This window comes from Oncorhynchus kisutch, linkage group LG18, assembly GCF_002021735.2.
Source record: "Oncorhynchus kisutch isolate 150728-3 linkage group LG18, Okis_V2, whole genome shotgun sequence".
NCBI classification, from domain to species: Eukaryota; Metazoa; Chordata; class Actinopteri; order Salmoniformes; family Salmonidae; genus Oncorhynchus; species Oncorhynchus kisutch.
In genome coordinates this window covers 71,467,830-71,612,008 of record NC_034191.2, presented here as the reverse complement: position 1 = coordinate 71,612,008, position 144,179 = coordinate 71,467,830, and the positions used below count along the sequence as shown (strand labels likewise).

Sequence of the window (144,179 nt, the reverse complement as noted above, 5' to 3'; positions counted from 1 at the left end):
CTGGCTCCATGGACTCCAAGCCACACTGAGGCCCCTGCAGTGGATGAGTAGCGCCGTCCTGGTCTCCTGGATGCTCCGCCTCCCCTGGATGTGACCTGTGCCGTCAGGTCCCTACTGGACTCCTGACGTCATGGGGGTCGGCTTCAGTATCTGGTGGACTGGAAGGGGTACGGCCTAGAGGAGCGCTGTAGGGTTCCGGCGGACGACATTCTGGACCCTAACATTGTCCGGGATTTCCATCTTCACCCTCTGACCTGTCCGTTCTGAGCCCTCGGAGCCATCCTCCTAGCAGGCGTCATCCTGCGACTGGAGCCGCGCGTAAGGACAGGGGTACTGTCACTCCTACTCTTGCTCCCTCTCTCCAGTACTCAATATAGCAGGTCTACCACCGGTCCTGGCAACCATCATTACACACACCTGGACTTCATCATCACCTTCCCTTTATTTAGCCCTCAGTAGCCTCAGTTATCAGGTAGTATTGGTTTGTTTTCATATTCAGTACGCATCCCCTGTTTTGTTAATTTGTCTTCCATCATTGTTATTAAACTCTCCTTCTGAACCTGCTTCCTGACTCCCTGCGTATACGTGACAGTTGGTAAGGGCCCGTAACTAAGGACTTCACTGTTAGTTCACTCCTGTGTTTTTTTTTACAAAGCATGTGACAAATAACTTCTTCTTTTTTTTACATTTCTCCAGAGCGATCCCTAAGCTGTTTAGCAAAACTAGTGACGGGGCAGCCGTTGTGTTGTTTTTCAAGTCCCTGTACCTTTAAGAATATTCTAAGACGCTTCATACATATGGGCCCAGATGGCACTAAATCAAATCAAATCAAATGTATTTGTCACATACACATGGTTAGCAGAAATGAATGCGAGTGTAGCGAAATGCTTGTGTTTCTAGTTCCGACAATGCAGTAATCTAACCTAACCTAACCATTCCAAAACTACTACCTTATACACACAAGTGTAAAGGGATAAAGAATATGTACATAAAGATATATGAATGAGTGATGGTACAGAACGGCATAGGCAAGATGCAGTAGATGGTATCGAGTACAGTATATACATATGCGATGAGTAATGTAGGGTATGTAAACATTATATTAAGTAGCATTGTTTAAAGTGGCTAGTGATATATTTTACATCAATTTCCATCAATTCCCATTATTAAAGTGGCTAGAGTTGAGTCAGTGTGTTGGCAGCAGCCACTCAATGTTAGTGGTGGCTGTTTAACAGATGGCCTTGAGATAGAAGCTGTTTTTCAGTCTCTCGGTCCCTGCTTTGATGCACCTGTACTGACCTCGCCTCCTGGATGATAGCGGGGTGAACAGGCAGTGGCTCGGGTGGTTATTGTCCTTGATGATCTTTATGGCCTTCCTGTGACATCGGGTGGTGTAGGTGTCCTGGAGGGCAGGTAGTTTGCCCCAGGTGATGCGTTGTGCAGACCTCACTACCCTCTGGAGAGCCTTAGGGTTGTGGGCGGAACAGTTGCTGTACCAGGCGGTGATACAGCCCGACAGGATGCTCTCGATTGTGCATCTATAAAAGTTTGTGAGTGCTTTTGGTGAAACGTACTACCCTCTCCACTACTGTCCCATCGATGTGGATAGGGGGGTGCTCCCTCTGCTGTTTCCTGAAGTCCACAATCATCTCCTTTGTTTTGTTGACGTTGAGTGAGAGGTTGTTTTCCAGACACCACACTCTGAGGGCCCTCACCTCCTCCCTGTAGGCCGTCTCGCCGTTGTTGGTAAACAAGCCTACCACTGTAGTGTCGTAAATAGACTTGTGCATGCTACAATATGCCCTAAGGAGTTGGGTGGGCAGTAACATGAAGTAAGTCATGAACACTTGTGCAGATATAGACAGATTGGGTTTAATTAAGCAACTGATTCAGGGTTTTATGAGTTTGGTCTCAGGTCAGAGGCCAGTGCATAACATGCAATATCAAAGTATTGTTAGCATCAGCCTAGCATGCTAACTTCTAATGCTAAATATTGTTGACATCAGCCTAGCATGCTAGCTAATACTAACGCTAACTAAAATATGATGAATCAGAGGTAAGGTTTGCATACAATTTATCACACTCAAATGTTTGTTTATTTTTGCTCTTTTGATAAATGAGAGCCCTTGATCGTAAGGCTCTGATTTAAGTGCTCTTCAGTGTTAAATAGGAATGTGGTAGTAACATCTTTGATGCAAGGAAATTGGTCATGCCATACCATAGGTCCTCAGGGAAACAGGCCCACTCCCCATCTAAATGTAGGTCACCTAGTCTAAAAATACATCTGGTACACAGCCATTTAAGTGTTCAGCTGTAGGCTTAGACAGGGAAAAATATTTTTTTTTAAAGGTTTTCCTCATAATCTTATTTTGAGCACAAAGTCATAGGACAAGAAATCCCATTTTAAAATGGGCTAAAGCATCTAGTCCCATATTAAAGTAATTTTTGATGGGAAATACAGGAATATTTGTCAAAACTAGTTGGTTTCAGAGCTGGGAGGGACTCTCTAGATATAATTTATGCGAGTATATTTGTGCCAAGTCTCTCATTGACCTATTGAAAAGCCATACTCCTACTTTATTTCCTGTTTAACAAAGTCATTGGCTGGGTGTTTATTATGAATGCTAATTAATTAGGTAACTTAGGGTTTCCCTCCTTTACAATGCTTTGGAGCACTGGGACGTTTGGTCTTCCTCCTCTAGAGATAAGAATGCACTGTGCACAGGTTTGTCTGCGGGTACCATTTCATTTAATCCAATTTGTCCAATGTTGTACGAGAGTCAGTTTCAGATTCATGAAAATGATCTTGTCTGCTGCATTTTAAATGTTTGCTGAGCTACTCATCTATTTTTTTTTTTTCATCTAGTTTCTCAATTTACAACGTATTTTACCCACCCCCTAATTTGTTTTCGTAAAACATCCAGAATACACTCATGTTGTCTTACAAGGAGTCAAGTTTCAAACTGATAAAAAAATTCCAACATCTTACGAAATGGATTGTCTTTGAACCTGGACTGTTACAACATAAAAAAGTAATAAACATGCACACAGTATTGGCACATCTCTTCGTACTCTTCTTTGAAAAGAAAGGCAGTGCACCAAAGAGAAATATTTAAGTCCAAGTTTTCATGTATGCCAAACACTACTGGTCGCCGCATTGAAGTCTATGACCTGTGGGCTATTTACACTCCAAATAAAGCTACAGTATTTTCTCTCAGCTCGGATTTAGATTGGCTGTGGGTCCACTGGGTATAGGTTAAGACATTGAAGATAACAAGTCAGATAAGGATATCCACATAATCTAGTCAGTCATCAAACAGTAGAGAATGAATTGGAATAGATTTTCATGATCTTGACTTGAAACCACAGAGCAGACCGTTTTGTTTGAGCAAAACGAGCCTGAATGGTTGACAACAAAGACTAAAAGTACACTTAAAGGATGCATGACAAGTTCTAATATCTGCCATGGATTGGCTACAACTACAAGTCTTGTAGTACTACACGCATGCAACAATTGTCCAGGTATATGTCACGCCCTGACCATAGAGAGCCCTTGTTTATCTATGGTGTAGTTGGTCAGGGTGTGACTAGGGGGCATTCTAGCTTATAATTTCTATGTTGTGTTCTAGTTTATATTTTCTATGTTAGTGTTTTGTATGATTCCCAATTAGAGGCAGCTGGTAATCATTGTCTCTAATTGGGGATCATATTTAAGTAGATATTTTTCCCACCTGTGTTTGTGGGATATTAATTTGTGTTTGTGCATGTGCACCACGTAGTCACGTTCCGTTGTTCGTTTATTTGATTTATTGCTTTTGCTTATGTTTCACTTTGGAATAAATATGTGGAACTCACTATCCACTGCGCCTTGGTCCCGTTCTTACGACAACAGTGACAGTATAGTACAAAAATGTCAAATAAACACCTGAATACTGCTGTTACTTATTTAAAAAATGCAAACCCGAAGCATATATAAAGGTGTGTCAATAACTACAGTGCCTTGAAAAAGTATTCACACCCCTTGACTTTTTCCACATTTTGTTGTGTTACAAAGTGGGATTGAAATGAATTTAATTGTCATTTTTTGTCAACGATCTACACAAAATACTATGTAATGTCAAAGTGTAAGAATAATTCTAACATTTGAAAAAAATAATAATAATCAAACACTAATATATAATATCTTGATTAGATACAGTTGAAGTCGGAAGTTTACATACACCTTAGCTAGATACATTTAAACTCAGTTTTTCACAATTCCTGATATTTAATTATAGTAAATATTCCCTGTTTTAGGTCAGTTAGGGATCACCACTTTATGTTGAGAATGTGAAATGTCAGAATAATAGTAGAGAGAATGATTTTATTTCAGCTTTTATTTCTTTCATCACATTCCCAGTGGGTCAGAAGTTTACATACACTCAATTAGTATTTGGTAGCATGGCCTTTAAATTGTTTAACTTTGGTCAAACATTTCAGGTAGACTTCCACAAGCTTCCCACAATAAGTTGGGGGAATTTTGGCCCACTCCTCCTATCAGAGCTGGTGTAACTGAGTCAGGTTTGTAAGCCTCCTTGCTCACACACGCTTCTTCAGTTCTCCCCACAAATATTCCATGGGTTTGAGGTCAGGGCTTTGTGATGGCCACTCCAATACCTTGACTTTGTTGTCCTTAAGCCATTTTGCCACAACTTTGGAAGTATGCTTGGGGTCATTGTCCATTTGGAAGACCCATTTGCGACCAAGCTTAACATGCTGACTGATGTCTTGAGATATTGCTTCAATATATCCACATAATTTTCCTACCTCATGATGCCATCTATTTTGTGAAGTGCACCAGTCCCTCCTGCAGCAAAGCACCCCCACAACATGATGCTGCTGCCCCCGTGCTTCCCGGTTGGGATGGTGTTCTTCAGCTTGCAAGCATCCTACTTTATCCTCCAAACAAAACAATGGTCATCATGGCCAAACAGTTCAATTTTTGTTTCATCAGACCAGAGGACATTTCTCCAAAAAGTACGATCTTTGTCCCCATGTGCAGTTGCAAACCATACTCTGGCTTTTTTATGGCGGTTGTGGAGCAGTGGCTTCTTCCTTGCTGAGAGACCTTTCATGGTATGTCAATATAGGACTCATTTTACTGTGAATATAGATACTTTTGTACCTGTTTCCTCCAGCATCTTCACAAGGTCCTTTGCTGTTGTTCTGAGATTGATTTGCACTTTTCGCACCAACGTACTTTAATCTCTAGGAGACAGAACATGTCTCCTTCCTGAGCGGTATGTGGTCCCATGGTGTTTATACTTGCGTACTATTGTATGTACAGATGAACGTGGTACTTTCAGGCATTTTGAAATTTCTCCCAAGGATGAACCAGACTTGTGGAGGTCCACATTTTTTTTCTGAGGTCTTGGCTGATATATTTTGATTTTCCCATGATGTCAAGCAGAGGCACTGAGTTTGAAGGTAGGCCTTGAAATACATCCACAGGAACACCTCCAGTTGACGCAAATGATGTCAATTAGCCTATCAGAAGCTTCTAAAGCCATGACACCATTTCTAGAATTTTCCAAGCTGTTTAAAGGCACAGTCAACTTAGTGTATGTAAACTTCTGACCCACTGGAATTGTGATACAGTGAATTATAAGTCAAATAATCTGTCTGTAAACAATTGTTGGAAAAATTACTTGTGTCATGCACAAAGGAGATGTCCTAACTGACTTGCCAAAACTATGGTTTGTTAACAAGAAATTTGTGGAGTGGTTGAAAAACTAGTTTTAATGACTCCAACCTAAGTGTATGTAAAATTCCAACTTCAACTGTAAGTAATCAACCCCCTGAGTCAATATCTCAAATCACCTTTGGCAGCGATTACAACTGTGAGTCTTTAAGGGTAAATTCTCTGAAAGCTTTCCACACCTTGATTGAGCAACATTTGCCCATTATTCTTTTCAAAATTATTGAAGCTCAAAATGGTTGTTAATCATTATTCAACAACCATTTTCAGGTCTTACCATAGATTTCCAAGCAGATTTAAGTCAAAACTGTAAATCGGCCACTCAGGAACATTCACTGTCTTCTTGGTAAGCAGCTCTAGTCCAGATTTGGCCTTTTGCTTTAGGTTATTGTTCTGCTGAAAGGTGAATTATCTCCCAGTGTCTGGTAGAAAGCAGACTGAACCAGGTGTTCATCTTGGATTTCACTTGTGCTTAGATCCATTCCATTACTTTTTCATTGTGAAATAATCCCCAGTCCTCAATGACTACAAGCATACCCATAACATGATGCAGCCACCACTATGCTTTCCAATATGGAGAGTGGTACTCAGCAATGTTCTCTATTTGATTTGCCCCAAACATAACAATTTGTATTCAGGAAAAAAAGTGATTTTCAGTGTCTTCTTTTTTTTTTTTACCCATTTATCAATAGGTGCCCTTCTTTGCGAATTATTGGAAACTCTCCCTGGTCCTTGTGGTTGAATCTGTGTTTGAAATTCACTGCTCGACTGAGGTACCTTACAGATAATTGTAGGTGTAGTTAGTCATTCAGAATTCATGTTAATCCCTATTATTGCACACAGAGTTGAGTCCATGCAACTTATTATGTAACTTATTATGGTCATTTTTACTCCTAAATGTATTTAGACTTGCCATAACAAAGAAGTTGAGTACTTGACTCAAGACATTTCAGCTTTTTATTAATTTGTAAAAATCATAATTCTATTTTGACATTATGGGGTATTGTGTGTAGGCAGGCCACTGACGAAAAACTCAATGTAATCCATTTACAATTCAGGCTGTAACAACAAAATGTGGAAAAAGTCAAGGGGTGTGAATACTTTAAGAATGGCACTGTATATTCTTTTCATTTCTCATAATTTGCCATTATGGAGAGATTCTCTGTGACGGTAAATTGATTATTGCAATGTTTGCCATTTAAATCTCTACCCATAAATCAAATCAATATCATGACTTCAACTCTATATGCTCAAGTATACAAGAGACAGTTAGGCTAAAGATTATTTACTTTTATAGACTGTCATTGAAGTGCAATGAGTCTCTCGCCCAGACAGATGTTCCAGTGGGGTTGCACATTTCCCTTCCGTATCTACACTGTCACTTCCCATAACTATGTGGGAGATTAGTGTATGAGGAGGCGACTGCTCATCCAGGACGCCATTATGATTCCCTAGGGTGTAATAAGGAATATATGAAAGGAACTGCAGTGGAGAGGAGGATGGCCGTTACCAGAGCCATATACAGTAGCAGTCAAAAGTTTGGACACACCTACTCATTCAAGGGTTTTACTTTATTTTTACTATTTTCTACAATGTAACATCATACCTATGAAATAACACATATGGGATCATGTAGTAACCAAAAAAGTGTTAAACAAATCAAAATATATTTTATATTTGAGAGTCTTCAAAGTAGCCACCCTTTGCTTATAAGACAGCATTGCACACACTTGGCATTCTCTCAACCAGCTTCATGAGGTAGTCACCTGGAATGCAGATAGCCCTATTTGGTAAATGACTAAGTCCATATTATGGCAAGAAGTGCTCAAATAAGCAAAGAGAAACAACAGTCCATCATGACTTTAAGACATGAAAGCCAGTCAGTCCGGAAAATGTCAATAACTTTTAAAATTTCTTAAAACCATCAAGTGATTTGATGAAACTGGCTCTCCTGAGGACCACCACAGGAAAGGAAAACCCTGAGTTAACTCTGATGCAGAGGATAAGTTAATTAGAGTTAGCTGCACCTCAGATTGCAGCCCAAATAAATACTTCAGAGGTGAAGTAACAGATACATCTCAACATAAATTGTTCAGAGGAGACTACGTGAATCAGGCCTTCATGGTCTATTTGCTGCAAAGAAACCACTACTAAAGGACACAAATAAGAAGAAAAGACTTGCTTGGGCCAAGAAATATCAGCAATGGGCATTAGACCAGTGGATATCTTTCCTTTGGTCTGATGAGTCCAAATTTGAGATTTTTGGTTCCAACCGCCGTGTCTTTGTGAGACACAGAGTAGGTGAATGGAGGATCTCCGCATGTGTGGTTCCCACCGTGAAGCATGGAGGAGGAGGTTTAATGGTGTGGGGTGCTTTGATGCTGACACTGTCTGTGATTTATTTAGAATTCAAGGCACACTTAACCAGCATGGCTACCACAGCATTCTGCAGGGATACGCCAGCCCATCTGGTTTGTGCTTAGTGGGACTATCATTTGTTTTTCAACATGACAATGACCCAAACACACCTCCAGGCTGTGTATGGGCTATTTGACCAAGGAGAGTGATGGAGTGCTGCATCAGATGACCTGGCCTCCACAATCACCTGACCTCAACCCAATTGAGATTGTTTGGGATGAGTTGAACTGCAGAGTGAAGGAAAAGCAGCCAACAAGTGCTCAGCATATGTGGGAACTCCTTCAAGAATGTTGAAAAGCATTCCTCATTAAGCTGGTTGAGAGAATCCCAAGAGTGTGCAAAGCTGTCATCAAGGTAAAAGGTGGCTATTTTGAAGAATATAAAATATAAAATAGATTTAGATTTGTTTAACACTTTTTTGTTACTACGTGATTCCATATGTGTTATTTCATAGTTTTGATGTCTTCACTATTAGTAAAACGTTTTTTTTAAATGGTTGAATGAGTAGGTGTGTCCAAACATTTGACTGGTACTGTATTTAGAGCATTAAGCCAACTTTTAGAATTTGTAATATTGTTCTAAATCAAGACATTCAGTTACATAGCTAGCATTGTTTAAATATTCTCCATGTGATGTTAATGGGGAGCTAACATCGCTGCCATAGAATGTTGAAGTGTCATGTAAATATGTCCTAATGTATTTTTTAAAACATTTTAGTAGACATTGGTAGGCCGTCATTGTAAAATAAGAATTTGTTCTTCACTGACTTGCCTAGTTAAATAAAGGTTAAAGAAAAAAGCCTCCTTATCCAGAGCAACTTACAGTAGAGTGCATATATTGTCATACTGGGTCCCCCGTGGCAGTCGAACCCACAACCCTGGAATTGGTAGCGCCATGCTCTGCCAACTGAGCAAGGTGGGACAATCATAGAAACTGAATTGGCCCAACTCTCTAAATATATGTCTGGTCATGTCTCAACTTGAAGATGACATCACTGACTAATAAGTGAAGAGCATCAAATTATTCTGATGAGAGATGAGTTGTTCTGAATGTATTTCCAAATAAGTACACCTGATGAGTGTGGATTGTAAATCCATCCATGATTATTCAGATAATGAGATTTACAACATAACAGAGTTGTGCATAAAAATGCACGTTCAGGATTATGATTGTACCTGCTGTTTTGTAATGCAATCCAATTTACCTTAGAAAGACATCATACCGTAGCAATGTCTGCTTTATTAATTTGCATACTCAACACTACGCTTTCAGTTTCTTAATCCAGTTTAGAAGATATGGTCAATTAGACTTTTTGTGGTAAAACAATGTTGTCCTGTGGGATTTGAACATGCAGAGCTACAGTGAACAGTAATTTGAGGTCCAATGTATGTCCCCCCCTCAAAGCTACTGTCTATTGTAGCACTATGATACAAATCATATTCTCCATATGTTTATAGAGCAGGGGTGGCCAATCCTCCTCCTGTTAGCCTAGTGCTGTGGCTAGTTGCCTCCCTCCTCCTATTAGCCTAGCGCTGTGGTTAGCTGTCCCCCCTCCTCCTGTAAGCCTAGTGCTGTGGCTAGCTGTCCACTCCTCCTGTTAGCCTAGTGTCGTGGCTAGCTGTCCCCCCTCCTTCTGTTAGCCTATTGCTGTGGCACTAGGTGTCCCCCCTCCTGTTAGTATAGCGCTGTTGCTAGGTGCCCCCCTCTTCCTGTTAGCCTAGCACTATGGCTAGGTGCCCCACCTCCTCCTGTTAGCCTAGCACTGTGGCTAGGTGTCCCTCCTTCTCCTGTTAGCCTAGGGCTGTGGCTAGGCGTCCCTCCTTCTCTTGTTAGCCTAGCACTGTGGCTAGGTGTCCCCCCTCCTCTTGTTAGCCTAGCGCTGTGGCTAGGTATCCCCCCTCCTCCTGTTAGTCTAGCCCTGTGGCTAGGTGTCCCCACTAGCTGTCCCCCCTCCTACTCTAACACACCTGATTCAGGATGTTGCTCTAGCCCTACTCTAAAGCCTTGTTCACATTGGCAGTTTGAAGGGACTCAAATCCTTTTTTTTTCATGTCCAATTAGAATTGGTTATTTTTCCTGCAGTCTGAACATCTAAAAAGCACATGTAATTGGATATTTCAAGCCACATTTCAAACCACCTTCGTAAGGGGGTTCTAAATCAGATACAAATCTTATTCCTGGCGATGCAACTTGTGTCTGACTGGTCAAATCTAATTTATTTACACTCAAGTGGTTTTTACAGTGTTATGTGGCATATCTTGTTGCTTGCTAGCTACTCTGTTGACAGTTTGACAAGAACATGTACTCGCTAACTACACTGAACAAAAATATAAAAACAACATGTAAAGTGTTGGTCCCATGTTTCATGAGTTGAAATTAAAGATCCCAGAAATGTCCAAATACACTAAAAGCTTATTTCTCTCAAATTTTGTGCACAAATTTGTTTCCATCCCTGTTAGTGAGCATTTCTCCTTTGCCAAGATAATCCATCCACTTGACAGGTGTGACATATCAAGAAGCTGATTAAACAACATGATCATTACACATGTGCAGGTGCTGGGGACAATAAAAGCTTACTCTAAAATGTGTAGTTTTGTCACACAACACAACGCCACAGACGTCTCGAAGAAGTTTGCATTTTGAATGCTGACTTAAGGAATAAGAGCTGTTACCAGAGATTTGAATGTTAATTCAATGTCAATGTTGTTTTAGAGAATTTGGCAGTACGTCCAACCGGCCTCACAACCGCAGACCACGTGTATGTTGTCGCGTGGGCGTGTGATTTGCGAGTGCGATTTGAGAGTGCCCCATGGTGGCGGTGGAGTTATGGTATGGGCAGGCATATTCTACGGACAACGAACCCAATTGCATTTTATCTATGGCAATTTGAATAGACAAAAATACGGTGATGAGATCCTGAGGCCCATTGTGAGGCCCATTTGTTTAAGGTATCTGTGACCAACCGATGCATATCTGTATTCCCAGTCATGTGAAATCCATAGATTAGGGTCTAATGAATTTATTTAAATTGACTGATTTCCTCGTATAAACTGTAACTCAGTAAAATAAATGAAATTGTTAAATGTTGCGTTTATATTTTTGTTCAGTATAGCTTGTTAATTGTTCACAAACAAATTAGTGAATGTGCTAGAAAGCGAAACTGCTACCTAATTAGCTAGCTGACTGCTGTGGCTAGCCAAAAAGGACTTGTTTTCAAAGTTGGAATATCTTATCAGTGTTCTTACACTATGATTTTGAACATTAAAAGCAACTTGGAAACATCCATGGCAGGCATTGTTGTAACCTTAGCTTGCTACATAATTTCTGCATGATAGGAAGCACAAGCACCACCACCTGTCTGGCTAAACCACCATGCACACACCGTTGTTACTATGACAACTAGCATAGCCATATTGGCAAATTACTGCTGTCTGAACACACCCACATCTGATTTGGTCACTTGTAACTTGCTGTTTGGACAGTCAGTATTCCAAAACTTATTTGAAAAACAAAATTGATTTGAGCATTATGGCCTGCAGTGTGAACAAGGCACAACACACCTGATTCTACTAATCAGCTACACCACATGATGAAAGTATGTGGATACCTGCTGGTTGAACATCTCGTTCCAAAATAATGCGGAATGGACTTGCTTCAATTCAGCCAAAAGAGCATTCGTGCTCTTGTGGCAGAAATGTGACGAACTGACTTGTTGGAAAGGTGGCATCCTATGACGGTGCTAAGTTGAAAGTCACTGAGCTCTTCAGTAAGGCCATTCTACTGTCAATGTTTGTCTATGGAGATTTCATGACTGTGTGCTCAATGTTATACACCTGTCAGCAACGGGTGTAGCTGACATAGCTGAATCCACTGATTTGTATATATAGTATACTTTTCAAGGGCTTGATAAAGCTGTATTAGGTGTGTTAGAAATGGGCTGGAGCAAAATCCTGCATACTAAGTAGCTCCCTTGGAGGACAGTTGACCACCCCTTGTCTATAGGAACAATTTCCCTCCCGGAGGACCTGGGACAATTTTTACTTTATCTTTATTTAACTGGGCAAGTCAGTTAAGAACAAATTCTTATTTTCAATGACAGCCTAGGAACAGTGGGTTAACTGCCTTGTTCAGGGGCAGAATGACAGATTTGTACCTTGTCAGCTCAGGGATTTGATCTTGCAACATTTTGGTTGGTAGTCCAACATTCTTACCACTAGGCTACGCTGCCACCCCAGGACTGCCTGGCCTGATGACTCCTTGCTGTCCCCAGTCCTCCTGGTCGTGCTGCTGCTCTGACCTGTTTACCGGAGATGCTACCTTGTCCCGGACCTGCTGTTTTTGACTCTCTCTACCGCACCTGCTGTCTCTAACTCTGAATGTTCGGTTATGAAAAGCCAACTGACATTTACTCCTGAGGTGCTGACCTGTTGCACCCTCTACAACCACTGTGATTATTATTATTTGACCCTGCTGGTCATCTATGAACGTTTGAACATCTTGGCCATGTACTGTAATCTCCACCCGGCACAGCCAGAAGAGGACTGGCCACCCCTTAGAGCCTGGTTCCTCTCTTGGTTTCTTCCTAGGTTCCTGCCCTTATAGGGAGTTTTCCTAACCACCGTGCTTCTACATCTGCATTGCTTGCTGTTTGGGGTTTTAGGCTGGGTTTCTGTGTAGCACTTTGTGACATTGGCTGATGTAAAAGGGCTTTATAAATACATTTGATTGAATTAGCCGGAAGACCAACCAGGAGATTTGAATACACATGCTTATGATGCCAATGATGGATCACTGCCAGGTGAACCACTGCCAGGTGAGGCACAATCTGAATGAGTGACTAATTGTGTTATTACACTTGCCTGAATAGTTACCTTTGGATATTCTAGATGTTAGCCAATTAAACCCTATGGCCTAATATCTGGTAGTATGAGCTGAGTCTTTCATCCACCCACCTACACCCACCTTCATCCACCCACCTACAAAGGCAGCTGTGAGGAGTGTCCTGGGAGGCAACAGATTCCGGGGGACATGAAAGGAGTTCAGGGAAGTGAGTCCTGAATAATTTCAGGTCAGTTCTAAGGCCTCATGTTAAATTCAGAGGGTTATCGGGTATAAGAAAGCTCCTGGAATGTAAAACCAGAAATGGAAATAAACCTTTATCGGCTTCTGGCGAAGTCATGGGAATTGAAATATATACTGAATGTACAAAACATTAAGACCACCTTCCTAATATTGAGTTGCACCCCCCTTTTCTGTCAGAACAGCCTCAATTAGTCGAGGCATGGACTCTTCAAGGAGTCGAAAGCGTTCCACCGGGATGCTGGCTTGCTTCCTACAGTTGTGTCAAGTTGGCTGGATGTCCTTTGGGTGGTGGACCATTCTTGATACACACAGGAAACTTTTTACTTTTAATAAACACTTTTTACTTTGAACACATTTATCATAGTCTTAGTTTTGTCCTCGCTCAACTTATTTTGTTCAACTCTTTCACCCAGGACGCTTTATCTGGACATGGTTCTACAGGACCATCACCAGCCGAAAAAGCTAAGTAGTAACATGAACGCTATGCCCTCTAATTTCAGCTGCTGTATTAGACTTAAAAATGATCTTCCAGCGATCATACACTGTTAACCAGGGGGCTAGGCTACTGAAGATGGTGCTGGCTGAGGCGAAAACTGCCGAGTGTTGAGAGTATAGGGATTTTGTTTTCTACAGTACGTTGGCACCAACAATGTTAGGATGAAAAAGTCAGCGGTCACCAAGTGCACACATAGCTTCAGCATGTAAATTAGCCAGAAAGATATGTTGGCATTGAGTAATTGTGTCTGGCCCCTTCCCAGTTAAGGGTAGTGATGAGAACTACAGCACAGTCTCACAACTCAATTGCTTGTTGAAACCTGTTTCTGCCCCTCCTAAAAGATTGAATCTGAAGATAATTGTCCCTCTATCTGGGACTCACCCACAAACAAGACCAAGCCTGGCCTGCTGAGAAGTGACAGACTCCATCCTAGCTAGAGGGGTTCTCTCATGGTGCTCTCATCTTATAAATCAACATAGACAGGGCTCTAACTTCTCTAGCTCCACATTGCAAGCTGTTAGCTAGCCTGTGAGTCTTCCTCTAGCACAGTCAGTGTAGTCAGCTTAGTTTTCCCAATTGAGACCATGTCTGTGCCTTGATCTAGGTTGGGAAAATCTAAACATTGCGATGTTCGCCTTAGAAATCTCCTTGGAATAAAGACCTCCTCCATCCCTGTCATTTTTTAAATAGATTGTGATAATACCTCACATCTCAAAATAGGACTTTGATTGATATAGCATACAAATTATTGAATTAGCCGGAAGACCAACCAGGAGATTTGAATACACATGCTTATTTCTTCTGCCAATGATGGATCACTGCCAGGTGAACCACTGCCAGGTAAAGCACAATCTGAATGAGTGACTAATTGTGTTATTACACTTGCCTGAATAGTTACCTTTGGATAGTCTAGATGTTATCCAATTAAACCCTATGGCCTAATATCTGGTAGTATGAGCTGAGTCTTTCATCCACCCACCCACACAAAGGAAGCTGTGAGGAGTGTCCTGGGAGGCAACAGATGCCGGGGGACATGAAAGGAGTTCAGTGCTGAGAAGTGACAGAATCCATCCAAGCTAGAGGGGTTCTCTCATGGACAGACAGGGCTTTAACTTCTCTAGCTTCACAATGAGATAGGGTGCTGGCCAGATAGGGTGCTGGCCACATCTCAAAATAGGATTCCTGATGAATTTACTGAGTTAAATGAGGCCTATCCACCTGGTTACACTAGTGACCATATCCCTCGCGCATCCCGCATAGGCAGAGGTGTTGGTTACATTTTTGACAGCAAATTTAAATGTATAAAAAAATAGCTGTTTCATCTTTTGAGTCATGAAATCTACGCAGCCTACCCAATAATTTTTTTAAGCTACTGTTTACAGGTCTCCTGGTCCGTATAAAGTGTTCCTCACTGAGTTCCCTTAATTCCTATCGGATCTTGTAGTCATGGCAGATAATATTCACATTTTTCCACATTCCACAGGCTTTTAGCACCATCATCGACTCAGTGGGTTTTATCCAACATGTCTCGGGACCTACACATTGCCACAATCATACTCTTGGTATAGTTTTGTCCCGCGGAATAGATATTGTGGATCTAAATGTTTTTCCTCATAATTCTGGACTATCGGACCACTATCTTATTACTTTTCAATCACAACAAATCCTTTGCTTAGATCCTAACCAAGGATTATCAAAAGTCATGCTATAAATTCTTGGACAAACCAAAGATTATTTTGTACTCCAAGGACGTTGGAGTACAAAAATCAGTTAACCACCTAACCAAGGATCTAAACTTAACCTTGCGTAATACCCTAGATGCAGTCGCACCGATAAAAACAAAAACAATGTGTCACAAGAAACTAGCTCCCTGGTATACAGAAAATACCAGAATCCTGAAGCAAGCTTCCAGAAAATTGGAACGGAAATGGCTCTCCACCAAATTGGAAGTCTTCCGACTAGCTTGGAAAGACAGTACTGTGCAATATCGAAAAGCCCTCACTGTTGCCCGATCAGCCTATTTTTCCAACCTGATTGAGAATAAAAACTGTCGCAAAGCTAACTAAAAGCAGCATCCACCAAGTGAGTTTGGCCTTCACTTCAGCAGTGATGAATTCATGAACTTAGTCAACGAAAAAAATCATGATCATTAGAAAACTAATTACGGAATCCTCCTTGAATAGGGCAATTTCTCCAGTTCCTGAGTCTGCACAGAACTGCCAGGAACTCGGATCAATGGAAACACTCAAGTTTTTAAGATCGCGTATCTCTCAAAACATTCACAAAAATAGTAATGACCACTAAACCTTCCAGCTGTCTACTGGACATTATGCCAACCAAACTACTGAAAGAGCTACTTCCTGTGCTTGCCCCCCCCCCCTATGTTGAACATAATAAACGGCTCCCAATTTTTATGGAATGGTCTGCCAATCCATGTGAGAGATGCAGACTCAGTCTCAACCATTAAGTCTTTACTGAAGACTGATTGAGTCTAATCTGGCCCAGTGGTGCGAAGGCGAATGGCAAGGCACTGGAGTCAGTCTGTTATATCTGGTGTAATTCCCCTGTCTTATCTGGTGTCCTGTGTGATCTCGGATATGCTCCATCCAATTCTCTCATCTCTCTCCCCCACCTCCTGGAGAACCTGAGCCCTAGGACCATGCCTCAGGACTACCTGGACGGACGACTCCTGGATGTTCCCATCCCTAGTCCACCTGGTTGTGCTGCTGCCCCAGTTTATTCTGTTCTGCCTGCGGCCATAGACCCTGATCCCCCCCCGCCCGCACATGCTGTCTCGACTTCTAAATGCTCAGCTATGAAAGCTAACTGAGGATTAACTCCCGAGGTGCTAAACTCTTGCACCCTCTACAACCACTGTGATTATTTGAACTTGCTGGTCTTCAATGAATGTTTGACCATCTTGAAGAACGATCTGGCCTTAATGGCCATGTACCTGGCACAGCCAGAAGAGGACTGGCCACTTGATTCTTCTCTAGGTTTCTTCCTATGTTCGTGCCTTTCTAGTTTTTTTTTTCCTTTTTGCCTCTTTAAATGGATTGCTTACTCCCCGGAGGTTTTAGGCTGGGTTTCTGTATAAGCACTTTTTACATCTGCTGATGTAAAAAGGGCTTTATAAATACATTTCATTGATTGATTGATTGAGTGTGAAAAACTCAGTAGCGTTGCAGTTCTTGACACAAACCGGTGTGCCTGGCACCTACTACTATACCCTGTTCCAAGGCACTTAAAGGCACTTCAATATTTTGCCTTGACCATTCACCCTTTCAATAGCACACATACACAATCCATGTCTCAATTGTCTCAAGGCATAGAAATCCTTATTCAACCTGTGGATACATCACTCCTCATCTTCAAGAGTCCACGATCTGTGACATACAGTATCATCATAACACAAAACTAATTTCAGTCAGAACAAAATATCAACTAAAGACAAAATACAATCCCCCAGATCAACAGAAATCTCACAGTAACCTTTTCACAAGGTACACGCTGAATATTATTACATTAAACCTTTTCAATACAGCTTTCCTGTGACAGCCATCCTATTTCTGGAAAAATTGGAATTTATTAAGACAAAGGATTAGATATAAATCCAGACACTGCTAACTTCTAACCAAAATGTAGTATTTATCACGGTTGAACTGCCACGTTAGAATATTAAGATTAACTTTCATAACATATTAAGGAAGTTTGGCCATTACATTGACAACTGTTACCATAGGTACGCATTCCCCTCTTGACCAATTACATTTGAGTCATTTGCAGACATTCTCATCCAAAGCAATTTACAGTTGTGGGCACATACATTTTTGTATTTTCTTGTACTGGTCCCCCATGGGAATTGAACCCATGATCTGGGGTTGCAAGTGACAAGCTCTACCAATTCAGCCACACAGGACCCAGCAGGGATTGTTTAAAACCCTGGATAGAGCCTCCCGAGTGGTGCAGTGGTTTAAGGCACTGCATCGCAGCGCTAGCTGTGCCACTAGAGATCCTGATCCAAGTCCAGGCTATGTTGCAGCTGGCCCGCAACCAGGAGACCCATGGGGCACAATTGGCCCAGTGTCGTTAGGGGAGGGTTTGGCTGGCAGCGATGAAGTTGTCCCATCGTGCTCTAGCAACTCCAGGTGCATATGCATATGCACGCTGACATGTTTGCCAGGTGTACAGTGTTACCTCTGACATATTGGTATGACTGGCTTCCAGGTTAAGTGAGCATTGTGTCAAGAAGCAGTGCGGCTTGGTTGGGTTGTGTTTCAGGGGACTGCTGTTGACTTTTGCCCCCCCTGAATCCATACAGGAGTTGCAGTGATGAGACAAGACTGTAAATACCAATTGGTATGGAAGACCAAAGGGACAGCTGTAGATAGATACATATAGATAATATTGAAGATCTGAAATTGTTTCAAAGATTTTATACAAAGTTTGTATTTGTTGATGTTATAATCCTATTGTCGAAATTTCAACTTCAAAACAATAGTTTGCATTGATTCCATGTCACAATACATATACACAATACATTTACATACACTAAGTTGACTGTGCCTTTAAACAGCTTGGAAAATTCCAGAAAATTGTGTCATGGCTTTCGAAGCTTCTGATAGGCTAATTGACATAATTTGAGACAATTGGAGGTCTACCTGGGGATCTATTTAAAGGCCTACCTTCACACTTAGTGCCTCTTTGCTTGACATCATGGGAAAATCAAAATAAATCAGCCAAGACCTCAGAAAGAGATTGTACACCTCCACAAGTCTGGTTCATCCTTGGGAGCAATTTCTAAATGCCTGAAGGTACCACGTTCATCTGTACAAACAACAGTACTCAAGTATAAACACCATGGGACCACGCAGCTGTCATACCGCTCAGGAAGGAGACGCGTTCTGTCTCATAAAGAGATTAACGTACTTTGGTGCGAAAGGTGCAAATCAATCCCAGAACAACAGCAAAGGACCCTGTGAAGATGCTGGAGGAAACAGGTACAAACAAATCTTTATCCACTGTAAAACGAGTCCTATATCGATATAAACTGAAAGGCCGCTCAGCACGGAAGAAGTCACTGCTCCAAAACCGCCATAAAAAAGCCAGACTACGGTTTGCAACTGCACATGAGGACAAAGATTATTCTTTTTCAGGAAATGCACTCTGGTCTGATGAGAAAAAATTAGAACTGTTTGGCCATAATGACCATCGTTATGTTCGGAGGAAAAAGGGGGATGCTTGCAAGCCAAAGAACACCCTCCCAACCTTGAGGCACGGGGATGGCAGCATCATATTGTTTGGGTGTTTTGCTGCAGGACGAACTGGTGCACTTCACAAAATAGATGGCATCACGAGGCAGGAAAATTATGTGGATATATATTGAAGCAACATCTCAAGACATCAGTCAGGAAGTTAAAGCTTGGTCGCAAATGGGTCTTCCAAATGGACAATGACCCCAAGCATACTTCCAAAGTTGTAATAAAGTGGTGATCCTAGATGACCCAAGACCAGGATTAAATGTCAGGAATTGTGAAAACTGAGTTTTAATATATTTGGCTAAGGTGGATGTAAACTTCAGACTTCTACTGTACACAAAGTACCTTTTGATGTCAAAGTGGAATATTTGTTTAAATTTTTTTTACAAATTAATAAAACATGAGGAGCTGAAATGTCTTGAGTCAATAAGTGTTCAACCCCTTCGTTATGGCAAGCCTAAATAAGTTCAGGAGTAGGAAATTGCTTAACAAGTCACATAATAAGTTGCATGGACTCAATAATAGTGTACAACATGATTTTTGAATTACTACCTCATCTCTGTACCCCACACATACAATTATCTGCAAGGTCTCTCGGATGAGTGGTGATTTTCAAACACTTTCAACTACAAAGACCAGGGAGGTTTTCCAATGCCTCACAAAGAAGGAAGCTGTTGGTAGATTTTAAAAAAACATTGAATATCAGACATTGAATATCTTAGCATGGTGTAGTTATTAATTACACTTTGGATGGTGTAGCAGTGCACCCAGTCACAACAAGATACAGGTGTCATTCCTAACTCAGTTGTCGGAGAGGAAGGACACTGCTCAGGGATTTCACCATGAGGCCATTGGTGACTTTAAAACAGTTAGAGTTTAATGGCTGTAATAGGAGAAAACTGAGGATGGATCAACAACATTGTAGTTCCTCCATAATACTAACCTAAATGACAGAGTGAATAGAAGCCTGTACAGAATAGAAATATTCCAAAACATGCATCCTGTTTGCAACAAGGCACTAAAGTAATGCAAAAAAATATGGTAAAGCAATGTCCTGAATACAAAGTGTTGTGTTTGGGGCAAATCCAATATAAAACATTACTGAGTACCACTCCCCATATTTTCAAGCATAGTGGTGGCTGCATCATGTTATGGGTATGCTTGTCAAACTGGGGAGTTTTTCAGGATAAAAAATAAACTAAATGGACCTAAGCACAGGCAAAATCCTAGAGGAAAATCTGGTTGTCTGCTTTCCACTAGACACTGGGAGATGAATTCACCATTCAACAGGACAATAACCTAAAACACAAGAGTAAATCTACACTGGAATTGCTTACCAACAACAGTGAATGTTCCTGAGTGGCCGAGTTACAGTTTTGACTTAAATCTGCTTGAAAATACATGGCAAGACTTGAAAATGGTTGTCTAACAACCAATTTGACAGAGCTTGAAGAATTTTGAAAATAATGGGCAAATGTTACTCAATCCAGGTGTGGAAAGCTCTTAGAGACTTACCTAGAAAGACACACCGCTGTAATTGCTGCCAAAGGTGCTTCTACAAAGTATTGACTCAAGGTTGTGAATACTTGTGAAAATTAGATATTTTATGTTCAATGCATTTGCATTATGGGGTATTGTGTGTAGATGGATGTGAAAAAAATATTTAATACATTTTGAATTTGGGCTGTAACTGGAATAAGTCAAGGGATATGAATACATTCTGAAGGCACTTTAGGGCACATTATACAGTGCATCCTACATCTATACCAATGCTCATAATGAGCAGTATCATTATTAGTGATAGTGATCTGCTTAATTGATTTTGCATTTAATCTTGACCACATTCAAAGTGAAATACATGGCCAATTTAGGTCCACACACCACTGAAATAAGTCTGATTTCCCAAAAGATCAGCTCCTACCGCCCACCACATGCATGTACGCCATCAGGTGAAGAAATGGTCTGACTGTTTTGGTTGTTTTCTTTCAGCAGAGAACAATAACCTTCAGGCAGTGTTTGTTCATCCCCTGTGTGTAAAGCAGGCTAGTGTTAGCCTGCCATGGAAAACCCAGATCTGAGCCTCCCTCTGGGGATAGGGATTCAGGACCATGAAGATTTCCATTTGATATTCCCCAGGCTGTATGATTCTCTGCCTGTTTTCCCACACTGTGAATATATTACAGGACAACAAAAAGAAAGGGAGTTGAACTGTTGTGTGTGTGTGTGGGGGGGGGGGGGGGGCAGTGCAGTGGAGGCTTCTATAGGGAGGACAGCTCATAATGATGGAATGGAGTCAAAGGAATGGTATCAACCACATACTGTAGAAACCATGTGTTTGATAGCATTTCTTTGACTCCATTCCAGCCATAATTATGAGCCGTCCTCCCCTCGGCAGCCTCCACTGGTCACAGCCCACTAATAGACCACTACAGCCCACACTGGTTACTGGCCATTACTAGACCACTACAGCCTCCACTGGTCACTACTAGACCACTACAGCCTCCACTGGTCACTGGCCACTACTAGAGCACCACAGCCTCCACTGGTCACTGGCCACTACTAGACCACTACAGCCTCCACTGGTCACTACTAGACCACTACAGCCTCCACTGGTCACTGGCCATTACTAGACCAGTACAGCCTCCACTGGTCACAGGCCACTACTAGACCACTACAGCCTCCACTGGTCACAGGCCACTACTAGACCACTACAGCCTCCACTGGTCACTACTAGATCACTACAGCCTCCACTGGTCACTGGCCACTACTAGACCACTACAGCCTCCACTGGTCACTACTAGACCACTACAGCCTCCACTGGTCACTACTAGACCACTACAGCCTCCACTGGTTACTGGCCACTACTAGACCACTACAGCCTCCACTGGCCACTACTAGACCACTACAGCCTCCACTGATCACTGGTCACTACTAGACCACTACAGCCTCCACTGGTTACTGGCCACTACTAGACCACTACAGCCTCCACTGGTCACTGGCCACTACTAGACCACTACAGCCTCCACTGGCCACTGGCCACTGGCCACTACTAGACCACTACAGCCTCCACTGGTCACAGGCCACTACTAGACCACTACAGCCTCCACTGACCACTGGCCACTACTAGACCACTACAGCCTCCACTGATCACTGGTCACTACTAGACCACTACAGCCTCCACTGGTTACTGGCCACTACTAGACCACTACAGCCTCCACTGGTCACTACTAGACCACTACAGCCTCCACTGGTCACTGGCCACTACTAGACCACTACAGCCTCCACTGGCCACTGGCCACTACTAGACCACTACAGCCTCCACTGGTCATAGGCCACTACTAGACCACTACAACCTCCACTGGCCACTGGCCACTACTAGACCACTACAGCCTCCACTGGTCACAGGCCACTACTAGACCACTCCAGCCTCCACTGGTCACAGGCCACTACTAAGGATGATAAAAATGCCAATAGAATGCCATGGATTCATTTCCAATGCTTTAACTGTGCTTGATTGAGCTTGCCTGGCACAGTGCATCAAATAGAGCAGATTTAACCAATCAGAATAATTGGAATATACTATTTGAAGAAAATTCTATTTGAACACAGGTCTGGTATTAACAGACATCACTATTGATAACTTGTTTTAACAATTCTCTTTAAAAACTGGTCTGGAACAGTCTGATCTGAGAAGGAAACTAGAAAGCGAATGCATTGCTACTAGTTATTAATGAGCATTCTATTGAAAATAATGTGTTTTGCCACATCGGCAAACAGTTGTTTGCATGAATCACAATGAGTGGTGTAACCACCCACCATAAGGATTATTTTCAGACATATCGTAAAATGTAAAAATGTTCTTGTAAACATAACTCAAGCTCCCACACGTTATGGCTCACACATTGTTTTTACTATGGATATCCTCCATGTAAAGGACATCTCCCAGTTTCTGCCCACAGCTGCACTGCAATCCTGTAGAAGGGAGTGTGACCGTGTTGTTTCCATGGCAATGATGTTATGAAAAATGGACCAACAGTGTTAGAGGAGCAGTAAGCATCACTGATGTTTTTGCTTACAAAGCACACACATACTTTATGTTTATTGTTACAAAATGCTGCAGTGTTTGGATGTGAGACGTTCGTTCTTCAAAGTAAGCAACTAAACCTGTGTGATAGCCCTAAATTGATGATGGATGGAGGATCCCTATATGAATAAACGCAGGTACTGTAAAATGACAGGGTGAAAATGAGTACAGATGGTTTCTTTGAGTTTAGGCCACACAGATTCATGAGATGTCTAGTTTCGGGCCATGTCTCAATATTCTCTGCAGCACAGGGCAATTCAATGGACAATGTCAAACTACAGTATGAGGTTGCTGTTAAAGTTGTGTCTTTAAAAAGTCTTCTTCTTTTTATATATACACAACATAATGTAACTAAAGGATTCATCAAATGCTGAGAAGAAATCACATGAAAGCCATCAGCCCTCCTGGGACATAAGAAGTGTAGGTATGGGAAATTGTGTGGGTGGATGAGGTTTGCATAAACCAATTTTCACACTTTCGGCCCTAATCTTGTTGGGCTCCTGTGTGGGCTCCCTTTGAATAACCTCCCAGATTGACAGCGTTCTATGCAATAGATTAGTCCCACTGCGGATATTATGAACAGTAGCTATGTGTTGCCAAACTATACTGAACAAAAATATAAATGCAACATGCAACAATTTCACTGAGCTACAGTTAATTTAAGGAAATCAGTCAATTAGAATAAATTCAAAGCACTACTAGACCACACATTTTCATGACTAGGAATACAGATATGCATTTGTTGATCACAGATACCTTAAAAAAAGAGGCAAGGGTGTGGCTCAGAAAACCAGTCAGTATCTGGTGTGACCACCATTTTCCTCATGCATCGCAGCACTCTCCTTCACATAGAGTTGATGAGGCTGCTGATTGTGGCCTGTGAAATGTTGTCCCACTCCTCTCCAATGGCTGTGCGAAGTTGCTGGATATTGGCGGGAATTGGAACATGCTCTCGTGCGCGTCGATCCAGAGCATCCCAAAGCGGCTCAATGGGTGACATGTCTGGTAGCTATGCAGGCCATGGAAGACCTTGTCCATTTTCAGCTTCCAGGAATTGTGTACAGATCCTTGCGACATGGGGCTGTGCATTATCATGCTGAAACATGAGCTAACGGCGACGGATGAATCTAATCACGGTATCTCTGTCTTCGATAAAATGCAATCGATAAAATGAAATTGTGTTCATTGTCCGTAGTTTATACGTGCCCATTCCATAACCCCACCGCCACCATGGCCGGTTGAACGTACTGCCAAATTCTCCAAAATAACGTTGGAGGTGGCTTATGGTAAATCAAATCAAATGTATTTATATAGCCCTTCTTACATCAGCTGATATATCAAAGTGCTGTACAGAAACCCAGCCTAAAACCCCAAACAGCAAGCAATGCAGGTGTAGAAGCACGGTGGCTAGGAAAAACTCCCTAGAAAGGCCAACACCTGGGAATAAACCTAGAGAGGAACCAGGCTATGAGGGGTGGCCAGTCCTCTTCTGGCTGTGCCGGGTGGAGATTATAACAGAACATGGGCAAAATGTTCAAATGTTCATAAATGACCAGCATGGTCAAATAATAATAATCACAGTAGTTGTCGAGGGTGCAACAAGTCAGCACCTCAGGAGTAAATGTCAGTTGGCTTTTCATAGCCGATCATTGAGAGTATCTCTACCACTCCGGCTGTCTCAAGAGAGTTGAAAACAGCAGGTCTGGGACAGCTAGCACATCCGGTGAACAGGTCAGGGTTCCATAGCCGCAGGCAGAACAATTGAAACTGGAGCAGCAGCATGGCCAGGTGGACTGGGGACAGCAAGAAGTCATCATGCCAGGTAGTCCTGAGGCATGGTCCTAGGGCTCAGGTCCTCCGAGAGAGAGAGAGAGAAAGAAAGAGAGAATTAGCGAGAGCATACTTCAATTCACACAGGACACCGGATAAGACAGGAGAAATACCCCAGATATAACAGACTGACCCTAGCCCCCGACACATAAAACTACTGCAGCATAAATACTAGAGGCTGAGACAGGAGGGGTCAGGAGACACTGTGGCCCCATCCAATGATACCTCCAGACAGGGTCAAACAGGCAGGATATAACCCCACCCACTTTGACAAAGCACAGCCCCACACCCCTAGAGAGATATCTTCAACCACCAACTTACCATCCTGAGACAAGGCCGAGTATAGCCCACAAAGATCTCCGTCACGGCACAACCCAGACGGGAAGACCACTTCAGCGACTCAACCCACTCAAGTGACGCACCCCTCTTAGGGACGGCATGGAAGAGCACCAGTAAGCCAGTGACTCAGCCCCTGTAATAGGGTTAGAGGCAGAGAATCCTAGTGGAGAGAGGGGAACCGGCCAGGCAGAGACAGCAAGGGCGGTTCGTTGCTCCAGAGCCTTTCCGTTCACCTTCACACTCCTGGGCCAGACTACACTCAATCAAATGACCTACTGAAGGGATGAGTCTTCAGTAAATCCTTAAAGGTTGAGACCGAGTCTGCGTCTCTCACATGGGTAGGCAGACCATTCCATAAAAATAGAGCTCTATAGAAGAAAGCCCTGCCTCCAGCTGTTTGCTTAGAAATTCTAGGGACAATTAGGAGGCCTGCGTCTTGTGACCATAGCGTATGTGTAGGTATGTACGGCAGGACCAAATCGGAAAGATAGGTAGGAGCAAGCCCATGTAATGCTTTGTAGGTTAGCAGTAAAACCTTGAAATCAGCCCTTGCTGTCACGTTGAGGAACACCGAAATGTACACTTGATTTGTCAGAGGACAAACCATTCACAGAGACAAATTGATATCTTTCCGACAGATGAGATCTAAACCAGGCCAGAACTTGTCCGTGTAGACCAATTTGGGTTTCCAATCTCTCCAAAATAATGTGGTGATCGATGGTATCAAAAGCAGCACTAAGGTCTAGGAGCACGAGGACAGATGCAGAGCCTCGGTCTGATGCCATTAAAAGGTAATTTACCACCTTCACAAGTGCAGTCTCAGTGCTATGACGGGGTCTAAAATCAGGCTGAAGCATTTCGTATACATTGTTTGTCTTCAGGAAGGCAGTGAGTTGCTGTGCAGCAGCTTTTGCAACATTTTTTAGAGAGGAATGGAAGATTCGATATTAGCCGATAGTTTTTAAATATTTTCTGTGTCAATGTTTGGCTTTTTCAAGATAGGCTTTATTACTGCAACTTTAAATGAGTTTGGTACACATCCGGTGGATAGAGAGCCGTTTATTATGTTCAACATAGGATGGCCAAGCACAGGAAGCAGCTCTTTCAGTAGTTTAGTGGGAATAGGGTCCAGTATGCAGCTTGAAGTTTTAGAGGCCATGATTATTTTCATCATTGTATCAAGAGATATAGTACTAAAACACTTGAGTGTCTCCCTTGATCCTAGGTCCTGGCAGAGTTGTGTGGGACAACTGAGCTTTGGAGGAATATGCAGATTTAAAGGGGAGTCCGTAATTTGCTTTCTAATGATCATGATCTTTTCCTCAAAGAAGTTTATGAATTTATTACTGCTGAAGTGAAAGCCATCCTCTCTTGGTGCTTTTAGTTAGCTTTGCGACAGTATAAAAAATAAATTTAGGTTTGTTCTTATTTTCTTCAATTAAGTTGGAAAAATAGGATGATCGAGCAGCAGTGAGGGCTCTTCGATACTGCACGGTACTGTCTTTCCAAGCTAGTCGGAAAGATGGGTTGGCGGGTGGTGGGACACAATGCAGACACAATGCAGGGTAAAAACGGTTGAGATGCCTTTTTGTCCTAGACTTGGCACTCATGTACCGCTTGCCATGCGGTAGTGGAGAGAACAGTCTATGGCTGGGGTCTTTGACAATTTTTAGGGCCTTCCTCTGACACCGCCTGGTGTAGCGGTCCTGGATGGCAGGCAGCTTAGCCCCAGTGATGTACTGGGCCGTACGCACTACCCTCTGTAGTGTCTTGCGGTCAAAAGCAGAGCAATTGCCGTACCAGGCAGTGAATGCAACCAGCCCGGATGTTCTTGATGTTGCAGCTGTAGAACCTTTTGAGGATCTCAGGACACATGACCAATCTTTTTAGTTTCCTGAGGGGGAATATGCTTTGTTGTGCCCTCTTCACAAACCAGGCCAAAGATCCCTCAGAGACACCAATACTCCTTAGCTGGCCCACAAGAATGAAATGGTCTACCGTATCAAAAGCTTTGGCCAAGTCAATAAAAATAGCAGCACAACATTGCTTAGAATCAAGGGCAATGGTGCACACATCCATAACCTGAGCGGAAACCAGATTGCGTACCCGAGAGAATACTATAGATGTAAAGAAAGCCAAAAACATTTGCCTCCACCCTATGGCAAAACGTGTAGAATTGCTGGAAATTAGCTGTAAAACTGCAAAATCCTCTCTGGCCAATGGGAATACATATAGAATAGTAGGAAATGTACTTTTAAACAACAAAAAAGTATATTATCGGAAGGTGGTGGGGGATGGGGATAGATGTGGGTATTCAGACCGACCAGCCACTGCGGCCCCTCGTGAGTTCAGTTTTTTTGTGGTCCCCACCCCCATCAAAGTTGCCCATCCCTGAGCTACAGTATACAATCAATTTGACACTTTGGGATGATTTGGACATGGAACTTGAAAATACTTATACAAATCTGGGATATCTACTTGCATTGGTTTTGTGCTATAAATGCTAAACAAAACCAAAGCATGGATTGCTATCTTACAGGGTAAGGAAACCAATGTAATTTTGTAATGTGGGAAAACTATTCACATAACACTACTTTTTAAAACTGGCCTTCTTTGGACTAGTATCTGGAGCATCAGCATTTGTGGGTTCGATTACAGGCTCAAAATGGCCAGAAACAAAGCACTTCGTCAGTCTATTTTTGTTCTGAGAAATGAAGGCTATTCCATGCAAGAAACTGTGCCAAGAAACTGAAGATCTCGTACAATGCTGTGTACTACTTCCTTCACAGAACAGCGCAAACTGGCTCTAACCAGAAGAGAAAGAGGAGAAAGAGCACAACTGAGCAAGATGACAAGTACATTAGAGTGTCTAGTTTGAGAAACAGACGCCTCACAAGTCCTCAACTGGAAGCTTCATTAAATAGTACCCGCAAAACACCAGTCTCAACGTCAACAGTGAAGAGGCGACTCTGGGAAGCTGGCCTTCTAGGTAGAGTTGCCAAGAGTAAGCCATGTCTCAGACTTGCCAATAACAAGAAAAGTTTAAGATGGGCAAAAGAACACAGACACTGGGCAGAGGAACTCTGCCTAGAAGGCCAGCATCCCGGAGTCGCCTCTTCACTGTTGACGTTTCCAGCTACAATAGTCATTTACAATATTTCTGATCAATTTGATGTTATTTTAATGGACAATTTAAAAATAAATAATTCACAAACAAAGACATTTCTAAGTGACCCCAAACTTTTGAATGGTAGTGTATGTCATATTGCTGAGTCTACCTTTAACAGAATATTAACTTTTAAAAGTGATATTTTCACTGAACAGTAACTTTAAGTTTAAGGTTCGTGTTAGAAACTACAAGCTTTACAAGCTTTTTTTAAAAGAAAAATGTTTCTTAGTTCCGGCTTTTAAACTTGTCTTGATAGTGACAACCCCCCACCACCCAACCAACTGCCTTGCAAAGCATTTCCAGTTATAATTATTTCTCACCACATAACCACTCACAGCTGCATGAGGGCTCAGCATCACAAAAACAGGTTCATAATTAGACGTACAATTAATTGGTATTTTGTTATGCCTCAATTTGATAATCGTCCGACCCTGATCAAACTATAATGGCATTGCAATCAATACACATGGCAAAGTAAAAGCTTTACTTCCAAGCTGCACTAATGCGGACATTTTGTAAACAAGACTTTCTAATTATGGCTTTATGATTTCCTCTTAAAACCCAATAATCAACAGAGTTCACTGGTTTCTATCACTGGGAAACATGCTGTGTCATCCACATCACGCATCACAGGCCGACTGCGGTAATCAGAAAAGTGGGTACAATTTAGAAGTAGACAAGACCCATGCTGTGTGATCCTCTCCAATGAGGGTTCTCATGAAGGGCTGCCTGCACTGTCGTTTCAGGATGTTTTGGTAAACATGAACAACATAACAGGATACAGGAAGTAGCCTCTAAATTGATTTTCGTATTTATTTAGTTTTACAGACTTCACACCGTTTATCTGGCATTTTAGTCTAAGGAAAAATGCTTTTGAAGTAGATTAAAAAATATATTTATTTAAATATCCCTTGATCTCCTACTGTAGGTCAGAATCAGTCAATAGGATCATTTCTAAAACATTATGGACTCAGATTCAAAGAATTCACCCTTATTTTGAGCTAATCTAAAATTGCATCAAGTGCAAGTGACGTCCTCTGTAATCGAAATGAACTCTATGCATTTCTAATGACTTTCCATTGTTAAACATTGGTAGACATGGCCTCCCGGGTGGCGCAGCTGGCACTGTACTGCAGCGCCAGCTGTGCCACCAGAGACCCTGGGTTCGCGCCCAGGCTCTGCCGCGACCAGGAGGTCCGTGGGGAGATGCACAATTGGCCCAGCGACTCCTGTGACTTTCAACCTTTGTCTCACCTGAGCCCGTACAGGAGTTGTAGCGATGAGACAAGATACTAAACAATTGGATACTATGAAATTGGGGAGAAAAAGGGTTTAACATTTAATAAAAAATTAAGGGTTAAGGGCTGATATTTGTAGAGAAATTGAAATGGCATTAACTTAGGAAATTAATGCTTTTACATTCTGTCAGTTGAAATCAACCTCTCAGATTATGGGTATGTATGTCAAATCGAATCAAATCAAATCAAATGTATTTATATAGCCCTTCGTACATCAGCTGATATCTCAAAGTGCTGTACAGAAACCCAGCCTAAAACCCCAAACAGCAAGCAATTCAGGTGTAGAAGCACGGTGGCTAGGAAAAACTCCCTAGAAAGGCCAAAACCTAGGAAGAAACCTAGAGAGGAACCAGGCTATGTGGGGTGGCCAGTCCTCTTCTGGCTGTGCCGGGTGGAGATTATAACAGAACATGGCCAAGATGTTCAAATGTTCATAAATGACCAGCATGGTCGTATAATAATAAGGCAGAATAGTTGAAACTGGAGCAGCAACACAGTCTATGTAAAAGTATAACTATGTAAAAGTTATATACAATAAGAAGTGTTACATTCGGCCACACCAGCTCGTTAACTCTCCTCATTATCACACTGCCTACAAGATCATGGAGCTTCAAAGCCAATACCAAACCAGATAGAAATTCAGCTTCTCCATCTTCATGCATACACTCTCTAACTGAGTGTGAAGGTGGTTATCTCAGGGTCAAATCAAAAGGAGCATGTGTTGAAAGTTGGCCTGGTACCAGTTTAACTCAGCATGCTCAGCTGCAGGGGAATAGGCTAGTTGGGCGCTGTCCAAGGTCCTGAATAGACAAGATGAGGGCTCTAATTTTCCAGATGCACGTTTTGGTAATCTGGACCTAATGCTAATTTTCCATTCTAAAATCAACTTGTTTGCATTGACATGGGAAGGGTAGCATTAATGGAGTAAGCTATGTTTTTGATAATTGCCTTATAAAAGACAGCTATCTTAAAAAGAGCATGTCAGAGAGGCAACATGGACCATATCTTTTTTAAAAAAGAGACTCGTTTGAAAGTCTAACACAAAGACCAGCACTCTGCAGCAGCAGCAGTCTTATGTTCCCAGAAGCACAGTCCAGAAGCCCAGACCAGAAGCACAGTCCAGAAGCCCAGAACAGAAGCACAGTCCAGAAGCCCAGACCAGAAGCACAGTCAGTATCAGCCTCAGCCAGCCACACCAGGGAAAACCCTGGTGAGTGCAGTTTCAGTTGGTGTGCAGTGCAATCAACAAACCAGAGGGAGACAGACAGAACAATCAAATAAAAAAGGACATTGTCATCAGAATTTAAAGTTGTGATTGCCCATAGGTGATACAGGGGGCAGTGTTATTAAATGAATGTCACAATCTAATTGTGTTTGCTGTATAACAGATGTATGCCGAGCACGGGAGGCTGGTGAGCGGCGAAGGGCTCATAATAATGTCTGGTATGGAGTGAATGGAATAGAATCAAACACATGGTAACTATTGTTTGATACCATTCCATTTACTCCATTCCAGCCATTACTATGAGTCCGTCGATTGCACTGCACAACAACTGAAACAGCCACTCCATTCCATCCCCAATTAAGGTTCCACCAGCCACTTGTGAGGCCGAGTAATCGTAAAAAGAAATCAACCTCCATCAAAAGCCTATTATGCTAAATTAACCATAATGGGTTATACATATTTAAAAAATGGTTAGGTATGGTAATCATTGCGTTTCATATTGCTGCTGCTGGTCTCAAATGGATTGTAAATAGCAGTGCAGCTAGGAGGGCTCCAAAGTACACTGGATCAGTTGCAACATTGAAAGCATGGTTATAGCTTTGGAACATAAAGCCTGACATCATAGATGGAAACAAATTCAATGGTCGGCAATGGTAATTACTTTACTGTAAGGAAAGACCTACTGTTGGAGGTTTGCTTGTGAGCAGGGAAATTCCAAAATTCCAAACAATAGCAACTCTACTTTCAGTTTGGTTTCAGATCCATTTCCACAAAAGTTTGTCCGTTTTCCAATACATTTTCTTATATATACACAAAAGTATGGGGACACCCCTTCAAATGAGTGGATTTGGCAATTTCAGCCACACCCGTTGCTAACAGGTGTATAAAATCGAGCACACAGCCATGCAATCTCCACAGATAAACATTGGCAGTAGAATGGCCTTTCTGAATAGCTCAGTGACTTTCAACGTGGCACCGTCATAGGATGCCACCTTTCCAACTAGTCAGTTAATAAAATTTCTGCCCTGCTAGAGCTGCCCCGGTCAATTGTACATGCTGTTATTGTGAAGTGGAAACTTCTAGGAGCAGCAACGGCTCAGCTGTGAAGTGGTAGGCCACACAAGCTCACAGAACAGGACCACTGAGTGTTGAAGCGTGTAACGCGTGAAAATTGGCTGTCCTCGGATGCAACACTCACTACCGAGTTCCAAACTGCCTCTGGAAGCAATGTCAGCACAATAACTGCTTGTCGGGAGCTTCATGAAATGGGTTTCATGGCTGAGCAGCCGCACACAAGCCTTAGATCACCATACACAATGCCAAGCATCGGCTGGAGTGGTGTAAAGCTCGCTGCCATTGGACTCTGGAGCAGTGGAAACGAGTTCTCTGGAGTGATGAATAAAGCTTCACCATCTGGCAGTCGGATGGACAAATCTGGGTTTTGGCAGATGCAAGGAGAACGCTACCTGCCTGAATGCATAGCGGCAACTGTAAAGTTTGGTGGAGGAGGAAGAATGGTTGAGGGCTGTTTTTCATGGTTCGGGCTAGACCCCTTAGTTCCAGTGAAGGGAAATATTAATGTTACAGCATACAATGACATTCTAGACGATTCTGTGCTTCCCACTTTGTGGCTACAGTTTGGGGAAAGCCCTTTCCTGTTGCAGCATTAGAATACCACCGTGCCCAAAGCGAAGTACAGAAATGGTTTGCCGAGATCGGTGTGGAAGAACTTGACTGGCCTGCACAGAGCCTGGCATACAACGACATTTCACTTCATCAACCCTGTCTCACCGTTGGGATTAATTGGAACACCGACTGCGAGCCAGGCCTAATCACCCAACATTAGTGCCCGACCTCACTAAAGCTCTTGTAGCTAAATGCAAGCAAGTTCCAGCAGCAATGTTCCAACATCTAGTGGAAAGCCTTCCCAGAAGAGTGGAGGATGTTATAGCAGCAAAGGGAGGACCAACTCACCACATATTAATGCCCATCATTTTGTAATGAGATGTTTGACAAGCAGGTGTTCACATACTTTTGATCATATTGTGTATGTCTGTACATTAAAAACATACAACAGGGTAGGTCAACCTATTATAACATAGAAAAACATTTTAATAATTTAGTTGAATTTGAGTTTAACCCTCATTGCATGAAGTGAAATCAGACTGAAACAAGTGTTCCACAACTCAGCAGTGAACTAAATTGAAAATAGAAATCCCTTTTTGATATGAGTTACAACCTTCTGCAATGGATGCCATTACTGAGCATTACCATGGCCACATTAACACACTTATAAGTCTGAAGGTTGACTTTGATAACTTCTGTAAATCGGCCCAAAAAGCAACAACTCATGGATTGCTAATGCAGAATCAAAACATTATAATTTGCATCAGTTGTTTATTCCCGCCACACTATCATCACTGGGTGGTGGTAGCCCAAAATTGAATGAACAAATATAATGACCTCTAAAGTCATTCATTTTTGGACTTGGTTTGCTGCAAAGCCTTCATCTTTGCTGCGGAAATTGCAGTGAAATAGCTTTGCACAAACTCTCACTGAGAGGAGAATGGGGTTCTTCTTCTCCTTTGTATGCCAGACGCCTGATCGGAATAAGATCACATACCTTATTTCCATATGTTGTGGTATTGGGGCCTGGCAGTCTGAGCATCTCCATATCACTCACTCTCCAGTCACCACCATTCTCTAGCAGCAGATACTGTATCCAATACTAATTAATGCCAAGTTGTTTTATAAATCAACTGAACCGTTTTGATACTAACAAATGGAACATCTTCATTTAAAGTAGAATTATATATTATTACTCTATTGACTACAAATGAGATCAGATTACCCCACTATCTATGTAAAATTATCTGAAATAAAGTATATGAATATATAATGTGAAATAAGTGCTGTTTCATGAGGATATCATTATAACTCTTAAAGGACAATATTTTACATTTAGAGCTGAGATGAGGATTTTCACTTGCATGTAAAATACTTAATTTTCTACAAAGTGTACTGTATGTACTTTGAGTTGTGATTGAAAACTTGAATGACTGACAAAAATAATGAAACTAATAAAAATGTTTTCTGCTTTGGCATACACCCTTATCATACCCTATAATGGTTTTATTAGTATGTAATTGCTACACAGCTTCATTGCTTGCCTTTTATATGAGGCTAAGCTTGACAGTACTGCTTAATAAGGCTGATCATATAAAGGTAACTGCCAAAATAAAGGAAACACTTGAGTAAATGAGGAATACAAAGCATATTAAAAGCAGGTGCTTCCACATAGGTGTGGTTCCTGAGTTAATTTAGCAATTAACATCCCATCATGCTTAGGGTCATGTATAAAAATGCCTGGTTGCCATTATTTTGGGTACCATGGCTAGAAGAAGAGATCTCAGTGACTTTGAAAGAGGGTTCTCAAAGGAGCATCGGGAGTTTAAAGTGTGTGTGTGTGTGTGTTGTGTTTCTTATTCACCAGTTCTCAACTCAATTGAACACTTGTGGGAGATTCTGGAGCGGAGCGTTGTTCCACCACAATCAACAAAACACCACACGATGGAATTTCTCATGGAAGAATGGTGTCGCATCCCTCCAGTAGAGTTCCAGACACTTGTAGAATCTATGCCAAGGTGCATTGAAGCTGTTCTGGCTGCTTGTGGTGGCACAACACCCAATTAGGTACTTTATGTTGGTGTTTCCTTTATTTTGGCAGTTACTTGTAGATGACTTGAGATTTGCATGTGGTTTGCATACCCTGAGTGTTCCAGCATTGTCTGGATGTCAAGCTTAAAAACATACATGCAGTGCACACATCCACTCAGGTCCCATCCTGGGACTGGCTAAATATACATGCAAAGCAGTTGGCAAAGAGGTTCAGGATTATTTGGCCATCCTGTAGGTTGCTGTGCAACCAGAGGTAGAGGGATGCAGAAAACAGCTTTGCGAATGGGGATTCTCCCACCCAGCATCTGGTACTATATTCTGCCGTAAGTGGTGCAGGTTGGAAGGATCACCTGCCATCTGTTCCGAATCAGAAGGACACACCTTTGTTGAAGATTCTAATGCAAACATGCACCCAGACAAAATGTCAAACTGGAGCCAACAAGGGGCTTCTCTCAATTCCATATGGGCATCTTTCTTCCTACATACTGTTTGTATGTGCTTGTGTGTGTGTGTGTCGAGGCATCATGCTAACCACCACTGCGACTTGTATGCTCTAGTCGGCTGGCCCTCGCTACATATTTGTCGCCAGACCCACTGGCTCCAGGTCATCTACAAGTCCATGCTAGGTAAAGCTCCGCCTTATCTCAGTTCACTGGTCACGATGGCAACACCCATCCGTAGCACGCGCTCCAGCAGATGTATCTCACTGATCATCCCTAAAGCCAACACCTCATTTGGCCACCTTTCGTTCCATTTCTCTGCTGCCTGTGACTGGAACGAATTGCAAAAATCGCTGAAGTTGGAGACTTTTATCTCCCTCACCAACTTCAAACATCTGCTATCTGAGCAGCTAACCGATCGCTGCAGCTGTACATAGTCTATCGGTAAATAGCCCACCCATTTCTACCTACCTCATCCCCATACTGTTTTTATTTATTTACTTTTCTGCTCTTTTGCACACCAATATCTCTACCTGTACATGACCATCTGATCATTTATCACTCCAGTGTTAATCTGCAAAATTGTAATTATTCGCCTACCTCCTCATGCCTTTTGCACACAATGTATATAGACTCCCCTTTTTATTCTACTGTGTTATTGACTTGTTAATTGTTTACTCCATGTGTAACTCTGTGTTGTCTGTTCACACTGCTATGCTTTATCTTGGCCAGGTCGCAGTTGCAAATGAGAACTTGTTCTCAACTAGCCTACCTGGTTAAATAAAGGTGAAATAAATCAAAATTGCCCTTACAATACCATGACTGGGGTAACTTGGGGGTAACATTACTTCAAGTCACAGTGCAGGTGAAGTCACTGCACAATGGCTCCTAGCACTCACTAGCCAGCTTGTTCACACATACCATTGCTACACAATAACTTTTCTTAGTACATTTCCAAATCAACCCCATGAGATATTCTGCTGTTGTTACAAAAAAACCAAGTCTTTCACATCAACTTAGAGAGTCTACAGAGTTTGGAGGAACAGAAAAAGTCTCTGAAATAACATTCTAATACTACCAGGGACAAGACCAGGCTCTAAAATGAGATTATACCTAGGAAGCATTATTATGCATAAATCCATCATCTGGTTACAGGGACATAGTGAGAGGAGATTCGCATTAACATTCCCAATATAGGAGTGAAAAGCGCAGAGAATTATCCAAGGACTTGCTTACCTAAAGGTTAGCAAATCAAGACAATCTCTGCTGTGCAGATACAGTACAGGGACTTTGGGGAATTAGGTGTCCTTTACACAAACGTCCCATGTTTACTGAATTTAACTCTTGGCTTTTAAAACTTCATCCACTTATTTTTGTATTTCCTGATCAGATATGCACTTTTGAATGTTTGGTCTCATTAGACCTATATTATATTTTCAGAGAGATATTGTAGCTCTAGGAAATATTTTTTTTATAATATGATTTTAGATTCTGACAGTCAATATCATCATCATGAGGAAAACACTGTTTTTGGCCTGAAAGCTAGTTCTATGGCTGCTGCCCAGGGTCCCGATTTAGATGTCGAGTCAATTCCCAGATGCAGAAAGACATTTGGAGAAGTGACAGTGGCAGTTGCTCCAGCAGAAGCTACTTCAGAAAGTCAGTTTCAAGTGAAAAGTTTGGCCCAAAGTTTTCATAATGTGTCAAATTCAAAAGGAACCTAGATCTTCTGCCTTCCAAAAAAATGTGTCTCTCAAATTTAGTGTGGATCAGAGATCATACATTTGAGAAGATAATGATGCGGAAAAAGTGCTTACCTTCCCTTGAAAGAAACCTTTAGAAAAGACTGCAAGGAAGGAAATTAGATAAACAAAATGAGTGTGATCCTAATGAATAGTGTTTTCAAAAGAAGTCAGCCGTCTACTGCTATCTAAAGTATTTAGCAAATGAATGCAGAGTCAGTTCGTGATACTATTTGTGTAACCTCTTGGTTTACTATGGCCTGGAAATCTTGTGGGGACGTTTGTTGGTGCAAATCTGTCTAAAACAGGTGTTCACAATCCCTGGAGTCTCAACATAGCCTTTTTAAGATAGTTTGGAATTTAGCCAAAATGTATAGATGCTGTGATTTGGGAATAGATTGGTCCTCTCGTCTGATTAATTGGTTCCATACAGCACCTGCTGATTTGACAGTAAATTCTGCACACGGGAAAAACATCATGAACTCAGCAATCAATAGTGTGTTAATGGTAGGAGGGTTGAGATGCTGTGTAGAATGAAAATCCTCGGCGGGCAGAGTGGGAGGCTGTTCAAATGCAGTTAAAATCCAGCTTCTCAGTGTGACCTGGGATACTTGTCTGATGTTATGCTTATTTAACCTCAGTTAACTTACATACTTTTTAAACTTCTCATTCATGAAAATGAAAATGGTGTTTTCATGCTCCGTGTCAAATGTGAAGAAAAGGATTAGGATATTCTGATGCTCATGGATGTGTCCCTGGCGATGACAGCGAGGCTTATGGGTGATGTGTGTGTGCCTGCCCTAAGTCTGCCCTTGGCTGTCAACACGCTCTCCTCTTCCTTTCTGAAAAGTAGCTCCAAGGGCTCACTGTGTAACTTATCTGGGTTCTCACAAGACAGGGAGAGTTTTGAAATGTGGCTTTGCTCATATAAAATCCATGGTATAGTCCAATACAAAACACGGAACTTTCCTTTCTGAAATGCTCCAGATGAAAATAGAGCGTACTAGTGCCAGGAGAGCAGATATAACATTGCGTTTCAATTATTTAAAATGTTACTTTAGTCATTCAGCAGACGCTCGTATCCAGAGTGCATACATTTTCATACTGGTCCCCCATGGCAATCGAACCCACAACCCTGGCGTTGCAAGAACCATGCTCTTACTCTGGTATAATGCTTAATAATGAATGACTCATTGGCAAGCATGGAATGCTCTGGCTGGGTTGCTGACAGACGTGAGTGACAGCAACAGCGGCACACCTGTCCTGACCCTTTATTAGTTACTTCTCAGTAGTCCAACATTCTTTCCTTCCAACATTCGTTACACTTCATTGCTATTGTTATGCTCTAACATAGCATCCCATGAATTAATTAATCACTGGAGATTTCAGATATGCCTTATAATAGATTCCCCTCAGCTCATCTACACTATGCCAATCAGAAGGCAAGAGGCAAAAAACGTCACTCATGACTTCCCATTCAAACTATATTTATTTGTTTTAACACTTCTAAGATTGCTGGGATGCTAGGCTTACAATACAAATACCATTACTATCACCACTAAACGGAAACGAACATGTTTATTTTTTATTTTTTTTACAAATACATCTGGTAAAAAACGGTTGTCATTGTTGTGCAACCATTTCAGACAGTACAGTTTCCAAATTACTACGTTTGTTGAGATACAGTACGTAGCCTACATATGTGGTTACAAACACAATAGTAGACTTCCTTATACATGGAATGTCTATTTTACTATAGGCTACATCAGCAGCGCAGTAATCTGTTCCCTCCGGTTTTATACTGTAGTTTCGCGTGCCACCTCTCGACAGAACAGCGAGTAGAATGGAAAAGTATAGACAGTAGCATTTCCCAGCCCATGCGTTACAAACCAAGGCTGGTGTCAGCACAACGTCCATCCTTCTTCGATGATATTTTCTTATAGCGGTCACACCATTGACTGTAGACTATATAAAGGGTCACGCAGGTAACAATTTTTTTTTAAACATTTGTATAGCACTTTTCATGCGCGTCCGCTTCAGGTGCAGACCTGCACATTATGATATTCCAGCCATCTAAGTTTGTTTGGGATCTCATTTCGTCAAATGAAAAGTGGAGTATATAAATAATTCCAGCTCTACAAGGATAAACATAGGAAAGTAAATCCATATTGTGGTTTTCGTTATATTTGTTGGCTTGATAGGCTATTGGAGTTTGTTTCCAACGAAAGACGTAGAGGGAGCTTTTGCCGCCAAAGAAACGCTTGAGCTGTTTTTAACAACTGCGCAAGGTTGTCTAACCACTCCTGTAAATATTGTGGAATACATTTGGGAAAACTTTGTCTCTGAAAATAAATAACTTACTAGCTTAGGCTATACCGAAAACTTTTTCAAACCAAGGAGACGCCAATTTAGGGAGATAACCTAAAGCGGCCAATCAGCCTATATCTACTGTAGGTATAGTATGTTTTAATTACCTGAGTTGTCCACAGTGAAAATTACCTCCAACTTGTAGCCTAACGTTACTTTTTAGACAACAGCTTCTCTTTCATTTCACAGGAGTTTTACTTGTCAACCATGAACCAAACCGCAGGAGTAACACAGACATACCGGAGGTGTTCTAAAGCAGGAAAGGTAAGTCTTTCTTTGTTAAATTATTGGAAGCGGGTTTGGGGTTTTGCGATGTAGGCTATCAAATAATCAACCACCAACTGAACTGAGAATGTGACGTTGTTTCTATATTTCCCTATGCTAGCACTTTACTGCTTGTTTTGTTGCGGGGATAACTACCAGCTAGCACATTTGGCACCTTGGAAGTTGTGGGAACGTTTTTGGTTTTCCATTGGTTCTGGGAAGGAAGCCATACGTTTCCCGACAGGTACAAATAACTTGATGTCGCCTATTCCGAGAATTTAAATTTTTTAGGTTGCAGGAAGTTTCTGAGAACGTTTTACTATGGTTCCCTGAAAGTTTTTCTGGGAGATTTTATTAACGTTCTGAAAACACAAACTATGGGTATTTGTAGGTAAGTAAGTAACACCAGTGGTGGAAACGGTACCTAATTGCCATACTTGCGTAAAAGTAAAGATACCTTAATAGAAAATGACTCAAGTAAAAGTGAAAGTCACCCAGTGAAACAATACTTTAGTATTATTATTATTATTTATTTTTTTACATATAGAAAGTGGCACACTCCAACACTCAGACATAATTTACAAATTAAGCATTTGTGTATAGTGAGTCTGCCAGATCAGAGGAGTAAGGGTGACCATGGATGTTCTCTTGATAAGTGTGTGAATTGGACCATGTTCTGTCCTGTTAAGCATTCAAAATGTAACAAGTACTTTTGGGTGTCAGGGAAAATGTATGGAGTAAAAAGTACATGCATTTCTTTAGGAATTTAGTGAAGTAAAAGTAACAGTTGTCAAAAATATGAATACCCCTAAAAACGAGTTATGTATTAGTTAAAACCTGTTAAGGTATAGGGGGCAGCATTTTCACTTTTGGATAAATAGCGAGCCCAATTTCAACTTCCTGCTACTCATGCCAGGAATATAAGGTATGCATATTATTAGTAGATGTGGATAGAAAACACTGACATTTCTATAACTGTTTGAATCATGTCTGTGAGTATAACAGAACTTATGTAGCAGGCAAAACCCAGAGGACTAACTGTTCAGAATAGTTTTTTTTTTTTTTGCCTCTGACTGTTCCCTGAGTTGTCATTGCCATGGAATATTTCTTAGGAACCTGTTTTCAGTTCCTACCGCTTCCACTGGATGTCACCAGTTTTGAAAACAGATTGCGCCGTCTACAATTTGATCGATTATTAACTTTTAAAAATACCTAAAGTTGTATTACAAAAGTAGTTTGAATTATTTTGGCACAGTTTATAGGCAACTTTTGAAATATTTTGTAGTGACGTTGCGTTTTTTGGAAGCTGTTTTTTTCTGGATCAAACGCTTCAAATAAATGGACATTTGGATATATATGGACGGAATTAATCGAACAAAATAACCAATTGTGATGTTTATGGGACATATTCGAGTGCCAACAAAAGAAGCTCGTCAAAGGTAATGCATGTTTTATATTTTATTTCAGCGTTTTATGTAGCGCCTGCAGGGTTGAAATATGCTACTCTCTTTGTTGATATTGTGCTGTCATCAGATAATAGCTTCTTATGCTTTCGCCGAAAAGCCTTTTAAAAATCTGACGTGTTGGCTGGATTCACAACGAGTGTAGCTTTAATTGAGCATCTTACATGTGTGATTTAATGATAGTTAGATTTTTACATCATTTTTTGAATTTGCCGCGCTGCATTTTCCCAGTTTTTTTCCCAAGTGGGACGCAACCGTCCCCTATACCATAAGAAATTAAGTATTAGTTAGTATTAGTTAAAACTAGTTAAGTAAAAATACTATATAGTTACTTAAGCGCTTTACACCACTGAGAACATGTTTCAATTAGATTTTCAATAAAACTGCTAGCTTATTTTGGGTTAACTGTTTTTAACTCCAAGCACAGATAGGACATAAACACATTTGATTTTTTACTGTGGCAGGGCATTAGTGAGATTCAAACCTAAGATCTTCCGTTCTCTATCCATGGAATTAGTCCAGTGTGCCACCAGGATGGAGCTAGCATGCCATTTGTTTTTAACTCAAACAAAGCTGTTCATTTTAGTCTATTCAAACACCATATAGCAAAGGAAACAAGCACTCATTAAGGTCAGGTGTGGCCAATTAGTGGGAACGGCCAACACACCTGAACACACTTAATAAGGTAGAGGATAGATAAGAAATGTGTTGTTGCTGAGAAGGGAATGTATATGTTTTTAAATAACATTCTTAGAACCTTCTTTGAACATTACTGGACTTTAAATAGAACCATGAGGAAACCTGCAGAAAATGTTTTACTGAAATTTCCACAGAAGAACGTTGTTTCTTAACGTACTCTGAACATTCTGAGAACATGATTTTAAAAAGAACCACAAGGAAACCTGTAGAAAACATTATGCGGAAGTACTGAAATTCCCATAGAAGAATGTTGTTATTTAACATTCTCTGAACATTTTGAGAACATTACTTTAAAAAGAACCACGAGGAAACTTGTAGGAAATGTTATACAGAAGTACTGAAATTCCCACCTAATGTACATACAGTGCATTCGGAAAGTATTACACACAATACCCCATAATGTTAAAGAAACAGGTTTTTTGACATTTTTGCAAATATATTAAAAAGAAAAAACGTAAAATATCACATTTACATAAGTATTCATACCTTTTACTCAGTCCTTTGTTGAAGCACCTTTGGCGGCGATTACAGCCTTGACTCTGATTGGGTATGACGCTACAAGCTTGGCACACCTGTATTTGGGGAACTTCTCTCCTTCTCTGCAGATCCTCTCAAGCTTTTTCAGGTTGGATGGGGAGTATCGCATCACAGTTATTTTCAGGTCTCTCCAGAGATGTTTGATCGGGTTCAAGTCCGGGCTCTGGCTGGGCCACTCAAGGTAGCCTAGTGGTTAGAGCGTTGGACTAGTAACCGGAACTGACTAGTCTGTCAGTCCCTGCCACTGAAAAACATCTCCAAAGCATAATGTTGTCACCACCATGCTTCACTGTAGGTATGGTGCCAGGTTTCCTCCAGATGTGACGCTTGGCATGCAGGGGAAAGAGTTTAATCTTGATTTCATCAGACCAGGGAAGCTTGTTTATCATGGTCTGAGAGTCTTTAGGTGCCTTCTGGCAAACTCCAAACGGGCTGTCATGTGCCTTTTACGGAGGAGTGGCTTCCATCTGGCCACTCTACCACAAAGGCCTGATTGGTGGAGTGCTGCTGAGGTGGTTGTTCTTCTGAAAGTTTCTCCCATCTCTACAGATGAATTCTGGAGCTCTGTCAAAGTGACCATCAGGTTTTGGTCACCTCGCTGACCAAGGCCCTTCTCCCCCGATTGCTCAGTTTGCCTGGTCAGCCAGCTCTAGGAAGATTCTTGGTGGTTCCAAACTTCTTCAATTTAAGAATGATGGAGGCCACTGTGTTCTTGGGGACCTTCAATGCTGCAGACATTTTTTGGAACTCTTCTCCAGATCTGTGCCTCGACACAATCCTGTCTCGTAGCTCTACGGACAATTCCTTCGACTTCAAGGCTTGGTCTTTGCTCCACGTAATATGTGGAAAACGTCAAAGGGTCTGAATACTTAACGAATCCACTGTGTGCGTGTGTGTATTTATATATATATAATAACATCAAGTTGATCAGGAATACAGTGTAGACCTAGTTAGTTGACTATTGTAGCTGGAAACTGATGATTTTTAATGGAATATCTACATAGGCTTACAGAGGCCCATTATCAGCAACCATCAATGGCACACTAATCTAATTTATCATTTTAAAAGGCTAATTGATCATTAGAAAACCCTTTTGCAATTATGTTAGCACAGCTGAAAACTGTTGTCTGATTAAAAAAGCAATAAAACTGCCCTTTAGACTAGTTGAGTATCTAGAGCGTCAGCATTTGTGGGCTCGATTACAGGTTCAAAATGGCCAGTCTATTCTTGTTCTGAGAAATTAAGGCTATTCCAGGCAAGAAATTGCCAAGAAACTGAAGATCTCGTACAGCGCTGTGAGCTACTCCCTTCACAGAACAGCTCAAACTGGCTCTATCCAGAATAGAAAGAGGAGTGGGAGGCCCCGGTGCACAACTGAGCAAGAGGACAAGTACATTAGAGTGTCTAGTTTGATAAATAGACACCTCACAAGTCCTCAACTGGAACCTTCATTAAATAGTGCCCGCAAAACACCAGTCTCAACGTCAACAGTGAAGAGGCGACTCTGGGATGCTGGCCTTCTAGGCAGAGTTTCTCTGTCCAGTGTCTGTGTTCTTTTGCCCATCTTAATCTTTTATTTTTATTGGCCTGAGATATGGCTTTTTCTTTGCAACTCTGCCTAGAAGGCCAGCATCCTGGAGTCACCTCTTCACTGTTGACGTTGAGAGAGCCAGTCCTCATGAGAGACAGTTTCCAGGCCTACAAACCTGACTCAGTTACACCAGCTCTGTCGGAGGAATTGGCCAAAATTTACGAAATGCTACTAAATACTAATTGAGTGTATGTAAACTTCTGACCCACTGGGAATGTGATGAAAGAAATAAAAGCTGAAATAAATCATTCTCTCTACTATTCTGACATTTCACATTCTTAAAATAAAGTGGTGATTCTAATTGACCGAAGACAGGGGATTTTTACTCTGATTAAATGTCAGGAATTGTGAAAAACTGAGTTTAAATGTATTTGGCTAAGGTGTATGTAAACTTCTGACTTCAACTGTATTTATTGTGGTAAACCGTGGGGTGTTGGGTTGAGCGTGCAGAGATTGACACAGAGACAGGGAGGCTTTAGTCCGCAAAAACAACTTTACTAAGACAGAAAATAAACATAACAATGAAAATCACTGAGATTTGGCTCTGTCCTTCTTCTCTTCTTTCGCTTGGTGTCGGTCTCTCCCCGTTCCCTCTCGCGGTGTGCCACTGGGCTCCTTTTATTTGGCCTGCCTGGCTGGTTGACACTTTCCTCTAATTACCTCCACTTAGAGCTGTCTGTGTCGGGGTGCCCAGCTCCCGTATTCCGAGCATAGGGAGTCAAAGTCTCCTCACGTACCTCCCCTCTATTACCATCCCCCGGGTAGACCTCGTGGGATACCACATATATATGTGAATGTGTGTGTTTTTATATATATATATATATATATATATATATATATATACACATATACATACAGTTGAAGTCGGAAGTTTACATACACCTTAGCCAAATACATTTAAACTCAGTTTTCCAAAATTCCTGACATTTAACCCGAGTAAAAATTCCCTGTCTTAGGTCAGTTCTATTTTTGTTTCATCAGACCAGAGGACATTTCTCCAAAAAGTACGATCTTTGTCCCCATGTACAGTTGCAAACCGTAGTCTTGATTTTTCATGGCGGTTTTGGAGCAAGGGCTTCTTCCTTGCTGAGCGGCCTTTAAGGTTATGTCGATATAGGACTCGTTTTACTGTGAATATAGATACTTTTGTACCTGTTTCCTCCAGCATCTTCACAGGGTCCTTTGCTGTTGTTCTGGGATTCATTTGCACTTTTCGCACCAAAGTACGTTCATCTTTCGGAGACAGAACGCGTCTCCTTCCTGAGCGGTATGACGGCTACGTGGTCCAATGGTATTTATACTTGCATACTATTGTTTGTACAGATGAACGTGGTACCTTCAGGAGTTTGGAAATTATTCGCAAGTATGAACCAGACTTGTGGAGGTCTACAATTTTTTTCTGAGGTCTTGGCTGATTTATTTGGATTTTCCCATGATGTCAAGCAAAGAGGCACTGAGTTTGAAGATAGGCTTTGAAATACATCCACAGGTACACCTTCAATTATCTCAAATTATGTCAATTAGCCTATTAGAAGCTTCTAAAGCCATGACATCATTTTCTGGAATTTTCCAAGCTGTTTAAAGGCACAGTCAACTTAGTGTATGTACACTTCTGACCCACTGGAATTGTGATACAGTGAATTATAAGTGAAATAATCTGTCTGTAAAACCCCTACTGTGACGGTTTAAAATGGATATTGGATAACGACAACCTCGTTAGATAATGGTGCTTCGCATGAGTTTGAGCTGCCTTTGCAATTAATGGCTGTTTTTTTATGGATTGTATGTTACGATGCAAGTCATGCGGCCATGCAAGCTCTTTTGTCCCCTGGTTTTCTGCAGCATTCATTAAGATGTTTATTGATCTGATGCATCCAGGCGTAATGTGTAAAGCCTCCAAGTGACATTTCTTGCTTATTTCTGCTTATCTTGTCACTGTTGAGCTTGTTAACTGTCATTACTGAAGTGTAAAATTGTTGTAGACTAGTGTACTTGTATTATTTTACTAGCGTGAATATTAAGTCTCCTTGATGCAAATAAAAACCCTTAAGCACTCTCCATACCCTTCATCAGTAACAGTAAATGTGTGCAATCACCTGGCCTTGCTATTCTACCTACCTGCAGCCATTCTCTTTGTAAAGTAGGCTAACAACTTTAGTCATCTGTTGTTTTTCATGTTTTTCATGTTCTTTGCATTGAGAGTTTTCTGATGCAGTGATTTCCTAGTAGCCTAATGTTTTCATTATATGCTATCTCTACAGATATTTTTCTCCAGCTTGTGACCCACATTATGGGTCTGTGGGACTGAGTCACAAGGGAAAGGGAGAGGAGAGAAAGAAGGATGGTGTATGGGGTGGAGAAGGGGAAGGGCAGCTGATTGAGTCTGTGCTTAATGAGACCATTAGGGGGGACAGGCGCTTGGGTGACAAGGGGCCCCTCCAACTCCCTCCACATATGCTACAATGTCATCACACAGGATTCACATTAACTTATTCCAGCAGGAGGGGAATAAGAGCTGACTATCCCTCTCCAGACATGACTGTCGTCAGCCAACAGTATCTATCTTAGCCCACGGTATCATATGTTAATGGTACTCAGATTGTTTTGATTCCTATTATGTCTATTTAAAACTCCAAAGCTCTAGAGGCTTTCTGTTTGGTCAATCTCTCTGTAGCCATTCTATTTTCAGACTGTTGAAAGCCACAGATTGATCCGAGATGAAAGATACACTGATTGCAGTAGGACCGCTGAGTTTGTAAGACTCTCTAAAGGAAACACATCTCATTGCAGGTCATTATCTTATGACATGCTTAACTTTGACGATTGTAGGAACACCTGGAAATATGATGATAAAATGTTTTATTAATTAGCTGTTCTGTTCCTTAGAGAAGGGATTGTGTTGTGCTTACTTTGTGGTGTACTTTAACCTTTAGAAAACTGGACCCAGTTCTCCTTGCATGAAAACATTTAGTGATTAGGACTGTCCAAGGAGACCCCAAATAACATATTTCTTAAGTAACAAGACATTGACATGATTTGACTAACAAAAAATCTATGCAAATGTGTGGTTTGCATCACTTAGGCTGTGTTTACACAGGCAGCCCAATTCTGATATTTTTTTCACTAATTGGTCTTTTGACCAATCAGATCAGCTCTGAAAAAGATCTGGGAAAAGACATGATGTGATTGGTCAGAAGACCAATTAGTGGAAAAATATCAGAATTGGGCTGTCTGTGTGCACGCAGCCATAATGCCGATGCCTTATATACATCACAAACATTTGAAGTGACTATACTTTGGCAAAAATTAAGTTATTTCTTCGAAAATTTACTCTGACATCTTGTGAGCATTGTTTTTACTCTGGACATCTTATGAGCATTTTATATGCATTGAATTTCTGAAACTCTTTTTGACAACGCACAAACCATTCGGAGGAGCAGAATACCGTTTTTACAGGCTGGTGAGATCAGACATTTTCTGGTGTATTGTTTGATGGTGTAATTGCAAAGATCAGCCAACAGGTGGTTTATTTTATGTATTGTTCGTGTACAGACACTTTACCAGTTGTTTAAAGACACTAACCAGGTTTCCGTCCAACCATTTAATGCTGAAAAATTACCTGACGCATGAAAATAGTCACGACCGGGCTGATGGAAAAAGGAAATGCTGGTACAATATTATAAATCTCAACAGACAATTGGTTTGTTCGACATGAGGGGATCTTTTTATGTCTGTTAAAGTAATTATGCCTTATATTGGTATAATAACCATCATATTGAAAGTAAACTTGGAGTCACGTGATATGTTGTGTGTTTCTTCACAGATTGTGGAATTTTGGGTATCGATTCATTGTCATGCAAACTTTTAGTTCACCGTTATTGTCCATAATTGTCGGTAACACAATTATACGATAATTGTGCCAAGCCTAGTTGTCCCACTAGGACTCGGGAAAGCATGCAGTTCATTAGGCTACAGATTAAAGAAGTTATGATAAACTTCATAGGGTGGTGAAAGTGCACAGTGGTGTGCTTGATGCTCCTTTCCAATAATTATCGAGGGCATTATTCTGGTGACATGATGATCAATGCTTGGCTGCCATTTGACAAATTTATTGATCTGTTATTTTACCAGGTAAGTTGACTGAGAACACATTCTCATTTGCAGCAATGACCTGGGGAATAGTTACAGGGGAGAGGAGGGGGATGAATGAGCCAATTGGAAACTGGGGATTATTAGGTGACCGTGATGGTTTGAGGGCTAGATTTGGGAATTTAGCAAAGACAACTTGTTATGGCTGCAATGTTAATTGTCATCAACAACCGCTGAATTGCATAGCGCTACATTCAATGAATATTACTAAAAATATTTTTATTCATGAAATCACAAGTGCAATGTAGGAAAACACAGCTTAGCCTTTTGTTAATAATCCAACTGTCGTGTCAGATTTTGAAAATGTTTGTGTAAGTTTATCGAATGCTCAACAAAACATTAAGTACACTTAGCATCAAGTAGCTTGGTCACGAAAATCAGAAAAGCAATCAAATTAATCCTTTACCTTTGATGATCTTCAGATATTTTCACTCATGAGACCCCCAGTTACACAATAAATGTTCCTTTTGTTCCATAAAGATTATTTTTATATCCAAAATACCTCAGTTTGTTTGGCGCGTTATGTTCAGAAATCCACAGGAAAGAGCGGTCATGACAACGCAGACAAATTCCAAATAGTTTCCGTAATGTCCACAGAAACATGTCAAACGTTTTTTATAATCAATCCTCAGGTTGTTTTTAAAATATATAATCGATAATATATCAACCGCAAATGTCTTTATCAGTAGGAGAGGGAAAAGCAATGGCTGTCCAAACTCTGTTGCGCGAGCAAAACTCATGCGACCACTTGACGCGATGTTATCTTTCTGGCTCATTTTTAAAAATAAAAGCCTGAAACTATGTCTGAAGACTGTTGACACCTTGAGCAAGCAATAGGAAAATGAATGTGTTTGATATCCCTTTAAATGGAGCAAAGGGAGCCTATGGAACATGGAGTTTTCAAAATAGAGGCCACTTCCTGGTTTGATTTTCCTCAGGGTTTTGCCTGCAATATCAGTTCTGTTATACTCACAGACAATATTTTGACAGTTTTGGAAACTTTAGAGTGTTTTCTATCCAATACTAATAATAATATTCATATACAGGTAACGAGTGGAGGACAGAGGAGCCTCTTAAAGAAGAAGTTACAGGTCCGTAAGAGCCAGAAATCTTGCTTGTATGTAGGTGACCAAATACTTATTAATACTTATTTTCCACCATAATTCGCAAATAAATTCATTAAAAATCCTACAATGTGATTTTCAGGATTTTTTTTCTCGTTTTGTCTGTCATAGTTGAAGTGTACCTATGATGAAAATTACAGGCCTCTCTCATCTTTTTAAGTGGGAGAACTTGCACAATTGGTGGCTGACTGAATACTTTTTTGCCCAACTGTATTAGCAACTGAGACTGAGGAGCTGGCCGTTTACAATGGGCAGCTTTTCATCCAAGCTACTCAATACTGCCCCTGCAGCCATAAGAAGCACCCCTACTCTTACGATAAATGCCATGGGATCTTTTAATGACCTCAGAGAGTCAGGTCACCTGTTTAACGTCCCATCCGAAAGACGGCACCCTACACTGGGCAGTGTCCCCAATCAAATGGGATACTTTTTTTTAGACCAGAGGAAAGAGTGCCTCCTACTGGCCCTCCAACACCACTTCCAAATAAATAACAAATACAAATAGACTTGGTCTTATCCATAATAATCTCATCATGTAGGTCATTTACATGCACTGTAACTGTGAGCTGTTGGCTGGAGTGCACGTGCCACGACCAGAGTGGGCACGTTTGCTATATAACGCACAAGTTTGTGTCAAAACCATCGGTAGAGTTAAAAATGCGATGGAAACCCATTTAACTCATATTTTTATTCGGCACATGGGAATTTTACTGCAAAAGTTGTTTTTATGTGCACGAGTTCATCTCGCACAGTCTCTTACCTGCAATAAGTCAGTTGGATGAAAACACATCTAAATGCCACAAATGCCATTATTGTTTTATGCCGATTTTTAGAAAATCACAAATTGGATGGAAACCTAGCTACTGTGACATAAATAAGACATCAGGCTTTAAAGGGTTAAATGTTGAGCTCCAGTCTTGGTAGATTTCCACTGATGCCCTAGAGCAACTTATTGTGTATAGGGTTTAACTCTTGAGTGTTGGATTCTACTTTCAAGTTGTTCCTAGCCTAGCCCCGATCCCACACCTGTTCATGGATCTCCAAGGACTATAGATGTTATCAGCAATATGGTATAAGCTCCACCTACAATTTTGATTGACCAGGAAGAGTTTACACCATTTCGCTACTATGACCTATCCAATCATATATTGACTGTATGAAATAAAATGCATTGGCTTTTGAAAGTGTCATGATATTCTCCCAAGTGACTGTGAGTAGCGTGTTCAATTATGTTGCACTGGCAATTGTGGATAGGTGGCAGAGACCTTTAAGTCTGATAGATTTAGGCCTTATTCTGTAGAGCTGAGCATTGGTTGGACTCATTAAACTTGTTAGTAACAATTTAAGTAGTAGAGCTGACTATTTCATTTGCATGACCTTCATCAGAAGACATGGCATCTCCTCAGATCCACTGTGACATTTTGTCCAGGGGCCTCACCTCCTGTTTTGACAGAGCTCAGCTGACGTGACCTTGTGTCGATCAGCATGACATCACTGTTCCCTCATCATTTCTCTTCCACACTCCCTACATCACTTGCTTATCAAATAGTGGATATCATTACACCTTCATCATTCTCATCTCTACCTGTCCTGCATTGTCTGCCCTTTAAGAATATCTTCCACCCAATAGTGCCCTGAACCCTGTTTAAAGTAATTGAATAGACATTGTGTGTCCTAGGGGTGCTGAATGTATTTCACTGACCAACAGAAACAACCACCAGAGGTCCCCATTGTAATATGTACCAGCATGTATTGAGGCAAGCTACTGTACTTTAAACTGGTGAAAATCCTTTGTTGTGCTCTGTGAAGATGTCCTTGCATTTTCCATCCTAGTGATTTAATTGTATGATATAACCTTTTATAGTAAATGGGTATAGGCCTAATCTGAATTTGTGCTTGTTTGCAGTTGTCTGGTCATAAATATGCAGAAGGTAGGTTGTCAGGTCAGAAATATGCAGAAGGCAGGGTGTCGGGTCAGATATGCCCTGCGCTGTGATGAAACTGGCTGGTAGTGTTTTTCTGAGCATATTGACTCGTTGTCACTGCTGGACGTACAGTACTAGTCAAAAGTTTGGACACACCTACTCATTTCAGCGTTCTCTTTATTTGAACTATTTTCTACATTGTAGAGAATACATCAAAATGATGAAATAACACATGGAATCTTCAGTTCACTCCTGTCGAGGACATGCTTTGCATAGAGTTCTACCTGTGATTAGCCATAGTTTTACATGTTGTGTGCCCAGAGGTCAAGTCAGAAAAGTGCAGGGTGACAGACATTGACTTGTTATACAGATTTTTTTTTGCTTATACACATTCACACAGTACATTTGACTGAAATAATATTATCCAAGACTATTGAGAGGGCCCACGTACACATAAAAAAGTATCATTATTCAAAAGTGGGTTTAAAGCATTATCTTTTAACATCAGACAGCCATGCACTCCTGTGTGAACTCCAAAGTTGTAATTAGCTGACTTAGTTTGAGAGTCATTTTAGAGCTACGCTAATCTTCCCATCTGCAAAGAGCTCAAAGCTTAGAGAAGGCCCTTTTTTCTCCCTAATTACAATGAGATAATAAAAGTTACATTTTGTCTCTCAGCTGGCACACACAAAAACAGAAATTATTAGCCTCCCGCAATGAATATGTATGAACTGCTGTTGTCCAAAGAAAGATCACCAAGCAAAGTCTTCATCTGCTGAAAGCACATATTGAACTTTCATCAATTAAATTTGAAAATGCCCCAGGCCTATTGTCGGTCTCTTTCAATACTATCATTACATATTTAATTATAAAAAGTCATTTGTTTCTGGAATTATCAAATTCACATTAGAATATACAGATGCATTGCTTTGGAATCCAGTTGAACAAGGAGTTATTTGTGATAAATAATCTTCTAAGGAGCACAGAAGTGAAACTGAAGTGAAACTGAAGAGGTATTAAGGGTTGAGAGTGTACTTCTTAATTACAGAGGGTTTGTTGGCCAACAACGAGGCATAACACCCACAGAACTGTGCCAGATATCGATCCATTTCGCATTACGAAGTTGGCCCATTGTAATTTTCTAGTTATCACTCAAGTTCCACACTGGAGTCTATGGAAATGACCATTGATTTTAAAAAAATATTTTTGCGAGTGCAGACAGATGAGGTAGTTAGGCGAGAGTCGCCCATCTCCATCTTTCCACTTCTAAAGCGGACCTTTTTTTACAATGAGTACGTGTGCGCCTAAGTTAAAATGTAGGCGCACAAGGAAATTTAGGAGCACAATGAAGAATATTTGATGCAGTATAGCTAGAATCCACATTTTTCAAGGCGGACTTGTGCTTCTAAATTAATTTCAGGTCACACAGCAAAATATTTAGCTGCATATGAGTAAAATGGTTGCCTTGTGGAGCCCTGCATCAGCAGTCCTCTCGTTCTCATTAGCCCTACCCTTTTTCTGCTCATGATTGGATTAGTGGGAGCTGTGCCATTGGCTAAATGGAGTTAACGGCCCAGATGTCCTAGTTACCTTGTCTTTGATGGTGATCTACTAAATTAACACAATGTTAATTTTTAAAAATTCAGTCATCTTTCAGGGTTACATAAATTAGATATCTTAGGGGGTGTTTTTAGCCCACATAAACCTAAGCGCTTACAGGGTATGTTAGATTATATTACTTGCATGCAGAGAAAGAGGTGCCAATAAAAGTAATCCATTGATCGATATACTGTATAAAGTGATACTTTTATTATGACTCTGTTGTGTTGTTGTCCAGCTACACCAGTGTTACACCTAATGCACTTGGCATTAGTTGGCAACAGAGACTGGTTGAAAGGGGCTAACAATCTTAGATTGAGTGGATGCAGGGATTTACATTTGAAGTCGGAAGTTTACATACACTTAGGTTGGAGTCATTAAAACTAGTTTTTCAACCACTCCACAAATGTCTTGTTAACCAACTATAGTTTTGGCAAGTCGGTTAGGACATCTACTTTGTGCATGAATCAAAATCAAATCAAATGTATTTATATAGCCCTTCGTACATCAGCTGATATCTCAAAGTGCTGTATAGAAACCCAGCCTAAAACCCCAAACAGCAAGCAATGCAGGTGTAGAAGCATGGTGGCTAGGAAAAACTCCCTAGAAAGGCCAAAACCTAGGAAGAAACCTAGAGAGGAACCAGGCTATGTGGGGTGGCCAGTCCTCTTCTGGCTGTGCCGGGTGGAGATTATAACAGAACATGGTCAAGATGTTCAAATGTTCATAAATGACCAGCATGGTCAAATAATAATAATCACAGGCAGAACAGTTGAAACTGGAGCAGCAGCATGGCCAGGTGGACTAGGGACAGCAAGGAGTCATCATGCCCGGTAGTCCTGAGGCATGGTCCTAGGGCGCAGGTCCTCCGAGAGAGAGAAAGAGAGAATTAGAGAGAGCATACTTAAATTCACACAGGACACCGGATAGGACAGGAGAAGTACTCCACATATAACAAACTGACCCTAGCCCCCCGACACAAACTACTGCAGCATAAATACTGGAGGCTGAGACAGGAGGGGTCAGGAGACAGTGTGGCCCCATCCGATGACACCCCCGGACAGGGCCAAACAGGAAGGATATAACCCCACCCACTTTGCCAAAGCACAGCCCCCACACCACTAGAGGGATATCTTCAACCACCAACTTACCATCCTGAGACAAGGACGAGTATAGCCCACAAAGATCTCAGCCACGGCACAACCCAAGGGGGGGGCGCCAACCCAGACAGGAAGATCACATCAGTGACTCAACCCACGCAAGTGACGCACCCCCCCTAGGGACGGTATTAAAGAGCCCTAGTAAGCCAGTGACTCAGCCCCTGTAATAGGGTTAGAGGCAGAGAATCCCAGTGGAAAGAGGGGAACCGGCCAGGCAGAGACATCACGGGTGGTTCGTTGCTCCAGAGCCTTTCCGTTCACCTTCACACTCCTGGGCCAGACTACACTCAATCATATGACCCACTGAAGAGATGAGTCTTCAGTAAAGACTTAAAGGTTGAGACCGAGTTTGCGTCTCTCACATGGGTAGGCAGACCACTCCATAAAAATGGAGCTCTATAGGAGAAAGCCCTGCCTCCAGCTCTTTGCTTAGAAATTCTAGGGACAATGAGGCCTGCGTCTTGTGACCGTAGCGTACGTGTAGGTATGTACGGCAGGACCAAATGTAGGAGCAAGCCCATGTAATGCTTTGTAGGTTAGCAGTAAAACCTTGAAATCAGCCCTGGACTTGACAGGAAGTCAGTGTAGGGTGGCTAGCACTGGAGTAATATGATCACATTTTTTGGTTCTAGTCAGGATTCTAGCAGCCATATTTAGCACTAACTGAAGTTAGTGACACAAGTCATTTTTCCAACAATTGTTTACAGACAGATTGTTTCACTTATAATTGACTGTATCACAATTCCAGTGGGTCAGAAGTTTACATACACTAAGTTGACTGTGTCTTTAAACAGCTTGGAACATTCCAGAAAATGTTGTCATGGCTTTAGAAGCTTCTGATAGGCTAATTTACATCATTTACATCATTTGAGTCAATTGGAGGTGTACCTGTGGATGTATTTCAAGGCCTACCTTCAAACTCATTGCCTCTTTGCTTGACATCATGGGGAAATCAAAAGCAATCAGCCAAGACCTCAGAAAAAAAATGTAGTCCTCCACACATCTGGTTCATCCTTGGGAGCAATTTCCAAATGCCTGAAGGTACCACGTTCATCTGTACAAACAATAGTAAGAAAGTACAAACACCATGGGTACCACACAGCCGTCATACCGCTCTGGAAGGAGATGTGTTCGGTCTCCTAGAGATTAATGTACTTTGGAGTGAAAAGTGCAAATCAATCCCAGAAAAACCTCCATAAAAAAGCCAGACTATAGTTGGCAACTACACATGGGGACAAAGATGGAACATTTTGGAGAAATGTCTTCTGGTCTGATGAAACAAAAATAGAATTGTTTGGCCATAATGACCATCGTTATGTTTGGAGGAAAAAGGCTGAGGCTTGCAAGCCGAAGAAAACCATCCCAACCGTGAAGCACGGGGGTGGCAGCATCATGCTGTGGGGGTGCTTTGCTGCAGGAGGGACTGGTGCACTTCACAAAATGGATGGCATCATTAAGAAGGAAAATTATGTGGATATATTGAAGCAACATCTCAAGACATCTGTAAGGAAGTTAAAGCTTGGTCACAAATGGGTCTTCCAAATGGACAATGACCCCAAGCATACCTCCAAAGTTGTGGCAAAATGGCTTAAGGACAACAAAGTCAAGGTATTGGAGTGGCCATCACAAAGCCCTGACCTTAATCCCATAGAAAATGTGTCGGCATAACGGAAAAGCGTGTACAAGCATGCAGCTCTATAAACCTGACTCAGTTACACCAGCTCTGTCACCCAACTTATTGTGGGAACGTTTGACCCAAGTTAAACAATTTAAAGGCAATGCTACCAAATACTAATTGAGTGTATGTAAACTTCTGACCCACTGGGAATGTGATGAAAGAAATAAAAGCTGAAATAAATCACTACTATTATTCTGACATTTCACATTCTTAAAATAAAGTGGTGATCCTAACTGTCTTTAGACAGGGAATTGTTACTAGGATTAAATGTCAGGAATTGTGAAAAACTGAGTTTAAATGTAATTGGCTAAGGTATATGTAAACTTCTGACTTCAACTGTATATGCATAGCTGACTGCTAAATGTGCTGTACCAGCACCCCAGTATAACACTACCCCATACACTTCATCATCAGTGGCTACTGCCGTATTTTGCTTTGTGCACCGAGGCTTGTTAAAAACATCTGTGTCAAGTTTGGTCTCTGAAGTAAAGGGAACATTATATTGTTATCATTATGTTTTGACAAGAACATGCATACATCGAGCAGCTGTCAGAGCAGTTGTTTAGAAGAATGACCTGTTAAGGTCTACATCGGTTTTAGTTTATTTAATTAAAACAGCAGAAACACCACACATTGCAAACACACACATTACAGTACTCACACACTGCTCAGACACACTCACTAACTGAATTGCCGTTAGCGCTGGTGGTCCCTGTGTTCATGTCACTTGGCTCCTCCAACTTCAAATGGACTTGTATCCTTTGTTTGAATGACACCACTGGGAGTGTAATCGTATGAGCCACTGAGACCTGCTGGCCCTCTGAGTGAACGGCTGCCTCCAAAACGCTTAGGTCATGATAGCCCGTCTGGCGGCGTATCAAAACCAGTCAACAAGGCCTCGGAGAGAAAAATGGAGCTTCTACAGTAAACAGCTGTGATGGAATGAGGGAGAGAGAATAAACACGCACTGGAGCAGAAAACCAGTCAGGTCCATTCTCTCTCAAGAACTCAACACCAGTTATAACAGAGCTAAAGCCACTATGAAGCACCTCCCCTGTGGCAGGAAGTCAACCCAGACATTTCATCTGCCAAATTGCTCTAATTGGACACCATTTTGGGTCACTTACGTTGTAGTCACCCTAGCACAACAATTCTTCAAACCCTGGATGTCACAGAAAACACTTTATTCAGTTGCAGAGTTGGCAACATTTTGAACTGTTGCCTGCATGCAGAAGTTTTGTACTGCAAAAATTTGGATCCACAGTACGCAAATCTGATGTGAAGAGCTTGTGCTGTTTGGAGACTGAGGGTGTTCAGGTCAGAGTAAGCTTGCCCTCTGCTGGTAAAATGGACACACCAGCTGAAGAGTTTGACAAACACCTCTTAATAGTAGTGATGGGGAGAAAAATCTATACAGTTATATATATATAGGGATATTATTTGACGATATATCGTATAGTATCATTTTGACAATATCTACACTACCGTTCAAAAGTTTAGAGTCACTTAGAAATGTCCTTGTTTTTGAAAGAAAGAAAAAAAGTCAGTTAACATCAAATTGATCAGAAATACAGTGTAGACATAGTTAATGTTGTAAATGACTATTGTAGCTGGAAACTGGAAATTATTTTTTTATGGAACATGTACATAGGTGTACAGAGGCCCATATCAGCAACCAGCACTCCTGTGTTCCAATGGCATGTTGGGTTAGCTAATCCAAGTTTATCATTTTAAAAGGCAAATATTTATTTTATTAAAAAAAAAACTACCTTTTATTTAACTTGGCAAGTCAATCAAGAACAAATTCTTATTTTCAATGAAGAATGGGTTAACTGCCTTGTTCAGGGGCAGAATGACATATTATTTTTTTGCCCTGTCAGCTCGGGAAGTCACTAACCACTAGGCTACCTGCCGCCCCCATCTGAAGATTTCGTACAACGCTGTGTACTACTCCCTTCACACAACGCAAAACTGTCTCTAACCAGAATATGAAATGTACATTAGTGTCTAGTTTGAGAAAAAGATGCCTCAAGTCCTCAACTGGCAGCTTCATTAAATAGTACCCGCAAAACACCAGTCTCAACGTCAACAGTGAAGATGCGACTCCGGGATGCAGGGTTTCTAGGCAGAGTTGCAAAGACAAAGCCATATCTGACTGGCCAATAAAAATAAAAGATTAAGATGGGCAAAATGACAGACACTGGACAGAGGAACGCAGCCTAGAAGGCCAGCATCCCGGAGTCACGTCTTCACTGTTGACATTGAGACTGGTGTATTGCGGGTTCTATTTGTTGTTATTTTAATTGACCAAAAATGAGCTTTTCTTTAAAAAACAAGGACATTTCTAAGAGAACCCAAACTTTTGAACAATAGTGTACATATCATTTTGCCCCATCTTTATTTCCTTGACTGATCAAAGCTCGTTTTCTCATGACTCTCTTGTCGCTCTGCAGCGGAGATAAAGTAGTGAGCAATATGTTTGAATCGCCATAAATTCACAGTATGAATCGCAATACATAATATTATAGAATTGTGAGAATCGCATATAAAATTGCAATTCCCAGCCCTACTTAATATGTTTACCCTGTTCGTTATCAAATATTTTTTATAGTTACCGACATGTTCTGCAGTTGGTCTGGAAATGCTGAAAAGATGATTCACAAAAACTTGTATTTCATAATTAAGCAACAAGGCCTGAGGTGTGGTATATGGCCAATATACCACGGCTAAGGGCTCTTCTTATTTACGACCAACACGGAGTGCCTGGATACAGCCCTTAGCCGTGGTATATTGGCAATATATCACAAACCCCTGAGGTGCTTTATTGCTATTATATACTGGTTACCAACTTAATTAGAACAATAAAAATAAATGTTTTGTCATACCCATGTATTACGGTCTGATATACCACGGTTGTCAGCCAATCCGCATTAAGGGCACGAGCCACCCAGTTAAAATGCCAAATATTCTCTGTGACCATTTAGTATTTTATGGAAGATCCTTTGATGATCTGTATTATTTCTTAGGAACTAGCTTTATCTTTACAGTGATTGTTGAATTCAATGTAGTGTAGCAATATTTGTGAGGTCTCAAATTTCTATGTAGTTAATAAAAAACGACATAGAACATACCCATCGTGATGCTGTGTAGTGTAATTCAGATAGTGAGGCAAAACAAATGTATTTCTTAGGAAGAGGGTACTCATCAGATCCAATCAAGGTCTTAATAATATTTAATTAATTCAGTCTTTGTTTTTATCTCTCATTTTAAAGGCTAAATACAAAATGGAGATAAAAGATCTGCTCTTTCGCTCATGCTTTTGATCCTCATATCGCAAGACGTCATGGCCAACGTAATTAACCTGATTTTGAAAACACTGATAAACAACAAGCCAGCAGAAAGAACCACAAGCTTTAGTATTGTACAAGTTGGAAGCAGCACAGAATCTCAGCTGTCTGTTTGACAATTCTGACTGTATGGATGTAATGTATTCACTTACCTGTTATAATGGGTGTAACGGCCGCTGTTGTTGGAAGAAGGTGAGGACCAAGGTGCAGGGTGGTATGTGTCCATATTTATTAAAATGAACACGGAAATAACAAAAATACCAAAGAGAAATGACCGAAAACAGTTCTGGCTGGTGCGTGGACACTAAACAGAAAATAGAAAATAATCACCCACGAAACACAATAGAAAACCGGCTACCTAAATATGGTTCTCAATCAGGGACAACGATAGACAGCTGCCTCTGATTGAGAACCATACCAGGCCAAACATAGAAATAGCAAATCATAGAAAAACTAACAGACAACCCACCCAACTCATGCCCTGACCATACTAAAACAAAGACATAACAAAAGAACTAAGGTCAGAATGTTACAATGGGTTTTAAACTATATGGCAAAGCACATTTTTATTGGGAAATCTGATGAATAGTAGTATTTTAATAAAACATTCTCAGTTAAATACTAATTTAATCTGTGCCCACACCGAAGTGTGTGTGTAATCACTTGCAATACGGAGGTGTCCAGAGACTGGTATGCATGTCCTCTGGGCATGACTCTACATATTGTTTTGTGGAGATGCGTCCTCATCCCATTGCACTCGCAATCTGTAGCCTTTAATTGAAATGCATTGCATGGCCCCACAGAATACCCATCTTCATATAACTGCTGCCGAGAATTTTATTGACTTATTGCGAAATCACTGATGTATAACTGTACACGGTTAGGCTGCCCGCATGACCCTGCCCGTTAACAGATTAGTGGTGTATTATGCTTAACTCTGCTGGTGTTCTACACAACCCCAAATTAGCGTCTGTTCCACTTGACAATGAACGCTCGCGCCCGAACATAAACAACTATTTTTATTGGCACGGAGGCAGTGTGCTCCCAGTCAATGTGTTGTAAATCATCTGCAAGCATGCAAACATACCTTGATAATTTGTCTTGTAGTCAAACCTATGTGACCAAATCCAAATCAGCCCCTCCACCAGTTAGGGAGGGCCCAGCAGAGTCCCATCCTGGTAACAGTATCACGGGTTACTGTCAGAGAAGAGGTTTTAGATGAGGGCATCAATTACCTGTCAACCGGGCGCCGAAGACGTGGATGTCGATTTATGGCAGCCCCCCGTACCTCTCTGATTCAGAGGGGTTGGGTTAAATGCAGTAGACACATTTCAGTTGAAGGCATTAGGTATCCCCCTTTCCCTTTTTCCTTTCCACTTGAAATACACTCCTAAATTCTGCCATGCAGTTCATGGTCAAAACATGAATAAAAAAAGAACTAATTAATCTCTCGCTGACATATTCCCCTAAACCAAAGTGTGCAGGTGTAGCATAGATGGTTCTGTGAACTATGATCTTTTAATGAGTAAACTTGCCTAAGAACTGAAGACTCATTAGCTTGCCAAGCTAATGTCTAGGCTTTAGCTCAACAGGTTAACAGAGTCGTGTGACATGTAGACAACCCAGGTTGAAACTCAGTCCTCGCACTATCTATCGCTCAACGTGTTCTTTTGGCATACTGTTTGTCTTGAGTCTGCATACTCTGTGGCTACCTTGGCATTAAATAAGTGCCTTCAATTTGTCCCTCAATGATTTTCACCCCCTCAGCTTTGGGACACTCTTGAAAATGGTGGAGGATGCGTGAAATTAGGAGATTGGTAGGGAAAGTAGATAGTAGAGCCTGGTTTGGGATTGGCCAAAGATCTCAAATAAACCTGGAAATTCTCACACAGAAAGTAGAACAGGTATGTAGGTGAGACTTGTAAAACAACTTAATTCCCTCTGTCCTTTGGGATAAACCATTCACTATTTTATTTAATCTAGGCCTGCATGTTCGAGCTCAAAGCCTAAGATTTTCACTGTACCCTGCAATCACACCTGCAACCTTGTACCTGTGACTTTTAAACACTCTGAATCTCTGAACTGATTTATTTCATGAAGCTGGACTCCTACAGATGTAGGATCTTAATTTGAGGCAGTTTGCTACAGCTGGAAAATAATCTGTCAGCAACAGGAAATTAGAATTATTATGTGGATTACAAACTTTAGAAGCCTTTTTAAACCTTGAATACACTACAAGTTTGCATTTCTTGCCGTGCAGGAAAATTCTCAGTAATAAAAGAATGATCGAATTAAGGTTCTTCATCTGTACCAACAACAGCACAGTCTGAATGATTTTGAACAGCTGTATCATTATTTCCTGCCCACTACCAACCCACTGAGGGAGACACATTAAGGTTGAGCTGTATCTTTCTTTTCTAAAACAAATCTTATGTACCATCTTTATATGGTAGGCACAGCAGTGATGTAACTAGTAGTTTGGGGAATTCACAAAGAAGATATAGGAGATCAAGACTCCTGTTGTCCATCAATCAAAACTCCTGTTGTCCATCAATCTCGTCTTGATTTATGATTTGCATCTAGGAATACAGCCAAATGCTTTGATGTTAGACTCTAGCCTTTGATTTCCAGAGACTCTATACAATTTGTAACGTTGGGCCATTCTTAGATATGAAGCCACTCTCTTTTTATCCTGGCATATTGGTTGACTTTGTACTGCATTTGTGTTATGATATCCGTGAGGGTTTTACACATACACATCCTTGCTGATCATTCAGTTTTGTCCTACGATGCCCCACCTGTAGACTTTTAATTATTTATGAGACATTTTGCAATAAGTGTGCGGTATGTTAGGGCACGTGCTCCGGTGTCACTAATTTACATGCTGAAAGCGATTCTCTGATTGTTGGCCACCCTGTTGCCCCAGAAACCACCTTGGGGAATATGATATGATTTGTGTGTCTCTCCCGGTAAGACAGTAAACATAATACTTGTACTCAATCATTCCAAATGGGGTGTTTACAAGAGGTATCCGGCATCCGCAGGCTGTGACACTTGTCCCAGTGGTAAAGTGTGCCAATTTGTAATGACGTATCTGAATGCAGCCTGTTTCAAATTAGCACAGATTACCTACCTTTACCGCTGGGACTGGTTCTCAATCGGCCAAAAAACAACTCAGTCAAATATTTTCTGCTGAATACATTCCACAACATTGTGTTAGCTCACTGAACTGAAGCCAAAGCATTAGCTTGGGAAGCTAATGTGAGTCTGCAGGTCTCCAGAAAGGTTACTCATCACATTACCACGGTTCACCAAAACTAAGCCACCCCTGTTATAAGGTAATTGTCAACAACAACAAAAAACATTTCTACTACCGCATCTATGCTTGTTTACACTGAACTCTGGTTTTAAGATGTGAGAAAGGATCGAAAGAAAAACAGCTACTGTGACAGGAATGTCCTGTTAGACACTGTGTTCCCAGTTACAGTATGAGAGTACCTGGGGCCTCATTTATAACCGTTGTGCCAGGAATGTCCTGTTAGACACTGTGTTCCCAGTTACAGTATGAGAGTACATGGGGCCTCATTTATAACCGTTGTGACAGGAATGTCCTGTTAGACACTGTGTTCCCAGTTACAGTATGAGAGTACCTGGGGCCTCATTTATAACCGTTGTGACAGGAATGTCCTGTTAGACACTGTGTTCCCAGTTACAGTATGAGAGTACCTTGGGCCTCATTTATAACCGTTGTGACAGGAATGTCCTGTTAGATACTGTGTTCCCAGTTACAGTATGAGAGTACCTGGGGCCTCATTTATAACCGTTGTGCCAGGAATGTCCTGTTAGACACTGTGTTCCCAGTTATGAGAGTACCTGGGGCCTCATTTATAACTGTTGTGCCAGGAATGTCCTGTTAGACAATGTGTTCCCAGTTATGAGAGTACCTGGGGCCTCATTTATAACCGTTGTGCCAGGAATGTCCTGTTAGATACTGTGTTCCCAGTTACAGTATGAGAGTACCTGGGGCCTCATTTATAACCGTTGTGCCAGGAATGTCCTGTTAGACACTGTGTTCCCAGTTATGAGAGTACCTGGGGCCTCATTTATAACCGTTGTGCCAGGAATGTCCTGTTAGACAATGTGTTCCCAGTTATGAGAGTACCTGGGGCCTCATTTATAACCGTTGTGCCAGGAATGTCCTGTTAGACACTGTGTTCCCAGTTATGAGAGTACCTGGGGCCTAATTTATAACTGTTGCTTAAATTTCACACTAAGTAACTGCGTGCACCAGATCTGGGAAGACTGCGCACAAAAATATTGAGATTTCTAAATTTGGCACGTGCCATAGATACACATTCCCATTATAAATCAGACCTTTCCTAAAACTGTGCACTCGTGTACGAGCATTAAAACGTCCCTGAAACTATGGTGACAACGCCCTTATTTGTTGTATATTTTGGAAATATTGTAATTGGGTCCAGACAGTATCTAAAGGAAATAGCAATGGCAAACTAGATCAAATGTCTTTGGAGGTGTTAGCAGTATGTTTTCTTTTGCAGTGCCATTTGTTGTACCTGACTGTTTCTGAATTGTTGTGGACCTGTAAATAGTTATTTTTGATTTCAATAATGTTTTGCATGAACTTTTCCCCCGAACATAAATATGCTGCATTGTCTACTCTGATAAAAAAAAGACCTGCAGTAGGCCTACACACTTCAATGCAAAATATCAACGGTCTGTTCACCTACCTACCTGTGTATTATTTACCACACTCCCTTTCAGATGCATAGAGCAACAACTTGAAATTATAATAGCCTTAATAGGCCCAATTAAATGAGAGATGGTCATTTGTTATATGGCTACTTCGGAAATATGAACTCATCATGGCCAGTCTGCAATGGTTATGATATACATACAGTTGAAGTCGGAAGTTTACATATACCTTAGCCAAATACATTTAAACTCAGTTTTCCACAATTCCTAACATTTAATCCTAGTAAAAATTCCCTGTCTTCGGTCAGTTAGGATCAGCACTTTATTTTAAGAATGTGAAATGTCAGAGAGAGAGTGATTTATTTCAGCTTTTATTTCATTCATCACATTCCCAGTTGGTCAGAAGTTTAAATACACTCAATTAGTATTTGGTAGCATGGCCTTTAAATTGTTTAACTTGGTTCAAACTTTTCAGGTAGCCTTCCACAACCTTCCCACAACAAGTTGGGTGAATTTTGGCCCATTCCTCCTGACAGAGCTGGTATAACTGAGTCAGGTTTGTAGGCCTCCTTGCTCGCACCCGCTTTTTCAGTTCTGCCCACAAATCTTCTATAGGATTGAGGTCAGGGCTTTCTGATGCCACTCCAATACCTTGCAGGGGAGCAGCAACTCTGTTTTTCATTGTTTGGGAACATGACAATTCTGTGCCTAAACCCAAGGAGGTCTCCACCACAAAATCTCCTTCTGGAGGAACTTGTGTGGTCCCTCAGTTACAGAAAGAAGGGACTGAAACATCAGTAGCAAATACACAGTGGAGAACTTATGAAGCTTTGCTCTCAGACCAACAGCCATGGGGGATTCAATGGCAGATAGACAATCAAAAATAGCAGTTAAAGTGTCCACGACTGCATTAATGGACCGCAGCTGGCATGCCCAGCGAGTGTTTGAGAACTGTACAAATTCAGCTGATGCTATTCCAAGTTTGGACTGAGCTTCTTTGAACTTGTGGTGGTTAACTAGGGATGTACTGAAAAATGAATACACATTTTCCAAGAAACTGAAAACCCAGCAGCCTCCGGAATAGCCCTGCAAGTATGACACAACACCAAATTAAGCACATGAGCAAAGCAATGTACATAAATTGCCTCCGGATGCAGCACTCTGAAATGTGCTTGCACACCTCCTTTGGACCCACTCATGACAGCTGCACCATCATAGGTCTGTGCAACGCACTTAAGGCCTGCTACCCCTCTCATTTGGAGCTACTGTTGCAACTCATTTGCAATTGATTGGGCGTCAAATGACTTGATTTCTGCGAGTGCTAGTAAACGCTCCTTAACTGTCCCTTCTGTTACATACCTAACACACAGTGCCAACTGTTCAGACTGGGCATCCCTGGCCTCACCCGCCATAATGGAATACATTCCAGACATTGACATCTCAGAGACCATGGCGTCCGTAAACCTCTTGAGCACAGCATTCGATCATGTCATTCTGAGATTCTGGAGAGAGAGACGTCACATTTGATGGAGTATTGTACCTTTGCAGGAAAGGGTCAAACTCCTTCAAAAGCTCCATAGATTCAAGAAAGTTCCCTCTATTTGTGCTTTTCACTAGATTCATCATTGGCACGGAAGGAGAGTCCCTGTCTTCCTAACATCGAGGTGACCGCAACAATTCTCCTCAGATATTCCCTTCTCTCTGCATTGTCACTAGCATGGGCAGATGTTCAAATCTGAGCAATGTTCCCATGATTGCTTATTGCCTGGTAGCTTTGCCATGCCACAACACTGTTTCTGTGTTTGTGCCATCTTATGTTTACCGAAGATGAACAACGCTTTTTTTCTCAAATTTTTGCAGCCATTACTTACAAAATAATCAAATGTAATGTTTTTGCCAAAAACTATACATGGAAAGCAGAAAGCTGTGTTTTTGTGGAAAGAGTACTCTACCCAATTGTATTTCTCAAACCAGCAGTGCTGAAATACCCTTTTCTGTGTACCAAAACTTTTGTGTGGGTAGCTATTCAGCTTCACTTGTCTGGTGGGCCCAGTGTCTTTGTCACCTAAATTGCTCTCATTTTTGGAAGGAGTTGCTGCAGCGGCTTGATTACTTTCTTTCACTGGATCGGTTTGTTGTTCCTCCCTCTCTGGATCTGTTTGTTGTTCCTCCCTCTCTGGATCTGTTTGTTGTCCCTCCCTCTCTGGATCTGTTTGTTGTCCCTCCCTCTCTGGATCTGTTTGTTGTCCCTCTTTCTCTGAGCATGCTTGCTCTCTCTCACTTATACAGCTTGCATGTTGATCTCTGCCTTGCACAGAAGCCTCTCTTTTCTGCATGACCCTAGGCATAAATAAAATGAGGTTCAACAAAAGTAAGACATATGGTGCCCAGCCGATTGTGTTTTTTTGTTTGTTGATTTGCGTTGTTTTAAAATATTTTTTTAAACATATTTTGCACATAATGTTACAGCTACCATCTCTTATGACCAAAAATAACTTCTAGACATCAGGACTGCGATTACTCACCACGGACTAGCAGAATCCTTTTTTTCCCTTTCACGACTCTGACGAGCCCGATGCAAAGGATATACTGCTTCCTCGGGAACAGGCCCTGATCCCCATGATCTGCATGAAGAGGTGGTGGAGAAAGAGGGGCGGGATGCCTTTTGAGAATTCGTAGGCGATCGAATAAATCCTCACTTCCCTCCATTCTGCTAGCAAACGTGCAATCCTTAGAGAATAAAATCGCAGAGTTATGCGGAAGATTAAACTACCAACGGGACAATAAAAACTGTAACATCTTATGCTTCACGGAGTCTTGGCTGAATGACGACAATATCAACATACAGCTGACTGGTTATACGATGTACCAGCAGGATAGAACAGCTGCGTTTGGTAAGACAAGGGGTGGCGAACTATGTATTTTTGTAAACAACAGCTGGTGCACGATATCTAAGGAAGTCTTGAGCTATTGCTCACCTGAGGTAGAGTATCTCATGATAAGCTGTAGACCATACTACCTGCTGAGAGAGTTTTCATCTGTATTCTTTGTAGCTGTTTGCATACCACCACAGTCAGAGGCTGGCACTAAGACAACATAGAATGAGCTGTATTCCGTCGCCTCTTCACTGTTGACGTTGAGACTGGTGTTTTGCGGGTACTATTTAATGACGTTACCAGTTGAGGACTTGTGAGGTGTCTGTTTCTCAAAGCTCTGTCTGGGCCAAAATTCAACCAATTTATTGTGGGAAGCTTGTAGCAGGCTACCTGAAACGTTTGACCCAAGTTAAACAATTTAAAGGCAATGCTACCAAATACTAATTGAGTGTACGTAAACTTCTGACCCACTGGGAATGTGATGAAAGAAATAAAATCTGAAATAAATTACTCTACTATTATTCTGACATTACACATTCTTAAAATAAAGTGGTGATCCTAACTGTCTTAAGACAGGGAATTGTTACTAGGATTAAAATGTCAGGAATTGTGAAAAACTGAGTTTAAATGTAATTGGCTAAGGTATATGTAAACTTCTAACTTTATATATAAATACACACACACACACACACATGTTCAAAAGTTTGCGGTCACTTAGAAATGTCCTTGTTTTTTAAGATTTTTTTTGTTGATGCCCATTACAATATAAAATTGATCAGAAATACAGTGTAGACATTGTTAATGTTGTAAATGACTATTGTAGCTGGAAACGGCATAATTATTATGGAATATCTGACGAAGGCATACCGAGGCTCATTATCAGCAACCATCACTCCTGTGTTCCAATGGTACATTGTGTTAGCTAATCCAAGTTTATGATTTTAAAAGGCTAATTGATCATTAGAAAACCCTCCTGCAATTATGTTAGCACAGCTGAAAACTGTTGTCCTGATTAAAGAAGCAATACAACTGGCCTTCTTTAGACTAGTTGAGTATCTGGAGCATCAGCATTTGTGGGTTCGATTACAGGCTCAAAATGGCCAGAAACAAAGACTTTCTTCTGAAACTCGGCAGTCTATTCTTGTTCTGAGAAATGAAGGCTATTCCATGTGAGAAATTGCCAAGAAACTGAAGATCTCGTACAACACTGTGTCCTACTCTTTTCCCAGAACAGCGCAAACTGGCTCTAACCAGAATAGAAAGAGGAGTGTGAGGCCCCGGTGCACAACTGAGCAAGAGGACAAGTACATTAGAGTGTCTTCTGGTATAACTGAGTCAGGTTTGTTGGTCTTCTTGCTTGCACACGCTTCTTCAGTTCTGCTGACACATTTTCTATAGGATTGAGGTCAGGGCTTTTTGATGGCCACTCCAATACCTTGACTTTGTTGTCCTTAAGCCATTTTGCCACAACTTTGGAAGTATGCTTGGGGTCATTGTCCATTTGGAAGACCCATTTGCGACCAAGCTTTAACTTCCTGACTGATGTCGTGAGATGTTGCTTCAATATATCCACCTAATTTTCCTTTCTCGTGGTGCCATCTACTTTGTAAAGTGCACCAGTCTCTCCTGCAGTAAAGCACCCCCACCACATGATGCTGCCACCTCTGTGCTTCACGGTTAGGATGATGTTCTTCGACTTGCAAGCCTCCCCCTTTTTCCTCCAAACATAACGATGGTCATTATGGCCAAACAGTTCTATTTTAGTTTCATCAGACCGAGGACATTTCTCCAAAAAGTACAATCTTTGTCCCCATGTGCAGTACAATCTTTGTCCCCAAACTGTAGTCAGACTTTATGGCGGTTTTGGAGCAGTGGCTTTTTCCTTGCTGAGAGGCCTTTCAGGTTATGTCGATATAGGACTCGTTTTACTGTGAATATAGATACTTTTGTACCTGTTTCCTCCAGCATCTTCACAAGGTCCTTTGTTGTTGTTCTGGAATTGATTTTCACTTTTCGTACCAAAGTACGTTCATCTCTAGGAGACCGAACGTGTCTCCTTCCTGAGCGGTATGACAGCTGTGTGGTCCCATGGTGTTTATACTTGCGTACTATTGTCTGTACAAATTAATGTGGTGCCTTCAGGTGTTTGGATATTGCTCCCAAGGATGATGTTGCCTGCTGCCAGCAGAACCTAGCATAGCATTATGCCATGATAAACTTACACAAATGCTTGTCTAGCGTTGGCTGTAACGCATATTTTGAAAATCTGAGATGACAGTGTTGTTAACAAAAGGTTAAGCTTGTGTTTGAATATATTTATTTCATTTCATTTGCGATTTTCATGAATAGGAAAGGTTTCTAGGTGTATTTATGTCCGTTGCGTTATGCTAATGCCTTTGAGGCTATGATTACGCTCCCGGATACGGGTTTGCTCGTCGCAACTGGTTAAGAGGCTCCTCTGTCCTCCACTCGTTACCTGTATTAATGGCACCTTTTTGAACTTGTTATCAGTATAAACAACACATGTCCACAACCTCAAACAGTCACACTCCAAACTCCACTATGGCCAAGACCAAAGAGCTGTCAAAGGACACCAGAAACAAAATTGTAGACCTGCACCACGCTAGGAAGATTGATTCTGCAATAGGTAAGCAGCTTGGTTTGAAGAAATCAACTGTGGGAGCAATTACTAGGAAATGGAAGACATACAAGACCACTTATAATCTCCCTCGATCTGGGGCTCCACGCAAGATCTCACCCCGTGGGGTCAAAATGATCACAAGAACGGTGAGCAAAAATCCCAGAACTACACGGTGGGACCTAGTGAATGACCTGCAGAGAGCTGGGACCAAAGTAACAAAGCCTACCATCAGTAACACACTACGCCGCCAGGGACTCAAATCCTGCAGTGCCATACGTGTCCCCCTGCTTAAGACAGTACATGTCCAGGCCCATCTGAAGTTTGCTAGAGAGCATTTGGATGATCCAGAAGAAGATTGGGAGAATGTCATATGGTCAGATGAAACAAAAATAGCTCAATAACTCAATTTGTCGTGTTTGGAGGACAAAGAATGCTGAGTTGCATCCAAAGAACACCATACCTACTGTGAAGCATGGGGGTGGAAACATCATGCTTTGGGGCTGTTTTTCTGCAAAGGGACCAGGATGACTGATCTGTGTAAAGGAGTGAAGGGGGTGAATGGGGCCATGTATCGTGAGATTTTGAGTGAAAACCTCCTTCCATCAGCAAGGGCATTGAAGATGAAACGTGGCTGGGTCTTTCAGCATGACAATGATCCCAAACACACCGCCCGGGCAACGAAGGAGTTGCTTCGTAAGAAGCATTTCAAGGTCCTGGAGTGGCCTAGCCAGTCTCCAGATCTCAACCTCATAGACAATCTTTGGAGGGAGTTGAAAGTCCGTGTTGCCCAGCAACAGCCCCAAAACATCACTGCTCTAGAGGAGATCTGCAAGGAGGAATGGGCCAAAATACCAGCAACAGTGTGTGAAAACCTTGTGAAGACTTACAGAAAACATTTGACCTCTGTCATTTGACCTCTGGCCAACGAAGGGTATATAACAAAGTATTGAGAAACCTTTGTTATTGACCAAATATTTATTTTCCACCATAATTTGCAAATAAATTCATTAAAAATCCTACAATGTGATTTTCTGGATTTAAAAAAAAATCTCATTTTGTCTGTCATAGTTGAAGTGTAACTATGATGAAAATTACAGGCCTCTCTCATCTTTTTAAGTGGGAGAACTTGCACAATTGGTGGCTGACAAAATACTTTTTTTGCCCCACTGTGTGTGTGTGTGTGTGTGTGTGTGTGTGTGTGTGTGTGTGTGTGTGTGTGTGTGTGTGTGTGTGTGTGTGTGTGTGTGTGTGTGTGTGTGTGTGTGTGTGTACACACAGTACCAGTCCAACGTTTGGACACACCTACTTATTCAAGGGTTTTTCTTTATTTGTATTAGGTTCTACATTGTAGAATAATTGGGACATCAAAACTATGAAACAACACATTTGGAATCATGTAGTAACCAAAAAAGTGTTAAACAAATCTAAATATATTTTAGATTCTTCAAAGAATCCACCCTTTGCCTTGATGACAGCTTTGCATACTTTTGGCATTCTCTCAACCAGCTTCACCTGGAATGCTTTTCCAACCATTTTTTGAAGGAGTTCCCACAAAAGCTGAGCACTTGTTGGCTGCTTTTTCTTCGCTCTGCGCTCCAACTCATCCCAAACCATCTCAATTGGGTTGAGGTCTGGCGATTGTGGAGGCCAGGACATCTGATGCAGCACACCAACACTTTCCTTCTTGGTCAAATAGCCCTTAGTCAGCCTGGAGGTGTGTTGGATCATTGTCCTGTTGAAAAGCAAATGACAGTCCCACGAAGCGCAAAGCAAATGGGTGGGCGTATATCGCTGCAGAATTCTGTGGTAGCCATGCTGGTTAAGTATGCCTTGAATTCTAAATAAATCACTGACAGTGTCACCAGCAAAGCACCCACACACCATCACACCTCCTCCAGGCTTCATGGTGGGAACCACACATGTGGAGATCATCAGTTCATCTACTCTGCGTCTCACAAAGACACGGCTGTTGCAGCAAAAAATCTTCTCTTCTTCTTATTGGTGTCCTGTTAGTAGTGGTTTCTTTGCAGCAATTCAACCATGAAGTCCTGATTCACACAGTCTCCTCTGAACAGTTGATGTCGAGCTGTGTCTGTTACTTGACCTCTGTGAAGCATTCATTTGGCTGTAATTTCTGAGGCTGGTAACGCTAATGAACTTATCCTCTGTAGCAGAGGTAACTCTTGGTCTTCCTTTCCTGTGGCGGTCCTCATGAGAGCCAATTTCATCATAGCGCTTGATAGTTTTTGTGACTGCACTTGAAGGAACGTTCAAGTTTTGAATGTTTTCCGGATTGGCTGTCCTTCATATCTTAAAGTAATGGACTGTCGTTTCTCTTTGCATAATTGAGCTTTTCTTGCCATAATATGGACTTGATCTTTTAACAAATAAGGCTATCTTCTGTATACCAACCCTACCTTGTCACAACACAACCGATTGGCTCAAACGCATTAAGAAGGAAAGAAATTCCACAGATTTAGTTTTGACAATTGAAATGCATTCCAGGTGACTAGCTCATGAAGCTGGTTGAGAGAATGCCAAGAGTGTGCAAAGCTGTCATCGAGGCTAAGGGTGGCTACTTTGAAGAATCTCATACATAAAGTTTATTTAGATTTGTTTAACACTTTTTTGGTTACTACATGATTCCATATGTGTTATTTCTACAATGTAGAGAATAGTACAAATAAAGAATCCCTTGAATGAGTAGGTGGGTCCATACTTTTGACTGGCACTGTACATACAAGCCCACATCCACATTAAGTCTTGAATTGTGAGAGAAAAAGCTAAGCAGCTGCTGTGCTCCAGAAACTCAGCACTACTCGCAGAGCAACATTCACTGAGCAGAGCAGGTTTAAGTGATGAATCTGATCCAGACTGCTGACAGAAGCCTTCTGTTCATGGAAACAGTTCCATTAATATTTAGATGTGCTCAAAAGATCCTTCAGGAGACAAAAAGGTGTCCTTAAGGAGAAAATTAATTACGATAACTTTGCTGCCAGAGAACAGCTTCTGTTACATCTGTAGTGTAAAGGACATTTTTCAATTTAGCCCGTTTGTGTTGTTGACAACCAAATGCAAAATGTAACCTCCCTCTAATAACATATGTATTTTATATAGTCATTTTCATTACAAGGAGAATCTCAAAGACGCTGTAAATTAAGCAAAACAAATGTCTTGTGCGGTGGTCTTCCACAGTTTCAGATGATAAGATATTGTTCAGCCAGGCAGTACCGAAAGGCTGGGCAGTAGCTTAAACGTTGGGAGCTTCGATGGCACAGAGGACGCAGCATCAGTCAGTTACTTCGAAAAACCCTGAGATTTTCATCAAACACCTCGTTCGTGTTCTCCTCCTCTGTAGGTAGGCTGGGCAGTCCACCACTGAAATGTAGCAACCACCTCGGTGATGCTTCGGCGGCAGCTATACGTGGCAGAAAGACCACCGCACCTCGGCGGTAGTAGTCAGGAAACATTCCCCTCACACCGCTGTCCACATTGTTCATTCAATTAGGGTAGGGGGGAAAAAGCTGGTGCTGTTGCATCATTCAAATGATCGCATAGCCAGCTAGCAAGCTAACTATCTAGCCAAGCCAAACAAACTGACTAGCCATTAGTTCAGCAACTCCATGGGTCAAAATCACCAGTCACTGTAGCTCAGAAACACTCAAGAAGGCATGAAAAACAAAAAGTTGGTAAAAAAAAAAAAAACTTAAAACAACAACATTTTTACAGTCAGTAGTTGGCCAAATAAAACAGAATAACTGCAATATACTCCCCCCCCCCAATTGGTAGTTACACTCTTGTCCCATTTTGCAACTTCAATACAGAGTCGGGAAAGGTCAAGGTCGAGAGCCATGCATCCTCTGAAACACGACCCTGCCTAGCTTAACCTGGAAGCCAGCCGCACCTATGTGTCAGAGGAAACACCATACAACTGGTGACCGAAGTCCCCAAGGATGCGCCCTGCTCGCCGCAAAGAGTCGCTAGAGCGCGATGAGACAAGGACATCCCGGCCAGCCAATCACTCCCCTAACCCAGACGGCACTGGGCCAATTGTGCGCCGCTTCATGGGCCACCTGGTCGCGGCCGGCTGCAACACAGCCTGGGATCGAACCCGGGTCTGTAGTGACGCCTCTAGCACTGCGATGCAGTGCCTTAGACCGCTGCACCACTCGTGAGGCCACCACAATATACTTCTGTGAATGAGAAAAAGCTATATATTTTTTTTATCACAAACTGTGTGGAATGGCAGCACATTTTTATATATAAAGCCATAATACACAATCCTTAGATCTTTATCCTCTTATGTAGTAGCCTACTGCTATACTGACAGACCTCATCTAACCATCAATTTGGAGTCCAAACATTAGATGAAGGAAGTTTTACACTGCTCTGTGCCATTTAGGCTATCCGCTGCTAAATTCATTAGGATAATAATGATCTGTTGCCCTGACAGGATGGGAAGGTCAGATGTAATGTCTTGTCAAAATACCACTCCTACATGACTTTCCCCTCTTCAACTCTGTGGCCTCGGGCTTCTCAAAGGGGTAAATCTCGCAGTTTAACATTTTTTCATCATGAATCTTGTTCTGTAATAGATACAAAGTCATAAAATCTGATTTTAAATCCTAATCTAAACACTAATGCCTAAACATAACCTTCAATTAAAACCAAAAATCAAATTTTTGTTTTCATGAATTTTTTGCTTACCAGACTGCACGCTGCATGTTAATAAAAAGATGAAAGGGTAAAAGTTTGTTTTCAAGTAATCTCTTCTCCTTCAGGCTTCTTCTTCTTTGGACTTTATATGGTGGTTGGCAACCAACTTTAAGGTGGATTACCACAACCAACTGGACTGGAGTGTGGACCTCAGTTCATCTTTCAATCACCCATGTGGGTATATGCTCCTACAAACCAATGAGGAGATGGGAGGGGCAGGACTTGCAGTGCGTAGAGCACCACAAATAGAACCAAGTACTATTTTAGCGCCTAGCTACACAGACTCTCGTTGACACGCACGAGCAGTGTGTGTGCAATGATTGAATAACATGTATGTGTAAATTTATTTTGCAAGCTCGCGCACAAGACATGAGCTGGACAGCATGTAAGGGGAGAATCGTACAGTGCTGCTTCCAGGACAAGACTCCTGACAATAAACATCAACCTGCGTAAATCTAATTGAGCTGCTAATGAGAAAAACAATAGCATCTCCCCTCTAATGTTTTGTAGTGGGTCAGCCAGGGCTGCAGTTGGAGGTCTGATTTAACCAGTAAAAGCCTATTGAGTGTCACGAGTTGTACCCTCTATTATTTTAGAGAATGGTAACGGACAGAGGTTTCCAATCCATGTTGCTGATAGTCTCTATATTAAGTTAAATACATTTGCATTTGTAGCCTATAAGAATAAATCTGCTCCGAAGAAAGCTGTTAAATGGTCCAGGATTAGATGTTTTGAAATGATAGAACACTACAATCCAATCGTGCCAGGTGGGGACCACTGGCAGGTTGATTAGATTCTGGTTAGAGACAACAGTAAATCACTTTTAATAAATTCCAGCATCTTGAAATGAGTTCAATATCCTTTAAGGTGTGTCGGGGAGAGAGAGTGAGAAAGACCGAGTGGGTGATATTATTGGCTTGAGTAATGCAGTTAATAATGAAGCTATTGATTTCACTTCTGCGTGTCCCAGTTTAGTTTATTGTGCTGGATGAGTGCTGTCACCAGAATGAACCTTGACTTTACTAATTCCACTGGGAATCTAGGCTGATCAATTCAGGCTTTTGGTACTTTAAAATCACTTTAGGCTTTAAGGCTTTTCTTTTGTTGAGTCTGCCTCCATATGTTGTCTTGAAATGGCCATAGTGTTTGTTTCTTCTGAGTCTGCCTCCATATGCTGTCTTAAAATGGCCGTGGTGTTTGTCTGTGCTCATGCTTGGACAGGGGCACCTAGAGACGGAGGACATACACACATACATTCACACTCTTTGAAGGTGTAGATTCAACATTAGTTCATCAACTCAGTTCAGCCATCTCTTTGGTGTTATTCTGGATGTGTTCAGGGCTATCATGTCAACACAGCACCTCCTTTCATAATTGCACAACTGCACACAGTCACGGACAGAGACTCCATCAGAAAGACTTGGTTGGTGTCTTGGATTTGTAACCAGGATCTATGTCAACAACACCTTCTTGCGTCACTGAAAACACACATACATATACACAACCACATGCATGCGCACACACACAGGTGGCCACCACAATATCGTTGTGACAGATTTCTTCTGTAGCCACGTACCTCAGTGGCATGAGCATAGAACTGTGCCTTACGTGGAAATAAACTAAACTTTGGGGATGAGATGAGTCCATTATTGCACAATTAAGGCACCGATTTAAAGTTACAGGTTTTGGGGTCGAGATCAGTTCATAATGTGTCCCAAAGTAATACATATAGCATGCATCCCACAAACATTTGGTCGCCTGAAGCATGGCTTACTATTCATCATTGTCATTAAAGATGGTGTCTGCAGTAGTGGAAACAATGCCACTGTCCGCCCCATTTCTGTTATTGACAGTGTGACAAAATAACATTACTATTTTAGAGCCCCAATGGATGTTCATTGAAGATTTTCATACAGCAAAGTGGCAGTGCCGTCTCCTACAGTATCTGTCTATTTACTAAGAGTTCCCTTAGCACTAATGGCTTGGCTGACCTGGACAGACTTCTTATTAGGTTGCTGTGGTAGCAGCACCCCTCTTGTGTAATTAATGGAGGGGAGTTTGAAGTCTGATTTGTATGAGACATGGTGTTTTCTCTACCCAGCAGGTAAAACATTCTGTCAGGAAGACGCTGCTGTGAGCTTCAGACGGTGAATCCATCGACTTGCTGTCGTGGAAATGAGTATGGTCAACACTGGGGGGTGTTCACACTTTACACTTTGGCTGGGACTTCAAAGAAACCATGGAGAGGTCTATTTCCGTTTAGTTGCATTTTTCCCCCTATCATTTAGAGTTCTAAAGGTTTGTTTGGATAAGTAAATGTGGCTGAAAACAGGCTATCGAACCATTCAAGGGACACTTATTCTCCCAGGCTTCAAAGCTTCTTTCTTCCTGGTTAGGCCTTACTGGATTTATGTTCTCCCAGTAGGGATGGCTGTACCTAAGACTTTCAATGTCAAATCAAATGTTATTGGTCACATACACATGGTTAGCAGATGTTAATGTGAGTGTAGCAAAATGCTTGTGCTTCTAGTTGACAATGTAGTAATATCTAACAAGTAATCTTGTAACAAGTAACAAATTCACAACAACTACGTTATACACTCAAATGTAAAGGGATGAATAAGAGAATGTACATATAAATATATGGATGAGCGATGGCCGTGCGGCATAGGCAAGATGCAGTAGATGGTATAGAATACAGTATATACATATGAGATGAGTCATGTAGGATATATAAACATTATTAAAGTGGCATTATTTAAAGTGACTAGTGATACCTTTATTAAGTCAATTTATTAAAGTGACCAGAGATTTGAGTCTGTATATTGGCAGCAGCCTCTCTATGGTAGTGATGGCTGTTTAACAGTCTGATGGCCTTGAGGTAGAAGCTGTTTTTCAGTCTCTTGGTCCCATCTTTGATACACCTGTACTGACCTCACCTTCTGGATGATAGCGGTGTGAACAGGCAGTGGCACGGGTGGTTGTTGTCCTTGATGATCTTTTTGGCCTTCCTGTGACACCGGGGGTTGTAGGTGTCCTGGAGGGAAGGTAGTTTGTCCCTGGTGATGCATTGTGCAGACCGCACTACCCCCTGGAGAGCCTTACAGTTGAGGGAGGTGAAGTTGCCGTACCAGGCGGTGATACAGCCCGACAGTATGCTCTCGATTGTGCATCTGTAAAAGTTGGAGTGTTTTAGGTGAGAAGCCAAATTTCTTCAGCCTCCTGAGGTTGAAGAGGCGCTGTTGCGTCTTCCTCACCACGCTGTATATGTGGGTGGACCGTTTCAGTTTGTCCGTGATGTGTACGCCAAGGACCTTAAAACGTTCCACCTTCTCCACTACTGTCCCATCGATGTGGATGGAGGGGTGCTCCCTCTGCTGTTTCCCGAAGTCCATGATCATCTCCTTTGGTTTTGTTGACATTGAGTGAGAGGTTATTTTCCTGACACCACACTCCGAGGGCCCTCACCTCCTCCCTGTAGGCTGTCTCGTCATTGTTGGTAGTCAAGCCTACCACTGTAGTGTTGTCTGCAAACTTGATGATTGAGTTGGAAGCGTGCATGGCTACGCAGTCATGGGTGAACAGGGAATACAGGAGAGGGCTGAGAACGCACCCTTGTGGGGCCCCAGTGTTGAGGATCAGCCGGATGGCGATGTTGTTTCCTACTTTCACCACCTGGGGGACGGCCCGTCAAAGTCCAGGACCCAGTTGCACAGGACGGGGTGTCTCGAGCTTAAGGACGAGTTTGGAGGGTACTATGATGTTAAATACTGAGCTGTAGTAAATGAACAGCATTTTAACATAGGTATTTCTCTTGTCCAGATGAGATAGGGCAGTGTGCAGTGTGATGGCGATTGCATCGTCAGTGACCTATTGGGGCGGCAAGCAAATTGGAGTGGGACTAGGGTATCAGGTAGGGTGGAGGTGAAATGATCCTTGACTAGTCTCTCAAAGCACTTAATGATGACAGAAGTGAGTGCAATGGGCGATAGTCATTTAGTTCAGTTACCTTCGCTTTCTTTGGAACAGGAACAATGGTGGCCATCTTGAAGCAAATGGGGACAGTAGACTGGGATAGGGATTGATTGAATATGTCCGAGGAGGGCGCGGCTAGGGATGCCGTCTGGGCCGGCAGCCTACTCACGTTGGCCATGGAGAAGGAGAGCCCACAGGCCTTAGTAGCGGGCCGTGTCAGTGGCACTTTATTGTCCTCAAAGCGAGCAAAGAAGTTGTTTAATTTGTCTGGGAGCAGGACGCGACGGGGCAGTTTTTTTTTTGTAGTTCGTGATTGACTGTAGACCCTACCACATACTTCTCATGTTTGAGCCATTGAATTGCGACTCTATTTTGTCTCTATGCTTTGCTTGTTTGATTGCCTTGCGGTGGGAATAGCTGCACTGTTTGTATTCGGTCATATGTTTCCAGTCACCTTGCAATGATTAGAAGCGGTGGTTTGCACTTTCATTTTTGCTGGAATGCTGCCTTCAATCCACGGTTTCTGGTTAGGAAAGGTTTTAATAGTCACAGTGGGTACGACATCTCCGATGCACTTGCTAATAAACTCGCTCACTGAGTCAGGATATACATCAATATTGTTTGTTTGAGGCTATCCGGAACATATCCCAGTCCACGTGATCGAAGCAATTTTGAAGCGTGGAATCCGATTGGTCAGACCAGCGTTGGATATACCTGAGCACGGGCGTTTCCTGTTTTAGTTTCTGTCTATAGGCTGGGAGCAGCAAAATGGAGTCATGGTCAGCTTTGCCGAAGGCAGGTCGGGGGAGGGCTTTGTGTGCATCACGGAAGTTAGAGAAGCAATCATTCAGAATGCAACCAGCTCGTGGTGCGCATTCGATATGCTGATAGAATTGAGGAAGTCTTGTTTTCAGGTTAGCGTTGTTAAAATCCCCAGCTACAATAAATGCAACCTCAGGATGTATGGTTTCCAGTTTACAAAGAGTCCAGTGAAGTTCTTCCAGAGTTCCTGTATGTTAAGGCATACACCCCCGCCCTTCTTACCAGAGAGATGTTTGTTTCGGTCGGCGCGATGCATGAAGAAACCGGGTGACTTTACTGACTCTGACAACATATACCGAGTGAGCCATGTTTCCATGAAACAGAGAATGTTACAATCTCTGATGTCTCTCTGGAAGGCAACTTGTGCCCTAATTTCGTCCATCTTGTTGTCTAGAGACTGGACATTGGCGAGTAATATCCTCGGAAGCGGTGGATGGTGTGCTCACCTTCTAAGTCTTACCAGTAGGCCGCTCCGTTTGCCTCTTCTCTGGTGACCACGTTGTTTTGGGTCGGCCTCTAGGATTAGATCCAGGGTGTAGGTCCGAATAAAGGATCCGAATAAAGGATCCAAGACGTATTCCTGGTCGTAATGTTGGTAAGTTGACATCGCTTTTATATCCAATAGTGTTTCCCGGCTGTATGTATTAACACTTCAGATTTTCTGGGCTAACAATGTAAGAAGTAATACATTAAAAAAACATAGTTTCCTAAGGACCTGAAGCGGGGCGACCATCTATGTCAGCACCATCTTGCGTCCACTGGCATGGGGTGCTGGGGGGGAAAAAGCATTGTGTTTGGTTTAAAGCATTCTTAGACCTAAACTTCAACTGAAGTTGTACATAAAGGGTGTGACCTTTGAACAAGTTAAAGAAGCTGAACTCAGTAAGTAACATTGGATGGTCAGTTATCATGGTCAAGTCATATTGACAAAGTTGTTGTGAAGATGGGGAGAGGTATGTGTTGTTATAAAAAGATGTTCTGCATTTTGGACACATATCAACTGTACTAGTTTTTCAGGCTTTGATGTTGTCCCATCTTGATTGCTGTCCGGTAATCTAGTCAGGTGCAGCAAAGAAGACCTAGAAAAGCTGCAGCTGTCTCAAAGCAAAGCAGCCAACTGCACACAGGGAACTAATTGCACACAGGGAACTAACATCAACAACATGCATGATAGTCTTTCATGGTTGAGGAGAAACCACTTGTATAATATATTTGCATACACTTAAAACAGACATACATACCCCACCAGACACGCCATTATGGGTTTCTTCACGGTACCCAAACCAAAAACAGATTTAATGAGTCACTCAGTTATGTATAGAGCCATGTCATTATGGAATGCTCTGCCACCAGAGGTTACTCAGGCAAAAAGTTAGTTTTGCTTAAAAAACAGATTAAAAAAACAACATATTGTATCACAGCGCCGCTTTCTAAAAATATAATTTAACTGTACTGAATATAAGAATATCTATATATGAATAGTGTGTAAACAGAATTTTTGTTTTCTCTTGGTGTCCTATATATACGGTACCAGTCAAAAGTTTGCACACACCTACTCATTCAAGGGTTTTTCTTTATTTGTACTATTTTCTACATTGTAGAACAATATTAGATACATCAAAACTGTGAAATTACACAAATGGAATCATGTCTTAACCAAAAAAGTGTTAAACAAATACAAGTATATTTTAGATTCTTCAAAGTAACCACCCATTGCCATTGATGACAGCATTGCACACTCTTGGCATTCTCTCAACCAGCTTCACCTGGAATGCTTTTAAAACAGTCTTGAAGGAGTTCCCACATATGCTGAGCACTTGTTGGCTGCTTTTTATTCACTCTGCGGTCCAACTCATCCCAAACCATCTCAATGAGGTTGAGGTCGCGTGATTGTGGATGCCAGGTCATCTGATGCAGCACTCCATCACGCTCCTTCTTGGTCAAATAGCCCTTACACAGCCTGGAGGTGTGTTTTGGATCATTGTCCTGTTGAAAAACAAATGATAGTCCCACTAAGCCCAAACCAGATGGGATGGTGTATCGCTGCAGAATGCTGTGGTAACCATGCTGGTTAAGTGTGCCTTGAATTCTAAATAAATCACTCATGCGGAAATAATCTGTTCAACTACTCCTTCTCACAAAGACACGGCGGTTGGAACCAAATATCTCAAATTTAGACTCATCAGACCAAAGGACAGATTTCCACCGCTATAATGTCCATTGCTTGTGTTTCTTGGCCCAGGTGCGTCTCTTCTTCTTATTGGTGTCCTTTAGTAGTGGTTTCTTTGCAGCAATTCGACCATGAAGGCCTGATTCACGCAGTCTCTTCTGAACAATTGCTGCTGAGATGTGTCTGTTACTTGAACTATGTGAAGCATTTATTTGGACTGCAATCTGAGGTGCAGTTAACTCTAATAAACGTATCCTCTGCAGCAGAGGTAACTCTGGGTCTTCCTTTCTTGTGGCGGTCCTCATGAGAGCCAATTTCATCATAGCGCTTGATGGGTTTTGCGGCTGCACTTAAAGAAACTAACATTTCTTGACATTTTACGGATTGACTGACATTCATATCTTAAAGTAATGATGGACTGTAATTTCTCTTTGCTTATTTGAGCTGTTCTTGCCATAATATGGACTTGGTATTTGACCAAATAGGGCTATCTTCTGTATACCAACCCTACCTTGTCATAACACAAATTATTGGCTCAAAGGCATTAAGAAGGAAAGAAATCCACAAACTTTTAACAATTGAAATGCATTCCAGGTGACTAGCTCATGAAGCTGGTTGAGAGAATGCCAAGAGTGTGCAAAGCTGTCAAGGCAAAGGGTGGCTACTTTAAGGAATCTCAAATATAAAATACATTTTGATTTGTCTCACACTTTTTTGGTTTCTACATTATTCCATATGTGTTATTTCATAGTTTTGATGTCTTCGCTATTCTATAATGTAGAAAATGGTTAAAAAAAACAACCCTTGAATGAGTAGCTGTGTCCAAACTTTTGGCTGGTACTGTAACACTTCAAACATACTGACAGCGTCATTGCGCAAAATAGTATGCCGCATCATCTGGATATGTATGCACCTCCTACTACCATTTCTGTCAAGCCGTCTATGTGTACAGTTTGACGCATACGTTCGATAAATCCAACGTATGCACCACACCGAACGCACTGCAACTGCCTCTGCAACGCAAAGCTGCAAGGCAAATGCAGTGTTTCATTGGAAATGAATGTAATTCTGGTGTACCAAAATGCAATGACGCTGTCGGTGTGTTTGAAGCGTAACTCTTATTTAATTTGATTTCTTAATTTTAATTTAATGTATTATCTTATATTGTTCTAGTCCATTACTGTGCTATACTTCGTAATGTATTTGAATGTTTTATGTGGACCCCAGGAAGAGTAGCTGCTGCATTTGCAGTAGCTAATAGGGAGCCTAATAAACTAATTTGAATTCTGAAGTTTAGTGTATGTCGCTGTCCACTACCGGGGGCTGAATCTGATTGAGGCTTTTGCAGTTTGTTCGTTTGGAGCTTGTTTTATAGTTCCATACAGTGGGTGCTCCCCGTTGGTCGATAGCTAGGCGTTGACCACTTTGCATTCTGTGAGTCACAGTTCTTCATTGCAGGTGGTTTTTCCCTGTGAGAAAGCAACAACGGGCACCAACATGGGTTTGTGAATGCTGGCCACAGATAGAAGGGACTACCGTCTCATGGCAGAGGAAGAATCAGTAAAAATGGCAGGCTGACAGCCATTGGCCATGTGGCAGATCTTAAGCCTTTGGTTGGATGTCCACTTGAAGGTTTCTGAAATTGGTTGGACTCCATAATGAGATTTGGATTTTATGTTTCTGTGGTAGGTTTTGGGGAGTTGGGTAAAGTAAGTTTCCCTTGTAAGCTAACCCGCAACATAAGTCAAGTCTAGTTCTTATTTAAAGTCATTGTAGATTCACAGTATTGTTTGGATGCTGCAATATTGGATGGTGCAATTGCTACATCTTTCTGTGTAATGTGGCAAAAGCTTGTGGTAGCCCAAGGGAGTCCCTCTGACTGATGGGGTCTCTGAACTTCAGTCCAATAGGCTACCCAAGCCCATCTTTATTAGCCAATAGAGATCCTAATCAACGTGTGTGTGGTCAGGGGCATTGAATGTAGAAGACATATGGCTATTTCAGTCAGCTTGGCCTCATAGCTATACGAAACATGCTATACGTATTTCTGAGCACCTCTAAGACGTATGATATGTACTAATGGTCAAGTTACTTTACACAGAAACTAAAGTAGGGAGGTTGGTAGGGGGAGGATGGGGGGACGAATAGCTTGACCCTCTAGCAATCCAAAGGTTGCGTGTCCGAGTCGTGTCTGGGACAACTGTAGCATTTTAGCTAACCCTTATTCTTACCTTAACCCAATTTACCTAACCTGCTGTGTATAAATTCTCCTAAACTTTGTTGTTTTAGTTCTCTTAACCTTTTACATAAATTATCCTAACCTTTTTCATTAGTTCTCCTAACCACCAATGTATACTGAAAAAAATATATAAATGCAACATGCAAAAATTTCTACAATTTTACTGAGTTACAGTTCATATAAGGAAATCAGTGAATTTAAATAAATTCATTAGGTCCTAATCTATGGGGTTCACATAACTGGGCAGGGGCGCAGCCATGGGTGGGCCTGGGAGGGCAGGGGCGCAGCCATGGGTGGGGCTGGGAGGGCATAGGCCCACCCACTTGGGAGCCAGGGCCACCCACTGGGGAACCAGGCCCAGACAACCAAACTGAGTTTTTCCTCACAAACTGGCTTCATTACAGACAAAAATACTCCTCAGGGTGGCTGGTCTCAGACGATCCCGCAGGTGAAGAAGCCGGATGTGGAGGTCCTTGGTTGCCGTGGTAACACGTGGTCTGTGTTGTGTTGTGTGACAAAACTGCACATTTTTGTGTGGCCTTTTATTGTCCCCAGCACAAGGTGCACCTGTGTAATAATCATGCTGTTTAATCAGCTTCTTGATATGCCACACCTGTCAGGTGGATGGATTATCTTGACAAAGGATAAAATGCTCACTAACAGGGATGTAAACAAATTTGTGCACAACATTTTAGATTAATAAGCATTTTTGTGCATCTGGAACACATGGGACCAACACTTTACATGTTGCGTTTATATTTTTTGTTCAGTATAATGCCCCGGTAATTGTCCTTTGTTACGACAAATCAACCTGGTCTTAGATAAATATTTTATGCCTGCTAAAGATTTGAACAAGGTTAAACTATGAACCAATGGGTCCACACAGATGTGTTGCTATTCATCATGTGGTTGGGAATGTATTGCTATTGTTACAGCAACATGAATAGACATTAGATGTTGCCATCATTGACCCAAAACTATGTTGATGCCTCAAAATTGTGTTTGTTACATTTTCTCCAGTGGCCATCAAACGTTTGTCATTAAACAAATATATCATAAACTAATTTATTGTGACAGGGGGCCAATGGTGTATTCTCATTAGGTTTACTTTTGTCTCTGGGGAAATGTGTGTATGTGATTCATATTAACATTTTTGCGGCAATGTGTTTACAGATAGCAATTGTAGGCTATAAATGAAGCCGAGGAAATGTATTGAAATGAAAAATATTATGAGTCAAAGCCTCAGCGAACATAAATTAACATGCAATCCATGGGAAATTGAATGTTATCTTTATTCCGGTGGCAGCACGCACAACACGCGCTGACTGTCAACTATGGGTATCTGTGCGAGGCTGGGAGCGGATTCTTATGTTCCGTTCGAACAAATAGGACCCGGAGCAGCCTGAGTGAACGTGGTGGTGTCCCATATTATGGAGATTATATATGATAGCCTTTGTGTACAACTCACGGCTACATATTTTACTTCGTAGTAAAAGACAGGCACTGACTCAGCCATCAATCAACAGGATATTTAAGAAAAATCAACGCATGTGCCTCACCAATGCGTAGTAAGCCCACCCACTGGTGAACTAGAAGCCAAACCCAGGGTCTCACAGAACCGGCGTAGACCGTGGAAGAAGCGGTCCAAAACTAGTCTAACGACGAGAATATCCTGAACAGAGGATCCTTTCTACAGAAAAAAATGAAGGAAAAGAACCTAATAGAGACTGCCAAAATGCAAGGGAACGTAATGGTAAGAAATACGTGTTTTGTTGAATTCGAAAGGTCAGATTTAAACGACGTGTTCGCTTGTAAACAATCCCGTCTTTTTAAAGTATTGGTTTCAACGTGCGTTTTTAGCGTTTGAATAACTGCGGAATAGTAAATGCATTGGAAACAGAATCGAATACTTTTTTCTATAACTGGATTATACCCTGCTGTTGTAGGCAAGCTGTTGATGAGATTACATTATTTAATGACAGATCACACCCATGCAGGGGGATATGTTTTCAAATTATACCTCCTCTCTCATCTACCATGTGCTTTGCAGTTGTATAGCCTGCAGCACTGAGTATGGAGCCTAGTGTTATCATGAAAAAAGCATATTATTAGTGAATAAATGAAAGTTTTCTAGTTGTCTTTTTCCATAGGGCACTGATTGATATTAATGCTGGGTTCAATTATAAGCCTTAGTTTCTATCTTATGTTGTCCTTATTAAGCTTTGAGGGCAAAACTGGCATTTTGATCTGTTAGCTCTTGGAAGGGCTCATGAAATTTTAACCTCTCCTAAAGTTATGAATCACAGGATATTACTGATATTTCGTGGGGACTGGGGAACCACTGGGTTGGATTTCCAATCTCCATGTGTCAGGCGTCACTGGCTCCCTTTACTGAATACTCATTCAGAAAGTTCCCTGGGACCCCTGTGTGAAAGCCCTACCTGGTGTCTTGATTTTATGATGATTTGGGCTTGGCTTCAAAACCGTAGAGGTTTCTAGTCTACCTTGCACCGTTGATTCGCAGTGTCATATTTCTCATTCTGCTGGAAAGGAGGTGTCTCTTTACTGAAAAATGCTTGTAGTATACCCATTACAGAGGTGTTAACACTTTAAAGGTGTGTCCGGTTTTATTTATAAGTATTAAGGAAAAGCAAGTCAATGCTGTCTGCAAAGCAAACCCTAGCCTAGACCCATATGAGCCCTACTTCTGAATGACACTTGCTCAGTTGGTAGAGCATGGCGTTGCAACTTTAGGGCTGTGGGTGTTGCTGTAGCCACTCACAGGAAAATCGATGCATGCACTACTGTGATTTGGATAAAAGCATCTGCTAAATAGCATAAAATTGGGGCTATATTACTATGTTATTATTATTACTCATAAAGGTCTCATCGTGGGGCTAAGCAAAATCATTCTACCTTGTGTGTTATGGTATAATATAGCTGGCTTTGCAAATGGTGGCTTTATTCATGTTCAACATGCCCTGCAGCTGTGCTCTACAAAACACTCAATACTGCTAGGTGATTGAGAACACAGCTGTTGAATCCGTTTTGAGAATATGGTTCCACTGTAGTACACTTTTATTCTCTAAATCCCATCATGCACAGCGGTTGAAAAGGGCCTTGTTTTCCCTCAGTATAGTTAAAAGTCTACCGATAAAAGTTTGTATAGGTTATGACTTAATTTCTTACCTTACCAAATAACATTTAAGTAAGAAAATCGGGAACTAACAGATTACTCTTGATGTGTTATGTGAATATATTCACTAGTAATATTCATATTATACTTTTCTTACTATGAAAGATGAGATTACATTTCCATTAAATCGTAACATTGAAAAGAGCAGAGGAAAGTGTACACCACCAAAGCAACATCAGTAGTCAGCAAGTATTATTTTATTCTTGGATCTGTTTCCATTAAATAGTGTGATGGTAGACAGATTGAGCTTTAATTCCAGGTTTGCCGACAGTAAGTTTTCCCTGACAACCTGTCCTTTTCACCTTACTCCTCCCTGACAACCTGTCCTTTCCACTGTACCCCTCCCTGACAACCTGTCCTTTTCACCTTACCCCTCCCTGACAACCTGTCCTTTCACCTTACCCCTCCCTGACAACCTGTCCTTTCCACTTTACCCCTCCCTGACAACTTGTCCTTTTCACTTTACCCCTCCCTGACATCCTGTCCTTTTCACTTTACCCCTCCCTGACATCCTGTCCTTTCCACTTTACCCCTCCCTGACATCCTGTCCTTTCCACTTTACCCCTCAAAATCTGCTGTGGATTGTATGTATTCTGTGAAATCCAACTGTCACGTTCTGACCTTTATTTCCTTTGTTTTGTCATTATTTAGTATGTTCAGGGCGTGAGTTGGGGTGGGCAGTCTGTTTGTTTTTCTATGATTTTGGGATTTCTATGTTTCGGCCTAGTATGGTTCTCAATCAGAGGCAGGTGTCGTTAGTTGTCTCTGATTGAGAATCATACTTAGGTAGCCTGGGTTTCACTGTTTGTTTGTCGGTGTTTGTTTCCGTGTCTGTGTTTTTCACCACACGGTACTGGTTCGATTTTGTCATTTCACGTATTCGTTTATTGTTTTTGTATTTCATAGTGTTCAGTGTTTTTGTTATTAAAAACGATATGGACACTTACCACGCTGCGTTTTGTTCCGATCCCTGCTACACCTCCTCTTCAGACGAAGAGGAGGAAATCAACCCTTAGAGAAACAGCCTTACATTGGAGTCATCGCGATCCTTCACTTAAAATAACTTGAACATTATTGAGTTGTGCCAATTGACATCCTCTCACCTTTCCAACATTGACCTGTGGATTGAAATATTGATTGACACGATTGATTGATTTATCTACCTGTAAAATTGTTAGACCTCGAGGGTCCCTCAACTAGGTGGCGGCCAGATGGAAAATCTACACTCCATAGGGGGACATTAGGCCATCAGGCCTCAAACTACAATTTACATGTTGACTGTTTTGCACTGACACATAAATCTGTTAAATGCCTGGACTCTAGGGAGGACAAATAGTGGTATATAGGGAATCATGCTGCGTTCAAGTCTGTCATAACAGGGTAAACCTGCACAGTATGATCGCTGACCATCTCACATGCATGTTGAACTACCATAATGCTCACCAGGGGATCTATCTGCCTCTAGTGAAATAGCGAACATTTCTAAAAGTATTAACTAATCAAGCACCACACAATGGATGCTGACCTTTTATAAAATGTTTATTTTGGCTAAATCTGGTCTATACACAGTGACCAAATGAGCACTAGCATACCATTCCTGCAGTCTGAAGTGTTGCCCTGATAGCTAGAGTAACAAACATACTGTCTCTACCATAATAATAACAATAATAATAATGTATACCATTTAGCACATGCTGACCTTTTTCACCACGACCACATTTGCAGCTAAGTTGAAAAATGTAGGAGCACAAAAAGAAATGTAGGAGCTCAATGAAAACTATTTGATGTAACAAACTGTTTTCTTTGTGGCAATGAATGGTGCAAGCATGACAGTCGTGTTTTCTTCTTGAAACTCAGCGGCTGTGGTAGAGTGAAGTAATCATTGCAACAATTATCTGGGTGATTTAAAAAAAATATATTCTAGGCGCACTGGTGCATCGCACAGCTAAATATTTAGCCACATATGCAAGTAAAATGGTCGCACTGTAAACTAGAGCCCTGATTTAGCAGACAATTTTACCCAGAGTCACTTAGTCATGCATGCATACATTTTTAGTTATGAGTGGTCCTGGAAATCGAACCCACTATCCTGGTGTTACAACCCACTATCCTGGTGCTATCAACTGAACTACAGAGGACCTACCATGTCATTCTGGTAGCCCATTAACCATCCCCCTATATGGCCCCAACTATGTCTCTCCTTGGCTAGTGGCTCTGAGTGGAAGTCAGTGGCCGTGCATCCCTTTTTAACCAGCTAAGTTGGTCATCCTCCAGCACTTTCCTCTGTTTACTGCTGTTTGCTCTCTGCCACCACAAACAGGCCTTCAAGGGCACAGTGGGCAGTGTTGTCGAACCACTAATGATTTGCTGTCGTTGGCTGAAATGAAATGCATTTGTATCCACGGCGTTATCTCTCTAAAGAGGATAAATACCAACAGCTAACTACATGTGGCTCTGTCTCCCTCCCTGGCCCGTCTGTTGAAGTTATTTTTTTAGAACAAACAACTGAGATTGCACTCACGATGATGGGCCATCTTGTCTCTGCAATGACTTCAAACTTTGTGTGTGTGCAGTTGTGTTCTGATGCATGTGTTCAGATTCCTTCCTTCAGCCCATGCGATAGACGTGGTTGTTTAGTTTGTTCTAAAGAATCATTTTCAATTTAAACTCAAATGTTTCCTAGAAATCTACCCTATAACTAAATGCACTATTTGAAATACCAAAGAAGGCCAAATTTTTATTTTTGGCCCCACAGATAACCGTTTATTACGCTTCTTGTGTCCCCTTGGGGCTGATGAGGAGAATCCTGATGGAGAACCACTAACGTTACACACTTAATGCATTCATCATTGATCTCATGCCATTTCTGGTGAGCTATGGGCATGTCCCAACAGTCTGAAGTGGCTTTGCTTGTCTATTTTCCTTCATCTGCACAGTATCTGAAAACACTGGTGAGCTACGGGTGTCCCAACAGTCTGATGTGGCTTCCTTACTACCCTTGACTCCTTTCCTTCATCTGCAAAGGATCTGAAAACACTGGATAGGTGAATGCAATACACAAGTAGCCTAACTGACTTGGTGAACTATTCTTTCAGTGTGGATGAAGGAAAGGACATGAGTTAAGGGGGCAGATAGAGAATACTTAGGACCACGACCACAGTGGCTAGGCACCAGCAATAAAAGGCATTGGAACAGTGGCCCCTCCTTTTAAGTGGGCAGCCTGCATTTAGACTGTTTGTTTATTTGATTGGGGTCGATTTTATAGTGACCTTTTAAGTGGGCCACCGTTCCTCAATGCTGTTACCGTGCAAATGCAGAGTTTCATCAGGCACACTGGAATCCATCATATACAATGTTTCTGTCAATGGCCATGCATGTGGACTGGAGCGAGCCACCACTGTACATGAACACATATTCGTACAGGCTGGCTGATGGCTTGACAGCACAACAGTTAGTTTAAAATTGTTCAGAAATCTTATCTTATAAGGACAGTTTACAGTATTTAAAAAATATAAACATTTGACCCTAAAAGATTGCCACTGTTTCTGAAAGGCGAAAAGGAAATTGTTATGTACCGTACATTCATTGTAATTTGGGGATTATCCATCCATTGTCAAATTCTGGGCGCTCAATTCCTATGAGATGAGTTTCATTTTCACAAGGATACTTTATTGCAGGGTTCCCCAACTGGCGGCCCTCCGAATTTGGCCCGCATGTGTTTTTTTTTTGTTTTTTTGTGATTTTAACTTTGGAAATCTGTTCCTAAGTATTCCCACGCATAATAGAGAGACACGTGATTGTATACAAATGTAAGCAAGGTTTGAAATGATTGCTTTAGTCACATTATATCTGTTTGGGGTTCTTGTGGTCAATTTACAGTCTGTAAATTAATACTAAACAAAAAAATAAATGCAACATGCAACAATTTCAAAGATTTTACTGAGTTACAGTTCATGTAAGAAAATCAGTCAATTGAAATAAATTCATTAGTCCCTAATCTATGGATTTCACATGACTGGGAATAGATATGCATCTGTTGGCCACAGATACCTTTTTTTAAAAGGTAGAGGTGAGGATCAGAAAACCAGTTAGTATCTGATGTGATCACCATTTGCCTCATGCAGCGCGGCACATCTTCTTTGTATAGAGTTGATCAGGCTCTGGCAACAGCTCTGGTGGACATTCCTGCAGTCAGCATGCCAATTGCGTGCTCCCTAAACCTGTGGCATTGTGTTGTGTGACAACTGCACATTTTAGAGTGGCATTTTATTTTCCCCCAGCACAAGGTGCATCTGTGTAATTGGAGAAATACTCAACAGGGATGTAAACAAATTTGTGGTCAAATAAATAAGCTTTTTGTTCATATGGAACATTTCTGGGATCCTTTATTTCAGCTCATGAAACATGAAACCAACACTTTACATGTTGCATTTAGATTTTTGTTCAGTGTAGTATAATGTTTTTAAAAATATATATAAAATATATATAAGAGGACTTAAAGAATATCTGAGTGAGTCTTGTACAGTCAGTCACTCTGGATAGACGAGGCTTGGTCTGTTAGTGGCGTTGTAATTAAAGATAATCCTCAGCTGTTTACATAATTAAAACACTTTCTTTGAAGTTTTGTCAGATAGGTTGATTTGTATCTCCAGGGATGTTCCCCCGTTCCTTTTTTATAATCCAAATGAATAAATGTGATTAGGGTATTTGTTTTTTTTGTTTATTTGCCTGACATCACATGGAAGCTGTCTATTGATACTGCCTGAATGAATATTTTATCTGCTTCATTATCAATGTATTGTACACTAACCTATACAGTATTGTTCTGTATTGAAACTGACCTGAGTGGTTGATAATGAAGACACTAGATTCCTTCTTTGCTGCTGTGGAAATGGTGCCCTACATAAAACCTACATGAAACACGCAGGAGCATTTTCTCCCCCCTCCACACACACACACACACACACACACACACACACACACACACACACACACACACACACACACACACACACACACACACACACACACACACACACACACACACACACACACACACCCCTACCCCTACCTGTAGCGTTTCTGGCTGTTGCACACTCTCCACAGTCCAAAGCAATCAATCACCACTTAGCCAGGCAAGACTGCGGGTGCTCCCAGCAACATAATGAGTTTACAATAGATTAATATTTCATGGTGCCTTTTTGCAGCTCCTCCTGTCTCCATGTTTTCAGCTCATGATAGGGACTGTGGGAATAGCCATAGATGTAGTTAATTGTTCAAATGATAGGAGAGCTTTGCTATGGAAACCAGTGTTTTTCCTAGACAGTTACAGGTGGTGTTCAAATGCGATGCAACAGCGATTCTCTGGGCTTGTAGATATTAAGATTTGCAAACCAATTGAAGCCAAATCTGTAGGTGAGTGTACACCAGGAAGGTCATACCCACCTAGCCAAGAGTAGGAGAAACACTGCAAGCGTATTTCAGCTTTTAGAATGTCACAAATATAAGAGGAGAAACAACAGCCAATAAGGTTGGTGAATGCATGCGTTATGACGAGCAGCAGGCAGATGTACTGTTGGGCCCAGAGTCTGTTTCTCATTGTGGACGAGACACATTTACAACCTCGGCTAACAGTGGGTTCAAGGAAATGATGTTGAGGTGGTCTCTGGAGGACCAGTGGTCACATAACAAATGGGGAGATGTGTAATTAGAGGATCATTTGGCAGTCTGTGTAAGGGATGCCGATGAGGGAGGGATATGGACATACTGTAGATTGATGGCAAGTCTACATGGAACAATGCCAAAACGGGTAAGAGAAAAAGGAGGGATGCTGTGTTCTGAGCAAATCCAAAGAAAATATCTACACACTGACATAGGTGTTTGTCTGCGTGCATGCCATGTGTGCATGCGTGTGCGTGCACATGCTCTTGTGTCTGTGCCTCTGCGTGTGAGTGCAGTGCGCAGATACGATCCTCATCACATGGTTACTCACAGTCACAGCAGTTTGGGTTTAATCCAAAGCTATCAGCATAACCCACAATTAGCAGAGGAGGATTATATTATTAAAATAAGGGGAGAAGTGGTTTCTTTGGCAACAGCCCCCCTCCCTTTTCCAGAGAAGATTGTCTTTCTTTGTGCTCAGCATTAATGATGATTTCCTTTAGCAGCACTCATTAGGACTCAGCCTCCAACACTTAGGCCTACTCATACCATTAAGTGTAATTATTGTTATTATTTCATAGCCTGGCCTATGTGTGAATGGAATGAGCAAGCTGTAGGAGACGGGCATTTTCTGGAGTGGTTCAGCGTAACCATGGGATCATGGGCTCTTAAGTAACTGTCTGACTTGGAGTAATGAAGTAGGTCCCGGTCCACACTGATGATTGCTCCGCCAACATATAATACCTTTTATTAAACTAGACCAGTGTTTTGTTCCAACGGTGGATCTTTGTCAGGTCAGGATGACTCGGCGCCCACTAACAAGTAATGTGTGTTTGACTTTACAGACGAGATGGGTTGAAATATGGAGTTGATGAATGAGAGACTCATAAGAGTGAGACACACACTGAAACTCAGAGGGGGAGACGGAGACAGACCATCAGAGAGGGAGACTCATTGAGGCACACACACACACTGGTAGAGACACAACCCTGAAAAATAGATACTCAGAGACCTATAGCGACTGAGAGACACACACTGAGAAAGAGTGACCCACTCAGCAAGAGAGAAGGACACTTAGAGAGAGGTTTAATGTGAGATGTTGACTGAAAGAAATGGTCTGGTAACAAGTTTGAGAATGTTGAAATACTTTTGACGTTCAAATTCAACAATAGGAGAAAAGCTTTGCTCACTGAAATGACCTTGGGCAAAATGCTGACAAAATATATTTAGAGCATTGTCAGTTACATTATCAGCAAATTAGCCACATTGTTCCAGTTAGCAATACATGACATGTCCAGTGGGCGCTCTCAGATCCCTACTTTGTTCCACAAAGCAGAGAAAGTAACAAAAATGTAAAAAATAAAATAATAAAAATCATTAAGAAACTCCATTATTGTATCTACTGCGCTCGGCTTTGTAGAAGCCTCTTAGACTAATCAGGTAACGTGATGTTTATTGGCGGCTGCATGGATTTCTGGCATTTTCCTAATAACCTTCAGAAGGCATTGGCGAAGTTGTGTTTTCTCATCCGTTGATGGATGAGCTGTTTGTTGTGGTACTGGTATTTTCTTTTAGAATGTTCAGTTTTCTTCCATATATATTGAACAAAAATATAAACGTGAAAGGTAAGTGTTGCTGCTGTGTTTCATGAGCTGAAATAAAAGGACATCCGGCTTTTTTACCTCCGGGATTGTCTGAGACCAGTCACCCGGACAGCTGGTGAAACTGAGAAGTATTTCTGTCTGTAATAAAGCCCTTTTGTGGAGAAAAACTAATTCTGATTGGATGGGCCTGGGCATGGCTCCAAGTGGGTGGCCATGGCCCATGCATAAATGAAGGCCTAATTAATTAATTTAAGTTGACTGATTTCCTTATGAACAGTAACGCAGTGAAATTGTTGCATGTTGAGTTTATATCTTTGTTCAGTTATAGCAGTGCTTACTGCCAGTGTCATCACTATTGCTCTATTTCTAATGGAAATACTTCAGAGAATTGTTTCGTGAAGAGTATTCAAAACCTATATCACAAACCTGATGTCAGTCCTCCAGCAGCTTCACAGTATGAATCTTGCAAAAACCTTTAATGACTTTGAATACTGACAACCCACCTGGGCTGTTGTTGATCAACCTAGACAGTTTTTTTTACTGTCTGCATGCGGTTATGTGTTGCACAGTGAAGGTTTATGATGTCTCAGCAAGGCTTAAATCCATTCTCCCTCTTGCCATCCGAGGCACCATGATTCATACAGGCCATTTTGTTTCTGGCCCGAGGAATTTGGGGAACTGAAGGTTGGAATTCTGGGTGATGTATAATTCCTTTTAAAAGACCAATGCAGCCATTTTTAATCGCAATATCATTTCTGGGTGACAATTAACTACCTTAATGTGATTGTTTTCTATTCAATTGGTCAAAAAGAAACACATATTTTCTTGACAAAGAGCAATTTCTCAAGCAAGACTTTTACTAGGACTGTCTGTGAGTGGTCTGAGTGAGGATGGGGAGGTTTGGAACTCTCTTTCTTATTGATCTATTAACTAATTTACCAGACACTAATTTACCAGACAGGCCAAAACTACATTCCACCAAAACATTTCAGGCAGTCTTTTGAAACAGCTCTTACACTAAAAAGGGCATTATCATAATTTTACAGTATTATTCCAAATGAGTGTGGAAATGTATATAAAATACAGGAAAATCACATTTTTGACTACACTGGACCTTTTAATGAGACTCTTGGGTCTCCAGACTCCCTGTAGCAAGACATTGTGAATCTCAAAGTATCCTCAATTTTGTGTGTGTGTGTGTGTGTATACAGTCGTGGCCAAAGGTTTTGAGAATGACACAAATATTAATTTACAAAAGTCTGCTGCCTCAGTTTGTATGATGGCGATTTGCATATACTCCAGAATATTATGAAAAGTGTTCAGATGAATTGCAATTAATTGCAAAGTCACCTCTTTGCCATGCAAATGAACTGAATCCCCAAAAAACATTTCCACTGCATTTCAGCCCTGCCACAAAAGGACCAGCTAACATCATGTCAGTGATTCTCTCGTTAACACAGGTGTGAGGCTGGAGATCACTCTGTCATACTGATGTAGTTCGAATAACAGACTGGAAGCTTCAAAAGGAGGGTTGTGCTTGGAATCATTGTTCTTCCCCTGTCAGCCATGGTTACCTTCAAGGAAACACGTGCAGTCATCATTGCTTTGCACAAAAAGGGCTTCACAGGCAGGGATATTGCTGCCAGTCAGATTGCACCTAAATCAACCATTTATCGGATCATCAAGAACTTCAAGGAGAGCGGTTCAATTGTTGTGAAGAAGGCTTCAGGTCGCCCAAGAAAGTCCAGCAAGTGCCAGGACCGTCTCCTAAAGTTGATTCAGCTGCGGGATCAGGGCACCACCAGTACAGAGCTTGCTCAGGAATGGCAGCAGGCAGGTGTGAGGTCATCTGTACGCACAGTGAGGGGAAGACTTTTGGAGGATGGCCCGGTGTCAAGAAGGGCAGCAAAGAAGCCACTTATCTCCAGGAAAAACATCAGGGACAGACTGATATTCTGCAGAAGGTACAGGGATTGGACTGCTGAGGACTGGGGTAAAGTCATTTTCTTTGATGAATCCCCTTTCCGATTGTTTGGGGCATCTGGAGAAAAGCTTGTCCGGAAAAGACAAGGTGAGCGCTACCATCAGTCAAGTGTCATGCCAACAGTAAAGCGTCCTGAGGCCATTCATGTGTGGGGTTGCTTCTCAGCCAAGGGAGTGGGCTCACTCACAATTTTGCCTAAGAACACAGCCATGAATAAAGAATGGTACCAACACATGGTATAAATAAAGAATGGTACCACAGCAACTTCTCCCAACCATCCAAGAACAGTTTGGTGACGAACCATGTCTTTTCCAGCATGATGGAGCACCTTGCCATAAAGCAAAAGTGATAACTAAGTGGTTCGGGGAACAAAACATATATATTTTGGGTCCATGGCCAGGAAACTCCCCAGACTTAATCCCATTGATAACTTGTGATCAATCCTCAAGAGGCAGGTGGACAAACAAAAACCCACAAATCCTGACAAACTCCAAGCATTGATTATGCAAGAATGGCCCAGAAGTTAATTGACAGCATGCCAGGGCAGATTGCAGAGGTCTTGAAAAAGAAGGGTCATCACTGCAAATATTGACTCTTTGCATCAACTTCATGTAATGGTCAATAAAAGCCTTTGACACTTATGAAATGCTTGTAATTATACTTCAGTATTCCATAGTAACATTTGACAAAAATATCTAAAGACACTGAAGCAGCAAACATTGTGGAAATTAATATTTGTGTCATTCTCAAAACTTTTGGCCATGACTGTACACACCACTTGCTGAGGTGTCACTATGCTTTAGCCAAGAAAGATAACTGAATCGTTGTTGTTTTACAATGGAGATATCTTGCTATGTCCCCTTTTTTCATTCTATTACTGGTAATAGGCTGTTCTCTATTGAAGGAATACCATTTTAATGAGATCATTATAGGGAGCCAGACAGAACATTAAATAACACCTGTTAGAAAAGGAACAATATATTAGAATGTTAACTTTTTAAGTATAACAAGGTCTAGTATACATCTTTTGGGGTTGTATGACAAATCTATTTGGACTTACTGGCCATGCAATGACTATGACGGCCTCTCTCTGGACTCATTTTGAGAATGGGACATCCTAGCCTGGTCCCAGATCTGTTCATGCTGTATAGCATGTTCATGTTCATTGTCATTAATGGATTAAGATCACTTTATTGGTCAATTGCCCCAACCAAAATTTGTCTTCTGCTTTTAACCCAACCCCTCTGAAAGACATGCATATACAGGTATTGGAAAGGCCCGGGGAGCTTTTGTGGGCGTGTAAGGGCACACCTAGGATTCGAAATAGCAACCCTCCTGGTATAAGGACAATTTATAGCTTGAATATTCTTTAAGTCAAGATTTGACTTATTGTTTTGCCTGTAGGCATTTCTCTGCCCAATACACCTGAATCTGCCTTCACATCAGTCAGGTTTTTGTAACTGGTAAAAAGATTCTGAGTTTAAGCTCCATTCGAAGGCAGAGCATCATATCAATGCTATGTATGCTTGGAGTCAGCATGAAAGGGCTATTGACACCAACTCGTCAATGTTAGATGCCATAAATGAGGACTGGAAAAAGAAAGTGGGGGAAAACTGTACTTACATTAAAACAATTGCAGATGTGCTCCTATTAACTGCCACTCAAAATATCGGGCACAGAGGTCGTCGAGAGTCTGACTCTCACAACAAGAGTAATTTTTTGACAATCTTAGACAAATAGTAAAGCATGACCATCTCATAGAGAAAAGGATGAATGCATGTGGCAATGGTAAGTACACAAGCCACCAAATCCAGAACAATGTTCTTGAGGGCTTAGCTGAGAAGGTACAAAGTGAAATAATAAGAGAAGTAAAAGAAAGTTAAGTTTTTGGTGTAATTGCAGATGAAACCAAAGATTTAAATAAAAAAATAACAAATGTCTTTAGTTGTGAGGTACCATTACAGCGTGTCCTTCCACGAAAGCTTTTTACACTTTCAAGTCAGCTGAAAGCTTAGATGCAGCAGGTCTCACAAACATGATAATTGATTGCCTTAAAAAACATGGCCTGGACTACAGAAATAATCTTGTGGGGCAGGGCTATGACCGTGCTTGCGTCATGAGCAGAAAGTATTCTGGTGTGTCTGCACATTGTTTGAATTTAGTTCTTGTCGATGCTGTAAAATCAGTGCCTGAGGCAGCTAACTTTTTTGCTCTCCTGCAAAAGCTTTATAACTTTGTATCTGGCTGATACGTTCATCTCAAGTGGCTTGCAGTTCAGAAAGGGCTGTATGCACAGTAGCAGCCCAGTGAACTAAAGAGACTTATGGATGTAAGGTAGGCATGCAGATACATGGCATGCCGTAATGTGAGGGACAGGCTTCCAGCAGTTCTGAGAGTGCTACAGGGTATCACACTTGAAAATAATGGTGATAGATCAGTGGAGGCAAAGGACCTTCTTTCTCAGATTTACATTTCATAGGGCTTTTAGTTACCTTTTGTAAAGTGCTTGGTGATGCCAAATATCTTTCTGGCATGCTCCAATCAAGCTCTCTTGACCTAGCAAGGGCTGTGGATCTCGTAGGTGCCCTTACAGACGTATTACAGGAACTATGGAAAGAGGTTGAAGACATTGCAGAGCACTGCAAAATAAGTGTACAAACGGTGTGTAATAGACAGCCTAAAACACGTTTAAGATTTCACCACTGATGAGCACTGTAGGACAGAATAATTGTGACCAAAGTGATGGTGAGAGCTTCCAAAGAGCTATCTTTTATCAGGTGCTTGACAGTCTCACAGCTGAGCTGCAGAGCTGTTTTTCAAAGAAGATTTGCAAGTGCAAGGGGTCCAGTCTCTCAACCCAAAGAGCCTCTGTTTGTCTTGCTCAGACCTTTTGAGTTAGATTACATACCACACCACCACTGCGGGCTCTCCTTCACCGCAGCCAAAGTGAGTAAAACATTTAAACGTGTTAACCCTTGCAAGGCTGCCGGCCCAGACGCATCCCTAGCCGTGTCCTGAGAGCATGCGCAGACCAGCTGGCTGGTGTGTTTACGGACATATTCAATCAATTCCTATTCCAGTCTGCTGTTCCCACATGCTTCAATATGGCCACCATTGTTCCTGTTCCCAAGAAAGCTAAGGTAACTGAGCTAAACGACTATCGCCCCATAGCACTCACTTCCGTCATCATGAAGTGCTTTGAGAGACTAGTCAAGGATCATATCACCTCCAACCTACCTGACACCGCCCCAATAGGTCCACAGATGATGCAATTGCAATCACACTGCACACTGCCCTAATCCAGCTGAACAATACCTATGTAAGAATGCTGTTCATCGACTACAGCTCAGCATTTAACACCATAGTACCATCCAAACTCGTCATCAAGCTCGAGACCCTGGGTCTCGATCCCGCCCTGTGCAACTGAGTCCTGGACTTTCTGACGGGACGCCTCCAGGTGGTGAGGGTAGGAAACAACATCTCCACCCCGCTGATCCTCAACACTGGGGCCCCACACGGGTGCGTTCTCAGCCCTCTCCTGTACTCCCTGTTCACCCATGACTGTGTGGCCATGCACGCCTCCAACTCAATCATCAAGTTAGCAGACGACACTACAGTGGTAGGCTTGATTACCAACAACGACGAGACGGCCTACAGGGAGGAGGTAAGGGCCCTCGGAGTGTGGTGTCAGGAAAATAACCTCACATGAGATGATCGTGGACTTCAGGAAACAGCAGAGGGAGCACCCCCCTATCCACATCGACGGAACAGTAGTGGAGAAGGTGGAAAATTTGAAGTTCCTGGGCGTACACATCACGGACAAACTGAAATGGTCCAACCACACAGACAGCGTGGTGAAGAAGTGCAACAGCGCCTCTTCAACCTCACGAGGCTGAAGAAATTTGGCTTGTCAACAAAAACCCAAACTTTTACAGATGCACAATCGAGAGCATCCTGTCGGGCGGTATTACCGCCTGATACGGCAACTGCACCGCCCACAACCATAAGGCTCTCCAGAGGTCTGAGGTCTGCACAACGCATTTCCGGGGGAAAACTACCTGCCCTCCAGGACACCTATACCACCCGATGTCACAGGAAGGCCAAAAATATAATCAAGGACAACAACCACCCAAGCCACTGCCTGTTCACCCTGCTATCATCCAGAAGGCGAGGTCAGTAGAGATGCATCAAAGCTGGGACCGAGAGACTGAAAAACAGCTTCTATCTCAAGGCCATCAGACTGTTAAACAGCCATCACTAACATTGAGTGTCTGCTGCCAACATACTGACTCATCTCTAGCCACTTTAATAATGAAAAATTGGATGTAATAATGTATCACTGGTCACTTTAAACAATGCCACTTTATATAATGTTTGCATACCCTACATTACTCATCTCATATGTATATACTGTACTCTATACCATCTACTGCATCTTGCATATGCCGTTCGGCCATTGCTCATCCATATATTTATATGTACATATTCTAATTCATTCCTTTTACACTTGTGTGTAAAAGTTAGTTGTTGTGAAATTGTTAGATTACTTGTTAGATATTACTGCATGGTCAGAACAAGAAGCTAGAACTAGAAGCACAAGCATTTCGCTACACTCGCATTAACATCTGCTGACCATGTGTATGTGACCAATAAAATTTGATTTGATTTAGAGGACCTCAAACATGAGGTTCATCAAACCAAGCAGCTTCTTGATAGGAAAGAGAAAAGTGAAAGGGACAGACCGACTATTCTCCTTGACTTTGTTGTGTTTCTAGAACATTATTAAGAGGTGTTCCATGAGCTATTTCGATTTTGTAAGATTTCTGTTGTTACACCAGTCAGCAGTGCTTCTTGCGAGAGAAGCTTCTCAGCTTTAAAACTGATTTTAAAACCTACCTTAGGACAACAATGTTTGATGACAGGTTAAGTCACCTCAGAATTCTCAGTGTTGAGTCAAGGAGGGCACGCTCTCTCAACATGGATGAGTTTGTGAAACATTTTGCCAGTTCTCACCAGAACTAAATTATGCTGCTTTAAATCTACCTAGGATAAATTGGCAGTTAGGCTGTCCCTCTGGTCATGATTAAAACCTGCACTGTGTACTAGCTAGTACACTGACATTCTAAAATGATCAAATCAAGGGGTATCATGTCACACAGATTTAATTTGGTCTTGATTAGGCCAATTCCAAAACGTAACATAATAAATATGAGCCTAAATATGATACTGTATGTTTGTTATATTGATGGGCACCAAAATCATTTTAAAACTCAATTTCTGCTTGATACCTGGTATGTCAAATTGCATTGTTTTTTTTTGTAAATACATTTCTTTGAAAATAAACTATGCAATTTGTGTAACAGACAAATGCTATCTAATCTCCTTAGTGCTTGAGCTTTATTTTTGAAAATATTTTGGATGTTCAACACTTATAGACTCAGATTATATATTCATTAAAACAGAGTGGCCCAAGCCTCTCGTGTGTGTGTGTGGGTGTGTGTGTGTGTGTGTGTGTGTGTGTGTGTGTGTGTGTGTGTGTGTGTGTGAGCGAGAGAAATTGAGCTGCAGTTCCGAGGTAGAGACACTGACTGTTCGTAGTATGTTAAAGAATTCTAGTGAAGTAAACCTTTTGGACCACACTATCTCCCACTCCGGGTTAAGTGAATTATCACTTCTACCTTTTAATCAGCAATCATAGGATTCATTCATGCTCCTTAGATGCAAGGTTAGGGTTACAAACTAATTGTCTGTCATGGTCTATGGACCCCCTGAAGTAGCCTTGGCCACCACATGTTTTAAACTCCAGTCCCGCCACTGCACTAGCGGAGAGCATCGGCCATATCCCCACTGAGTGCTCACTGCACATATTCACTCTATCATGGCTGGATTAATGCCACTTATGTTTGTTTTTAGACAATTTCCTCCTCCAGTTTAGATGGACATCATATTCTATTTGTCTCCCCTAACCGCAGGCCTATTAAATGGACAACGTTGTTATCGATTTTGTTTCAGTGTCAGCAGAGTAGGCTACCCTGTAAGTTTTCGTATATTAAAAAAGATTCTGCTAATGTCTCCAGTCATATAAAGTGTAGTAGAATTGCATGAAATGTGTTTTTCCCGTGCAAGGAAAGAAGAAACATATCTGATATAGTGTCACGTTCTGTCCTTAGTTCTTTTGTTATGTCTTTGTTTTAGTATGGTCAGGGGGTGGGTTGTCTATGTTTTGTTTTTCTATGTTGTGTTTTGTGTTTGGCCTGGTATGGTTCTGAATCAGAGGCAGGTGTCGTTAGTTGTCTCTGATTGAGAATCATACTTAGGTAGCCTTTTCTCATCTGTGTGGTGTGGGTGATTGTTTCCTGTGTTGTTTGTGTCACCATTCAGGACTGTTTCGGTTTTCGTTTTCATTCACTTTGTTATTTTTGTATTTTGTTGTGTTCAGTGAGTATTAAAGTATCATGGACACACGCTGCGTATTGGTCCTCACCTCATTCCAACGACAAGCGTTACATATAGCCTAGGCCTCTACGCACTCAGACATGCATTGAACGGTCTTTTTTTGCTAACAATGATTGAGTTAAATTATTAGCCTAAATCATGACTTTCCAATCTACTCATCACATTAGGAATAGTAGGCTATCTTACATAAGTCTACACACGCAACGATGTATATGGAATGCTTTATTATAAAGGTGCATTTTTATGGTAAAAATGTTCTTCCTCAAACTTGACTCGCGCGCTGCCTGAGTATAGGCTCGGGATTTTGCTGTTTGTTGCTCATCTTTTGGGCTGAGGAAAAGTAAATGTAGACAGTTCTAACATATTCAAAGGGCGCGGTACAGACGTGTCATTGCATCCTCGGATTGCATGTTCTGTTAATCTTAATTAACATAATCTACATTTTATTTCTGTCATTCTGCACACCGTGGGTGGACGCCCTAATCAGGTTACGGTAAATTTCTCAAATGTCCGGTATATTAAAATGCTGCCGGTCAAATGTCTGGCGCACATTTTCATAATGGAAATCCTGGTGTGTGTTTGTCTGACCAGTGTGTCTGTGTGTCTAAATCTGTCACCTTAATGCAGTACATTTTTAACTGTATTTATCTGCCTTAATTTTGCTGGACCCCAGGAAGAGTAGCTGCTGCCTTGGCAGGAACTAATGGACCCCAGGAAGAGTAGCTGCTGCCTTGGCAGGAACTAATGGACCCCAGGAAGAGTAGCTGCTGCCTTGGCAGGAACTAATGGACCCCAGGAAGAGTAGCTGCTGCCTTGGCAGGAACTAATGGACCCCAGGAAGAGTAGCTGCTGCCTTGGCAGGAACTAATGGACCCCAGGAAGAGTAGCTGCTGCCTTGGCAGGAACTAATGGACCCCAGGAAGAGTAGCTGCTGCCTTGGCAGGAACTAATGGACCCCAGGAAGAGTAGCTGCTGCCTTGGCAGGAACTAATGGACCCCAGGAAGAGTAGCTGCTGCCTTGGCAGGAACTAATGGACCCCAGGAAGAGTAGCTGCTGCCTTGGCAGGAACTAATGGACCCCAGGAAGAGTAGCTGCTGCCTTGGCAGGAACTAATGGACCCCAGGAAGAGTAGCTGCTGCCTTGGCAGGAACTAATGGACCCCAGGAAGAGTAGCTGCTGCCTTGGCAGGAACTAATGGACCCCAGGAAGAGTAGCTGCTGCCTTGGCAGGAACTAATGGACCCCAGGAAGAGTAGCTGCTGCCTTGGCAGGAACTAATGGACCCCAGGAAGAGTAGCTGCTGCCTTGGCAGGAACTAATGGACCCCAGGAAGAGTAGCTGCTGCCTTGGCAGGAACTAATGGACCCCAGGAAGAGTAGCTGCTGCCTTGGCAGGAACTAATGGACCCCAGGAAGAGTAGCTGCTGCCTTGGCAGGAACTAATGGACCCCAGGAAGAGTAGCTGCTGCCTTGGCAGGAACTAATGGACCCCAGGAAGAGTAGCTGCTGCCTTGGCAGGAACTAATGGACCCCAGGAAGAGTAGCTGCTGCCTTGGCAGGAACTAATGGACCCCAGGAAGAGTAGCTGCTGCCTTGGCAGGAACTAATGGACCCCAGGACGAGTAGCTGCTGCCTTGGCAGGAACTAATGGACCCCAGGAAGAGTAGCTGCTGCCTTGGCAGGAACTAATGGACCCCAGGAAGAGTAGCTGCTGCCTTGGTAGGAACTAATGGGGATCCTTAATAAATACAAATCCTGCGAATGTGTTTGTCATGTCCATCCTCTCGGAGCGTGTCCCCCATTTCAGTTGCTGCTGAGTTCCGCTCAGTTGGCAGCAGAGATATTATAATGTATGGCTAATTGTATGCACATAATGAGGTTGGGTTGAAGGTGAGTCTTGGCCACCGTACATCTTCTGTCCCCATCTTTTGTCTGCCTTGTTAGGGATGTGGCATATTAACTAGAGTCAAGCCTAATATATGTGCCCACTTAGGAACCTCTCCAATGATGCCTTGCTGCTATACTACAAAGAAAGCGAGTAGGATGTTTTATTCCCTGCTCAGATTGATATGTAAAATAGTAGCAGGTTATTTTAGGTAATTTCCATGGAGGGGAATGTAAGTAACCCCCACACAATGGATTAAAGGCCTTACTTACATCAGTGCCGTATACATGCTGTGAAAAATCAAATTATGGGAGTTGCAGTCGCTCGCTGATTTGTATCCTCCCCCTTCTCCACCACAAAGAAATACCCAAACACATCTGCTTGACCCAATCTTGTCATAAATATTTTTTACGGCAACCTACCCAACCCGCGGGCACATCACTGCTGTTGTAAATTGCATACCATGGCATCTCTCATTCTTATGGCTAGTGTTGTTCTACAGATGTAGCAGGGAAGACTCACCTGGCTGTGAGGTCAAGGGAGATCATATTCTGAGCACATACAAAGGAAACCAGGAAAGACTAACACTGACTTGCTTTGTGTCTATACACATCTGATCCTCTCATCAAACTGCTACTCTCAGCAGATTTTTTTTATTTATCAGCACGACCCATCATTTTCAGATGCAACTTCTACCTAACACTAGGTGTGCCGACCTCTTGCTCAGGGAAGAGCGGGGGCGAGAGATCCGTGGCAGAGCAAGGAAGGGTGTTGTAGGCGTATTCGACAGTGGTTGAAGAAGACCAGCTGGAGCTTGCTGGGGAGTCATGTTCTGCACACAGACCGTGCAAGTGGCAACGAACGCGGAGACTTCCGGAACCATGGTAGGCCCCCCCCCCCCCCCGGGGTTCAGCTGGGAATGCTGCGCCTCATGGACCTGCTTCCCTATTCCCCAGCTGAGTATCGTCGACCAGACACGAGTTGGCGTGTTAGAGTGGTCTCGGGGTCCGAGGGTGTAGCCGCGGGGCTATAGCGGTGTAACAGTGCATCCGGCTTGTTCTTGAATCCTGGTCGGTAGGAGAGGGAGACGTTAAACCGGGTGAACAGCAGGGCCCACCTAGCTTGTCTGGAATTGAGTCGTTTGGCGGTGAGGAGATATTCCACAATGAACAGATGTTCCGTCCCCTCCAGCCTGTTCCTCCAACGCCATCTTCACCGCGAGAAGCTCACGATTCCCCACATCGTAGTTCCTCTCCATGCCGTTAAGGCAATGGGAAAAGGCGCAAGGATGTAACTTGAGGTACAGGGCAGAACTCTGGGACAGGACAGCCCCCACTCCGACATCTGAAGCATCGGCCTCCACCACAAACTGGCGGGACGGGTCAAAATGAACCAAGATGGGATCTGTGGTGAAACAGTGTTTGAGATCTCGGAACGCATGGTCAGCAGCTGGGGACCACGTGAACGGAGAGAGGTGAGTGCGACAGGGGAAGCCAGGGTGCTGTAACCCCGGGTAAAGTGGAGATAAAAGTTGCAGATTCCCAGGTTACATTGCAGCTGCACCCTGGATGTAGGGTGGGGCCAATCCACCACCGCTCTCACCTTCCCGGGATCCATCTGACACTCCCTGCAGCGATGATGTAACCAAGGAAGGGGATGGTGGAGCAATGGAATTCGCACTTCTCTCCTTTAACATAAAGCTGGTTCTCCAGGAGGCATTGGAGCATGGAGCACGTGTTCTTGGGACATGGACATGGAGTATGTGTTCTTGGGCGGAGCGAGAGACGACAAAGATGTCGTCGAGGTAGACGAAGATGAACCGGTTCAACATGTTGCGGAGAACATCATTAACCAGAGCCTGGAACACCGCTGGGGCGTTCGTAAGGCCAAATGGCATGACCAGATACTCCTATTGACCGCTGGCCGTGTTGAAGGCAGCCTTCCCATATCCACACCAGGTGGTAGGTCCAGCTTAGAGACCACGGTGGCCCCTGGAGCGGCTCGAAGGCCGAGGAGATGAGTGGTAGCGGGTTGCGATTCTTCACTGTGATATCATTGCATCCCCGGTAGTCGATGCATGGGCACAGGGTTTTGTCCTTCTCCACAAAGAAGAACCCTGCACTGGCGGGGAAGGCAGAAGGACAGATGAACCCAGCTGCTAGGGAGTTCTCAATGTAGGTCTCCATAGCCTTGGTCTCCTGACCGGACAGAGAGTACAGTTGTCCCCGGTGCGGAGTGGTGCCTGGGAGAAAGTCAATCCCACAGTCATAGGGTCGGTGCGGCAGAAGCGAAGTGGCTCGGGCCTAACTGAACACCTCCCGGAGGTCCTGGTACTCCGCCGGAATGACGGAGAGGTCCAGGGCAACTTCCAAGCCCACAGGAAGATGTTCCGGGGCAGGCTGCACTGACTTCAGACAATGGGTGCAGCCGAACGGGCTTCAGCCCATAATGGCACCAGCAGTCCAGTCTATGATGGGATTGTGTCGCTGGGGCTTAGAGAATCCAAATACCACGGGAACCTGATTGCCTCACTGTGGTTCCCTGACACTCGTAGGTTGATGTGAGTGACCTGGCCTATAGAGCGCCCGTCCAGCACTCTAACGTCCATGGGAATGGAGAGGGGCTGAGTAGGGATGCCCAGCTCGGTCACTAGCGTAGCGCTCAAAAAGACTCTCATCGCCCCATAGTCAGAGTACCCGGAGAGATTTTGACTGGTTTTCCCTCAGCAGGATGGCATGGAAAGGGGTGCAAGTAAGGGAAGAGGAAAAGTTCTCCATAAAGCCCACCAGAGTACTCGCCCCTTCTTGATGAGCCTGGCTTTTTAATGGGCAGGTAGCTACGAAATGTCCCGTAGCTCCACAATATAGACAGCTCTTTCCACATGTTTGGAAAGACCCAGATGCAGACAGTGTCGAAGTAACAAAAGTTTATTACTAGTAATCCAGATCAGAGTCCCAAAGGTACAGAATGGCAGGGTCATGGCAGGCAGAGGTCAATAATCCAGTGTGGTGGGACAAGGCACACGACGGCAGGCAGGCTCAGGGTCAGGGCAATCAGAATGGTCAAAACTGGGTCATCTAGAAAACAGGAACTTTAGAAAAGACAGGAGCAAGGGGGAAAACGCTGGTAGGCTTGACGAATAAAACGAACCAGCAACAGACAAAGAACACAGGTATAAAAACACAGGGGAAAATGAGTTGAGGTGGGAGACACCTGGTGGGGCGTGGAGACGAGCACAAAGACAGGTGAAAAAGATAAGGGTGGGACAATTTTAAGTTTATTATGTTACTAGTCTTCGCTTAGTAGCCAGAGCAATGCTGCAGTGCGAGTAGTCATGTGCTGAAAGCTTGGACAGCGTAGATATTAATGAAAAAAGTGAAATTTAGAAATAGCGGTGCTCACCTTGAATTCTGAGAGTTATTTGATAAAGGTAAGTGTCATAGAAACTGCAGAATATGCTCTTTCTGCTACTGTATGTCAATCAAAACGTTTTACCTGCATGTGACTGAAGGAGAATTTGATAAAGTGAATCTTCTTTCGCTGCATCTGTCAATTAGAAGCTTCATGTACAATTTGACAACTAATAATATTGTCAGTCATTAGACTATTGTCAATTTATTATTGTCTTTAGGCTAACTTTTATTGTGTGAAATTAGTTTTGGTATTGTTTTGATGGGCCGGCTGTGTAGGCTGAATGGCATTGTTTGTTTCCCATTGCTCATCAACTTTGATATGTTTAGCATTATTCTAAAGGCCTACTGCAAGACGTAACATGTTTTCATTTCCCTTACAATAAGTCATATATTTAAAATAAATAAAAGTCCCATAACAGCTTCTTTTTACAAAGGAGAACATAAAAGAGAATGGTATCAACATGCAAGGGACGGTCAAATTATTAACATGAGCGCCAACGTTGATAAATAGGCATAACACAATATTACACTATCGTTGTTCTAAATTAAATCAATCTTCCTTATCATTCTGTTAGGCCAAATTTAATAAAATTGTTAAGTAATGTGCACAATTTTTCCCAATTCATCCATTTGTTATTCATTCAGTGGGCTGGCATCGGATATATTTAAGGATATGTTGTGAATTATTCTGAAGGCATCGTTTTGTCATTCCTTCAGTGATGAGAGATGGTCATGGCGGGTTAAGTTGGGGTTGTAACTGTATTTACAAAATCAAACATCAGTAGCCATTGGCCTATGGTGGTTCTAGTGTTAAAAGGTGCTTGGCTGACTTCCACTGATATTCATCTCATTGGACCAGGCCATTGCTCTCTCTCTCTGTCGCTTTGTCTCTCTGTCCACTGTGATGAGTGACGTGACTATGCTACAGTCTTCAATATAGTGTGCCTATAGTGTGTATTGTCTATGTGCAGTTCTCCTCCTCAACAACCGAGGCAGTTTTTCTCCTTCACACACAGTGCAAGGTGGACACAGAGCTCAGTGAGGCTGACTTAATGGATGACTGTGGCGTCCAAGGCTACAATCTCCAGATCCCACCGTTTGGGCAGATGCTCCCTGGCAGATACCCATACTCAGGCGCAGGCACACAGCCCTATTAATTAGGCCCCGTACAGAACAGCTTTTAGACGTAGGTTCTGGAACGGTGCTGCACAATATTGGAATGACGCTACTTAAGTCAAATTGGTTTATAGTTTGTAAAAAATATTATATATATAAAAAAATATATATATATAAAGCTGGGTTTGGTTCAATTTCTTTTCAAATCCTGTATAATTGAAAAACATACAGTAGTAATAGAGTGGTAGTGAATATTATGAAATGTTTTATTACCGAGTGAATTGGTGCTAACATATAAGCACAGACACTAGTATTAGCTTAAGTAACTGTAACTGCCAAAATGAAGGAAATACAAACATATAGTGTCTTAAAGGAATACTTCATAGCATAATAATTCAGTAGTAGTGAATAGTAATTTAAATGTATTTTAGATTAACGAGTAAACGACTTCTAATATACTAACACAGATGCAGTGTAGGCTGCTTTGTGAATCCAGTTAAGAAACGTCAGGCATTAAGAGCTAAACATTGCCAATCTCCATATGGATCGCATGGAAATTACCCCAAATTTGAATAATCAAAACATGAAGTCACATAATTTGTCAGTATGATAGGTGAAAACATACACACATACTCACCGTGTTGACTTGCTCCAGATTTTTCTTCCAATTGATTATAGCCACTGGTTAAGGTATCAACTCTGTGTTGGGTTTAATATGGAAGTTAGTCAGGAACTGGTAGACAGGGGCTTTTGGTAATAGACTAGCAGTGATGAATGTGTGTAGTTAGTCCCTCACAGGAAGAAATGATCCACAATCTCTCCAGATGAGTCACATTTCACACTCAGAGGGCCCTGTTGGAGGCTAATTGGAGAGTCAATGACCAAGTCCCATCACTTTGGACACTCATGCTGCTTTCTTGGAAAACTCTTTTCAATTCAAATAGTGCTACTAAAACACTTTTTTCACTGACTGGGAGCAAGTTGCGATATATGTGTGTGTAAATACATATTTATTTATTTTTATGTTAATAACAGATAACAGGACCCGCTCTCACAGCTCGATGGTGGATAGATTATATAAGGCTATGCTATAGCCTATACGTGAGTCAAGATCTAATACTGGATTTAGACTACATGCTTATGCTAACTGTTTCCGATCAGTGATAGATAAGCAAACGAATAAATGAGCTACCACCTCCAGAGATTAATTAACCAAATATACAGACAGATTCAGTGAAACAAAATCACATTGATTGATTATCAGACAAGTCACAGGCTTTTGGTCTGGAGTAGGACCGGCTACTACACGAGTGAAGTGCAAAATCCACTTGTTAAGTTACATAAAATGCTAGCAAAATATACTGATCAGCTAATGTATGAGCAAACTAGAATGAAGATGATCATGAAAACTCACCTCAATTTAGCTAACATTTTCCCAGCCTAATTGTTACCAAATATCCAAATGGAGATTCAGTGAAAACTAAAAAGTCTGACATTGATTTATCAAGATGAGTCCCTCAAACTTGTCGTGAAGCAGCTTGATGTCTCTGCCTCATTTCACGGTTGTTTCCTCATTTCCGCTGCGACTGGCCTCCTCCGCATTGTTCTCAACTCCTGTTTAAATCAATGTACTGTTTTCTAAAATGTAGCTTTTTTTCAGGTTCGGGCTCATTACATTTCTGTAACGTCAGACCCGGTCTGGGGGGGGGGGTGACAAGTCTCCATGGCAACCAACTATATTATTACAATTTCTAAGCAGCATGTCTCAAAAGATGTTTAATGACTACTGATGTGTCCTCATGCGCACAGCGTCTCTGCTGGTGGTCAGTTGCTACAGCCCTGTGAAGTAACAAGGGCACACAGAGTGAGGCTATCGCTCACACATTATCCCCAGACAACATAGCAGCATCTCCTTCAAATAACATCGCCCTTCAGGTATTAATGCAGATGTATCCGAAAAACTCTGACATTTAATTTTCCTAGAATCCTCAACTGAGCGAGAGAGAAGATCCCGAGTGAGGATTGATAGATGGGCCATAATGGGAAGAGGCTCTGCTCGTATGCTGTCAGCGCACTCAGGTGAAGTCGTATCTCAGTTGCCCCCTGGAGCCTCCTAAAGGTCAACCTGCCACTTAATCAAACATCAGGCCGCCCACCCTGGTGTCAGCTGGACATGGCCTTCACTACCCCGCAGAGCTTAAAGTTCAACCCATCTGCTCACTGGAATTTACCGTTTGCCAGAAAATAGCTGACATTATGCCCACATAAAGCTGTCATAAGGTTGATATAATATCCGTTAGAAGAGGTCAAGATAATGAACAGACCTAAAGCTCAAAATATGGCCATATTACACGTAAAATGGTTTGACCAAGATCCTAAAGAAAAAGTGCTAATCTTATTGTCCAAACGTCACTCTTTTATCTGCATGCAATATCTGTTGAAATCACTTTGTCACCATGTGTAACACATAGCAGTGACATTTCTGTAGTGGTTAAATAGTGTTCCTGAGGAAAAAAGTACCCCCCCCCCCTCCAAATGTTGGATGTCAGGCAAAATAACATGTTAGATAAGAGAAGAAGATGGCATTTAGGATGTGTATTGGTTTTTAAAGGAGTTACAATGTGGATGCTACCATGATTACAGATAATCCTGAATTAATTGTGAATAATGAGTGAGAACAGAGGCATAAATATCATACCCCCCAAAAAAGGCTAACCTCCACTGTTATTGTAATGGTGATAGGTTAGCATGTCTTGGGGGTATGATATTGTGCGTCAATAACTTTCCCACTTATCATTCTTCACAATTCATTCAGGACTCTCCGTAATCGTGGTAGCATCCACATTGAAGAAGTGTTTAGAAAAAGATTTCATTCTTATTTAGAATAAAGGTGACTCCAAAATGACAATATATTGTTTACCATTCATTTCTATTTGGCACAGAATAAACTGAAACGCAACCAAAACAAACGGCAAATGCATCCAACAAGATTGTATAGTTACAAGCGTGATGTTTATTTGTATTTAACCTTTATTTAACTAGGCAAGTCAGTAAAGAACTCATTCTTATTTACAATGACGGCCTACCCCGGCCAAACCCTAACCCGGACAACGCTGGGCCAATTGTGCGCCGCCCTATGGGACTCCCAATCACGGCCGGTTGTGATACAGCCTGGAATCGAAACAGGGTCTGTAGTGACGCCTCTAGCACTGAGATGCAGTGCCTTAAACTGCTGCTCCACTCAGGAGCCCCACAATGTAACAATTGTGGGTTAGGAATATAGGACCAAATACTAAACTTATGACTATTTTAATACACATATATAAGTGAATTCGTCCCAATACATTTGGTCCCTAAAATGGGGTGGGGGGGGGGGGGGGGAAGAGTGCTGTAATTACTAAATAGTTCACCCGATATAGATGGAAATACACTGAAAATAAATCTGACAGTCTGCACTTTAACCTCATAGTCATTGTAATATTTTAAATCTGAAGTGCTGGAGTACAACTGTCCCAATACCTTTTGAGCTCTTATGTTAGCCTTGAGACATTTTGTCAGTGAATGGGCACTTGGAAGTTCACAAAGTCTAATTACTTTGCATTATCCCTCTGTCAAGATTCACTCTTCCTTGTGAGTTCATGATTGTTTTTGTCTGAGAATATTTTAATATGTCATCTCAGTTGCCTATAAGTTACTCAAATTCCAATGCTGCTTTTCCAAAAGTCATTACTGTGTGTTGGGTGTCACAGTGGACAAAGCTCTTGTCAAAGAGCTTTCCAAATTAGTCCAGTCTAGTTTTCAACTTTTAAAGATTCTCTGTTCTGTTGCAAGGGACTCTGGTATCCATCTTTCAGGCCGGGGCAGAAGATAGCCCTAATGGTAATGTATGGCCAAATAGAGTTTGATGTGTTTTTTTTATTTTCCTTAGGCCATTGCATAACGCCTCTATCTTCAATGGCAAATTGGTTGTGAGGATGATCTCGCCCTAATGGTCCGTACTTCTAATGCAAAGCCAATGTACTGGTTATCAAAGCCTCTTGAATTTAAATTGTGTGTGTGCGTGTGGGCTTTTGCGCATGCACACACACAATTTGACATAGGATTAATGAACAATGTTGCTTTCAAAGTTAGAATCTCTAGAAAGTCTTTGTCCTAAGAGCAAAATTAATTGTCCTACATTTTCAGCCAGTAGCAGGTGCCATAGTACATTCTACAGGATTGTCTGCCTCAATAAATGCTTTTCATACACTGGAGAACTAGAATAAGTGGACTAATTTGATGTTTCTCTCAGGAGAACTCTGTGACAATCGTTCTGTGGCTGAATGTCACTCTTCCCCCTCGCTGTAAGTTTCAGAGAGCTGTGTCAGCAGGGACAGCGGCCATACTGCTCAGCTGGGAGTGAGGCCAGAGCAGGGAAATGAATTATTGCCAAACCTCACCCTCTCCCGCTCTACCCCTCCTCGCTACCAAACCTCACCCTCTCCTTCTACCCCTCCCCCATGCACCCCCCCCCCCCCAGTGCCAAACCTCACCACTGTAGTAAGTTAGGTCTTTATACCCTCTCCTCTCTACCCACCGTAGCGCAATATGTCTCTGAGGCCAGTGCTCAGATTATCTGAATATAATGATATTCAGTCCACCCATCACATTGGCACTGCAGTTTGAAAGAACAATCTCTTGGCTAGGGCTCACGTGCCTTAGGATACAGATGATGTAAATGGTACAGTGAAATGGTTACTTGCATATTTGCACAGTAGCAATATCAAAAACAGAAAGTGTCCAGATAAAAAATATTGTATAAATATTTTCTAATTATTAGATGATGCTTACCCAGACACATTTATCTAAATTGATGGGTCATGTGAAAGAAATGCTTAAACTACCCCCCCCAGCCACATCTAGCTATGTGGAATGGTCACTACTGTCTAGACATTTACACATCTTCATGAAGTACAATAGATGGCCGTCATCACCCCCAGACACACCAGGTTAACTTGATGGGTCATGTGATCATCTGGCGAAGTGAAGTCTATTGTTTATACTTGTAGCTGGCTAGCTAAACAATTAACCATAATCTCAACCCATACTACTAGCAATACAAACTGATTGTCATAGCTGAATTTACTGTTAGCTATAGCTAACCAACTACTGTAGGTTCAATGTTAGCTAGCTAACATTAGGCTATAACTAGCAATGCAAATGGTTTTCTGATATGAATAATATAACTACATAGATCATACACGTCACGTCACGTTAGCTAGCAAGCCTGCAAGCTAACAGTACGTTTTAACTTGCAATGAAAATGACTTTCTGACAAATTTAGAAATGTATAATAACTGAAAACGGCGCTATAGGCATGGATGAACGCAAAATGGAGCTAGACTCTTACTCATATTCATGGATGAATGCTTCACGGTAGACTAGAATCCTTTAACACTGTTTTGTTTGTAACTAGCTACATCTTGTATGGTCTGCATTGTCAAGTCACTCCGGTTTACACTGACCGTGTGCAGAATGTAGCCCATCACAACTTTTTCCCACTGATCTGATAGCGCCTTCTAAATTCAGGGCAGCAATGTTGTTGAGAGCAGTATCAACAGTTCTTCATGGCTAACGTTATATCTTTCAAAAAAGCTGCGGTAGCAAGGATTATCTACACACGCTGAGCAGCCCACTTTATAGACAGATGGGGGGTTACATTTTTTAGATTTCTTGTCATTTAGCAGACGCTCTTATCCAGAGTGACTTACGTTAGGGAGTGCATTTTCATACTTTGTCCCTACTGACCCCCTGTGGGAATCGAACCCACAACCTTGACGTTGCCAGCACCATGCTCTACCAACTGAGCAACACAGGACCACATGGCAGACCAATCGGAACTCATCTCCCGGCCCATCCAATATCTCAGCCAATCATGGTTAGCAGGAAGGTTTCTGACTTTTTCCATGGCTAAACCAACTAGGCTCATAATTTTAAGAAATGGCATACACGTTTATTTAGGCGCATGAAAGTTTACATGTTCCAGAAGGCATTTCTGCCAAAAAAAACGCATTTTGATTTAAAAAAATAAGTTCAAATGACTCTTCTGTGAAGAAGTGATGTGCAACATACATATAGCTTCATGAAACGGGCCACAAATAAGCTTTGTTGCACAATTTAATGTAAATACACTGCATTTCAAACAGTCAGGAATAATATAAGAGAGAGAAGTGGGATGAATGAGCCAATTGTAAGCTGGGGATGATTAGGTGACCATATGAAGGACAGCTTGGGAGTTTAGCCAGGACACCTGGGTAAACACCCCTACTCTTACGATAAGTGCCATGGGATCTTTAATGACCTCAGAGTCATGACACCCATTTAAAGTCCCATCCGGAAGACAGCACCCTACACTGGGCAGTGTCTCCCAATCACTGCCCTGGGGAATTGGGATATCTTTTAGACCAGAGGAAAGAGTGCCTCCTACTGGCCCTCCAAGACCACTTTTAGCAGCATCTGGTCTCCAATCCAGGGACTGACCAGGACCGACCCTGTTTAGCTTCAGAAGCAAGCCAGCAGTGGGATGCAGGGCAAACGGAGCGGCCTCCTAGTCAGACTTAGAAGGCGAGCACACCACCCACCACTTCCAAGGATATTAGTCACCAATGTCTAGTCTCTAGACAACAAGGTGGATGAAATTAGGGCACGTGTTGCCTTCCAGTGAGACATGGAGACATTTCATGGAAACATGGCTCACTCGGGATATGTTGTCAGAGTCAGTACAGTCACTGTGTTTCATCATGCGTTGCGCCGACAGAAACAAACATCTCTCTGGTAAGAAGAAGGACGGGGTGTATGCCTCATGATTAACGACTCATGGTGTCACAATAACATACAGAAACTCAAGTTATTTTGTTCACCTGACCTAGAATTCCTTACAATCACATGCCGACCGCATTATCTCCCAAGAGAATTCTCTTCGATCATAATCACAGTCGTGTATATCCCCCCCAAGCAGACACATCGACGACCCTGAAATAACTTCACTGGACTCTTTGTAAACTGGAAACCATACATCCTGAGGCTGCATTTATTGTAGCTGGGGATTTTAACAAAGCTAATTTGAGAACAAGGCTACCTAAATTCAACCAGCACATTGACTGTAGTACCCGCTCGAGCAAAACACTGGATCATTGCTACTCTAACTTCCCTGTTGCGTACAAGGCCCTCCCCCACCCTCCCTTCGGCAAATCCGACCACGACTCCATCTTGTTCGTACCGTCCTTTAGGCAGAAACTCAAACAGGATATACCCCTGACTAGAACCATTCAACGCTGGTCTGACCAATCGGAATCCACACTTTAGATTGTTTTGATTACGTGGACTGGAAAATGTTCCGGTAAGCCTCAGACAATAACATCTATTTATATGCTGACTCGGTGAGTGAGTTTATTAGGAGGTGCATTGGAGCTGTTGTACCCACTGTAACTATTAAAACCTACCCCAACCAGAAACTATGGATAGACGGCAAACCACCGCATTCACCATTGAAAGAGGTCGGGGAATATGGCCGAATATGAACCATGTAGTTATTCCCTCCGCTAGGCAATCAAACAAGCAAAATGACGGTATAGGGCCAAAATGGAGTTGCAATTCCACGGCCCAGACACAAGACGTATGTGGCAGAGTCTACAGGCAATTACGGACTACAAAAAGAAAACCAGCCACATCACAGACACCAACGTCTTGCTTCCAGACAAGCTAAACACCTTCTTAGCCCACTTTGAGGATAATACAGTGCCACCGATACGGCTCACTACCAAGGACTGCGGACACCCACTCTCCTTCTTCGTGGCCGATGTAAGACATTTAAACGAGTCAACCCTCGCAAGGCTGCTGGCTGCGTCCTCAGAGCATGTGCAGACCAGCTGGCTGGTGTGTTTACGGACATATTCAATTGCACCCTATCCCAATCTGCTGTCCCCACATGCTTCAAGATTGCCACCATTGTTCCTGTACCAAAGAAGGCAAAGATAACTGAACTAAATGACTATTGCCCTGTAGCACTCACTTCTGTCATCATGAAGTGTTTTGAGAGATTAGTCAAGGATCATATCACCTCCAACTTACCTGCCACCCTAGACCCGCTTCAGTTTGCATACCGCCCGAACAGGTCCACAGACGATGCAATCGCCATCCCACTGCACACTGCCATATCCCAACTGGACAAGAGGAATACCTATGTAAGAATGCTGTTCATTGAATACAGCTCAGCATTCAACACCATAGTACCCTCCAAGCTTATCATCAAGCTGGAGGCCCTAGGTCTCAACCCCGCCCTGTGCTATTGGGTCCTCAACTTTCTGATGGGCCGCCCCCAGGTGGTGAAGGTAGAAAACAACATCTCCACTTCACTGATCCTCAACACTGGGGCCCCACTAGGGTGCATGCTCAGCCACCTCCTGTACTCCCTGTTCACCCATGACTGCGAGGCCATGCATGCCTCCAACTCAATCATCAAGTTTGCAGACGACACAACAGTAGTGGGCTTGATTACCAACAACGACGAGACAGACAGGGAGGAGGTGAGAGCACTCGCAGTGTGGTGTCAGGAAAACAACCTCTCACTCAGCGTCAACAAAACGATCACACACCCTTGTGCAACAGCGCCGCTTCAACCTCAGGAAGCTGAAAAAATTGGGCTTGTCACCTAAATCCCTCACAGACTTTTACAGATGCACAATCGAGAGCATCCTGTCGGGCTGTATCAGGCAACTGCACTGCCCTCAACCGCAAGGCTCTCCAGAGGGTAATGCGGTCTGCACAACGCATCACCGGGGGCAAACTACCTGCCCTCCAGGACTCCTACAGCACCTGATGTCACAGGAATGCCAAAAAGATCATCAAGGACAACAACCACCGAGCCACTGCCTATTCACCCCGCTATCATCCAGAAGGCGAGGTCAGTACAGGTGCATCAAAGCTGGGACCGAGAGACAGAAGCTGTTTTTCAATCTCAAGACCATCAGACTGTTAAACAGCCATCACTAACATAGAGAGGCTGCAGCCAACATACAGACCCAAAGCACTGACCACTTTAATTAATGCATTTAATAAAGGTATCACTAGTCTCTTTAAATAATGCCACTTTAATCATGTTTACATATCCTACACTACCCATCTCATATGTGTATATACTGTATTCTATACCATCTACTGCATCTTGCCTATGCAGTACCGCCATCGCTCATCCATATACACTGCTCAAAAAAATAAAGGGAACACTTAAACAACACAATGTAACTCCAAGTCAATCACACTTCTGTGAAATCAAACTGTCCACTTAGGAAGCAACACTGATTGACAATAAATTTAACATGCTGTTGTGCAAATGGAATAGGCAACAGGTGGAAATTATAGGCATTTAGCAAGACACCCCCAATAAAGGAGTGGTTCTGCAGGTGGGGACCACATACCACTTCTCAGTTCCTATGCTTCCTGGCTGATGTTTTGGTCACTTTTGAATGCTGGCGGTGCTTTCACTCTAGTGGTAGCATGAGATGGAGTCTACAACCCACACAAGTGGCTCAGGTAGTGCAGCTCATCCAGGATGGCACATCAATCGAGATGTGGCAAGAAGGTTTGCTGTGTCTGTCAGCGTAGTGTCCAGAGCATGGAGGCGCTACCAGGAGACAGGCCAGTACATCAGGAGATGTGGAGGAGGCCGTAGGAGGGCAACAACCCAGCAGCAGGACCGCTACCTCCGCCTTTGTGCAAGTAGGAGCAGGAGGAGCACTGCCCGAGCCCTGCAAAATTACCTCCAGCAGGCCACAAATGTGCATGTGTCTGCTCAAACGGTCAGAAACAGACTCCATGAGGGTGGTATGAGGGCCCGACGTCCACAGGTGGGGGTTGTGCTTACAGCCCAACACCATGCAGGATGTTTGGCATTTGCCAGAGAACACCAAGATTGGCAAATTCGCCACTGGCGCGCTGTGCTCTTCACAGATGAAAGCAGGTTCACACTGAGCACATGTGACAGACGTGACAGTCTGGAGACGCCGTGGAGAACGTTCTGCTGCCTGCAACATCCTCCAGCATGACCGGTTTGGCGGTGGGTCAGTCATGGTGTATGGTGGCATTTCTTTGGGGGGCCGCACAGCCCTCCATATGCTCGCCAGAGGTAGCCTGACTGCCATTAGGTACCGAGATGAGATCCTCAGACCCCTTGTGAGACCATATGCTGGTGTGGTTGGCCCTGGGTTCCTCCTAATGCAAGACAATGCTAGACCTCATGTGGCTGGAGTGTGTCAGCAGTTTCTGCAAGAGGAAGGCATTGATGCTATGGATTGGCCCGCCCGTTCCCCAGACCTGAATCCAATTGAGCACATCTGGAACATCATGTCTCGCTCCATCCACCAACGCCACGTTGTACCACAGACTGTCCAGGAGTTGGCGGATGCTTTAGTCCAGGTCTGGGAGGAGATCCCTCGGGAGACCATCCGCCACCTCATCAGGAGCATGCCCAGGCGTTGTATGGAGGTCATACAGGCACGTGGAGGCCACACACACTACTGAGCCTCATTTTGACTTGTTTTAAGCACATTACATCAAAGTTGGATCAGCCTGTAGTGTGGTTTTCCACTTTAATTTTGAGTGTGACTCCAAATCCAGACCTCCATCGGTTGATAAATTTGATTTCCATTGATAATTTGTGTGATTTTGTTGTCAGCACATTCAACTATGTAAAGAAAAAAGTATTTAATAAGAATATTTAATTCATTCAGATCTAGGATTTTTGTATTCCCTTTATTCTTTTGAGCAGTGTATTTATATGTACATATTCTTATTCCATCCCTTTACATTTGTGTCATATAAGGTAGTTTGTTGTGAATTTGTTAGATTACTTGTTAGATATTACTTCCCTGTCGGAACTAGAAGTGCAAGCATATCGCTACACTCGCATTAACATCTGCTAACTATGTGTTCGTGACAAATAATAATTGATTTGGATTTATTCAACAACCACAGAAATTGATTCAAAATTAACTAGATGAAAGAACAGAAACCAGTGGAATGTTTTGTTTACCTCAGCAGTGGCTGGCCATACTCCAGGATACATTTCTGCTCTAATCATGGAAAAGCTACCTTTGCAATAAAACAGCTAGTCACTAAAAATATTGATATTGAACATGAACTTGCATTTCAATTCATGCTCAAATGTCAATGGTCCTGTTTACCATGCAGCTAGTAAATAAGCCACTCATATCCTTTCTCCAACACACAGTGGAGAACGACTTGGCTCAGCCCCTGGATTCTCAATTCAATGCTAAATTGCTAAAAATGTGTTTGCTGAAAGGATTTGTAGTACAGAAAGCGTGCTCTATCCCACAGGAAACATATCAGCATTTATGTGATGTAGCTCCTAGTTAAAATGACTGTGTCCCATTTAGCCACCACTCCTAGCCTTGCCATGGCTCTCTTGTGAAATTCAGCCGACGATAATGGCAGCTAGAGACCGATTATTCGTTGACAATTTGCATGTGTCGTACAAATGAATACAAATGAATGCAGCTGCTTTGAGATGCTAGTATTTCTCTCCTGATGACTGGTAGCTAAGGAGTTTTTCTTTGGCTGTCCCTTATCACCAGTGCTGTATGCCTTTTTTGTTGGTTCTGTGTATTCATTATGTGAGATATAGTGCCTCTAACAGTGAGGACCAGTGTTTACACCCAGGAATATTGTTTTACTGGGTGTAATAAATGCAGTGCATTCGGAAAGTATTCAGACCTCTTGACTTTTTCTACATTTTGTTACTTTACAGCCTCATTCTAAAATTTATTAAATCATTTTTTCTCCCCCTCATCAATCTACACACAATACCCCATAATGACAAAGTAGAATCAGTTTAAAAAAAAACAGTTATCAGATATATCATAAGAATACTGACCCTTTACTCAGTACATTGTTGAAGCACCTGTGGTGTCGATTACAGCCTTGAGTCTTCTTGCGTATGACGCTTGGCATACCTGTATTTGGGGAGTTTCTCCCATTCTTCTCTGCAGATCCTCTCAAGCTCTGTCAGGTTGGATGGGGAGCGTCGCTGCACAGCTATTTTCAGGTCCCTCCAGAGCTGTTTGATTGAGTTCAAGTCTGGGCTCTGACTGGGCCACTCAAGGACATTCAGAGACTTGTCCCGAAGCCACTCCTGTGTTGTCTTGCTATGTGCTTAGGGTCGCTCTCCTGTTGGAAGGTGAACCTTCGCCCCAGTCTGAGGTTGTGAGTGCTCTGGAGCAGGTTTTCATCAAGGATCTCTCTGTACTTTCCTCCGTTCATCTTTCCCTCGATCCTGACTAGCCTCCCAGTCCCTGCCGCTGAAAAACATCCCCATCGCATGATGCTGCCACCGCCATGCTTAATCTCCAGATGTGATGCTTGGCATTTATGCTAAAGAGTTCAATCTTGTTTTTCATGGTCTCCGAGTCCAGATGGTTGTCCTTCTGGTAGGTTCTTCCATCCCCACAGAGGAATTCTGGAGCTTTGTCAGTGACGATCGGGTTCTTGGTCACCTTCCTAACCAAGGCCCTTCTCCCCCGATTGCTCAGTTTGGCCGGGCGGCCAGCTCTAGGAAGAGTCTTGGTGGTTCCAAATTTCTTCCATTTAAGAATGATGGAGGCCACTGTGTTCCTGCATAAATTGTTTGTTACCCTTCTCCAGATCTGTGCCTCGACACAATCCTGTCTCTGAGCTCTACGGACAATTCCTTCGACTTCATGGCTTCGTTTTTGGTCTGAAATGCGCTGTCAATTGTGGGACCTTATATTGACAGGTGTGTCCATTTCCAAATCATGTCCAATCAACTGAATTTATGACTCATGGATTCCAATCAAGTTTTAGAAACATCTCAAGGATGATCAACGGAAACCGGATGCACCTGAGCTCAATTTAGAGTTTCATAGCAAATAAGTAAGGTATTTCTGTTTTTTGCTTTTATTAAATTTTCTAAAATGTCTAAAAATCTGTTTTCGCTATGTCGTTATGGGGTATTGTGTGTAGAAATCTGTAACATATTTTTTTTTTATGTTACAGATTTATTTTGAAATGGATACAATATTTGCTTTCCCCTCATCAATACTTCCTGAATGCACTGTATATTTGCTCTATTTCTAAGCTTATCGTTCTTAAGTTTCCTTTTTGCGTCTTTTTGCTTCGGCTTTGTACACCAGCTGAAAATACAATATATTTGGTTATGAAAAGTAAATTTTACAGCTGTTTAAATGTTACAGTGATTCTATACACAATAGTTGCTTGTTTTGTCACATAAACTGAAATGAGGCAAACTAGAGTTTTAGGTACCAGGAAATGATGGAGCGATTTCTATATTATGCATCTTGAAATAATTCTAAGATGTTTTATTGTCACATACACCAGATAGGGGCAGTGAAATGTGTTGTTTTACAGGGTCAGCCATAGTAGGGAAGCGTTAGGGAAAGGGGATACCTAGTCAGTTGCACAACTGAATCCATTCAACTGAAATGTGTCTTCCGCATTTAACCCAACCCCTCTTAATCAGAGAGGTTTCGGGCTCCGGGGTATTGTGTGTAGGTTGCTATTAGGGATATATTGGTAAGCATATCAGAATCTGATATTATCTCAAAATGGCAACATTGGCTCTATATGCAACGTTTGTGTTGCTATTATTTCCCGAGGAGGGGAGAAAGTGAAATCTTTCAATACCACAAGCCTAATTACTCATTTGAAAGTGCATCACTCCCAGACGTTCACCCCCAGACTTTCAGCGACTAAGAGCACACTTTCAACAGCTGTCGAGCAGTCATTTGAAAGAGTAAGAACATTTCAGCGAGACAACTCAAAGGCGAAATCCATTTAAGCCAAGATGAGGAAATTAATTTCCCTTAACAATCAACCGTTCTCTGTCGTTGATGATGTTGACTGGTCGAGCCCCGGCATACACTACCAAGTAGGTGCTATTTTGCAGATGTTGCCCTACCAGAGTTACACAGTATTGCACATCCATGAGCTACTTGCTATGGGCGTCACTGCTATTAGCTTCACGATTGACTGACATTTGGACCAGCGATGTCAGCCCATGAGCATGCTGAGTCTGACAGCACAGTGGGTCAACAAGGATTTTGTACTGAGGAAAGCCGTATTGCACGCTCAAGAATGTGCTGGTTCTCATACTGCTGCTGCCATTTCAAAGACATTTGAGAACGTGTTTAAAACTTGGAAAATCACCAAGAACAAAGTACACGTTGTGCTACGTGATAATGCATGTAACATGACAAAGGCTTTGGAAGAATGCGGCGTCGCCAGTTTGCCGTGCGTAGCACACACACTGCAACTGGCTGTGAACAAAGGTGTTTTGGCCCAACACATCATATCTGACACAGTGGCAACAGGTAGGAAGATAGTGGGTCATTATAAACACTCACAGCTAGCACACAGCCACCTGCAAGCAATACTGGAGCAGCTTGGAATGAAAACAAAAAGGCTTAAGCAAGATGTTTCCACCAGATGGAACAGTACTTTTTACATGATGGAGAGCCTGCTGGAACAAAGATGAGTGCTTGGCGTGTACGCAGCTGACTATGAGTTACCTGCAACAATCAGTACAAACCAGTGGACTCTCATTTGAAACATGAACACACTCCTAGCTCCATTCAAACTACTGACTCGAAATAAGCTCATCAACTGCGTCTGCAGCAGACGTGATACCCTCTGTCATGGCATTGAAACGCCTGCACAACAACACTGCCGTGGGGTTCAAACTTGTAAAAGTACTCGACTAGAGGCTGTGAACAAGCGATTCGGTAGCATTCTCTCTGAGCCTCTTTGCTGTGTCGCCGCCATGCTCAATGCTAGGTACACGGGCCGCTACTTTGATGCAGACAAGAAACAGGGTTTACGTGAAATTTTAGACACAGCTGGACAAGATGGAAATGGACACCGTGACCGTGCACACCGAGGAAGAGAAACCACGACAGAAGAGGCCATGGACAGACAGAGCTGAAACTTCACTGCTTGACATGTATGATGAATCCTGGTTGAGAATGAAACGACTGAACAAATGAACGAAACAGCACAGCAAGTACATTAAATAAATAGGTTTTGATTATGTTTTACTGGTAAGTGGGACATAAATGCCAACAAAATAACTTTTTGGTGTGTGTGTGTTTCAGCATTTACTAGAATGCTTAAAAGGCCGCCATTTTTTTAAATATCGGTTATCAGTATCGGTATAAGGTTTTTTGGCAAGGAAAATATTGGATATCGGTATCGACCCAAAAAGTAATATCGGTGCATCCCTAGTTCCATTAGCTGCAGATCCTTCCTCAACCAAGTGGGTGTTATTATCAAAATATAAGATATCCAAACACAGGATTGAAAATGAACAGGGAGAGCCATTGCGCTGGCACATTTACATCTAGCACCTTACAATGTGTGAATAATGAGCAATATCTACGACATCACCAGGGTCACACGTCTGCAAATGAAGCACATTGCCCCGAAATGGAATATACAGAGAAGAACTAGAAGAGCTCTCAAGGGAAATTGTTTGTTAGGGGCTTAGACACAGGAATACATGAGTGTAAAACTCTTTATGACTTTGCAAAGCTCCGTGTAGCTGGCAAGGATCGGGAGCAGAGCTGTTGTTTGGTAAGGCCTTAGCAGTGTTATGGGGTTGTTAGTGTTTTCTAACAACTGTAGCTATTGTGAACCCTGTCCACGTATACCCTGGGTGTGTGCCTGACGGAATTGGCACTTTCATCCCGGACCAAGATGTCTGTCTCAATATTCCCATGGTGTTCAGGTTATGTGAGTACAGGAGGGTGGTAGGGGACCGCCAGCTATTCCCCCATCATGGCCCAGTAAACCCGGGGGGGGATAGGAAGGCTGCAATCAGGAGGATAGGGAAACATTTGGTGGCGTTGTCTGCCAGGAGACAAGGGGACGGTTGAGTGGCACTAACCCCCCCCCCACACACAGTTTTTCACCCACCTTTTTCCAACCGTGTTGGTCTATATGTGTTAGGGTTGTGAGAGTCATTGAGACCTCCTGCAGTGTTCACAGCAACTATCTGGTTTTCTCCACATCCCCCTACATCTTCTTGGATTTTGGACCCATGTTTTTGAACAGGCCTTTTGAATTGAATGGAATTTAAATCAGTACAGCTCGGGGGCTCAATTTATTTTTTTGCCGTTGTGTCTGAGGTTTTGTCAGACATAGAACAACAGATTAAATTAGTTAAGTAAAGTATGATGGGGTGACTTGATGAGTGAGGGGAAGCGAACGATGCCTAATTATGTAATCACCAATTGTAAATGAAGGACAGGGCGTGCCATTGTATTGTATTGATCCAGTCTAATTGTAATCTTAAAATGGTACAGTATGAATCCTATATCAGTCCACCTACTGTAATCAAAGCAGTCTTATCAGTCTACCCTGGCCTACTTTGAGTAAGCTACACAGTGAGAACGTATGTAATTGTACATGCTGAACAATTACATATGTCTGGGAAGAGATTCGCATTGGGCAGCAGGTGAGCGAGTTTTGGAGAATGTGGTGATGAGGCTTGTGGAACCTTACGTTGGTAAGGGGAGAAATGTCATCATGGACAATTTATTCACAACACTGTCATTGTCGAACAAGTTGCTTGCAAAGAAGACAAGTCTGGCCGGCATCATGAACAGTAATACGGGAGCCCCCTCCCTCTGTGCAAAACAAGGCACCTGTTCTCCACAACTGTGCTGAAGAATGAGACAACAGGACACAATAAAGAGAACTGGAGACTATTACGCACTACAACCAGACAAAGATATGTCAAAGTGTGTCAAGCAAGTAGACATTATGAAAATGGTCTCAACTGTTAGGACAAGGGATAACAGCTAAATTAAATCCAACTGATGCCATTGCGTGAAGACGCACACAAGAACGTTTCACTATTTACAGTGCATTTGGAAACTATTCAGACCCTTGACTTTTTCCACATTTTGTTACGTTACAGCCTTAATTTAAAATGGATTATATAAATAAATAAAAAACATTACCCCATAACAACAAAGTGAAAACAGGTTTTTTGACATTTTTGCAAATGTATAAAAAATTCTAAACAGAAATACCTTATTTACATATCTATTCAGACCCTTTGCTATGAGACTCCACATTGAGCTCAGGTACATCCTGTTTCCATTAATCATCCTTGAAATGTTTCTACAACTTGATTGGAATCCATGAGTCGTAAATTCAATTGATTGGACATTATTTGTAAAGGCACACACCTGTTTATATAAGGTCCCACAGTTGACAGTGCATGTCAGAGCAAAAACCAAGCCATGAGGTCAAAGGAATTGTCCGTAGAGCACCAAGGCAGGATTGTGATTGTGCCTCAATGCCAGGCGTCACGTCTGGAGGAAACCTGGCATGATCCCTACAGTGAAGCATGGTGGTAACATCATGCCGTGGGGATGTTTTTCAATGGCAGGGACTGGGAGACTAGTCAGGATTGAGGGAAAGATGAACGGAGCAAATTACAGAGATCCTTGATGAAAACCTGCTCCGGAGTGCTCAGGATCTCAGACTGAGAAGAACATGACAACGACCCTAAGCACACAGCCAAGACAATGCAGGAGTGACCTCTAAATGTCCTTGAGTGGCCCAGCCAGAGCCTGGACTTGAACCCCATCGAACATCTCTGGAGAGACCTGAAAATAACGGTGTACCGACGCTCCCTATCCAACCTGACAGAGCTTGAGAGGATCTGCAGAGAAGAATGGGAGAAACTCTACAAATACAGGTGTGCCAAGCTTGTAACATCATACTCAAGAAGACTCAAGGCTGTAATCACTGCCAAAGGTTCTTCAACAAAGTACTGAGTAAAAGGTCTGAATACTTATTTAAATGTGAGATTTCTGTTTTATTTCTCATTCATTTGCAAAAGTGTCTAAAAAGCAGTTTTTGCCTTGTCATTATGGGGTATTGTGTTTAGACTGATGAGGAGAAAGAAAATGTAATCCATTTAACAAAAAGGCTGTAACATAACAACATTTGGAAAATGTCAAGGCGTCTGAATACTTTCCGAATGCACTGTATCAAGTTTACTTTTCGCTTATAGGCTACTAATGTTTTCATCATTTGACTGCACGTCTTGACCGTGCGTATTGGTTGTTGGGGTGTTTTTTTATTTTATTTTGACATTAGAAAAAGGTGTTACCATGTTCCAACACATATGTTTTCTGTTTCATAGTTGTAACAAAGGCACTGCACGAAGAAAATTGATTGAACACTTAAATGTGTTTTGTGTTTTTTATTTTATTTTTTTACTTATAGTCTACAGTAACATAAACTAATAAATGCTATTGTGTTATTTGAAATAAAATAGAGTATTCTAATGTTACCCAAGGCCTTCATAAACAAAACCAAATTATTATTTTTGCAGATCATATATGGAATGCATTAATTACACTGTTAGAATGTTGCAGTCAGACTGCTCATTAGCTTGAAGGTGGGGGGGTCCATCAAGGCCCAGCCGTTCTGGTGTTAATCGGAATAATGAATGCACAGACACATTGATGATAAGACAGATGTATTTTTGTGCTGGACAGAGAAAAGTAATTGGCAGAAGTCTGCTCATCATTTGATAGAACAACATTGTAATTACCCATAACCCTCCTGTACTATATGTTGCTGATTCGTTGATCCTTATGTGACCTACAGTACAACAATCTGATAAGCCAGCACATACGTTCTTTCAACTGCACCCATTATCAGACTACAGGTGCACCCTGTTAAAAGTGTACCCCTACAAATCTGTTTCAATGTTGCTTTCTCAGAGAACAAACATGATATTTGAGGGGGAATACACTCTGAGGAAAATCTATAATGCATGTCAAAATATTGAAAGGGAACTAACAGCAAATGGGGTATAGACTATTCTCTCTCTGTGAGCGTGATGTATATAGATTGAAGATGAAAAGATGACTGCTTCCATTGGGAGACCGTAGACTGCTGTGTAGAATGCTGTGAGGAAGGGACTTAATAATACGTTTGCTGCCAACATTTTTATTTATTTTGTAATCCTACATCTATCAGTCAGTTTGTTTTATCTGTATGGTGGTGAAACAAACAACTACATTTGAGTTTTTCTTCTTATCTCCTAGTAGTGATAATTTAGCCCAACAACTATAATTGGATGTTGTAGTTGGCTGTGATTGGCTTCGGCTAGTTCACAATCGACCAGTGGAAAACCATGATTGAAAGGCAGTCACCATCAGGCTTTGTAACATGAAGATCATGGCTATCATGAGGAGACGAGTCATTAAAGCATTTCCAATGAATAATCCTGTATCTTTTTGGTTGAAGTGATATGGGCTCCATTTAACTGTGGCTGGATGTGTTTGACTATGAACCCACAATGACAATCAGAAGTAATAGGCATTTAATTCTGTGTAAAATATAGCCTTAATTGGTGTACATGTACACCAGTTTTTCTTAGGTCCATGATGGAGAATCGTTGATTTACAATGTCAATTTGAATCAATCATTGTCTTGTGAAATCCTAATTAATAACTTGACATTCAGCATGTGATTCTATGCTATTTAGATAAATGATGGTCCTTCTTTGAACACTCACATGGTTTTCAGGCCAAATTGCTCCATTCAATAAACTACTCAAGTGGAGATGATTCATTGAAACATAAACCCAGCGTACGCACTGGTTACCTGAGGTTTGCTGAATCAGGAGATGCCTCTGGAGGCCCAAAAAGTGGAGTCTTCCGTCATTTACTTTGTGTGTCGGTATGAAAGATCTTTATATTATTCAACACAGCACATGCTCCCCCCATCTGTCACAATTTTATCCCGGTCTCTCCTCTCCCCATGATTGGTTGGCGGTGCCGCCAGTAAACCTTGGGTGAATTAGCTTTGTCATTCAGATCAATGGCATGGCTGTGGAATGCCCCTGACCTTCATCCTGCCCCCTTCTGATTAAACAGAGCTTTACAGAAGGCCCAGAGAAGAATTCAACCAATTTAATAGATCAGTATTTATGAGTGCTGTAGGGTCCTCAACCATTTACTCCCTCACTCACTCCCTCTCTCCGTCATTCTCAGCATTGTCTGAAATTAAAGATGCACTCTCAAACTTTTGTATAATATCAGCCAGTAGTTTTGAAAGTGATACTCACGAGCCAAAAGTGGTCCCCGTTTTTGTTAGGAATTTGTTGTGATCAAGATCCCGGAGAGCATCTTTAAGTATGTGCTATAAGAGAAGGCTTTTTTCTCTTGACAAGCTGGGGAAATTGGAGGAGGTGTCGTAGTTATGCTTAGTGTTTTGGTTAATATGTCCTCTTAGCCGAATGATTGGCACTGTTATTTGTCGATGTCATTGAAGTACTCTGCAGGAAGTCTGTTTTAAAAGGTGCCTGCGCTACCTCTTTCAGGACGTTATGTACATGTATTTAACTGCCTATGAATTCATCATTTTGTGAAATGTTTTCATGTATCGTATAAAATATGCATATAGGATATGTAAGCCAAGCCAGCTGGGTTCTGCTTGTGATGTTTATTTTTCAAGGATTCTTTATGAAAATGTGTTATTGACACATAACAGTATGAAAGCATCCTATAGACAGAGACTAGTCTATATACCATGGGGGACTTTCTGTTGAGTGTCAATCAGTGTCTTCTCATAGATAACAGGATTTCCTTCTTAGGGCATCACACATCGACAGCTTGCTTCAAATATAATTACTCATTCTGTTCTCCTCAAAACAGCCTCTTTGGTAATTGAAATGAGGCACCAGAGAGGAGCAACTTGGAGCCAAGTCAAAACAAAATTTCACAACAAAATGTCTTATTTACGAGACATGGCATGAATGTCTCCCCTACCTACCCCTCTCTTTTTTTCTCAGTTTGTTTTCTGTAGGGGCCCAGCATAGTATTATGATGGACTTACTAATAACAATTCCAATACAATATAATAGCGGTGACTCTTTCAGACAAAAGTGTTATGAGAAATGGAGCAAATTGGCATGAAAACCATGTGAGTGGCCCATCACTTATCTAAATAGCATAAAATCACATGCTGAATGTCAAGTCATTAACTAAGGCTGTAATACAAATTCAATTCGGAGGCCAGATTTTAAATTAGATAAATATTGAACTGCTCGCTAATCCAAAAAATGTAAAGCTATTTTGAAGTGGTTTTGTATTTTGTCATCATCATTTTTCATAGAGATGGCTTAATGTTTGTCTTGCTATATTTTTCCAAATGTTTTTTTTTATATATAAGAGTACCATTCAATTATTGATATATTGTTCCATTCCCCCTTTTTTGAATCACACACACACTTTTACTGCTGTTGCTGTTTAGATCTAGATTAATATGCTCATATTAACAACCTCATGACTATATTCACTTATCCTAGCTGTCTATGGAGTGACAGTTCGCTCTTCGGTGCCTTTTTTTAGAAGAATGTTCTAGGGATAGATGAGTCAAAAGTATAACTTTTTGGACGACGTGGGTCCCATGTGAAAACCTGGTGAAAACCAAACACTGCATTCCACAGTAACAACCTTATGCCAATGGTCGAGCATGGTGGTGGTAGTGTGATAGTTGGGGATGCTTTGCTGCCTCAGGGCCTGGATGACTTCCCTTAATAGAAGGAACCATGAATTCTGCTCTGTATCAGAGAATTCTGCAGGAGAATGTCAGGCCATCCACCTGTGAGCTGAAGCACAGCTGGGTCATACAGCAAGACAATGATCCAAAACACACAATCAAGTCTACATGAAAATGTTGAAAAAGCAACAAGTTTGAAGTTTTGGAATGGCCTAGTCAAAGACCAGACCTAATACCAATTGAGATTGGTGGCAGTTCGTGCTTGAAAACCCACAAATGTCGCTGAGTTAAAGCAGCTCTGCATGGCAGAGTGGGTCAAAATTCCTCTCCCTCAACATGAGAGACTGATCAACAACTACTGGAAGCGTTTGGTTGTCATTGCAGCTAGGAAGCGTTTGGAGTCATTGCAGCTAAAGGTGGCAAAAACAGTTGAGTGTAAGGGAGCAATTACTTTTTTACACATGGGCATTATGAAATAATTCCAATAAGTATCATTTTTGTGGTTTGTTTGTGAACTCAGGTCCCCTTTATCTAATGTTAGGTTTTGATTGAAGATCTGATAACATTCAGTATCAAAAATATCAAAAAATAGATTAGAAAATTAGAAAGGGGGCAAATACTTTTTCATGGCAATATACAGTACCAGTCAAAAGTTTGGACACACCTACTCATTCAAGGGTTTTTCTTTATTTTTACTATTTTCTACATTTTAGAATAATAGTGAAGACATCAAAACTATGAAATAACACATATGGAATCATGTAGTAATAAAAACATATCAAAATATATTTATATTCTTTAAAGTAGCCATCCATTGCCTTGATGCACACTCTTGGCATTCTCTCAACCAGCTTCATAAGGAATGCTTTTCAACATTCTTGAAGGAGTTCCCACATATGCTGAGCACTTGTTGGCTGCTTTTCCTTCACTCTGCAGTCCAACTCATCCCAAACCATCTCAATTGGGTTGAGGCCAGGTGATTGTGGAGGCCAGGTCATCTGATGCAGCACTCCATCACTCTCCTTGGTCAAATAGCCCTTACACAGCCTGGAGGTGTGTTTTGGGTTGTTTTCCTGTTGAAAAACAAATGATAGTCCCACAAAGTGCAAACGAGATGGGATGGTGTATCACCGCAGAATGCTGTGGTAGCCATGCTGGTTAAGTGTGCCTTGAATTCTAAATAAATCACTGACAGTGTCACCAGCAAAGCATACCCATACCATCACACCTCCCCCTCCATGCTTCACGCTGGGAACCACACATGCAGAGATCATCTTTGTCTCACAAAGACATGGCGATTGGAACCAAAAATCTAAAATTTGGACTCATCAAACCAAAGGACAGATTTCCACCGGTATAATGTCCATTGCTTCTGTTTCTTGGCCAAAGCAAGTCTCTTTTTATTGGTGTCCTTCAGTAGTGGTTTCTTTGCAGCAATTTAACCATGAAGGCCTGACTCAGACAGTCTCCTATGAACAGTTGATGTTGAGATGTGTCTGTTACTTGAAAGCATTTATTTGAACTGCAATTTATGAGGCTGGTAACTCCAATGACCTTATCCTCTGCAGCAGAGGTAACTCTGGCTCTTTCTGTCCTGTAGCAGTCCTCATGAGAGCCAGTTTCATCATAGCACTTGGTTTTTGCGAAGAAACTTTCAAAGTTCTTGAAATGTTCCGTACAGTCTTGCCATAGTATGGACTTGGTATTTTACCAAATAGGGTTATCTTCTGTATACCACCTCTACCTTGTCACAACACAACTAATTGGCTCAAACACATTAAGAAGGAAAGACATTTCACAAATTAACTTTTAACAAGGCACACCTGTTAATTTAAATGGATTCCAGGTGACAACTTCATGAAGCTGGTTGAGAGAATGCCAAGAGTGTGCAAAGCTGTCATCAAGGCAAAGGGTGGCTACTTTGAAGAATCTAAAATATATTTAGATTTGATTCCATATATGTTATTTCATAGTAGAAAATGTGTATAAATGTGTGTATAAATGATAATGGAGCTACATTCATACAGTTTGTTGACTGTGTCGAGCTCACTAATAATCACAGCAATGAAAGTTAGACAGTCGGAGCATCAAATTCAAAAACGATGGAGAGAGGAGAATTGTTTGCACACCTTCGTCAGAGCACTCAGTGATGTTCAATATATGTTGCTCTGCAATATAGAATTCAGTAGATGATGATAATTGACTGATCAGTTGGAGCAGATGTAAGCGTTGAACGTTGAAGTGAGAACATTAAACATTTGCACAACACTTTAATAGTCATGGTGGATAATTATAAGGTGGGTGTGTTTGCCCACACACAATAGCCAAGCTGTTGACATTTGCTGGATACATGAATACAAACTCAACAAAATTAAATTTCTCAATTCAACTATTCTCAATTAATGTTTGACTACGACTATGAATACTCATATTTGTCATTCACAGGGACCTGAGCTATTCTTAAATATTTTCCTTTCGTTTTTCAAGTGCCGTTTCCTGTACTAGCTATTGGCTGTGTCAACCTCCGAAACGCAGACCTCCCAGAGAAATGTGCTGGGCTTGCACCTGTGTCAGTCTCCCAGATGGACCTGCTGAGATTGTGCTGCAGGTTTTCTCCAAATCTCTCAAAGATCCAACCCTCGGGCGTAATACCTGAATATCCATAATTGCTGTGGATATTAGCAGAAAATTCTGTGTTTCCATACATTATTGATGAGCCACTTCCACTTAAAACCTTTCAGAATATAGATGTAGGCTCTTAATTTGATCAATCTTTTGTTGCTGATAATTTTTTCTGCAAAGCAGGAAAAGCAAACTTGTAGTGTATTTGGGTTTTTAAAAGGCTTCTAAAGTTTGTCATTTACATTTAGATATTTCAGACTTGATTTGCCCAAATAAAGTATTTATCAACCTCTACAAAAATATCCATTAATTATAATCCACATAATAATTCACATTTCCTATTGCTGTAGGATTATTTTACTACTGTAGCAAATTGGCTCAAATTAAGATCCTACATCTGTATGTGTGGTATTCTGTGATTTATTTCGGTTTTGTTCTCCAGATGTCATTTGCCACTGCTGTCTGTTGGTCTTTTTATCAATCACTTCACACTTTTGTATTTATGCACTGTATGTGTCATCATAAGCCTCTAGTCTTACCCTTGTCAATGGTGACTTGTAAATTACTTGAAGTTAACTCAATCCTTCATATTTTAGTTTATATCAGAGTAACATCAAGGTTGTGTGATGTATTGGGTGACCACATGTCCCGGGACAATCCCGCATTTTGTACCTTTGTCCCTTAACCAAACAATCAAGTCCCGTATTTTATCAACAAATTAAAACACCAATAATTTATTTAAAAAAAAGGTATATTTGTTGCGTTAATTTGATGAGAATTTACATTCTAACCTGTCTCTTTTGCAGTCACGTTGCGCTTAGGACAAGATATACCCTGAGTGTACAAAACATTAAGAACACTGGCTCTTCCCATGACATAGACTGACCAGATGAATCCAGGTGGAAGCTATGATCCCTTATTGATGTCACTTGTTAAATTCACTTCAATCAATGTCGATGAAGGGGAGGCGACATGTCAAATAAATATTTTTAAGCCTTGAGACAATTCAGACATGGATGTGTATGTGTGCCATTCAATGGGTGACTGGGTAAGACAAAATGTTCAAGTGCCTATGGTAGTAGGTGCCAGGCTCACTGGTTTGTGTCAAGAACTGCAACGCTGCTGGGTTATTCACGCTCAACAGTTTCCTGTGTGTATCAAGAATGGTTCTCCAACCAAAGGACATCCAGCCAACTTGACAACTGTGTGAATTAGTTGGAGTCAATGTGGGCCAGCATCCATGTGGAACGCTTTTGACACCTTGTAGTATCCATGCCCTGACAATTGAGCCTGTTCTGAGGGCAAAAGGGGGAAAAACTCAATATTAGGAAGGTGTTCTTAATGTTTTGTACCCTCAGTGTATATCAGGATGTGGTACAGGTGATGTAATCCAATCGTTGATAAGATCTGATATTCTGCAAATCGTAATTCGAGAAGTAGGCCATTGCCATATCATTAAACAATCACATTTGTCAAATCCTTTTGCCTAAATTCCAGCAACACTTGCATAGGACAGTAAACCACTTTCAAAAAGCGTGCTTCTAAGGAAGAGCTACGTATTAGTAAATAGCTGTATTATACTGAAAGATACATCTTCTGCGAAATTACCTTATAACATGTTTATTATTAGCTAATTCAACATATTTGTTGCAAATTCACTCAGTTACGTTTTAAATATCTCCCTTTGTAACTGTTTACATTGCCTGAGAACAACCAGAAATGTTTCCTTGGCCAAATATTCCCTGATTTTCATAACAAAAGACACACGTGGTCTCTCTTTTCTGCATCACCAAATTTCGCTCGGCAAGAGTCCTACGCTACATGCGCTTCAATTAGCTTGCAGAGGGAAGGAGATGTGTAGGGCTACACTCTCCCTAGATTGTCCCCCAAAATCATCCTGTGTCCATAATTTTGGTATTTTAAATGTGGTCACCCTAGTGATGTTCAACCAGTCTCTATGGATAGGTCTCTGTGTTGTGTGGAATGATAAACAGCATTTATAGAAAGCTGAGATTACTTGTTACAGACACGTATGCTTCACTCATCTTTTGGAAGAAACTCAATCTTTTTCCAAGCCCACCTTTCTACCCCCTCTCTCATCTCCAGTCCTCCTCGTGCCCCTCATTTAGTGGAAGCGCCTTTGCTGAGGCTGCCAGTGTTGTGCCAGCATAAATTGGTTGCTTTTTTCCCTTTTGGCACTTTGACTCGCAATGCCCCTGCCTAAAGTGCTACATAAATAAATCTGCATCTTGTATTACGCCAGGGACCTATCCTCGGAGGAGGCGGCGTAATTTCAGACTTGCAACGCAGCGTACATAAATATCACTGGCGCTTTATCACAGCCTAACACTGGGACTGATTTAAAATGATCCATTTGAATTGATCCATTGTTTGGCAGGCAGCAACAGATATGTGAATCGAGACACATAGAAACACGCACACAAACCACCATCTTCCTCTTCAGTTAAATACTCTGACTCTCTCTCTCACATGATTATACAATCCCTTTCATTCGCTGAGTCAATCGTACACACATACATGCTAGCACACACACCCACACACTTTAAAAGAAAAGCCTAATACTTTTATCTCACTAATGTTGCTATAGTACACTCTTGGCTCTGCATTCTGACAGATGCCTCCCCTATACCTAGCCTGCAGCTTAGGCTCAAAGCTCCAATTTAGCTCAGGTGCTGAACCCACCGAAAAATACCGCTGTGGGAAAGAGATTAACAGGGAGAGTGGGGAGAAGAGTGAGGAAAAAGAGGGTGGGAGTCAAGAGTTGAAAGAAAGAACGGATAAACCAAACAAAGGAATCGAGAGTCAATAACAAGGATCGAGAGACTGGGGGAGAGAGTTAAAGAGGGATAGAGAAATAACTATAGAGGGAGCGAGATAAAGGGGGAGCAAGAAAGACGACTAGAAGTGAGAGGCTGAAACACACCCGCATTCCAAACCCATCCCTCATTGGGAACGGATCGCACAACCCTGAAGACAGGAACCTTGTCGCTGGAGAGAGAAAGTACAGCTTGGAGTGTGTGTGAGAGAGAGAGGGCTACGCTAATCCTCCCACTCCACACTAAAGACTTTCCTGAGGACTTTTCCGTTGAGGAGGGGGAGGCAGAGGAGTGCATTTTGAAGAGTCCTGTGTCGATTCAGCCATGCTAATAGTCACCCAGATGCAACAGAATACCACCTGCTCCAAATCAGAAAAGGTAAGGGCTCGCCCTAACCGTCAATGCTCTTTAAATGTGGAATTGTAAGTTGTTGCATATTGAAATTAATTTGGTTGCTAAATGCTTTGGTGAAGTTCACTGTCCCTGTTCTCTGTATGAAGAATACATTCAAATGATTTGCACAATGATACCTTTATTTATGACTGCATTATAAGTAGTAGTTGTTCTTGGAAGTTGTTGCTGTATTCCCGCTAGGTGTGTGCATTGCCACTCCCGGCACCCACAAAGGCGATGGAGTTCGCAGGGGTGATGTTGCCCATTGGCATAGCCTGGAAAGGAGTCGACAGCGCTTCAATAAGTTGAGGTGCAGTCCCAAAAAAATCACAAGAACATCCAAGAGAATGGAGCGCAACGCTCACTCACTATTAAAAGCTATTTTATTATACTTTTCTAGTTAAATGATATTCAGCTTTTAATTATGAACGAGAGTCACACCTTGATGCATTTGGCATAGGTAGGCACCAGAGTGTGATGCAGGAGCTTTTTGCTTTGGGCACAGTCATGGGCAGGTGGTTTGTTGATGGGATAGCGGCCCCCTTAATGCTAGCCTTCCAAACTCTCCTTCTCTCAAGGCTGGGAGTTAAATCAGGGGCTAGAGCTGCCTTGTTAAATCCTCCCCAGTCTAGTTATACACTGGACAAAACATTAAGAACACCTGCTCTTTTCATGACATAGACTGACCAGGTGAAATCTATGATCCCTTATTGATGGTACATGTTAAATCCACATAAAATCAAACTTTATTTGTCACATGCGCTGAATACAAGTGTAGACCTTACCTTGAAATGCTTACTTACAAGCCCTTAACCAACAGTGCATTTCAAGAAGAATTAAGAAAATATTGACCAAATAAACTAAAGCAACACAATTAAATAATAATACAAAGTAACACAATAAATAACAATAACGAGGCTATATACAGGGGGTACCGGTACCGGGGGGGGGGGGGGGGGTCAATGTAATAGTCCGGGTGGCCATTTGATTAATTGTTCAGCATTGTTATGGCTTGGGGGTAGAAGCTGTAAAGGAACCTTTTGGTCCTTAAATTCATAGATGGCGCTATGGATGCAAAGATGGACAGTTCATGAGATTCAATTGTGGTTTTAATTTTAAACAAAAGTTCCAATGTAGTTGGAGTTTTATACATGGTGTGTTTTCAAAGAATCCAGGCCCAGAGTGGTGCGGTATGTTCCACACTCCAGAACAGAGCTTAGACATTTAGATATTTTAAGATGGGCCAACACTACAGGGTCAGAAAAGAAACAATTCACCTGTCCCAATTTGGCTCCCTACCCCTATCCCTTAAAGGGAAATGGAAACACTAGGCTTTAGAACACCAGTTAACTGTAACAAAATCCTAAAAATAGAGATGTTTCTCTGTTAAATCCACATTAGTATTAGTGGATTGAATACATCTCTTTGCTTAGCTATACTTCCTGAAGTGTTTCCATTTCCCTTTAACCTCAAACATTATGCTGTGGGATTATTTAAGATACTCTTTGAAGAGGTAGAGTTTTAGATATTTTCTGAAGATGGGCAGGGACTCTGCTGTCCTAGATTCAGGGGGAAGATGGTTCTACCGTTGGGGTGCCAGGACAGAGAAGAGCTTGGAGTTGGGCTGAGCGGGAGGTGTCAGAATGGAGTGCTTGGGTTGGGGTGTAGGGTTTTAGCATAGCCTGAAAGTAGGCAGGGGCTCATCACTAATGTGATCAACCAGGATCTACTGTCATCCCTTGTCAAATCAAATCAAATGTTATTTGTCACATACGCCGAATACAACATACCGTAAAATACTTACAAACCCTTAACCAACAACGCAGTTCAAGCAATAGAGTTAATAAAATATTTACTAAATAATCAAAAAGTAACACACATGTACATAACAATAACGAGGCTCTATACATGGGGTACCGGTACCTAGTCAATGTGCGGGGGCACAGGTTAGTTAGTCCTTAAACCTGAGGTCACCTCTACTAAGATCAGATGACGTAGAGCTCAACGGCAGCCATGATGTAATACGGAGAGACTTGTAGGTTATTGATGTGCAAGCTTTAATATAAGGCTTCACATTCCCACCTCATACCTCCCCGGAGCAAGTAACATCACTCCTTTTCGTTAAGACGTACCATTTCCCAGCTAATGCATCTAATTCCACTCTGTCTCTCTCACACTACAGTACTCCCATGAAATATAGTGCCCCAGCTCAGACCAAGCTAATCTTTGTACAATGATCATGCTGCAACTCTGAGGTGGGGAGATAAGTCCCAGGTTTAGAGATGCTGGTTGGTGGTTTATTTGGGAGTGGAATGTGGTGATTTATTCTAGGAGGATGAACTGTGTTTGTAATGTAGTCATTTGGAAGTGAGATGGTTTCTGCTAGTATAGACAGGTGTAGGACTAGCTGTGGCTATTGAGGGCCAGTGTCGTGGGGCAGCATTTCCCAAACGTTAGTGCAATCCGGGATCCTTGGGACGTCCTTACCCTAACTTAACCATGACCCTCACCTAACCCCAACCTTAACCCTTATCGTAACCATTTTAAATGTCAAGGATCCCAGATAGCAAGGACCTTTCTCAAACCTCTCCTCAGGGACCCCAAGCCTTTACATGATCTATTTCAGAACTAACTGGTTCAACTTGTCAACTTAACATCATCAAGCCCTTGACTAGTTGAATCGGGTGTAGTGCTAGTCAGGTGTGATAGTTCAGGGCAACAACAAAATTGTGAAACAACTGAAGGTCCCAGAAGCGAGGTTTGAGAAACACTGCTATAGGATCCTTCTGTTTAGTTTAGACCTGTATTCCATCCAGAAATGGTCTGTACAGAGAGAAATGCAAGATTGTGAAGAGAATTACTGGGGAGTGGAAATCACAAAAACAAATTGTCATTTCATCATTTTCTCTCATTACAAAATGTAAAATGTAAGACATATCAACGGATAGAATAAGAATAAGGATAAGGAATAAGAATAAGAATAAGGGATAGAATAAGAATAAGGGATTTTTCTTAGGGGACATTCGTCTCCCGGGCAGATTCCTCCTGGCCTTTATAGTCATAATTCTCCACAAACAAATCGATAATGACTTTAGGCCTGTTGCTTTTGTTGTCACTCACACCACCTTTTCCTTCTCCTGGCCTGAATACCAAATGAAAAAGCAAGGCATAAAAATGAATAATGTGGAATTAAATGCATAGATTTTTCCAAAGTAAAGCATTAGCTAAAGTTTTTTAGGTCAATTGAATCGGCCCTGAGTCAAGAATTTGACGGGACTTGCTACCACAACAAATTAAAAAGCTGTCAAATAATGGAGGAAGTTTTGGGTAGTAATTGAAGCTTTGCACAAGCAAGGATCGTTACGCTGCGGTTAGACATGCTTCTAGCAAGCAGAGGTGTATATCTGTGCGTGTGAAGAATTTAATTTCATAGATTTATTAGAGGGTTCCTTGTAAGGTACTGGGGAAAATATGTAAATGCTGTAAATATTTATCTACAAATATTGTGTTCCATTCTTTGATAATGGAAGCAAAGGGGGACTCTGAACTTCTGAAATAATGTATATTATCTTGTTTCTTCCACTATATCCTCTACTTTTATACTGTCTCCCTCTCCTCCTTCTCCCCAATCTCTACCTCTCCACCTCTCCTCCTTCTCCCCAATCTCTACCTCTCTCCCTCTCCTCCTTCTCCCCAATCTCTACCTCTCCACCTCTCCTCCTTCTCCCACTTTACCTTGCCTCCCACTCTACCTCTCCTCACTCTCCCTCTCCTCCTTCTCCCCAATCTCTACCTCTCCACCTCTCCTCCTTCTCCCCAATCTCTACTTCTCCACCTCTCCTCCTTCTCCCACTTTACCTTGCCTCCCACTCTACCTCTCCTCACTCTCCCTCTCCTCCTTCTCCCCAATCTCTACCTCTCCACCTCTCCTCCTTCTCCCACTTTACCTTGCCTCCCACTCTACCTCTCCTCACTCTCCCTCTCCTCCTTCTCCCCAATCTCTACCTCTCCACCTCTCCTCCTTCTCCCACTTTACCTTGCCTCCCACTCTACCTCTCCTCACTCTACCTCTCCTCCTTCTCCCCAATCTCTACCTCTCCACCTCTCCTCCTTCTCCCACTTTACCTTGCCTCCCACTCTACCTCTCCTCACTCTACCTCTCCACCTTTCCCCACTCTCTACCTCTCCACCTCTCCCCACTTTACCTTGCCTCCCACTCTACCTCTCCTCACTCTACCTCTCCACCTTTCCCCAATCTCTACCTCTCCACCTCTCCTCCTTCTCCCACTTTACCTTGCCTCCCACTCTACCTCTCCTCACTCTACCTCTCCACCTTTCCCCACTCTCTACCTCTCCACCTCTCCCCACTCTACCTTGCCTCCCACTCTACCTCGCCCCACTCTCTACCTCTCCACCTCTCCCCACTCTACCGTGCCTCCCACTCTATCTCTCCCCGCTCTCTACTTCTCCACCTCTCCCTGCTCTCCACCTCTCTACTCCTCCCATTCTCTACATCTCCACCTCACCAACTCATATTTTCAGGACATCTGGAGGTACTAATAAAATTAGGTTTGGGTGCTAAAAACAAAAAATAAACCAGGGAGGTGCAGCCAGGCAGGCAGCTTCCTGGTCTGACTGCTAGTCTACATGTCCTGCAGGCTCCCGGTGACATTGCTACACAAGGATATACCATGACATTTGAAATTCTTAATTTAATATAATAACATATCTTTTTAATGTAGCTTTTATGATGTGCGCCCCATAAAGACATAGTGTGTAGCCTACATAGGTTTCACGCGTGTAGCTTGTTGTTGGCACCAGTCAGAGGCTCCATGTGTAGCAACGAGAAGCGGGAGGTCTCTAATTAATGTAAAATGGAATTAAAATGATGTAATTAAGTTAGCTAAATGAGAAGGAGTAGACTACAATGAGCAACCGACAGGTAAGCTGTTTAATCTGAATGGAGTTGTTGTAGACAAGGACGGGAGCTACATCTGGCTAATAAAGATAGCTTCTTTACATTGATTTGATGCAGTAAAGGCAGGCACTGCCAGATGGGATGATATATAACCTATGGCATTTACACGTTTGTCTAGTTAGTGACTACTTTTCTCTCTCCCACCTGTGTCACACCCACCACCAGGGTTCCTGGGTATAGCCCAATTATTATTATGTTTGCTGTAAGAGAGAAGTTACCACATGAGGGAGAAGTAAGCAACTAGCTAGTGCTGTTAGTCCATTGTTCAACGTCTCACATCACTTGTCATCAGTGATGCAGTGGTAAAAATATAGGTGGGTAAACTGGGAATCAAACCCAGCACCCTGCCGTTGCAAGCACCATGCTCTTCCAACTGAGCTACAGAGGACCATAACAAACAGAACTGAGTCCGGCTTTCAATTTACTCTTGAAAGTTATAATAGTAGAATGCACAAGGTGACATTTCAAAATTGGGTAGTGCTATATCAGTTTTCCTCGTCATGGTAGTCATTTCATATCTTAGAGAGCTATTTATAACTTGTCTAGATCAACTAGCCCATGTCAGCTAATGTTTTTTAGCTTGTTTTTTTAGCTCATAGATTTTGTAGAAATGTTCGAGTCACTCTTATATCACATGAATACACATTAGACATGGCAAAATGTTTCAAATTGAAAGTAGATGAGCTCTAAGACTGCACATTTTCTCTGCACCCCATGACAAAATGTGGATAATTGAAGGAAATGAGGGGTGTGAACAGTTTGCACCAGGAACAGTGCATGTGCCCAAAGAAATAGATGTGGCACTCACTCGCACGGGGCCACGGGATGGTCCCCAATGCTGGAAGGGGAGGCTGAGTGAAAAAGTTTTGGAACCCCTTAGACTACACCATTGTTTGTCATGACGTGTTCGCGTGCTGCTCTCCACTCATTTCACTCACTCACTCACTCACTCACTCACTCACTCACTCACTCACTCACTCACTCAGCTGCCTGCAGTGCTCTCTCAACACCCCTCAGGCCCTCCCTTCTCACCACTCACCCAGCAGCCTGCCTCACTGCCTGCAGGTATCAGTGAAATGAATTATTAATATATAAAAAATAAAATAAGAGAGAAATGCCATTGCGGCCGTAGTGCAATTTAGAAGTAGCCCGAAAACTGCAACCCGCGACCAATACATTTCTACCCGTAACACAATTTGCTGGGAAAACCGCGACACAGCACAGGCCCCTGCCCATCCCCCGCCCTGGCGCAGCGTGCACCTTATCTCCCGAGTTGTGCAGGCTGCGCAGCAGTTTCAACAAAGGAAACATAATAATAACGCTTTTCGACTATCCGGGTATCCGAAAAATGTCATGATATTATTCAAATAGTGAAATTATTTCAAATCCCCATCCCTAATTGCTAGCAAACAAACCTATCCCCAGCCATGGACAACCAAGGTCCCGAAAGGACATTGGCCCCATAGAAATATAATACATTTCTATGATTTACCCATCCTCAAACTAGTTTCCAAAATGAGGGGTGTATTCATGAGTTAGATTCTGTTGTTAAACGTTTTGTCTGTTGCAAAACATTTTGCCAACAGAAACCATTAGCCAAAACGAAAATGAAAGTTACTATTGGAAAAATGTATGTAGGTCCCTCCCCGTTTCGTTTTGTTTGTTCTGTTTACTTCCGTTTGGTTCCTAGAGTAAATGGTAAACTAATTCTGTTGCAAAACGTTTTGCAAGATACAAAACGTTTCGCAATTGAATCCGACTAATGAATACATCCCAGGGTTGGGCACCCCTCACATATATTCACTATGGCAATCTGAACAAAGCACCTTTGAAAAATGTAAACCATATGTGTACACTTATTTAAGTGGCTATATTTTGGAAACATTTTAGTTAGTTTATAGAATAGTGGGAGTAACGGAGAAGAATAGTGGGAGATAACATAACTGTATTTTTCTCCCATCCTTGTGCTTGCACATAGCCTACATCTCGCTCTCCAATGTTTTCCCACACACACAATCCCTCCCTCCTCACCCCCTACCCTCTCTGTCCCTCTAAATTTCCCAGGGACTTTATCTTGCCCATTTCGAATAGGATTGGGACTCAATTTCCCATGCTTCATGTCAGTGTGCTACAGAATTCCACAGTTGATTCCGACACATCATAAAACTGCACAGTGGGCAAAATGGTTTATTGAAACTTTTCCCCCATTTGTCATTTATAAAATTTTGTTTACTTCATGATGGATGTACTGTTTTTTTCCCATTAGAGTGCTGGTATAATGGAGGTGTCAATCACCATATGTGTTGTATTTTGATTGGTGTAGGTCAGTGGGTGTTGTGGTGAAACCAATGACGGGACCTATTAATTTCACCTTTTGGCTTTAAGACCAACACGGTCAAGCTCTGGCACCTTCAATCTCTATCTGTCAATCAAACCAGCCGCTACTGGTGGCCAAACACACTCTCTGAAAAACACACACTCACACACACACACTCTCACATCATGCTTTATACTTAAGGATTGCCACCTCATGAGGAGATAAGCGTAGCCATCTTTGTGTCAGATACATTTTCTAGACCATGTCACGTTCATGAAACATCGCAGGCGCTTCCAGGGGGGTTACATGTAACAGCCAGTATTATGGGGGCTAAGTTTCTACCCTTTAACTCGGGGTGTACAGCAGTCCCAAATATCCTGGGTAATGGCAGTATTGATCCTCAACATCTGAAGCCAAGGAATAAAGGTTGAGGTGTGTGACAGAATTCTGAGTGAGATATGGGGCGCAGAGAGAAATGGGACAAGAGAGGATAAATTCATGGGCTTTTTCTCTCTCGATCCCTCGCTCCATCGCTCTCCTCTGCTCTATTCCCTTTCTAAGAGGTTTTTTTTCTTTTCCCCCTGATATTCTGATACTTTCCCTCCTCAAAAGTCTCAACTTCCTTTAAACTTCGTATGAGGGAATTTCACTTTTATGACTTCTACCTAGTTGCCAATCATTTACATGGTGCTGCTGTCATTGCTACCATAAAGACATTGTTACTCACTGTACATACTGCTACTGTAAAGACACTAATACTCACTGTACCCACTGTAGCAATCAAATGAGTCTGTCACTGGTGATGGAGGAAAGGAGCATTCTGAAACACATTGTTGGCAGTGTTCTAATTCTGTCCCATCAATCTTTGACTCATTTAACCCAATAGAAGAGTTTTACTGGGGACAGAAGAGAGCATCCATTGGGAGAAATAGTGTTTAAGAGACTTATTTTCTGCATCAGGCAGTAGAAGAGTAGATTAGGAGTTTTAGTAATTGTTTGGATACACAGTTTATTGTGTTAGGCTGATAACATTTGGCATTTACCATGTTTTAATGCAGAGTTAATGGAATCAGTAGACCGATCCCAGTTTCTGATTACCAATTTAGGACAGAGAACTTGCGTTATGAATTTAATTTTGGATTGAAAGAAATTCGTCTGTCTCACAGTAAGGACCCTTTTCAATTGTTGTTGTAGGGTCAGTGTATACTGAATGCATTGTCTTGCTATTGTTGATAGTCATATATGA

At 42.0% G+C, this 144,179-nt stretch overlaps 1 long non-coding RNA gene across 1 annotated transcript; it reads left to right on the top strand.

The window, feature by feature from the left end:
- The first annotated feature begins 38,605 nt into the window (after positions 1 to 38,605).
- On the top strand, positions 38,606 to 132,505 carry LOC109909514 (uncharacterized). Its single transcript, XR_002257756.2, has 3 exons — positions 38,606 to 38,781; positions 39,353 to 39,427; positions 132,274 to 132,505. It is a non-coding gene; the product is annotated as an uncharacterized LOC109909514 (long non-coding RNA).
- Positions 132,506 to 144,179: the final 11,674 nt, after the last annotated feature.